The sequence below is a fragment of the Leucopleurus acutus genome (assembly GCF_964270905.1).
Source record: "Leucopleurus acutus genome assembly, chromosome: 8".
NCBI classification, from domain to species: Eukaryota; Metazoa; Chordata; class Mammalia; order Artiodactyla; family Delphinidae; genus Leucopleurus; species Leucopleurus acutus.
In genome coordinates, this window is record NC_139151.1 from 63,347,559 (window position 1) to 63,474,947 (window position 127,389).

A 127,389-nucleotide genomic window follows, 5' to 3' on the forward strand; every position below is an offset into this window, starting at 1 on the left:
TTGCGACACATAAAAATTACATAAAATTCAAATTTTATGAGTTGTATGGCAATATGTAAGGCAATGCTTATATATTGCCTTTGGCTACTTTTTTGTTACAATGGCAGAGTATAGTAGTCGTGAAAGAGACTGTATGACCTGAAAAGCCTAAAATACTTACTATCCGGCCCTTTGCAGAAAAAGGTTGCAGACCCCTGATCTAGAATAAAAAGGTGAATGACTAGGGAAATATGATTGTTGGGCAGTGTTAAGGGCCTGGGAGTTATGGACATGAGTTTAAAATGAGACCAGTCAGCATGGTTGCTGCATAGGGGTAGGCAAAGAGCTGGCTCTGACTGGAATTGTGGTTTTGCAAAGTGAGTGTGACAAAAAGAGAAGGTAAACTGAGTTAAAAGTATATGCAAGTGAATCATTATATCCATTGACCCAGGGATTTAAGTTGCTTATGAAGAGAGGAGAGAAACTCAGGTTAGGGACAATGAAAGGTGATAATCAAGGGAGTGTTGCAATCAAGTTGCTAGCAGATATCTGGAAGACAGAGCTGGTGGTCAGACAGTCAGATACATGAGCCTGAGATCATGAAACGGTTATAGGTTTTGGTAATAACAAGATCTAAGGTATGACCATTGGAGTAAATGGCAGGGAAAGGTAAAAGATAAAATCAGTGGAAGACTGTTTATTCAAGGAACCAATATGTCAGGGAGTTGAAAGGATCATCCATTTATGTAATTAAATTACGAAGAATTAAATCTGGAGTAGTGTTGTGGGGAGTGAAATGAGCCAAGAGCTAAACTTATTGAAAACTGAGGCGGAATGACCCAGGGGCTTGTAGATTTTGTAGATGATAGCAACAATGAAGGGACAGAATTGATATAATTTGATGGCATGAGGCTCAAAGCTGGGGGGTTTTAAGGGAAAGCAGAGGGAGAAATGTCTGCAAGAAGTAATAAGAAGCAAGGAGACCATCTACCCCATCTCTAGGACCAGTAATAGAACTGTGGGAGAAAAAACCACCTTGAGAGAGCTGCAGTGAAAGCACTGTCCTAAGAGAACAGCCACATTTCAGGGTTCTGGGATCCAAGTCAGCTGAAGAGGTATCTGATGCTTCAGAATGCTGAACCTTAAGTCCCCATTTTCAGTAGGATGCCTCCTCTCAGCTGCCAGTTGTTCCTGGTGGCTCCAACTAGTTCAGTTTCTCCAGGGGATAAACAAATTAACAAATGAATGACTAAGGGGTGAGGATCTCAGGTCTAATTTACTTTATAGTCTTTCGAGTAATCATCTTGTTTTTAGTGGCTAATGGAGTCTTTGGTGGTGTGTATTTTACCACCATGAAACAGAGCAAATTAAAATTATTATGAGATGTGTAAGTCAAATATGAGTTATACAGTATGGTTTGTTAATTTAGGTCTACTTCAGTATTCGTGCCCCTTATTTGATTATCAACGTAGGCTGATGCTGAGCTTCCCACCCATTTTCCCTTCCCTTTAATTGTCACTCTTTTCAAGTCCTGGCCTTCCTCCTAGCCCTTACCTGCTGATACTGAGCCTTTATATCTGAAATTCTACTCTCCATGGGGCATACCAGTGGGATTCTCCTCTCTGGCTACCCTTCCTCAGACCTTAGGACAGACCCCCTTCATACAGCCCTGTGACTGAACTGATCTTTATGAAATCTATTCACTTTAATGTACTTTCTATTCTCCAACCGGTTCTTATCTACCACAGAGAAACTGTTATGAACTCAGACACGTGGGGGATAGTTTCTGTAGAACCTTCAAAACAGAGTAGTTGACTCTTCATATGGGCAGTCCAGAAACAATGAAATTCTCCTGTCCTTACCCATTTTCAAAATAAGTAAGATGAGAACCACTACAGCAGCCCCCCAAGTACAAGGACATCCAGTATACCCAAGGAGTTCAGAATTTCACAACAGAATCCCAAGATATCCCATATTAGTTTGCCAAATGATGAAAGCAAAGTTAAATTCCCATTATCCAGGCTCACAGCACAGGAGATTAATATGTCTCCACTCCCTTTGTCCTCGAAGTCTCTCCTCTGGCAAACACAAGTATCTCTACTAGATCAGCCACACCCCATCTCCCCAGCTTATTTCTCCTGTTCAAGGGTTTGAGTACGTCAGCATTGGAGTATGTGGGTCCCCTGAAGAGTTAGGTTTTCTGTATTAGTTACACACTGGAAGGCTACTCTGCCTCCAGTAAAAACAATGCCAGGATTGAATTCCCCTCTCTGATTTTGGTGGCTGGGCTTTGCTGGTTAGGGGCATAGGTCCAGGAAAGAGTGTGATAAAGGTGCTGAAAAGAAAGAACAGGGCTTGTAGTCATCAGGCTGCTAGAACCTTGGGACAAGTCACTACCTAAAAGCAGGTAAAGACCCAGCTTTTTCTCCATTCTGGTCAGGCATCTGGCAGCCCCAGTCTTCTGAAACATACCACAACCCTTGAATAAAAAGGTCTCTGAGAAAATAGATGTCACAGTGCCCACATGCTTGACACCATGTGAGAAACAGCTGCCAGTAGGTCACTGACCAGACAAGCAAGCATAAAATAAGATAGTAGCATAGCTTAGGATGCACTGATAATGGAAGGAAGAAGTAGCGGCTAACAGAGGAGTCCAAGCTATAACACACAGACTAGTACATCTCTGCTTTCTGATTTCTTGAGAACAGTAGCCTGCAACTCTTCAAAGCTGCATAAAAAGCTCATAATTTCAGTCCAAATTAATGAGTCTATGTTTGTAGTGATGGCAATGAGTCAAAAATAAACTACATTTGATTCACAATCCCATTTAATAAATATGTCCTAGAATCAAAGAATTTTGGCACTAGAAATGACTTTGGAAGTCTCCTTATCTAACCTTCCACCCAATGCAGAAATCTCTCTCCAATATTGCTAGGAAATGATCATCCCACCTTTCACTCCCAGTGAAAGAGAATTTAGAGACAGTCCATTTAATTGTGCTAAGCAACTGTGTCTTGATACTACTCTGAGCCTTAGCTTTTCCTTCTGCAAAATTGTGAACGCTACTACCTTCTTTGTATAAATTAGTATAGTCCCTGGATTAAAGTAGATGCTTCCCTCCAACTGAGTCAGGATATGCCTCTCTGCAACCTCCACCTATTGGAAATGCTTGCTTTCTGGTGCCAGAAAGAACACTTTCCACATGACAACTCTGAAGACCATAATGAGGTTACCATTGCCCTTTTCTGGATGCTCCACAGATTATATACACATCCCTGTCTTACAAATGACATCTCCTACACACAGAGTCCTTGATACTTCTACATAGAGAATGCGCAATCAACTAAACACCAATATCATCTTCACAGGAATTTCTGTTAATCCAAGTTCTCTCCCACTGTGCAAGTGCAATAGATTTTTTAAAAATGGAAGTCAGAATATATTTTTTAAACTCTGTTAAAACAATTTTGTTGGCTTCATTCTATTAAGGTGATTATGAATCTTGATTCTGTTGCTCATTGCTTGTTTGTTTTTGTTTTTTTTTTCTGTACGCGGGCCTCTCACCGTTGTGGCCTCTCCCGTTGCGGGGCACAGGCTCCAGACGCACAGGCTCAGCGGCCATGGCTTACGGGCCCAGCCACTCCGCAGCATGTGGGATCTTCCCAGACTGGGGCACGAACCCACGTCCCCCGCATCGGCAGGCAGACTCTCAACCACTACGCCATCAGGGAAGCTCTGTTGCTCATTGTTTAAGAGTCAGATTGGTTAAGTCTTTTTACATTTATTATATTTAGAATAAATGGACAAAAGTAAGACAGAAAACCTTTTGAGGTGGAATGGTAATATCATCTGAGTAGTGGTAGAAACATAATTCTAGATTGTGATAACCACTGTCATAGGTATAGAATGTTTCTTGTTGACTATTTAATAACTACACTGTTTAAATACTAAAAATATTAACACTTAAAAGGTAAGTTTCTATCATCTGTAAAATGCAGTTATTTGCAACATCATTTAGACCTTAACTTTAACTATATATTAAGGTTCATTCAACCCTTCCCCTTCCCAAACCTCTTATTTGTTTGAACCAAATAAATATTTCCTTTCTAAATAAATAAATATATTTATAAAAAGTAAATTCGTAAACAAAATTTCTAGAAGTAAAATGTTCTCTCACACACTGGGGATCCACCATAAAAGATTGTTCTCACAAACAGTTAAATCTTTGAGGGACTACCATAAGCCAACCACTTTACACAGGTTATCTCATTTGATACTGTGAAGTAAGTACTATTATCACTTCTGTTTTGTAGATTACAAAGCCAAGCTCACAGAGGTTCACTAATTTGCCCAAGGACATACAGCCAGTAAGAGGGAGCAAAAGGGCTAGTAGCAATGGAGGAAATGAGGACCACAAAGCCTTGTGTTCAGAAGATCCTTTAAGAGAAACACAGATGCAGCTGGGCTATGCCTGGACTCCGCCATCTTCCAGGGGACCTGACACAAAGATTTTGTCAGACAAGCACACAGAGGGGAAGATTTCACTTTATTGTTACATTAATCTCACAAATAAACTCAACACAGCCACGAACACTGAGCAGATAAAGTGCCAATGCAGAGGCCTGGCAACAGAAGGAGGGAGGAATCCAGTTCGTCTCCTCCATGTGCCCAGCCTGGAAAGATATTTCTATTATACAAGAGTAAGGGCAGCTGACATACCAAGCAACCCATCTATAGACATTTTGAGCTAAGGAATAGAAAATCTTAACAGGTGGGGTCTGTGCAGGGCAAGGAAATAGAAAAGTCAGAAAACATTTTTTCCTCAAATAAGTCAGGCACAGAAATACCAAACGACAAAGACAATATTTTTCAAACTCCCTGTATTTTATTTGGACATCTAATAAGGAATGAGAGGGATACAGTTCTACAGGGTTACTTCTTGCTACCACCTGTCTTCAGAACGGTGACCTGAGTAGACACTCTCTTCCCACACCCTCAATCAGAGGTACCAGAGAGAATTTTCTAGGATTCTGGGAAGAAATGACCTTCCCTGCTTAGCTAGCCAGCCTCAGAAAAGTGGACCAGTGCTTCTTCATGAATATCAAGGAGATATGGGCTATCAGAGTAATCAACCTGGAAGCATTTAAAGAAAATTAATGAAGCTCAAGACTTCCTATAATTACCTTTAGACAACTTTAGGTACCTCTATCAAGCCTGAGGTTTAAAGCACAATTATTCGGTTAGTGAATTCAAATGGTCTGACTGCATGGAGTGAGATTATGATACCATAAGCTCAGATCACCCCAACTGTCTCTATTCCAAAACTGGGACGTCACTGACTGATTTTCAGAGGCCAGAAAGATCACTAAAGGCCACCTGATCAACCCCCTGATGCTATATAATCGAAGGGTCAAAATCGAAGGCATCTTTCTAGCACCTGAGAATTCCTGGCCTCACTTGGTCCACAGGGAATCTAAATAAGGATAAACCAGGCCAAGGAACTTCTAACATGCCTCACTTGTGGCCAAGAATCAAGGCTCAGAGTGGAACTTTCAACTAGGGAAAAGGTGAAGTATTTCAACTCAGTCCTAGGATGAGAAGCAGGCCAAAGTGGTTCCATGATAGGTAAGGGAGGAGAGTGGAGAGGCCTCAATGGAAAGGTGCAGGTGCCCCCATGTAAGAAAATGGGGGTAGTTTGAGGGGGCACTGAAGGCTGGTAACATGGGATCACCTCTGCTGAGCTTCAGATGTGGCCTCCCCTACTGTGGCTGTGCTTAGTTTTCCATCTTGCTTTCTCTGTAGAGGCTGATAAGAAGGGCCTGGGGGTGACGCAGTGACAACTGGCTACAGTATGGCCGCCTAGCTGTTCAAATGGGGGTCACGTCACCAAGTTCCTAGTCTTTAGGGAGCTTCTGAAATGCTGAAAACATTCAAAGTTCCAAAAAACTGTTTGATAGAGACAGTAGCTTAACGCTAGACAAGATTGTTGGTGGGATCTGGCAAAGTTTGAAGTAGGATCATTAAATACTCGAGGAACTGCTGCTATGAACCAAGGGTAGACTTGGGAATCTCTTAAAGGGACACCCACAGCTGGCTATTTTTCTGACTTCTCTGAGCACATCTCTGACCAAACTGAAGGGGAGATTCCATTACAGGTATCTATGTGCCCAACTGACACCCCAACAGAAAGGCTTCAAGAAACCCCATGACCTTTTTGAGAGGGGTCAGGAAATACTGAGGAGTCAGAAAAAATTGTTGTGAACTCTTGGGCAGGCTCCTGCCCTGCCTCTTTCCTTATTCCAGGACAGAACTGAAGAGCTTCCCAACCATCAATTCCCTGCCAGGAAGTTTCATTCCTGGCCCCCATCCCAGAAATGTTTCCCTAGGTAGGCTTTCCCACCAACTGATTCTATCCTTCTATTTTGGACCTGCTGTGGGTTTTTTCATCTCCTTTCCCCACTCCTGTTCCCAGCTACTTGAGTCTGATGCAGACAAATAACAGGCTAGACAGAAATACTGACTGGATCTTGGGGTTATCAACATCTGACAATGATGCCCAGATTATTTACTGAAGCCTTCAATTCCATCTCAGAGAGTGGTTAATGTTTTTCTGTCTGTGAGTCCTTCCTCCTCCTACCCTCCAAGACGTTCAAGGTGAGAAGCCACCTCATTCATCTTTATACCCATGGCTTTTAGGCACCAAGATAAGCACCTAAATGTGACAGTCTGGGTCAGGGGACTTCTAGTGGGCTTAGCACACAGGAGGGAGGGCTTCCCAGATCCTCTGGCATCCATCCCCAAAGCATAGCCTTCCCCTACCCTGCCTTTTTACAAATCCTCACCTCTTCATCCTCCTCTCGAGGCTTGACGCAACAAATGAGAATGAACATGGCCTTGGCCTTGGCTTGTCAGCTCTGAATTCTAGGTCCCTTCTGCCACCAACTCAGTATATGAGCTTAGACAATTCAATTGACTCTCCGGACCTTTAAATGAAAGGGTTGGACTAGATGATTTCTCTGGGCTCTTTCAGATTAATTCATACTTGAGAAATCAATGAAAGAATTAGAAGAAATTCGAATTCTGAGCCATAGGTACCCTGTATCTCTTTGAAATAGCTGAAAGGAGGTAAAGGTCAGATTCCTGTTCATTATACACTTTAACTACAGGAAAAGAAGCAAGTGTATCTATGGAGAAATAGAACCTAGCAGCCCCTATACTTGACTAATAAAAGCAATTTCCTTGAAGAAGCAGAGAAATAGGCCACAAGTGGGACCTGGCAGTGTCAAAAAGGTCTATAAATTAAGTGATCAAAGGAGTAAAAAACAATGGCTATAACCAGACAAGATCTCTAAGCACAGACTAAAGTCTAGAGAGGTCTGGGTGGGAAGGACCCCCTGGAGCTTCTATTAGAGGGGAGGACTTGGTCCAAAGCAAGTTGCTACTGCATTTGGTTCAAACCCAGTTTTCTTAATCTGTCAACCTGGTATGTGTGCACACGTGCAGACATGCTGCAGGCTGTAGTTATGCTTCTGAAGTGCTGAAATGAGAAAGAAATAAAAGAAATGATACCAAATTCAAAGAAGTTAGACTGAACGCAAGTACAATTTTAGTTTAAAAGCTACTCATCTTCCCCACCACTCTATGCAGTATCATCACTGCTCATTCTGAAATGTGGGCTATAGTTTTGTGGGATTGTGAACTCTGGGGGTGAGGAGGGGTATACTTGTGGAATGATTGAAGGTCAAAAGCAGGATACAACCCAATATCCTGTGTGAGAACCCCTCCAGTTAACGACCAATGGATTTTACTTGACCACACCCATCTGGGCACTCACTTGTCTTCATTCAAGGAAACTGTCTCCTCAAAAGGGATTTCTTGCTTGTCTGTCTTCCCCATGATCAGCCGGTGCTTATCCAAGTTTATGATGCACTGAAAACAAAGAAGAATCACTGGTTACCCTCAATGATCCCACTATGGGGTCTCCATGTAAGAGGACCCTTGCCTCAGAGAAGAAGTACCAATGGGAACATAGAATCAATCCTACCTTCAGGGATCGGAGAGTCTGGAGACCAAGGGACAAGTTTTTCTCATTGTCCTCTAATAAAAAAAATTAAGATTTAACCATTTTCATGTTGGTTTAGAAGTCAGCCTTATCACCATTAGGTTCTATGCAACCTAACCTCCCTTCCTTCCTTCCTTCCTTCCATCCATCCAATAAACATCTGTTGAGCATTTATTATATTAAGTAATTTTCCCAAATCATTATAGTTAAAAAGTGATAGAGTCAAGATTCAAATTGAAGTCTTTTTAACTCTAAAGGACAAAGGCCTTTGGACAAAAACCAGGAACTTAGAGTAGTCTAGAATAGAGTACATGAGGGAAAGTATAGGATTTGGTGGGAAATTATGAAGGGATTTATGGCAAAGGAGTAAGAGGATCTTGCCCTCTACCTCCAACTAGCCCACAGAAAGCTCTCAGGGGCACACAGAAATGTTTGTTTTCTTACCCCTTGAATTTTTTTATTCTCTGAGTGATTCTCAATATGTCTTGAATGTAGCTCAAGGCCCATCTGGTACTTCAGAAGGCAAAAACTGGGACAAGATTTATAGTACAAAAAAGTGGAAACCTGGGATTTTGAAGAAGTCAATATTTACAGGCATAAAATCCCATGAGGGTTTGGTGGAAGGAGGGAGAGGGTTTAACTTAGGGGTCCATAGGTCCAGTCCCCCATTCTACTCACCAACCACGGCTGCTGGGCAGTCCAGATGGAAGGAGCCCAGAGTGATCACTAGGTGCTCAATCTGGCCCACTACTTTCAGATGTCGGGGTAGAGAAAGCTTCTCTCCTTCATGCTTGTGAGATCTGACATGCTCCTTGAGTCTGCACCAGAGAGGAAATAACAGAATCCCCTTGGCAGAAGTTTCTGGTGGAATCTGGCAATGCCTACCTTCTGACACACAGCTGGAATTTTCCAGAGATTTCCTGGGTTAATTTACCAAAAAAAATGCAGGTCTACAATTCTTGTTTCAGCACTTTATCCTAAACATACCAGGAGATACAAAAAACTAAAGATTCAGCTCCTATTCTCAAAAAGCTATGTCACTATCTGCACTGGTGGAATATGAGAGTTGACACACTCAGAGAATCCTTTTCTGCATCTCAACATCCCCACCTATGTGCAAGGCAATTTAGTTAACATATCCTTTTATCCATCTGTGGGTAACAGATCTCAGAGAGGGCAGGTAAATCCTAATTTTAGAAGATGCTTTGTTCAGTGTCTAATTTTCTCTTTGTCTATTTCAGTCTATCCTCATCATTTAGTCTGAGGCCATAAGGATGGTGGAGGCAGGTACTTATTTGTTAAGTGCATTGATATTGGCATCAGCAAGGCATATTGTGGAGAAAGTCCTAATTAATTTAACTTGTCTGTCTAGGGGAGGAAGGAAAGAACAGCACCAAGGTTTCACACAGTTATGTAAGCTGATTGGAACAGCTAGCACCGAGCTATTATGAGTTGGTGGATAAATACTTAATTATGGACTTTCTGTGCCAAAACTTCTGCTTTACTCCATTTCCTCTCTTTTGGTGTTATAGCCCATCCAAAAGAAAAATAATTGCAATTTTACAGATGGTTATTAATTCCTCTGGAATCATGGCAGTCTTCTGCCTAATTATGCACCAGGACATTATTAGTCTTTCTGGCAACATCATGTTGCACTACAGCTCATCTCTTCACCACATAAAAATGCTCAGGATTCTTCTCATAGGAGCACTTGTGTCCTTGGACTCCACCCCCACCCCACCCCGTCCACCACCCTAAACAGCAATGCAAAACCCACAGAGCCAGCTTCAAAGAGTCACAGTTGTGGTGAGGGGTGAGGAGAAGGTAGAAATGAGAAGAAACAGAACATGTGGCAGAGGTCACTGATTATACAAATCAAGACTTGTGCAAGCCCTGCCTAATAGGGATATTTTGAAAGTAGCTTAAAATGGGCCATTATATCTACCCTGGTGATTGTTTCAATACAGAGATTTAGGCTGGGGAATGCTCTGTTGTACTTAGGGCTAGAGAAGTGGAAAAGGATATTGGGTTGATCCTCCCAATTCTGGGCTAGACCTCAGGGCCCATCTGGTACTTTGGAGGAAAGAGAAGGAAGAAGAAAGGAAATTAAAGTACAGATTGAGTGAAAAGGAGGAAAGATACAAAATGGCTTTCTCTGACTAAAAAAGAGGGAGAACCCAATTCCAGCTGTTAGAGAACTGAAGATATTCAATATATGAGGTGTCTGCCTCACACCCAGGCCCCAGCAGGGGCAGCAGTAAGAGCTGAGTTTACCTGTTATTTGCAGAGAGGAAAGGTACTAATCACCCCTGTGATGGTTCAGGTCCAACAGCAATAGCAGCTCTATTCCACGGTCTGACTGATACTTCTTGGGACAGGCAGTGTGGCCTCCAGAAGGACCCCAAGTAAGCTAAGGCCAACCACATCCCTGATTTTACTTCTCTCGGGTACACCAACAGGGCACATCCTTCTAACTTGTTGTCTGGGCAGGGCACAAATCAGGATCAGGGCATGGCACGCAATGAGCCAAGGATTTCATACTTTCTCATTCCGGAGCCCAAAGGTCTTTGCTCAAAACTTAATTGGTGGGAGTTAATGGAAAGCCTGGACTTCAAAATAAATTCAAGCAAAGAGTGTATTAGCATCTGACTTCCAGCACAAGTGACTACTTACCCCAGTCTGTCCACACAGGCTGAAGAGATGAGATTATATTGACAGCCTGTGTCAACCAAGGCTTTCACATCCTTTCCAGCACACTGTAGAGAGGAAACATACCGTTCAATAGGAGCCAGAGAAGCAAAAGGGAAGGGAGATCCAAAGAGCAAGCAGCAGGTGTCATATGAAAGGCAGGGTTGGGGAGCATCCTCACAATTATGGGTTGGTAGTGTCCCATCTTTATCCATTGCTGAGTCTCCTTTGAGGGGTTCTTTTTCCTGCTGAATCTAGAGCTTACAGAGGATTCCAAAGGACTTTGGGTATTTCATTCTATACACCAAGTGGCTCTTAATTTTGTGTGTGTGTGTGTGTGTGTGTGTGTGTGTGTGTGTGTATCACATACTCCTTTGCAAATCTGATGAAACATTTAGTCCTTTTCCCCATAAAGATGCACATGCATACAAATTACTGCATATATTTCCAGTGTTGCATTGAGTGCCCCCCTTAAAACTCATTTACGAATTCCATGATAAGACCCACATTCTATACAATTTGGAGGAGAGGTCCCCATTATTGGGATAATGGGCCCAAATCTTGTTCTCCAGAAAACCTGGAAAAGCTATTCTCAGAACATTACCTGGCAAGAAACCAAAATCATGTCATCAACCTCAGACTTCTTTAGCCCCTCAGACTTGGCATGATTGAGCTTGTTGGTCTTGGAGGCCCAAGGGACACGACTGCTTCGGAGCTTTGACAGGTTGGTTTCCATGAGGCGCCTCTGCAGAATGTTATGAGGTTGCTTGAGGAACAGAAAGCAGAGGCTTCTTAATGACAGGTCATTTTCCCCCTTCTCTCACTGTCCCCCAGGTGCTGCAGAAATAATGAAGGAGCTGCCCATAACTGAGCTCTACCTTTGCTTCTTATTTATCCTTCCTTCAAGTAGGGACTTCATGGGTATTATCAGAGCAGGAACTATAAACCAATTTGCAGTAGGCAACCCTGAGTGAATGAAAGAGCAATGTGGGACCCTGGGAAACGTGAACAGGGCTAATAGTCCATGGCTAAAGAGAACTAAGGGACCCTTGTGATTTGTACTACCTGGGCTTGCTGCTTTCCCTTCCCTTACAAGGGCATTTCAGGAGGAAAGTGGCCATAGTCTATGTGGAATAAATGTATCTTTCCAGGGGACTTATAGAAAGGGCAGCTAATTCTCACAGGCCAAAGAAACCTTCTTAGCGCTGGTTTTCAGGAGTTCTGTGTACTTCTGTTTCAAGTCTCACTCCCTCACAGTGTTATCCTTTGGACCCAAATACATGTGCCTTGATGACGTGGCTCTCCTGTGGGCTGAGTTATCCATGGGTGGATGAGGTAGGAAGACAGGGATTCATACCTGCTGAATAACCCTCTTAGAAGACACACTTTAGAACCTGGCAGAACCCAGAGGAATCATCCTTACTGTTATTCTCTGGACCTCAAGGAGCATAAGGCTCCTCCTGCCATGTGCTTGTCATCCATTCCCGCTCTCTTCAATGGGCCACAAGTGGAGTGTAAAAGGGACAGAAACTGACCAAGAAGCAGGGGACTTAATTAGGCCTTATATCTGTGCCAGGATACCTAAGGTTAGGAAGAAGAATGAGGAATATGAAATCAAGTCTGCTCTTTAATAGAGCTTAGGAGAGTTACTAGGGCAGATATATCTATGCTCTACTGTTTCTACTCAAAGTGGCCTCCAGAAAGTGTAAGCCACCTCTTAAAGTCATTTGACCTGAGAAATTTCTATACAAAAGCATATTATTCCTAGTTTACAATAATATTGAAAATCCCTCAAAGGATGGAGTCTAACCCCAAGTTTCTGTGTGACACATACTAGATGGCATTCCAATTCTAGGGGGGGAAGAGAGTTACTCCTAGAAGCCCAGAGCCTAGAACCTTCCCCAGGAAGTGGGTAGAAGTGCAGGAGGTCTTCATTTCCACCATATTACAGATTTCTGAGGAAGAATGGAGTCAGAGCCATGACTCGCTGTAACCCTGGTGAGGCGAAGAAATAGATTCCCAAAATACACTGACTCTTGGCAAGGCAGATTTTAAATTAGTATTCTTGGGAAAAGGAGAGAGAGGGGCATTTAAAAGAAAATGAGAGCTTCTTAATTTGACAAGGAGCTGGAGGAAGTGCTAACTCTGATTTCCTGATTGGACCCTGGGAGAATGCTTTGCTCCTCAAAAGAAACAGAAATTCTTCATTCTTATCTCTCTCTCACTAATAAGTCTAGATTCATACTAAAGCAGGTGTTTGTTTCTGTCAGGTCCATGCTTAGCATGACCAACTCAGATAAGCTGGATTTGTAGAACTGAAGACTGGAAGGGACTTCAAAGTCCATCTAAACAAAGCCCTCATAACCTAAAGTTCGAGGCTTTCCTTCTACAGTGGTCTTGCCCAACACCACTTTACCTGGTTATTCTGAATCTTGAGAGGAGTCTAATCATCACTGGACAGATCAGGCAAATGAGGAAGGTTCTGAAATCGTTTTCCTTGAAGTCATCTCTCTTTGAATTTTCCTACTCTACCCTTTCTCCACAGGCTATACACATACTCAAAGTTCTCACACACTGGGAAGAAAACACCTCCACAAACCCTCAGACCCTGCCTCCTCAGTGCCACGTCCTAACCACAACCCTGCCTTAAACGGTCTTAAAAAAAGGTCGAAATCACTAGTCAATTTCCTGATATCCTATATTTTCTTCACTGAAATCACTTCTGATCCCACAACACCAATAACGATCTCCTAATTTCCAAATCCGACAGACATATTTCAGCCTTCATTTTACTTGACTTCTCTAGGGTGTTTGGCCCTGCTGACTATTCCTTTATTTAGTAACCCAAAAAAGGTTCAAACGTAATACATCTTCAATATAAAATATTCAAATGTCACTGAAGTATATACAATTAAAAAGGGAAAGCCTCGGGCTTCCCTGGTGGCGCAGTGGTTGAGAGTCCACCTGCCGATGCAGGGGACACGGGTTCGTGCCCCGGTACGGGAAGATCCCATACACCGCGGAGCAGCTGGGCCCGTGAGCCATGGCCGCTGAGCCTGCGCGTCTGGAGCCTGTGCTCCGCAACGGGAGAGGCCACAACAGTGAGAGGCCCGCGTACCGCAAAAAAAAAAAAAAAGGGAAAGCCTCTGCAACCCTTCAAACCTTCTCAGTTCTACTCCCTACAAAGAACAACCATTAAATTTAGAAGTACATCCTTCCAAAAATTTTAATACATCTACAAACATAAATAAAAACAGGATCATACTATAACACTCTTCTAAATTTTTAATTTTTGTTTAATATATGAAAGGCATTTTTCTATGTCAGTACATATAATTCTTTTCATTCACTTTTATAACTACAAGTTTTCATAGTATAGTTCAGGAGTTGAAAATTCACAGCCAATTAACTCATATGAACCTCAGAGATGCTCTTCTGTAGCCATTTAATTATGCCCTTATGTTTGTTTGTTTGTTTAAAATTTTTTTTTTTGGCCGCACCACATGGCATATGGGCTCTTAGTTCCCTGACCAAGGATCAAACCTGCACCCTCTGCACTGGAAGTGTGGAGTCTTAACCACTGGACCACCAGGGAAGTCCCTGCCCTCATGTTTTAAATGACAATGTAACTGCACATTTACCTTTGCTCCCAACGAAAATTTCACTAAAATCATAGTCAAGGAACAAGAAAGGCCTAAAACTACAAGAACAAAGAGAATAGTAAAGTAAGCAACAACAATAACAGAAGAAGAGATTTTGACAAAATTTTGGAATCTAAAAAGCAGACGAAAAACTGGTAACTGACCTAGACTAGAGAAAGCTAAGTGCTTCACACCATTTTACTTCATGGAACACTGGAGTGGCAGAGACTGCCAGTTACTAATTAAAATCCATGATCTCCTCTTCTTTCTGGAAAGATACCTAGATTATGTTTCCCAGCCTTCCTTGTAGTTAGGCAAGGCCATATGACTGAGTTTGGCAAACAGAATGTGAGTAGAAGTGACACATACCACTTCTAGGCCTGGCCTGTAAACCTCTCCTGTGTACACTCCTCCATATTCTTTTCCTCTTCTGACGGGCTGGAATGGAGATGACCCTTAGGGTAACCTTCCTGGAGGTAACATGTTGAAGACAGAAGAGCCACTCACTGTCAGCCTGGGTCACTAAATGACTACATGGAAGAGGGCTGTCTTGTTGACCTTCCCACTAGAACTCTTACCTAAGAAAAAATAAACTATTATATTTGAACTATTTTATACTTGGGGGTCTAGCTGTAAAAGCAGTTTTCCTACTTAAACTAAAACCCTGGAAAAGCTGAGGAATTAGAGGTATTAGAACTTCTACAATTGGAGGGTATGATTAGGGTTGGAAAGAGATTAGTATAAACCCTGCATAAGACTCCTATGCATAAGACTCCTTCCCAGGTGATCCAGACAACTGGGAAGAATGCCAAAACTTTATTCTTTTTGTAAGAGTAAATCAAAAGACTCTGGCTGGTTGACAGTTTGGCTAGGCTTAGAACAGATTCCTTCAACAGCTAAGAATGAGAGTGGAGTGCCATACTATACCAGAACTGAAGAATATGAGTTGAAGGGCTCACATGGAGCCTTGCATAATGAAAGATACAAGACCCAAACCAAGATTTCACATCATTAAGAATTTTTGGAATATCATGGATGACAAAGATTCCAAAAGTTTCCAAAGAGAAAAAGATGATTTCAAATACAAAGGATTAGGAAGCAGAATTACATAGGACTATTCAGTGGTAATAATGGAAGCTAAAAGACAATGGAATAATACTTTTAACAAATCTGACAGCACATAATTTCTAAACCTAGCCAAGCTATCAATTAAGACTCAGGAAAGTTATTTCCCAAGAATCCTTAAGCAGCTTCTGAAGGATATACTCCACCAAAGCGAGGGAAACCAACAAACAAAGAAAAAAGCATAGGATCCAAGAAATAGAGTATACAATAGAGAAGAGAAACAAGGGAAATTCTGAAAACAGTGTTGAAGAAAAAGTCCAGGATATTGGTTGTGTAGTGGGCCGTGAGAGCAACCAGTCCAAAATGAAATGTGAGGATAGAGCACTCCAGGAAGGATGTCTCCAAGAAAAAACAAAAAACACCTGCTAGATCATCTGCAGTTTTAAGGTACTTGGAGGAGATTTAAATTTTAGATAGAAAATTAAACAAAGGGAAAAAACTAGGCAATTATTAATTTTGATAAAAATTAAAATTTTATGAGAAAGAAACATAATTATGGTATAGTATTTGACTCAGCTGTGAATAATATGAATATAGTCATAATAATGTAAGCAGTAAATGCTGATTTGACCCAAGATAGCTATTTAATTGTTATTAACATATTACAATATTAATATAGTAGGAGAGGGGACATGATGGGAAGGTATAAGAGAATTAAGGAACAGTTTAAATTTTTTTTAAGTTTTAAATTATATACATGTGCTTTTTGATAAAAAGTAAATTTTAAAAATATACCCTATACATTAAGAAAGCATACAGCCACAAGAAAATCCAACTTATGATGGCTTAAATGGAGGTGTATTTTTTTCTCACATAACAAGAAGACTGGAGGTAGGCAGCTGCTGGCATTAATTCAGCAGCTTAACAATTTCAGGGCTACTGTTTCCGTAATTCTCTTGGATATTCCCTCATGGTCATATGATGGGTGCCCCAGCTCCAGGCATTACATCCACATCTAAGGACGGAGGAAGGGACTCTGTGCCATCTATCCTTTTTATCAGGAAAGCAAAAGCTTTCCCAGAAGTTCCCTCAGCAGTCTTCTGCCTATATCTTCTTGGTCAGAATTCCCACAGCCACTTCTAACTGCAAGGGGGTCTGGGTGTATTTAGCTTCTGCGTAGAGGAGTCAGGTAGATAGAAAAGGGCTGAAAATGGGTGATGATTTAGCCAACTAACAGTGTCTGCCAAATCATGCAAAAACTGAAGTGTGTGTATATGTGTGCACACACACATACACACACACACCAACAATGTAACTTAGGCAGATGTAATGTCAGGTTACCCTATAACCAACCACCTTAGCACCTATTTTTTTTACATCTGCCCTACTTTCTGCATTTTTTTTTTTTTTTTTTTTTTTTTGCGGTACGCGGGCCTCTCACTGTTGTGGCCTCTCCCGTTGCGGAGCACCGGCTCCGGACGCGCAGGCTCAGCGGCCATGGCTCACGGGCCCAGCCACTCTGCGGCATGTGGGATCTTCCCGGACCGGGGCACAAACCCGTGTCCCCTGCAACGGCAGGCGGACTCTCAACCACTGCGCCACCAGGGAAGCCCCGCTTTCTGCATTTTAAAATAGCACATCATCTATAGACCTATGAGTCTGTGGTACAAACATACCTCAGTTTATTTAACTACTAATGGACATGTAGATTATTTCTACATGTTTGCCATTAGAAACAATGTTTCAATAAACTCAACATTCCATTTTTTTGAAACTCTCCTCCACTGGCTTCTAAAACCACTTTTCTGTCTATTCTGCATCTGTCTCATTTATTGGCTCCTTTGCCTCTGCTCATTTCCTAAATGTTGTTGCTCTATCTTAGGTCCCTTTCTCACTCTACAAAACCTTTTAGGGCAATCTTATCTGCTTTCATTGTATAAATTAGTACCCTTATGATGATGACTCCATCTCATGCCCAGCCCTCACTTCTGAGTTTCAGACCCATAGAACCAACTGCCTCTTTGAACTTCTCCACTTAGACACCCCACAGGCACTTTCAAACTTAACTTGTCCCACTGATCTTTCCCACAAAACTTGTACTTTCTCCAGTATTCTCCGTCTTGGTGAGTAAAATTCTGCCTCTTTAACACCTTGTAGTTTCCTCTCCATTTCTGCTGTTATTGCTAAGTTCAAATAATCTCCTAAAACATTATGTTCATGGTCTCCTTCCCCTACAGTGGCTCCCTTGCCAGCTGTATCAAACACAAAATCCTCAATTTACCATTTAAGATCTTCCACTAATTCATCCTCCTTCCCAGTCTTATCTTTAATCCTCCATGAAGGCGTTCTACTTTAGCAAAAGGACCACTTATCACATACTACCTTGGGCAAATCACTAATCTCTCTAAGCATTACTTTTCTCTCAGTCTCACCTTCTTCATCAGTAATAAAAGAGGTTTGAGCTCCAAAGTCCTGTTCTATTTTAACATTCTGGATTATTCCCTTTACACCAATCTGGTAAAATGGCATCACTACACGCCCATCCATTCTTGATTCTTTTCTTTTCCTAAACTTCCATCCCAAGTATAGATAGTCCCCAATGTACAATGGTTCAACTTATGATTTTTCGACTTTGTGACGGTGCTAAAGTAATACACATTCAGTAAAAACTGTACTTCGAATTCTGATCCTTTCCCAGGCTGGTGATACGCAGCACAACACTCTCTCATGATGCTGGCAGAGGCAGCAAGCTGCAGCTCCCAGTTAGCCTCATGATCATGAGGGCAAACGACTGATACACTTACAACTATTCTGTACCCATACAACCATTCTGTTTTTTCACTTTCTATATGGTATTCAATAAATTAGATGAGATATTCAACACTTTATTATAAAATAGGCTTTGTGTCAGATGATTTTGCTCAACTGCAGGGTAATGTTAAGTGTTCTGAGCACTTTTAAGGTAGGCTAGGCTGAAATACGATGTTCAGTAGGTTAGGTATATTAAATGCATTTTCAACTTAACAATATTTTCACCTTACAATGTGTTTATCAGGATGTAACTCCGTCATAGGTCGAGGAAGATCTGTACTGTTGCTACTTCCTCCAAAACTTTTCTGGTATCGATCTACTTCTCCTCATCTTTACTACTTCCAATCTAATACAAGCCACCATCATCTCTTATCTGTGCTACAACAGCCTCCTAACTTGTCTTCCACCTCTTCCTTCACCCTTCTCCAAATCATTCTCTACACAGCAGCCAGAGTAAGCTTTTAAAAATATAAGTGAGATAATACATTCCCTTACTCAAAAGCCCTTCAGTGGGGCTTCCCTGGTGGCACTGTGGTTGAGAGTCCGCCTGCCGATGCAGGGGACACGGGTTCGTTCCCTGGTCTGGGAAGATCCCACATGCCGCGGAGCGGCTGGGCCCGTGAGCCATGGCCGCTGAGGCTGCGCGTCCGGAGCCTGCGCGTCCGGAGCCTGTGCTCTGCAACGGGAAAGGCCACAAGAGTGAGAGGCCCACGTACCACAAAAAAAAAAAAAAAAAAAAAAAAAGCCCTTCAATGGCTTCTCATTGTTCTTCAGACAAAATTCAAACTTCCTACCACGGTCATAGGGCTCTGTGCCACCTGGTCCCTGTCTATCTTTCCAACCTCCACATACATACCATATACACACCACTCTACCCTTTATTCATCCACACCTCCTTGCTCAAAAACTCTTTCCCATTCTAATGCCCTTGCACCTGCCATTCCCTCTGCCTGAAATGTTTTCCCCTAATATTTCAAATAGGTAGCTTGATCTCATCTTTCAAGTCTCAGCTCAAACATCACTTCCTCAAAAACATCTTCTCTGACCATACTATTTAAAGTAGGCACTCCACTTCTTTAGTTACTAACATATCTCACTATTCCTTTCAGAGTAATTATAAGTCCAGAATTATTTTGCTTTTCTAGTTGTTTATTATTTCACTCCCCCACTAGAGTGTTAATTTCACAAGGGCAAGGACCTTCATTGTCTTGATCACAGTTATATCCCAGCTCTTAGCATAATACCAAATGAATAAATCTCTACCCTTTACTTCTTCAAAAAGCCTTTCTTGATTAATATCATCCAGTTCTTTCCTTCAGAATCCCTTCAGTACTCATACATTACATAGTTTGTACTACTTGCATTCCCATTCCTTGACTGTTGCTTTGTAAATATGCTTAAGTGGTTTGTTTTTGTTTATTGAAATATTGCCTTTCCAAGGGCTATCTTCTACTTTCCAGGTGTACTTCAAGATACACAGTATTAGTTAGATAGGTGCTGCAGGTACTCTGGTGGCCTTTTGGACATAGCTATGTCATCTTCCTGACACGGATCCTGCTTTATGCTTTAGCTCAACAAGGCAACACTAAGCAGTCACAGGTTCTCTAGTGTTCCTCCTGCAGTGTGGCTGCTAAACCCTAACCAGCAGTTAGGCATCTAAATCCTAAGCAGGCAAACTCAAATGTGCTGCCTTTATCACCATCGGGAGCTTCTGAAAGAAATGGGCACAGTGGGCAATGCTGTATTCCAGGTAGACATAGCTGAGGTTCCTCAATCTAGGAGCCAGTCTGATTAAATATCTCTTCTAACCAGGCTATAAAGTGGGAAGAAAAGTGAGGTGAGAGGAAACAGGCTATACTGTAGGATACCACAGAATCATGATCTGAGCAAGAACTTCTAAGGCCACCTTTTCAATCCCTTTACCTACGCTGTACTGAATCCAGACAGAATCAAACTAATGGATTTCTGTGGTCCACAGAATGGGTCAGACTGGAAAATAGGAGAAATTATAGAAGTCTGCTTTCTTTGTAGCATTTACTCTCAGAGGAGAAACCCAAGGTTTCTAGCTTCCAATAGAACTACAACTAGAACCACTTAGAAATAGGGGTCAGCAAATATGGCCCACAATCCAAACCCAGCCTGCTGCCCATTTTTGTAAATAAAGTTTCATAAGAACACAATCAGCCCCATTTGTACTGCCTATGGCTGTTTTGCATTACAACAGCACAACTGAGTAGTTGAGACAGAGGCTGGCCTGCAAAGCCAAAAACAATTAACTATCTGATCCGTTACAGAAAAAGTTTGCCAACCCTTGACTTAGAGTATTGTTTAAACTATATATGCTTTGGGGTCAGACAGAGCTCAGTTCAAGTTAGTAACCACCTTGCAGAGCTTTTGTGAGGATGAAATGAGATGGTTTGTACGAAGCATTTAATACCATGTCAGGTATAAAGTAAGCACTTAAATTTTAATAATTATATGTATGTGTACATATGTATTTTAAATTCTCATGCTCGGTTTAAAATTGAAGCTGATTACCATTCACTTTTTTTTTTCTTAAAAGGGCATGAAATCATCTTACTCCACTTTTGTCCTCATGTACAGTTTGTAGACAGACATGGGCTCCTGATTGACTCTCACTTCAAGCCCAATATACATGTCTCTGTCTGGTCTTGGAAGTCTAAAAGGGCACTAATATCTGTGCCTTCTCTTCTTTATTTACTAGCTGAATATACAACACGTGACCCTTTCATCACCACAGGATCATAGACAGATTGTCCTTAGGTTTACTGCTGCTCAAAAGCACATGGAATCTACCTAAGGCAGTCTTGTCACACTGCCCCAGGACTTCTGTGTTCTCTTTGCCTTTACCTTATGACCCAATAGACATGTTATTTCAAAGAGAACAGCCTTATTCCTGATTGTTACCTGCTGGTGTGAGATGGTGGCTTCTCAACCGCCCATGGCAGACTGCATTTTTGTTACAAAGGACTCACACAACTGCAGGGACTTCAACCAGATAACCTGTAAAGTTCTTCTTACTCTGAGGTTCTATAGGGCACACTCGAAGCAGCCCCCTCTCCATATAATCTCATAGTCAGTTGACTCACCAGGGAATGATGAAACTCTAGTCAGATGTTGGTCACCATCACTATTGTCACACCAGACCAGAGTAATCACTGCTTCCACTGAACTCCTCCAGCGCTTATTGACTATAATATCTTGACAACTACCATAGGTTTCCTGGTGGTATTATTTACATTTTCATGGAACTATCTATTCAACATCTACAATTGAATAGCTAATAGACATCCCAAACCTAACTTCTTCAAGAATCAAATTCCTGATTCTTTTTTTTTTTTTTTGCGGTACGTGGGCCTCTCACTGTTGTGGCCTCTCCTGTTGCGGAGCACAGGCTCCGGACGTGCAGGCTCCGTGGCCATGGCTCACGGGCCCAGCCGCTCCATGGCATGGGGGATCTTCCCGGACCGGGGCACGAACCCATGTCCCCTGCATCGGCAGGCAGACTCTCAACCACTGTGCCACCAGGGAGGCCCCCTGATTCTTATTCCCTATCCCTAACCCACTCCTCTTGTATTCTTAGCCATCTCAGTAAATGAGAAACTTTATTCTTCCAATTGCTAGATCAAAAACCTTGAGGTCATTCTTGACTACTCTTTCTTTCAGATCCTTAATCCAATCTCTCAACTAAACTTGTCAGCTCTGTCTTCAAAATAACCTGAGAGTCTGATCTTTTCTTGTCCCCTTAACTGCTAGCACACTGCTCTGAGCCACCATCATCTTTCACCTGGATTACTATCTAACAGCTCCTAACCAGTCTCCCTGCTTCTACTTTTGCCCTCTATAGTGAAATCCACACAGTAGTCTACTTTGTGAAATAAGTCATGTCGTGTCACCCCTCTGCATAAAATTTTACACCAGTTTCCCGTATCAGATTAAAAGTCAAATATCTGTACAATGATCTATAAGGCCCTAAGTAGTTTGGCCTCCCACTATCTCTCTGATGTTATCTCCTATCGCCCTCCTGTTGCTTACTTTGCTCTGGCCACAATGGCCTTCTTACAGTTTTTTAATCACATCAAGCACACTGACAATTCAGGCCTTTGCACTTGCTGTTCCTTCTGCCTAGAACATTCTTCTCCAAGATATTTTGCTCTCTCATTTCCTTCAATATCTCGTATAATGTAATCTTATCAGACAGGCCTTCCCTGACCACCCTAGATAAAATAACAGGGCTCTACTCCATCCTACCCTGGCCATTACACTCCCTATTCCCTTATCCTGGTTTATTTTCTCCATAGCACTGATTACACCCTGATATATTATATATTTACTTGATTTATTTTCTGCCTTCTCCCCCCCCCCCACAAGAACGTAAGTTTTATGAGGGCAGGAACTCCGTTTTGGTTCACTACTATATCTTCAATACCTAGATCATGCCTGACATGTAATAAGTGTTCAATAAATATTTGGGGAATAAATTAATTAATCAGTCCTATCCTTCCCTCTAATCTATAAACTCATTGTACAGGTAAACTTTGCTGTCTTCTTCTTTGTGATCCTAGCACCTAGCATTGTGTCCTGAACATAGCAAGTGTTCAAAGAATGTTTGCTGTAATTAGGATTCGATCATGGCTCTGGAAATCTTCAGTTTGCACCAGATCCTGATGTTATACTGGTATTTCATGCTCCTCTTCTAAGACTCCCAAGTTCTCTGGTCCAAAATCTATAGCATTATGGATGTCTTGTGGCATTATGAATAACTTATCTACAGGATACCACCCAGGGCTGCCCTCATTGACAGAAATTCTAATCAGGTAGATCAGATACTAGGAGTACAGGGCTAGTCATTTCATGGTCAGTTGGCTTTGCTGTGTTACACCATCCTTCCCCCAGCCTTCTCCTAATTCTAGTGAGTTTTGCTAAAGCATTTGGCTAGAAGCAGAATCAATCATAAATAGGAAAGCAAAACTGTCTTTCTATTGCTGAATAAGTAAGGATATAGCCTGATGGTCAGTAATATTATCATATAGGAAAGACAGCATAATATCCCATGATATGACTGTTTCTAAAAATTAAAAAGTCCTTACCTCAATGAGAAGAACATTTATGAACCTGGTAGCTAAAACAAAAGAAATTAGAATACGCAAAACTCCAAGAGTGATTTTTTTCTCTACCCTCATCAACTTAAAAAATAATAATAAACGAAATAAAATATTACTCACTCATATCTCTGATTTTGATTCTTAATCTAATACACAAAGAAGAGCACAAGATAAAAGGACAAACAAAATAAGACAGCCAGACATAAGAAATAAAATTAATTTCCACAGTAGACTTTGTAGCAGCCAACTACACACAAACAGGAAAAGGGCAAAGGCACCTCCCTAGGGTCAAGAGAACAAGAACACATTTCACTGCCCATGGATGCTCTTTGCCAACCCAAAAAAAGTTGGCAGGCTGGATTCAAATAGTGAATGTTATAGAAACAGCATGGTAAAAGGTAGATAATTCAGAAAACTCAGCAGTGTAATTCTAATATAGGTCACTAGTATGAGGAAAACAACCCACAATCTTCTCATTGGCACAAACCCCAGAATCAATGAAAACTAATTTGTCCTTTCCCCCCTATCTCCCTCTGATGCCATCCCTTCCCTTTTCTTGTCCCTCTTTTATTGAGCTTGTACTATCGATTTATACAGTCAATTTTTGTATCCTCAAAAATTTCACTTTGGTGAGAGAACACTGAGTCAGCACTGGTCTATACTACCAGATCTATCCATATATATATCCATATATATGAAGTGAGATAGTACTTCTAAGGTTATTTCTAAGATTATCCTGATCCAGCAGCATAAGTTCCAAGAAAGCTTAAGCATGCCACGTCACCCCAGTACTCAGAGCTCTCCTAGCCCTATCTCAGTCTGCCTTGGCATCTGTGACCTGTTCTAGCTCTTCTGTGCAATCACTTGCACATTACAGGTGTGAGAACAGTGAGAGAGGGACATCAACTCATGGCAGTGGGGGGAGGCAGGGGAGAGAAATTGTGAACCATGGTTCAGGGTCTCACAATAAACTGCTGTGTGTCACATCCACAGCAATAACCTGCTTCTTGAGGAAGCTTCTTCCTTCCAGCCTAGTGCCTATGTTCTATGCTATCAGCTCCTGTGTGGCTCAACTAAGACAGACTGGAGTCAGAAAAGCAGATGGAGTTCTTCCTACACAGGATGAAGCAGTATAAAGAATGCTAGGCAGAAGAATGGAGAGGCAGTTCCTCAGGGCTAGGAAACTCCTTGACATCCCAGGACAACCAAATGTCAATCATATCTTAAATCCAGCATGAAGGGAAAAAAAATTCCACATTGTACTTATTTTCCTATTACTGTTTATTGGCTGAGGCTTCCAGGAACTAGGATTATTGTGGCAGGAACTAGGATTATTGTGGTCTGAAGGTAAGAAGACTTGAACCTGATTTGCTAAATGAATCTAGACTGTAGTAAAGTGAAAGGAGGGAAGAAAGACAGTTATCGCCTTTCTAGGAATACATTTCAGTCACTCACCACTCTGAGTTAGCATGAATCAGATTAACTATTCTGTGGCTTGTGCAGGTAAAATACCTTTTAAAAAACAGCAAGATAATTGAGTAGACATCCCCTGTACAATAAATAACTAAAAATAATTCTCTATCACAATGGGGGAGGGCAAATCTGATCTTGGGATCTATGTGCCATTAGAGTTGATTAAAACAAGAAGAAGAAGAAGTAGATTCAGCAGCTCTGCCCTCCATACCCATCTTGTGGTGGGAAATGGCAATTTCAGTGGCCCAGGCTGACACCCCGCTTCCCTGACAAATTAAACATTCCAAAAGCTCAAAAAATACTGGAAAAATTAAACAGAGCATCTACTTCATTTAAGACATTTAAGTAATGCTTCATAAATTATTGCCTAGATGAATAAAGTGATTGTGAAATTCAAGAAAACAAGTTAAACTACAAGAAAATTCCAGATAAAACTACAAAGCTAAACATCAATTTGGTCCAGTGACTTAAATATGAGAGTCAGATACAGTTCTTTAAACTAGTAACCCTTAGGCCCCCATAGGATCCCTCCTATAGATAGAGGACAGTACGGTCTTTGAACTCAGACCTCCAGTCCTGGAGTTTCTCCTTCTTAATGCCAAGAACAACCCTGCTAGAAAAAAAGACTGCGCCAGCCCCAGCTCCAGCTCCACACATCAGCCGGTGGAGCAGCTGGGGCAGCCTGGCCTCCTCCCTCTATCCACTCTTTGGGGGTGGAGTAGCAGGAGAGGAAGATGATGAAGAGAGGTTTGGGGCTCAGGAAACCTTCAAGGTCCACACTGTTTCTCTCCCCGCCCCCCGCCCTCCTGTTGGAAGGTCAAAGGTAGGTGAGACCAAAATCAAACGGAGGAGTAGATTTTGCATAGGGGGGAAATGGATTCAACAAAAGTCAAGTGTATCTGGATGTGGTGACTGCCCAGAAAGCCCCCTTCCCACTTCGTTCTCTCCTTCTCACACCACTTAGGAGTCACCTCTGTCTGGGTCACGGGCCCGGCCAAGCAGCCTGGGAGGCAGCGGGAGCTACCCTGGCTGCGAGGCTCAAGCCCCAAGCAATCAAACTCGGTACTGCGAAAAATGGGAGGGAAAGGGGACCTGAGGGCAAGAAGGTAGGGCTGGGTCTCTTCTACTCCAGAGGAGAGACACGAAGGGAGGAAGCTGCGCTGAAGGGAGGGCGAGCTGGAAAAGCTACGACGGAATCCCGAGAGAAACTAAAGCAGGGGAATGCTGGATGGAGAGGAATCCGAAACAGAGCAACAGCGAGACAGCCGACAGCGGCCGGCGGCCGGCGGGGGCCCGGCCGCTGACTCAGTGAAAGCTGCAAAGGGCGGGCCCCGGGAGACCTCACAGCGCGATGGTGACTGGCCGCCGCGCGCGGGGACCCCGAGGCGGGCGCGGCCGCGGGGGCTCACCGTGTCCTTGGACGAGCCCAGCTTCTTGAGGCCGTCCAAGGGCAGCAGGTCGGCCGAGTCCTTGTGGATGAACTGCACGGCCTGCTTCATCCGGCGCTGCTGCCGCAGCGACGCCCCCTCCCGCCTGTCCGTCTCCTTGCGGCCGCCCTCGGTGAGGAGTCCTGAGTAAAACATCGCTGAAGCGCCAGCGGCCCAGCGGCCCAGTCGCTCCCGGACCCCCGGCAGCCCTCAGCCTCGAGCTTCTCCAGCGCCGCGAGAACCGCGCGCCGCCCTTTTTATAGCCGAGCGTGACGTCACTGGGAGCAGCCAGTGTACACGCGGGGGGCGGGGCCGCCCCAGCCTGCGCGCTGCTTCCCAGAGTCCCGGGCCGGTGCCCACACCCGCACCACCCCACTGGGGCACAGGGCGGGAGAGGAGGAGTGGCGCTGGCGAGACTGACTCCGAGCGCCAAGGTCTACCGCGGCAGCTTTACCCAACTGGTCCCTCGCGTTGTGGGTGCCCCGCATCCCCTGGACCGAGATGAAGTGTGGGGAGGCCAACGCAGGAGCGGCCTCTCCCACGGCAGCCGCCGCCACCTCCTGGTCCCCGCTCACCTGTCCACGCCGTGGCCGACCCCGGGATCACCGACAGCCGGGCCATGCCCCGAGTCCTGCCGCCTGCGCCGCTGCTCGGCTTCACCAGTTCCCACTTTCGCGCCCCTCCTGGAGCCCTAGCGCCCAAAGCCCCGGCTCCCGAGGACCGGCGGCGCGCTCCGAAGTTGGATTGCTAGGGATTTCTCCAACTTCAGATCGGTCCCCACCCACCAGGCCCACGTGATTGGGGAGGGGGCAGCCCCTGCGGGCCGGCCGGAATCTGCCTTCCGGGGACCCTCCCTCCTCCCTGCTCCCTCTGCCCGCGGGCCCAGGACCCGCACATCCGAGCCAGGGAAGCAGAGCTTGGTGGATGCCTGCGGGTCACCCTGGGGCTGAGGAGTGGCGAGGGTCCCCGCCTCCGCACGACTGCACACGAGTGCGAGCCCTACACCTGCTCTTCGGAACACCCGGCAGAAAAGCACGTTTTTCTCAGCCAACACTCGGGCTCTCTCCAGCATGACTCCGGGAGCAACTGGAACCCGGTTTTCTTTGTGAATCTGTCATACTCTCAAGCCATTCCAATCGGGCCTTCAGGCATCCTGGGTCCTGGCCTCGACGTTGTGACTTAATACAAACCACGTTTTCCACTCTAGAAACTAACACCACTGCACTCTCCCACCCCATTTCACAGGAGCAGGCATGAAATAGAAAGATCTGCTCCCTGAAGAGAACCAACAAAAGTAAGAATAACGACATTTACTGAGCCTTTACCATGCACCAGGCACCAGAATAAATACTTAAAATGCAGTCTCTCATTGAATCATGGCAATAACTTATGAGATAGTATCATTATTCCCATTTTACAGGCAAATGTCTGAGACCTCCTAACTGGTCTCCTGAATGTGCCTTGGTTCCCTTCCAATCCATTGTTCCCTGCTGCCAGAATAATCTTTTCAAACTACAAATGTGATCATCTCACCTCCCTGCTTAGAGCACCACAAAAGTCTTCCTATTGCTCTCAAAAGACCCATATTCTTGCATGTTCTGCCCCACACCTGCATCTCCACTCTGTACTTCAGCCTCATGAGCTTTCTTTCCTCCAGTTCCTTGGAGAAGCCATTCTCCCTCCAAATGGCTGACCTTTGAATATCCTGTTCCCTCTGTGTGGAATGTCCCCTCCAAACCTGTGTAGTAAACAGACCTCAATTCCACTGTCATGTCTTTAGGAAAGCCTTCTCTAACCTCCCAGAGGGAGTGAGTTCTTCCTAATTATAAACTACGCATCTCTCCTGGACATTCCACTTTTTTTGGTGGTAGTGGTGGGGGCGTTATTGGTTGTTTGGTTAATATTTATTTCCTTAATTAACTGTAAGCTCCAAGAAGGCAACTGAGTCCATTTTTTGCTTACCATTGAATCCCTAGCTCACAGAAGGCACTCAGTAAATACTAGTATAAGTACAGCAAGAAGTTAAGGTCTTATCTGAGGAAAGCAAGAGGTAGAGCTGGGATTTTAACCTCAGACTGTCTGCCCCCAGAACCTGTGCTGGACTTCCCAGACCTAGAAGGGCTGGGTTTGACCTTGCTTCTTTCCCTCAGTTCCTGCCTTCAGCACTTGTCCTAGATTCAGAGCTCACATATTCCTGTGGGGAGATAAATCCAGAAGGTCAGAAGGCTGCTCACCTGGCTTCAAGGAAGCCCCAGGGATTCCTTGTCCCCCAGCACACATTGAGCGCGCAGCCACCTGGAGGGGGGCAAAGGGGGGGGTGGGATTGCAGCTCACCTTCCAGTTCCCTGGCACACTTCCAGCAGTGAACAAGAGTGGCTGCCCTGGGCCCTTCTGTCCTGTCGCCTGGATCCCTGCCTAGTCACTCCTCCAGGCCTGAGTCGCCCAGGGAATGGTAAAAGACAGCCTTGCCTTGTCTCTCTAGGATAGGTGCCTCTGAGCTCAGCAAAACATCAGGACAGGTCCAAAAGTGAGGGCCCCCTGGGGCTCCGGCCAGGACAGCTACTTTCCTCTGAGAGGAAGCCAGGCAGGCAGATTCCAACTCCCCATCCGCAGGCAGCTCAGCTCAGTCTTGCAGCCTTTTTGTTGGGGATGGCCCAACAGAAGAAAGGGGCTCCTTTCATAGTGAGATTCCCCCGACACCCCTACCCAGAAAACCAGGAGCTGAATGTCTCTGATTGAACTGGAATTTGTCCATATCAAGTGTTATGGGAAAATAAATAGAGCCTTGGCTGGAGCTGAGAGTCTTTTTGTGAATGCAGAGCTCTTTGCTATAGTGGGATTTGTGTTCTGCAATTGGATCTATGGCCCCAACACCTACTGGTCTCCTCATCTCTCAGAGATCTTCCTCAGCCAGACTGATACCATCACTGCTCTTAAGCATGGGGCAAGGTATGAGGCCAACCCCACTCCCTGTAAACACCCTATGAGTTTCTGCAGACTGCAGACCTCTGGGCAGTTTATCCCGTTTGACCAAATGACTTTGAGCAAGTCACTTCCTACCTCTAAGCCTCAGTTTCCACATCTGTAAAATGGATGCAGCAAGATTGCTTATAAAATTGGGCTTTGTAAACTCTGGAAGGCTGTACCAAGGAAAGGTCATTATTAATTCTCCATATAGCCAACCTCCGCTGCCCCACTGACCCATCTAGAAAAAACTATAATATAGTTGTGAAAAGCACAGGTTTTGGAGTTTGATACACTAGGTTTGAATCCCTGCTCTTCTACTTACTAGCTATGCAACTAGTAAGTTACTAAGTTACTTCGCCACTCTGAGTTTTAGCTCCTCATCTAGAAAATGATGCTAGTAATGTATCTACCTCTCAGGGCTGCTGTGAAGATTAAATGAAATAATAATACACATAGCACATTGTGGCATGTAGTAAGGGCTCATCAGAAGGTAGCTACCGTAATTACCTGGGACAGTCTCAGGATTGCTGAGCCTCAGAATGGGCCCTGGCCTATGCTTCCTCCAAGCCTCCCTACAGACCTGAGCATCTCACCCCCTCCTTGGAACCAAGGCCTCCTGGGGTAGCAGCTGGCCTCCTCTCTTCCTCTCTGTGATGTCTCTGGATTCTGAATTTACCATGTGAAGTAAATTCTGTTTTAAATTCTGTTCTAAAATCCTCAACATCCTGCCTTGGCTGTTATAGAGGGTATGTCCTGGAAAATTATGCTAGATAAGCTGATGCTGCTTCAGTTAGGATTTTATTCATGTTGTTCTTATTATAAGTGACAGGAAACCCAGTTGAAAATTTCCTAAGCAAAAATGAAAACTTTTTCCTCCTGAAACTAACACAATATTGTAAATCAACTATACCTCAATTTTTTTAAAAAAAAGGAAAACTGTCCCCTTAATTTAAAAGTGCAGGGGTTTCAGGCATGGCTGAATCCAGGGGCTCAAACAACATTAACACTGTGTTTCAACTCTGAGCTGATGCCACTGTAGGCCGGCTCTTCTAGTGTGATGGCTGTCAGCAGCTCCAGGCTTATAATCTGTTCACCTAGAAACTCTCTTTTGGGTCTTCAGGTAACAGGGAGACCTTTGAGAATGGTCTACAGGATGAGTGCTGGGGGTGAGAGTCCAGAAAAGTAGATGAGAAGATCAGAGGAGAAAGAGGAGATAGTCAAGGAACTTTCATCCCCCTTCCCTTCCTACCCATGCATATTTTGTTCTGACTTTGCCCTTGGGCACACCCTGGAAGTAATGGCCACTGCCCAGCTCACCCTTCACTCACCATCTCCATCCTTGTAGTTGCAGAGTCCCCTTCTTCCTCTGGTGCCCTCAGTACCACTCCAAATCCCTCTGGCAGGAAGATTCTTCAAACAGCTGTCCCCTGCAGGTGTTGTATGTCTACCAGGATCTCTGGCTACACGTTGCCCCCAAGTTGACACCAAGCCCTGAAGACTGTCGACTTCGGCAGGTTAACGCAAAGACAAGCGTTACTTCTGTCTTCTTCCTTCAGGGTAATTGCCAGTGTCACCATAGCCCCATAAAACAAGACTGATGGCAGCCCCGCTGGTGTTTTCCAAAGTTGGCTGGGTCTTTTGGATCCATTCCTGTCAGCAGTGATTTTGTTTCATTTCCTGGCATGAGAACAGGATGTAATCTCAAATAAGATAGCAAAAGAGGACAGAAAAGTGTGGGGGGGAAATCTCAGTATCTCAAGCGAGAATGTCTGGGGGAAAGAGGCTTGGCACTGAATCCCGGCTCTGCTCCTTGCTTGCTGTGGGACCATGGCCAAGTTTCTGCAGCTCTCTGAGCCTCAGTTTATCCATCTGGCCAGGCTCTGTGTGGTTTAAATGGGATAACATGTAAAGCAAAGGGCCTGGCACAAAGTGAGCCCTCGATAAATAGGAGCCCTGTTCCTCTTTCCTTCCTCTGTCCAACATAGGTAGAGAACCTGGAGAAAGGGCGAGAACAGAGGCCAGGGGAGAGCTCTACCGTCTGCAAACAGACCTGTGAAGATGGCAAGCTTCTGAGAATGCGGCACAGTCTTGGCTTGACAGGCTGGCTCCAAATCCCTTTCTGTCACCCAGCCAGAGGTAAGAGGGCTTGCAGGGCAGCTCAGCGCACCTGGTTACCTCTGTCTACCTCAGGAGCACGGAGGCCTCCACTGCCTTCCCCCAAAAGAACTAAGCATGTGGCTTGCCTGTGACAGTGACAGGTCAGTGGCCCTCACTGGGCAAGCTCTGGCTTGTGGGCAATGGCAGCAGAGAGGCCAAGGGCTCTGTGCTTGGGCGTGCAGACATCTACACACCACACACACTCACACTCACACAGCATTCACTGACCTATATTCACACAGCTCTGTACTGCCTGGGGAGATAAGTCCTTGTGATTATTTTTAAAGGTTTTATTTGGAAACAATTTCAAACTTACCAAAGTTTGCAAAAATAAAAGCAATACAAAGAACACCTGTATATTCTTTAACCAGATCATTAACATTTTACTGCATTGGCTATATCATTTGCTTTCCCTCAACACAAACACACAACAAACACACCCAAGCAAAACACTTTTTCTAAACTATTTGAGGATAAGCTACATACATTATGACCCTTTACCACTAAGATTTCATTATATATTTCCTGGGAATAGGAATTTTTCTCGTATATAACACTGCAGATATAAACCTCATAAATTTTCATTGATACAATACTTTTATTTATTATTGTTCGTGTTTCAGTTTTGTCAATTGACCTAATAATGTTCTTCATGACGTATTCCTCTAGTACAGGATCCAGGCTAGGGTCAGGGGTTGTATTTGTCATGTCTCTTTCTTTTTCTTTTTTTTATAGATTATTTTAATTATTTATTTTTGGCTGTGTTGGGTCTTTGTTGCTGCGCGCAGGCTTTCTCTAGTTGCGGCGAGCGGGGGCTACTCTTCATGGCCGTGAGTTGGCTTCTCATTGCGGTGGCTTCTCTTGTTGCGGAGCACGGGTTCTAGGCGCTTGGGCTTCAGTAGTTGTGTGCGCGGGCTCAATAGCTGAGGTTCGCGGGCTCTAGAGCGCAGGCTCAGTAGCTGTGGTGCACAGGCTTAGTTGCTCCACGGCATGTGGGATCTTCCTGGACCAGGGATCGAACCCGTGTCCCCTGCATTGACGGGTGGATTCTTAACCACTGTGCCACCAGGGAAGTCCCCTGTCATGTCTCTTTAGCCTCGTTTAATCTGGAACCTCTCCACAGTTTGCTTTGTCTTTTATGACACTGACATTTTTGAAGAATACAGCACTCCATCTTTTTATTAAATAACTGTTTTTTTTTAATAAATATGAGCAATTTCATTCTAGAATTCCATCTTTTAGGATATGGGGGGATGACATTCTGGGTACCAATAATTCTGTTACTTAGGGTCGCTTCAAAAAAGAGATGCTATTCTTTATTTATTTATTTTTATAGTCAGCCATCTTTTTTGAATCTTTTTTTTTGAATTTTATTTTATTTATTTTTTTATACAGCAGGTTCTTATTAGTTAGCCATTTTATACATATTAGTGTATATATGTCAGTCCCAATCACCTAATTCATCACACACACACCCTCACCCCGCCACTTTCCCCCCTTGGTGTCCGTATGTTTGTTCTCTACATCTGTGTCTCTATTTCTGCCCTGCAAACTGGTTCATCTGTACCATTTTTCTAGGTTCCACATATATGTGTTAATGTACGATATTTGTTTTTCTCTTACTTCACACTGTATGACAGTCTCTAGATCCATCCACATCTCTACAAATTACCCAATTTCACTCCTTTTTATGGCTGAGTAATATTCCATTGTATATGTGTACCACATCTTCTTTATCCACTCGTCTGTCGATGGGCATTTAGGTTGCTTCCATGTCCTGGCTATTGTAAATAGTGCTGCAATGAACATTGGGGTGCATACGTCTTTTTGAATTGTGGTTTTCTCTGGGTATACGCCCAGTAGTGGGATTGCTGGATCATATGGTAATTCTATTTTTAGATTTTTAAGGAAGCTCCATACTGTTCTCCATAGTGGCTTTATCAGTTTACATTCCCACCAACAGTGAAAGAGGGTTCCCTTTGCTCCACACCCTCTCCAGCATTTACTGTTTGTAGATTTTCTGATGATGCCCATTCTGACTGGTGTGAGGTGATACCTCATTGTAGTTTTGATTTGCATTTCTCTAATAACTAGTGATGTTGAGCAGCTTTTCAAGTGCTTCTTGGCCATCTGTATGTCCTCTTTGGAGAAATATCTATTTAGGTCTTCTGCCCATTTTTTGATTGGGTTGTTTGTTTTTTTAATATTGCGCTGCATGAGTTGTTTATATATTTTGGAGATTAATTCTTTGTCCGTTGATTCGTTTGCAAATATTTTCTCCCATTCTGAGGGTTGTCTTTTCATCTTGTTTGTAGTTTCCTTTGCTTTGCAAAGGCTTTTAAGTTTCATTAGGTCCCATTTGTTTATTTTTGTTTTTATTTCCATTACTCTAGGAGGTGGATCAAAAAAGATCTTGTGGGCTTCCTTGGTAGTGCAGTGGTTGAGAGTCCGCCTGCCGATGCAGGGGACACGGGTTCGTGCCCCAGTCTGGGAAGATCCCACATGCCGCGGAGCAGCTAGGCCCGTGAGCCATGGCCACTGGGCCTGCGTGTCCGGAGCCTGTGCTCTGCAACGGGAGAGGCCACAACAGTGAGAGGCCCGCGTACCGCAAAAAAAAAAAAAAGATCTTGCTTTATTTCCCACTGACCAAAACTTTAAGTATTTCATGGAATAAATAAATAAGTGTTCTACACTAAGAAAAAAAAAATCTTGCTGTGATTTATGTCAAAGAGTGTTCTTCCTATGTTTTCCTCTAAGAGTTTTATAGTGTCCAGTCTTACATTTAGGTCTCTAATCCATTTTGAGTTTATTTTTGTGTATGGTGTTAGGAAGTGTTCTAATTTCATTCTTTTACATGCAGCTGTCCAGTTTTCCCAGCACCACCTATTGAAGAGGCTGTCTTTTCTCCATTGTATATCCTTGCCTCCTTTGTCATAGATTAGTTGACCATAGGTATGTGGGTTTATCTCTGGGCTTTCTATCCTGTTCCATTGATCTATATTTCTGTTTTTGTGCCAGTACCATATTGTCTTGATTACTGTAGCTTTGTAGTATAGTCTGAAGTCAGGGAGTCTGATTCCTCCAGCTCCGTTTCTCTTTCTCAAGACTGCTTTGGCTATTCAGGGTCTTTTGTGTCTCCATACAAATTTTAAGATTTTTTGTTCTAGTTCTGTAGAAAATGCCATTGGTAATTTGATAGGGATTGCATTGAATCTGTAGATTGCTTTGGGTAGTATAGTCATTTTCACAATATTGATTCTTCCAATCCAAGAACATGGTATATCTCTCCATCTGTTTGTATCATCTTTAATTTCTTTCATCAGTGTCTTATAGTTTTCTACATATAGGTCTTTTGTCTCCCTAGGTAGATTTATTCCTAGGTATTTTATTCTTTTTGTTGCAATGGTAAATGGGCATGTTTCCTTAATTTCTCTCTCAAATTTTTCATCATTAGTGTATAGGAATGCAAGAGAATTCTGTGCATTAATTTTGTATCCTGCAACTTTACCAAATTCATTGATTAGCTCTAGTAGTTTTCTGGTGGCACATTTAGGATTCTCTATGTATAGTATCATGTCATCTGCAAACAGTGACAGTTTTACTTCTTCTTTTCCAATTTGTATTCCTTTTATTTCTTTTTCTTCTCTGATTGCCATAGCTAGGACTTCCAAAACTATGTCGAATAATAGTGGCAAGAGTGGACATCCTTGTCTTGCTCCTGATCTTAGAGGAAATGCTTTCAGTTTTTCACCACTGAGAATGATGTTTGCTGTGGGTTTGTCGTATATGGCCTTTATTATGTTGAGGTAGGTTCCCTCTATGCCTACTTTCTGGAGAGTTTTTATCATAAATGGGTGTTGGATTTTGTCAAAAGAATTTTCTGCATCTATTGAGATGATCATATGGTTTTTGTTTTTTGATCATATGGTTTTTATTCTTCAATTTCTTAATATGGTTTATCACATTGGTTGATTGGCATATATTGAAGAATCCTTGCATCCCTGGGATAAATCCCACTTGATCATGGTGTATGATCCTTTTAATGTGTTGCTGGATGCTGTTTGCTAGTATTCTGTTGAGGATTTTTGCATCTATATTCATCAGTGATATTGGTCTGTAATTTTCTTTTTTTGTAGTATCTTTGTCTGGTTTTGGTATCAGGGTGATGATGGCCTCATAGAATGAGTTTGGGAGTGTTCCTTCCTCTGCAATTTTTTGGAAGAGTTTGAGAACAATGGGTGTTAGCTCTTCTCTAAATGTTTGATAGAATTCACCTGCGAAGCCATCTGGTCCTGGGCTTTTGTTTGTTGGAAGATCTTTAATCATAGTTTCAACTTCGTTACTTGTGATTGGTCTGTTCATATTTTGTATTTCTTCCTGGTTCAGTCTTGGAAGGTTTTAACTTTCTAAGAATTTGTCCATTTCTTCCAGGTTGTCCACTTTATTGGCATAGAGTTGCTTGCAGTAGTCTCTTAGGATGCTTTGTATTTCTGTGGTGTCTGTTGTAACTTCTTCTTTTCCATTTCTAATTTTTAAATAACTGTTTCACTGAGACATAATTCATATACCATACAATTTACCACTTAAAGTGTAGAATTCAGTGTTTTTTAATATATTCACAGAGCTGGGCAACCGTCACTACAATCAATTTTAGAACCTATTGATCATCCCCAAAGAAACTATGTACCCATTTCTTTTGGGCAGTCATTCCCCATTTCCTCCTAAACTCTCCAGCCCTAGGCAAGCTGTCATCTACAGGTTCTATCTCTATGGATTTGTTACATTTCATATAACTAGAATTGTACAATATATTTTCTTTTGTGACTGGCTGCTTTCACTTAGCATGTTTTCAAGGTTCATCTATGTTATAGCATGCATCAGTATTTCATTTTTTTATGTCAAATATTACTCCATTTTATGGATTTCTCACAGTTCATTTATCCTTTCAACAAATGATGGACATTTAAGTTGTTTCCACCTTTTGGCTATCATGACTAATACTGCTGTGCACTTTTGTGTATGTGTTTTTGTATGGACTTACGTTTTCATTTCTCTTGGAGTGGAATTGCTGGGTTACATGGTAATTCTATGTTTAAACTGTTGAAGAACTAATAAACTGTTTTCCAGAGTGGCTGCACCATTTTACATCCCTACCAGCAATGTACGAGGCTTCCAACGTCTCCGCATCGTCACCTACACTTGTCCCTTTGATTATAGCCATCCTATAATGGGTGGGTGTAAAATGATGTCTCATTGTGGTTTTGATTTGCATTTCCCTGATGACTAAAGATGTTGAGCATCTTTTTCATGTGCTTATTGGCCATTTGTTTATCTTCTTTAGAAAAATATCTATTCAGATCATTTTCTCACTTCTAAACTGAGTTATCTATTATTGGGTTGTAAGAGTTTTAATATATTCTAGCTATAAGTCTCTCATCAGATATATGATTTGCAAATTTTTTCCCCATTCTATGGGCTGCCTTTTCACTTTCTTGATGGTGTCCTTTGAAACACAAAAGTTTTTAATTTCGTTGGTGTGAAAGTTATTTCTCTTCCCTTTTAAAAAATGGAGTATTTCTCATTTTGTGTTTATCCAGTTTTCTTGTATTGGGATTGAGGTTATTCATTCTTGGTCTGAGTACTGCGTAGGTGATGTTATGTTCCTCTCAGGGTATCACATCTGGAGCCACATGTTGTCCATCTGTCTTCTATTGAAGATGCTAATTTTGATCATCTCATCAAGGTATTGCTTGATTTCTTTACTGTACAATTACTGGCTTTGTTTTTTTCCTCTCCCATTCATATTCTTTAAAAAAGCACTGGGAGTTCTTTTCCCAATGGTGTAACAAAATTCTTTAATAAAACTTATAAAAATGAATATTTAAGAATAGTTTTTTCAGCTTGAATTGTTTTCCTTTTCCACTCCCAAAGAAAATACAAAATTACCAGCACCCACATATACACTCAAAACTATAGTGATATTCTCTACACAGAACTACTTTAGAGTTTAAATGCATGTAATACTTTTGCAAGTATTGCGAGTTTGGTATGTTTTGAAAAGAGTAATTTAATTTTGGGGTGTCAGGAAATGGGTTTTGTCAAAGTCCATTGCCGGCAATGAGCAGGCCTAATAATACTGGCACAGAGCATTAACTGTACATCTTATTAACAGTGAGGTGAATAACTTTGAATAAGTTTTAGAGAAATAAAAAAATAACTGGGATTGGAAGTTTGGGATTGGCATGTATACATTACTATATTTAAAATAGATAACCAATAAGGACCTACAGTATAGCACAGGGAACTCTGCTCAATACTCTGTAATAACCTAAATGGGAAAAGAATCTGAAAAGAATACATACATGTATATGTATAACTGAGAAAAAAAGAAGAAAAGAAAAGAATTTTCAAGTTTATCAGTTACGCTGCAGTGATGCAATGAAGACGTGCTTTTTGGTTCTGCCACATGTTGTTTGAAGGTGGGCAGGAGGCACCACTCTACTCCATCCTCAATATGGAAAAGAGAGTGTGGTGAAGCACATGCTGTTTTCTCAAAATGTCAATCTAGAAGGGACCCAAGTCTCTCTTGGGTGACCAAGAGTGACACACATTTCATTGCCCAAAATGAGTCCCATGGACACATTCAATTTTTTTTTTTTTTTTTTTTTTTTTTGGTTGTGCAGCATGCTGGATCTTAGTTCCCCGACCAGGTATCAAACCCATGCCCCCTGCAGTGGAAGCACAGAGTCTTAACCACTGGACCACCAGGGAAGTCCCTGAATGCATTCAGTTTCAAACTCCATGAAAGTGCAATAGCATGGCAGGATCGATGTGGAATACTTGTGAAAAAACATACATCTTCTATTGAAAATAAAAATGTTGAAATATATGAAAAAATAAATGTCAGTGATATAAGCGATCCATGAGGAATGTCAAAAAAAAAAAAAAGTAAACACAGGATAGACTCTCAAGCAGGTATTTCACATACCATAAAGATCGCTTCAAACTAAGGAAAACCATAACAGAATAAAATTCTGTCTTAAGTTAAAAAAAAAAAAAAGGATGAAATTCTCTCTTTTCAGACTGTCTACACTCCACTAGCACATTTCGCTTTGAGTTCTGTGCTCTCTGAGGCACATGATGGTCAGACCCACCTTGGCCAGGCCTATGTCCTCCTCTCTCATCAGGGACTTTGTCCCACTGACCACAAGCCTCATGCAAATTACTCATTTTTGGAACCTGAATTCACACCCTGACAAAGTGAGTGTGTTCATCGGCCTTACTTGCCTACGGCCCTGGGCACTGCTTCTCTGGGGTCAAAGGTTGGACTTCGTCATGCTGGAAACATCAAACCTGAGATGAGCAGCTCTGAAGAATGTGTGATTCTGAGCTCAGCAAGGAGATGTACTGCCATCTTCATACATCAGAGGCTGAGGACTGAAAATAAGGAAAGATGATGGATTGACAGGTCTCTGTATATGGGTGCTGTTTCTGATCTGAGAGAGATAGTGTTAGGAGATTGGAAGAACACATTTCTCCTTTCCAGCTCAGGAGAATAAGGGTTTTCAGAAGGTCCTGTGGAAGAACCCTAGTCAGGCATTACGGCCTTTCATTCCTACTTCAAGCTCCAATTCTTCTGGTTCTAGAACAAACACATCCTACTAGAAAGCCTGAAACTAAAGGATTCTCTATTTCAGTGAAATGGGAGAAACTAGCAGAGTACGAACCCATTTTTTAAGTGTATCTTGGATTTAACTTCTCTAGTCTGAAGTGGTGGAAGATGATAATGATGATGATAGTTAACATTTATTGAGCCCATACTACATTCCAGGTAGTTTTCTAAGAGTTTTCCATTTGTGAATGCATTTATTCTCACAACAACCCTATCCAGTAAGTACTATCTTTTTCTTTATTTACTATATGAGGAAACTGAGGCACAGAGAGGTCAAGTAACTTGTGCAAGGTCACACAGCTATTAAGTGGCAGAGCTGGGATACAAATCCAGGTACTGCAGAGGACATAATGGGAGTCTTGGAGAAAATGAACATTATGAAACATAAATCTTTGAGAAATCTTTCACTAAGATAAACAGAAAGAATGCATTCTCAGAAAAGTACATTAGGAATACTGAGAGGGGGAATATTGGGTGAGTCATGCTGCTTGAGTCCCCTTAGTTCCTCGTTGGAAATCCCAAGTGAGGGTTTACCAAGCCTCTTATAGTTGCACCCACATCACTCAAAACTTCAGCTTTGGTGCCTGATGTGGCTGCTAAAAGCTGCCTTCCTCAAGCCAAGTCACCTGGACCTAACATTGGGATTCTGAGCACATATTTTTCCTTTGCCACCATTACCATCTGGCTATATTGTCCACAGTTTTATGCAATGGACAGGCATCATTTACTGCAGCTGCACTGGCACTGTGTAACGATGACCAGTTTGTGGTCATGCACAGTGAGTTACACACAAGGCTGCAGAGGGCTGAGCCCAGCAGGCCCGGCCAGGGTTCACCACAAGCTCACACTCTTTCCCACCACACTCTTCTGCTGGCCATGACTGTGTCAGTCACACATTGCTGGGTCTATCCTCCCTGGGGCATTGGTTCCATTTTCTGCTCAGAAACTATTAATTATTTTTCAACCACAAAGTGTATAATAAGGCAAAGATAGCACCAAAGCTCAGATTTGAGGTAGGTTTGTATTTCTGCTTTTTGCGCTGCACAAGGAAAAGACAGAAAACTCCAAACTATGCCTCAAAGTTATCCTTCAATCCTAGGTAGGATAAAATATAAGATCATAAGACAGTCCAAGTCAGTGGGGTGTGTAAGCTCTTTAAATGACACGTGGTGAAAATCACACAAGATTACAATTTGGGACTGATTGTTCCCCTGCATTCTTTTTTTTAAAATTTATTTTTGGCTGTCTTGGGTCTTCGTTGCTGTGTGTGGGCTTTCTATAGTTGCCACGAGCGGGATCTACTCTTTTGTTGCGGTGCATGGGCTTCTCATTGCGGTGGCTTCTCTTGTTGTGGAGCACGGGCTCTAGGTGCGCAGGCTTCAGTAGCTGTGGCTGGCAGGCTTTAGAGCGCAGGCTCAGTAGTTGTGGCACACAGGCTTAGTTGCTCCGCGGCATGTGGGATCTTCCTGGACCAGGGCTCGAACCTGTGTCCCCTGCATTGGCAGGCAGATTCTTAACCACTGCACCACCAGGGAAGCCCCCCCTGCCCCCCCTCATTCTTTCAAGTCCTTTTTCCTCCTGTCTCAGGAATATGTATCCAGCCTAGCATGGTGCCGAGACCATAACAATGAATAAATGAATGTGGTGTGTGTGTGTGTGTGTGTGTGTCTTTGGACATGGATGTGATTCAGAGAATTGTTGATAGTTTGAAAGGACCTGAAGATCAATGACTTCTCACCTGGTCATTAGTCATTAGGCCAGGCAGAGGGAAGGAAAAGACCTAAACAGATACATTCCGAGGGCTGTTTGAAACAACATGCAATCAGTTGTCAAACCACAGCCCTAGTCCCCAACATCCCACTGGTAACATTTTGTCTTGAATTATGAGCATTTAAGCTCCAAGGTTACTTAAGCTCCAAGGCAGTGGGATGACTGAAACACAGGTGGATTCCATTTACAACCACTAGGTGGCACCTGTTCTAGGAATTGCAAAATGGCTTGTTCACATGCTGGAGCTTTCGTCATCCTGGCCTGAGCCAAACTGTCAAGTTCCTGCTGGGTGGGCAGAGGAACTTGCCAGGGCCAGTGCTGCCACGCTTGGTTTAAGGAGCCAGTGCCCTGGGAGGGGGCTGGATTCATAATTCCAATGATGAGCTCACCCTATCTAGAGTAGCCGCTCCCTCCCACCACCTCCTCATACTCTTATCTTTTCACCCTTTTTAACTTTCTTTATAGCAGTTATCACACTTGACTTTACTATATGTTCGTTTATTTTCTGTCTCCCTCCACTAGAATCTAAACTCCACAAGAGCATTTTGCTCATTACAGGATCACCGGTTCCTCAATACCTAGCACTTGGTAAGCCCTCAGTAAAGATGTTGTATAAATGAATGAATGAGCAAACACGTTAACAAAGAATTATTAGTAACTAAGGTCTGTAGTCCATTCCCCTAATGAGATACTCTGAAAACCAAGCAATGCTGAGTTATGATCATTGTTTATAGTAGGTGGGTTTAATTTGTATCCCTTTTATTCAGCTAGAGCAACCTGCCTGTGAATGAGTGGTTTCACTTTCTAAATCTGTTTCAATCCTGTGTTCCCTGGAAAGTGATCCCTGCTGAGTAGGTATGTCTTTATAGCTGTCAATCACAGGAGCAGCCTCGCTGGGCCATCAAGCCCCAGATGTTGGTCTCCTGTAGGCGGATCAGGACTGCCTGAACGGAGAAGGAAGCATGTTACCACAAATATCCAGGACACCCCTGAGCTGGGTTCACAAGCCCCTGGAGTAGATGACACAGGGAGGAAGCCTCTCCGAGGCTTCTAATTTCCTGTGGTTGGGCTCCTAGTGGCAACACCCAGGACCTGGATTTGGAGGCAGCTGATGGCTTGCCTAGCAAGAAGGCCACAGGTAACAAGGCTCCCTTGACTTGGTGAGGAACTGCTTTACTCCAGCCTCACCTAATCCACGTGCCTCCCAAATACTGACTAAGAGTAATGTAGACTTGGGTAAGGCTCCTGGGATCCATCCTCCCGCGTGAAAAGAAGCAGATATACTGACAGCCCCAGTAAGAGGCATGTCTTCTGAGTTAAGGAGGAGATCGAGGTGTGCAGGAGGGAGCCCAGGGTTTCCCGGTGCACAGGCCCACTGGCTGCAGTGGTCTGCAGTGGTGGGCAGCATGCAGCAGCCCTGGTGCCTCTTCCTGCAAAGATCCACAATTCCTTGCTCTGTGCGGTGCAGCTGCTGCCTTTCCCAAATTTCCACATGACAATTATAAAATCACCTGCAAACCTAAATCCAGTGAGTGCCTACAGATGACACACTCAACAGCTCAGAGAATGATTCAGAGGAAGCAATCTTCCAAAGTGAAGATAATCATCCGTTAGTGTGAAAAGGCAAGCACTCTTTTATTAGCATTGGAAGCTCAAGGGAAACGTGGCTGAAGCCATAAAAGCAGCACTTCAGTAAATGGCTCAAGAACAATATCCACAGCTGGAGGGAAGGACATGTACAGATTCCTCTCCCACTCAGAGTTCTACCACAAAACTTGTTCTCGCGGAAGGAAGGCAAAGCTCAGCTCTGACCTCTTCCTGTTTACTTCATCAACAGCTCCCCCAGAGTTCAGAGTTGACTGGTCTTCTTTTATCTACCTACTTTTCCCAGGTGACCTCAACCCGTCTCATTCTTTATTCTGTGACATTAAAATTAATATTCCAGCCCTGAGCGCTCCTGGGACTTCATAGAACCAGTTGCCTATTTGAACTCTTTATTTGGATACTAATAGTCATGTCATACTTAGAATGGCCAAAATTAAACTCTTGATCTTCTCTTCTTTTCCAGTGTCTTATCATTGCATAAGAAAGCACCCAAAGCCTAACGACTAAAACAACAATAATCATTGATTTTGCTCACAAGTCTGTCATTTTGGTACGGCTCGACGGGGACTGCTCAGTGAAGCAGCAGCTGGAGAATCCATTTCTAAGGTTAGCTGGCAAGTTTTGCTAGCTGTCACGGGGGAGTCAGCTGGGCTGTGGGGAGCTGGGGAGGTGGGGAGGGCTTGGTTTCTCTTCACGAGCTGCTATGGCTTCCTCAAGGCACGGTGACTGAAGTCCCAGTGAGTTTCCCAAGGAGACGAAGTGGAAATTGCCAGTATCTTAAGTCCTGGGCCCAGGAACTAGTAAAATGTTACTTCTGCCATATAAGATTGGTTAATCAGTCACAGATCCCAGGTTCAAGGGGAGGGGCAAAAGGCCCCCAACTTTGCATGGAAGGAGCATCAAAGAATTTGTAGACAGGTTTTTAGATTGTCACATGTCCCAAACCTGCTCCTCCTGCCGTCTTCTCCATCTACCAGTTATTCAGACAACTAGGGGTCACCTTCAGTTGCTGTCCTTCCCTTCCCCTTCCACCCAATCACCAGCAAGTTCTGGTGACTCTCTCCCAAAACATGTCCAGAATCCTTCTGTTCTCTCCTCTCCACTACTCCCGCCTTACCCAGACAACCTCATCTCTCACTGGATGGCTGCTTGGTTGGTTGCAGTAGTTTGTTAACTGTTCTCTGCCTCCGTGCCTGCTTTCTAAAACCTATTCTTCATACAGTAACCAGAGCTATCTTTTAAAAACAGAAATCAGGTCACCTCACTTTTCTGTTTAAACCCCCTCCAAAAGCTGCACGACATATTTAGAATTAAACCCACAACCCTCATTCTGAATTCCAAAGCCCAGTGTGCTCTGGCCCCTGTCCAGTTCCCTGGCCTCATCTCATACCACTTGCCTTCTCACTAGTCTATGATCCACACACACGCTTGTTGCTGCCTGATAGCCTTTGCACCTGGCTTTCCTCTATCTGGAATGTTCTTCCCCCTGATTTGTCCAAGGCTGGTTCCTTCTTGCCATTTATTTTTCAGTTGAAATACCGTTTACCTAGAGAAACCTCCGCAATTCCCAAACCTAAAGAAGCCACACCATCATCTGTTATATTAACCTATTTTAATTTTCAACATAGCACTTACTACTAGTTGATACTTTCCGTGTTGATTTGTTCATTGTCTCCTCCCTCTAAAATGTAAACTCTAAAATGACAAGACCTTGTCTGTTCTGTCACTGTGCATCCCTAGGACCTAGAACAGTGCCTGGCAAAGAGCAGATGTTTGATAACTATTTACTGAGTTAACAGGTAGCAACAGTAGCCCCTGCCATCCAGTCTTCCAACAGGACCGCAGAGTCTCTCAGAGTGGTTGATGGGTATAGAGAGGAAGCTTCAGGAGGGCCTCAGTGGCTCATGCATGGCCCAGCTCCTGAAGGATGCTTCACAGAGACCAGGTTTATGCAGCCTCCTTCCAACCCCCAGTGTACTGCCATCCCTAGCCTTCTTGTGAAACCAGCAATACAGAATCAGACAGTCCTAAGGACAAAGTTACTAACATGCTTGGACAGGGTGGCGCAGTTCTGCTGCCATCGGTCAGGTCATTAACTCACATTGTATTACATTTGAATTTTTATCTTAGGGTCAGACTCAGAAATGTAAGCCAAGTTCCGGCATCACCAATTCCAAGTACTTGTATTAATGGTTATTCTTTAAAACGAAGATGCTCAAATTTTTGAAGAGAGACTTAGAAATGGGTATTTAGGACCATCCAAATAAATTTTTTGAAGTTTGATTGGGCTTTTAAAAACTCAATGTTATTAATAGGTTAAAAAACAAAACACTGAGGTGAAAAGAGAATTCAACAATAAATGAAATAATCTTTGCTTTCTTCAAAAATGTTTGTTAATCTTTTTTTTTCTTTTGGTACTTTGGTGTAGAGAATTGATTGTGTGCAGAGTTAGTTTGCTACTGAAATAAAACACTATGGTTGTCTGTAGTCAGCCCATTCATTAGGGAAATGGCAGCTTGTTTGATAGAAGTCTTTTTTATTCACTGTAATGAGATTTTTGCCTATGGATTTCAATTTTTAAAAATTCAATAATATTGAAAAATCAAATTCCTGTGGGAGAAAGTGACTGTGAGGTCCCACTGTGCCGAGAGAAAGTGAGATGATTCTGCGGTACTAAGAGGCCGGGATTTGTGTGCTTCCGGCAGTGGGTGACCATTAAGGGCCTGAGACCACCCTGAGCCGTGCAGCCCGTGCCCCTGGACCCCAGTCAGGCTCTGAACTTGGCGAGGGGAAGGAAGGCAAACATGACAGGCTGGTCTGTACCACGTCGCACCTGGACCTCGCACGCCCTGCGCTGGGAAGCCCACGGAGGAAGGAGAACCCTTGGCGGTATTGACTCGGGGTGTGTGAAATCTCCTTTTCATGATGGATGGATTCTCATCCGTTGAGGAGATCATATCCTATCTGAACTCTCCAGGCTCTACTGCAGCACCCGGAAGAGTGGTGCCCTGAGGGCACAGCTGAAGGTGTAAGACAAGCACTGTGCATTTGCTCTGAGGTGGAAACTGGCAACAGGGAAGGCCATCGATAGGTCTACATTACAATGTCTGTGGAAGTGCTTAGTTTCTATCTTTTTATTTCTAATTCTTTCTGCTGTAAGTAATTTCTAGTGATCACTGCTTAGGACTCAAGCTTCTGGGATCAAACTTAGGTCACACAGGCTGGAGAAGGCTGTGGAGTCACCGAGTCCTCCCAGGTCCCGGGTGGGTAGATGATGCCTGGAGGACTCTCCCTCCCTCCCTCCCCCCTTTCCTGCTCTGCCTGGTCGGAGCCGACACCTGAATGCAGAGGGCTCCCTTAGGGAGGACTATGCTGGAAGAAGCTGAAGTCTCAGACAAGGCAGCCCCCTCAAGGAGGAGTGAGGACCAAGAAGGACACGTGCATCTCACCTGAGCTGACTGAAGTCCCGCTCAGCCAGCCCTTGACATATCCAAGACATGTGCCCACAGCAATGAGAAGCGAGTAAGACTCAAAGCCGTTCTCAGTCCACATCCACAATGCTGGGAAAGAAAAACCAAGTTCAATTTACCAAAATATCTGTATTATCTATAAAAATTGAACTCTATCCAGGCACTGCTACTAGAGGCAGCGTTATCCGGCTATGCTGGCTGCAGAAGCAGATCGCTGTGTTCCACCAGCCCACAGCCCAATGCTGTGCTGAGTGGCACGTGGGCAGGCTCATTTGTAAGGTCTCAGAAACCTGGACACTTTGGAACGGAGCAATCGGATGAAGGATCTTGGAAACATTTCCCGGGACTCCTGGGCTGTGTACTTGAAATAGTTCTGGGGGTGGGCCAGAACGTCAAACAGAGCCTTGATCAGTTTCTTATCCTGAAAAGAACAGAATTTTGTTACTGGGCCAAAATATTTTAACATTATGACATTTTGCCAATGGAACGATAATGTCCCACTGTTAGGCGGTAGGTTGATCAGCTGAAAAACGCTTTGTGAAAATCGTCTCCTCTGATTTTTATCTTTTTTAGTCCCAATTTTTGTTTCCTAAGTATCTATAAAGAGCACATATTACTTTTATTTTAAAAATTTAATGTGTAAAAAATTGTTTTTCTAAACCACGTGGTAACTTTGGAATTTGGGGAATATTTATAGCGTTAGTGATATGGCAAGCGTTTATTTATACTTAAAAGTATCTAAAATTTGGTGGACTTCAGGCTGGAAGGATGAGCAAGGAGCCAAGAATCTTCAACTATTTGGAGAATGAACATGGAAACATGAGTTGCCGCTGGCTTGGATTTCTGATAAACAAGTTTCCCTCTGCTCCTCCGCACATTTCCAAACTAAAAAATACTACTTTATTTGACAACACTAAAAATGGCCCCTTGAGTTTTTTTTTAAAAAAAACTAAGTCTGGTGAAGATATAAAACTGACCTCAGCCCAGAGCAGGCTCAGTGTCTGAAAGGTAGCAAGAGGAAACCCTTCCTCGGTGGCGCCTGGCGAGCCCTGTGGGTGACTGCCGTGGCCACCTCGGGTGCATACTCACCTTCAGTATTTCCTGATGGTTCTCTGATGCGTAGAGCCTGCCATCTCGAACTATGTCTTCAATGAGTTCCTGGTAGTCCTCTGTTTGAATAAAGGACATATTTTGCATTTGTATGCTTTAGTTCTTTCCAGGCTGACTCTTTCATTTTTCAAATAAGGTTCTGAGAAATGCCCCTTCTGTAGCTGCCATCAGAACAATGACCTCTCTGATACTAAGAAGGCAATCAGAGAGAACTTCCACAGACTCACCCGCTACCTCCTCTCACCCACCAGCATCTGCATCCATCTCTCGTGTTCCTCCCTCAGATGAACCTCTGTATATCCAGCCAAGACCCATCCCTCCACTTTGCTTACCAGCTCCATGTTCTCTCACCCAATCAAGGACGTTGTTCCACTAATCCTGCCCTTCCTTTCCTACGTGATGAAATTTTCTCTCTGCTGGTCTTTCACACTAGCATGCAAACATGCTGTTGTGTCTCCAATGTTTTTTAAAAAAAACCTCTCTAGACCTCATTTCTCCCTCCAGTTTCCATCCCACGTCTCCGCTCCCCTTTGTAGCAAAACTCCTTGAAAGAATTGTCAGCACTCACTATCTCCAATTTGATTCCTTTCTTTCTCTCTCACACCCATTCCAGTCAACTCTGGCCCCCAGCACTCCTCCAAAACTGCTTGTTGGGGTCACCAGTGACCTTCATGCTGCTCAACTCTTAGTCCTCATCTTCCTTGATGCATTCAAAGTCTAGTCTATTTCCTACAGTCATAATTCAAATCAAGCATATGCAAAACACAATCTTTTTTAAATTCCAGGCAGAGAAGAATGCCTCTTTGTATGCATATTATGTGCAACAAATCCAAACAAATCATAAGAACATCACTGGAACTGTGTGGGAGAAAAAGTGTCTCCTGCTCAAGTGATGGGAAATGGAAATTCATAGGATAATACTCATAATTACTAATTTAATACATGTACAATATCGCTGGTCCTCTCTTCATGTGGTCTCTTTCTTCTTATCCTTTCATTTTCATGAATACAAAATCTATAAAATATGAATGAGGGTACGTTTTCTTTTTTTTTAATCTTGAATTCCTCTACTGCAGAGTCTCTACCTCAGAGAATTAGCTCCTTTTGATGAGGAGTTCACCATTAGGAACACTTGTCACTGTTCTAGAGAGCTGTTTGCCACTATCCCAAATGCTTCCAAACCACCATCTTTTAAAGAAATCTTTCCTCTGCTTTTAAGAACTACAGTGTTGGGCTTCCCAGTGTCGGGCACAGTGGTTAAGAATCCGCCTGCCAATGCAGGAGACATGAGTTCAAGCCCTGGTCCGGGACGATCCCACATGCTGTGGAGCAACTAAGCCTGTGTGCCACAACTGCTGAGCCAGCACTCTAGAGCCCGCGAGCCACAACTACTGAGCCCGCATGCCACAGCTCCTGAAGCCCGTGCGCCTAGAGCCCGTGCTCCGCAACAAGAGAAGCCACCGCAATGAGAAGCCTGCTCACCACAACGAAGAGTAGCCCCGGCTCACCGCAACTAGAGAAAAGCCCGCATGCAGCAACGAAGACCCAGTGTAGCCAAAACTAACTAACTAACTAAATTTATTTAAAAAAAAAGAACTACTGTGTCTCCTCACTTGCTCCAACTGTCATGAGGAAAGCACTCCAGTGTTGTAGGTAAGAACTCAGGAGTCCCAAAGACCCCTGCAACTTTGTCCTGCTGTGCTCTCAGGCAGTTACTTAAATCTCTAAGCCAGAGTGGCCTCATCTGTAACATCAGGAGAGTCGTGTCCACTGCATGGGTGGCTGTGAGGAACGTGCTGTGTCAAGGGCACTTGGCATATGCCTGGTCCTCATAAGCTCAGCACATGTTAGCCGCAGCTACGGTGCTCCCTGCTCTCCGGGCCAGTGGGCTAGTCTGTAGCAGCCTCAGCTGCCCCTTCTCAATGTGACTGCTGTTCTTCTGGGCTTGGAACCAGATATCAAAACTGTCTGAAATATAGGTTGAAAGAAAAAATTAAATAGGCTCTGGTGAAGAGCTAAAAGGCTTCTGCACGGCCAAAACAGCAGTTTTCAACTATTTTCTGCTGTGACAGACACAATTTTTTTTTTAATTGGGGTATTGTTGTTTAACAATGTTGTGTTAGTTTCTACTGTACAGCGAAGTGGAGTTCCCTGTGCTATACAGCAGGTTCTCATTAGTTATCTATGTTATACATATTAGTGTATATATGTCAATTCCAATCTCCCAGTTCATCCCACCTGCACCCTCTCTTCTCCCCTTGGTGTCCATACATTTCAGACACACTCTTGTGGGCCTAACCAGGGTTATATGTCATTTCCCCTAGCTCAAGCTACAATTCTTTGTTTGAATTAAAGAAAAAAATCAAGACGTTTTCATGTGTCACAGAGTTGAGAACAGCCTGACTGAAATGTGTGAACTTTGGTGACATTTGTTCTGGAGTCTCTGTGGCTTTTTGGCTCCTTCCTGATCCTAGATGGGGGAGGTTGTTGGCTGGCTGCCTTTGGGGAGATAAGATGCTCTGAATCCCAGCAGAGCCACCTGGGAGCCATGTGTGTCCACCTAGGAGTCTGATACTAAGGGCCCTTGTCTTAGTGTTTGACATGGTTTCAGGCACCAGGATGATGATTCTAGAGTTTGTCACATGTTAGAAATAAACTATGTGAGGTGTTTTTAGGAACTCCATAGAATATCGTCTTTCCAAAACACCTACTTTTCACACCTGTCTGCCTAAAAACCTTCAGTGGCTCCCTTTAAGATTAGGTCCACCCTTCTGAGCTTGGCACTCGAGACTCTTCATAGCCTAACCCCACCTGCTTCTAATCTCATCTCTCACTGCTGAGCCCCATGCACCCTACCAGCTGGCAAAATCATTAGCCCCCAACATGCCAGGTACTCCATCCTTTGGCCTATGTCATTCCCTTTTCCTGAGTGTTCTTCTTCCCATTTATAAGAAAACTTACATATTCTTTCAAGACCCAAATCTCTTGAGACTTTGCTCTATTCTTTCCAAAAACCCATGCAAAATGAATGGCTGCCCCTTTTTCTGTCTCACACAGAGTCTTGTACATGCCCCGTTGTAGCATCTATGACACCATATTCTTTTTTGTATCTCTGTCACTAACCGTGTTGTCTCCAGCACCTCACCCAATACGTGGCATACTAGATGCTCATTAAATATTTGTGGCATGGATGAATGAATAAGTTCACGATGAACAGATAACTCTTCCCTGCTAGGTTATGAGGTCTTCCAGGACAAGGTCCAGTTCATTTTGTGTTCCTAGTCAATGTTTGTCACCGAAGTCTCAGAGCTTGTTAGGGCCCCAGGGCTCACACAGGCCACCCCTTCGTTTAACAAGAAGAAAATGAAACCAGGGAAGTCATCTAACTTGCCCAAAGTTACACAGCAAGTTAGTGGCAGAGACAAGACCAGAACTCAGGTCTTTTTCCTCATTCCCTGGGATTCTATATAAAAAAAGCTGCAACTGTAGTAGGTTAATATTTATTGAGTATTTACTATGTGCCACACACTGCACCAAGTCCCTTATGGATTATCCTACTGAACTCTCACACTAAGTCTAACGATTATCCTTATTTACACACTGCGAAAATGAAGCCTAGAGATAGTAAGTAACATCCACAACGTTGCAGAAGAGATTAAACCCAACCTGGCTGACGCCATCGCCCATGTTCTGACCCACAAAACTACGCTCGCGTTCATTTACTTTCTAAAACATCTGTTCATCCTTGTAGTCAGTATCCCCAAATGCCTGTTTAAACCTTGGCACCTGTGAGTCAGCGATGTCCTTTCTCCGTATCCTGCCTGCCTTTCTGAGCATGCATGCTTGTCAGCAGTCTACCAGCTGGCCCAGGAGTTGATTCTGTTCAGAGCAGAGAACCTTCTTACGCGTGCTGCAGCCTGGGCTTCACAGTGCTTACCATCGTACGTCACATACGGGACCTGGAACCCTCTGGCGCTGTTCCCTTCATTGGACTTAAACTGAATCCACAGCTTCTTGGATCTAGAGGTGAAGGCGATGGGGCGTTCGTAGGTCTGGCAGGTTTCATACGTTGTCACAGAATTGGATGAAGCTGCCAAGGGAAGTTGGAGGGGACGGGGTTCAAGACTCATCACTGAGCCTGCAGATAATGAACACTCATCTTTTCAAATACTCACACCACAAAACAAGTTATGTACAAGGGCTCTTCGGGACCAGCTGAGTCCTCGTAAGGGCCACAGTCGTGACTGTGGGCCCCAGGGAAGGCTAACTGCAAGGCCCATGGCTGGCAAACGGCAGCAGCCCAGGCTGCAGCACTCACTGCAGAAGCTGAGGTCAGGGCTCTCACATTGCAGGGCCAACCTGCTGCAACCTGGTAATAATCTCCGCCATTCACTACATGGTTCCTTAGACCAGGCAGTGTGCTCTGCACTTTATAGACTTTTATCTCACTTAGCCCCCACCCCCCAAAACCAGAGGAAGTTGGTGCAGTGGTTATCTCATTTACGGAGAAATTAATTACTTGCCCAGGGTCACACAGCCAGTATGCGGAAAGATCAGGATTCAAACCCACACCTGACTCCAGACATTGTAACCACTAATAAGAATGGCGAATACTTAAGTAGTATGTGTCATTATTATTCTAAGTGCTTTACAAATAAAAATGCATTTATGCCTCATGATAACCCTATGAGGTAGCAACTATTATTATCCCCATTTTAACATATGAGCACTCTGAGGCACAGAAAGTTCCCGAACGTATTCCCAAGATCATACAACTAGTAAGAGATGGAGCTGGGATTCAGATCCAGGCAGAGCCCCCTCATGACACTGCCTCTAAGCTGCGTTGGTGACAGTATCCTTTTATGGACACTGGGTCATGCATCAGGATGGGAGGCGGGTCCCTCCTGGCTGGACCACGCCCTTTGTCTTGGTCAGTCCCTAAGCCATGAGTTGCTTCCCAGGGTGAGGCAAGTGTCTGGGGTCCTGAAGCCAGCCCTGCATGAGCTTCACTGACACTCTGTGTCCTTGTGGAAGAGGGTTCCCAATGAGCACAGAGGGAAGACTGACCTGCAGGATCGCTTCCTCTAGGGTTCAACAGGAGGCCTCAACCTGTGGTTTTTGTCTAAATTTTGTTTTCTTGGCAAACTCTAGAAACTCATGTCCCATCTCTGTTCTAATACGAGGTGGCATTCTAGGCCTGCTTCTCCCATTTAAAGCCAGGCATAACCAACAAGGACCTACTGTTTAGCACAGGGAACTATACTCAATACTATGTAATAACCTATAAGAGAAAAAAATCTGAAAAAGAATATATATACATATATATATATATATATATACACACACACATATATATGACTGAATCGCTGTGCTGTACACCTGAAACTTACATGATATTGTAAATGAACTATACTTCCATAAAAAATGTTTTAAATAATAAAGCCAGGCAGTGTGCCATCAGGCTTTCCAGCTGGCCTCAGAAGGGGAGAGGAGCAGACAGGTGAGACGCACCAGTTTTCCGCATCACCAGGTAGTCTCCACAGTCATCCTCTATGGGCAGGAAGATCTCAGGGACCACAATCAAGATGCGGCGCTTGGGGGGTGGGTTGATGGTCCAGGTACATTCTGTGTTGGCAGGGTAATTGCCTGGGTAGTTTGGGGATTCGATGTACCCAGTGAAATCACCTAGCTCCCCTCCACATCTTCTGTCTGGAAGAGGAAATGCCATGAGTTACAAAGGCACAGCACAGCTGTCATAATGTCATGGTCAAAAAATAATAATAATAATGATGTCATGGCCAGCCCCCGCTTGGCTGAGGAGAACCCTATTGCCCCCGGAAATGACATCATCGCAGGAATGAGTCTGCCCTGTAGTGCCCACAGCCCCCACTGGGAGCCCAACTACATTAACTTCCCACGCAGAGCCCACCCCTCTGGGTTCCCAGGGCATCATTTTCTCATTAACTTGAAGGCATTCAAGGTCAGGGACAGGTGTTTGTGAAACAAAAGGATAACTTCAGTTTTTCTGTTTTGTTTACAAAGTCCAAGTGCCAGGAGAATGCATGGCACAGAACTTGTAGGTCTGTCAAAATAGGGAGAATAGAGCTTACTGCTCAGCAAAGGATATTTGACCCTTTCCCAGAGATCTTTGATGAAGACATGACAGCCATACTCTTTCACTTTTCTCTCTGGTCAAGACCATGTTTTATTTTTAAGTGGGGAAGAGAATTCCATTCAGCTATCAGTCAGTATAGGTCATGCTGGATACTCACCTCTGGCACCAAAGGCAAGGAGCATACACACACACACACACACACACACACACACACATACACCACCTCAGCCACACTTCACTCACTGAATCTCCATTCATCCAACAAATATTCTTGCCCTAAAGGAGCTTAATGTTTAAAACTGTCAGGTGAACCTGTTCAAGAGAAGATGTTGAAGGATTACCTTTGGCCTCTCTAGTTGTAACTGGGATTTATTATTCCCAGTAGGAAAAAAACACAAAAAAAACAAAAAAACAGCCTTTTGTTCCAGGAAGAGAAGAGGGAGAGGAGAGAGTCATGGAGTCAAGAAAACTGTCTCCGAGCCTGACCGGCTACCTGAGGAACTGTGCCATACAGCTCCAAGGACCAGGGGTGGGAAGGCAAGGAAACATTTCATCTTGACGGGGAAAAGAATCTTCTTACACTGTGAACTTCCCAAGTGTAATCTACCAACAGACTAGGATATTATGAGCGGCAGTAAGCTTCTTGTTAAGGCACGGGGAGGGGGAAGGGTAAGCTGGGACGAAGTGAGAGCGTCGCATGGACTTATATACACTACCAAATGTAAAATAGATAGCTGGTGGGAAGCAGCCTCATAACACAGGGAGATCAGCTCGGTGCTTTGTGACCACCTAGAGGGGTGGGATAGAGAGGGTGGGAGGGAGGCGCAAGAGGGAGGAGATATGGGGATATATGTATATGTATAGCTGACTCACTTTGTTATAAAGCAGACACTAACACACCATTGCAAAGCAATTATACTCCAATAAAGATGTTAAAAATTGTTTTTAATTTAACGAAAAAGAGACTAGACAGCTACTTGTGAGGATGTTGTTAAAAGGGCTTCGTTGGGATAGAGAGAAAACCAGATAAGCTTCCAGTCATAAATTCAAGTGATTCACTGCCCTCTTCAATTCCCTACTCTTCCAGTTTGGGGAGGCCTCTTGCTCCCCTACATTGCTGAACCAGCTGAGGTTGTCAGCTGGCCTTTACTAGAGAATTTTACACAATAGTTAAAAACAAAGAAGCAAACAAACCAAGTCCAAATAGCAAGTCCTTGAATGATTTACCTCCCCATTCCTACAGAATACAAACTAAGCTCCCTAGTCTGGCAGTCAAGACTGTCAATGAAAAAACGCTGGGCTTCCCTGGTGGTGCAGTGGTTAAGAATCCACCTGCCAATGCAGGGGACACGGGTTCGAGCCCTGGTCCAGGAAGATCCCACATGCCGCAGAGCAACTAAGCCCGTGCGCCACAACTACTGAGCCTGCGCTCTAGAGCCCACAAGCCACAACTACTGAGCCCATGCACTGCATCTACTGAAGCCCCTGTGCTCTAGAGCCCGTGCTCCGCAACAAGAGAAGCCACCACAATGAGAAGCCCACACACTGCAATGAAGAGTAGCCCCCACTCGCCGCAACTAGAGAAAGCCCGCGCACAGCAACAAAGACCTAACACAGCCAAAAATAATAAATAAATAAAAATAAGTAAAATAAAAAAAAAGAAAAAACGTTGCCTGCCATGTCAGTAAACAAAGGATGTTGCGACCATCAAGCCATCACACTGCAGCCACCCCAAATGATGCACCCTGAGGAGACTCAGGATGAGAAAGCACAGGATGCTGGCCCCAGAGAGCTGAGGTGCAGGTCAAAGGAACGATTTCAGTGAGCCCAGACTCTTGCATCTTCCCTCACACAGAAAAGCGCTAACTTCCTTGCCTTGAGATATCGGGTCTTGTTTAATTAACAGTAATCTTGATGTTCCGACTACCTGGTCTTTGTTGCAAAAACTCATATACATCCTGGTTCCTCCCCTTCCTCTTTGGAGCAGTCCCTCAGAGCTGTCAGAGAGGCTGCGTCCCGGGCTTAAGTTCTCAGTTTTGTGAGCCGAATAAAACATAACTCTCAACTTTTAGGTTGTGCTTTTTTTTTTTTTTCAGTCAACAAGGCTTCCTTTCTTGGTCTGCTTCAGACTCCCTGCAGCACATTCCATGATCAGGTCCAGGGGACTCTTGCCGTAAAGCCTTTCACCTTTCTGAGTCTGTGCTTCCTCCCAGCTGCTCTCTTGGGCGTGAAGTTCTTTCTCCCACTCTCCCCCAACTCTCCCCATCAAAACCTTTCCTCGTCTCTGCAGACAGAGGGAGTAGCTCTTTCCTCTGCAGTCCCGCAGCCTGTGCTGCTGCAGGGCCAGGTACTGATTCTGCTTGCATTGCCTGGCACGTAACAGGTCCTCAAACAGTGCTTGTTGAACAGGGCTGAACTGACATTTTACCCTTGGGAGTAAATTACAGCAAGTACAGCCTGTGAATGTGCCTGGAGAAGCAGCCTGCACCAATACAGGTGAGTGCCTGCAGGTCCAGCACTGAGCTGCAGAGCCCTGAGGAGGGCTAACAACGGCTCCGCGGTCCTGAATGAACCAGGGACCCCTGCCAACTCGCACCCCCTAGGTGGACCCAGGTGCTTGCCCTCTTAATCAAGGACTGTGAAAAGCCTTAGAGAGAGACCTACTTTTACACTGGGTTATGTTTGTGGAGCCATCAAAGTCAGTCGTGGTATTTCCTGGGCAGGAAACACAATTATTCTTTCCAAATTCTGGCTGGTATGTTCCTGCTGGGCAGCGAATACATCGGTGAGTGGTGGTGTTGTAGAAATGTCCAGGTGAACATTGAACTGTAGGGGTGGGGGAAGGTGGAGAGAACGAAAAGAAAAAAAAAAAGACTTATTTTCATCAGATGTAACACGAAAGCTTTTGCAGTTTGGGACAGAAATGTCTATGCCCAAATAAGTACTGCTTTCCTACTACTCTGGGGCTAATCAACATTTAATTCCCTAAATAGCCAGCTTGGGTGCGACTTGTGACTCATGACACTGAGAAAAACACAAAGGGAACGAGGTATGGGTGTATCTTCTGAGTTCATTGTCCGTGATGTCGTCGGGCGTGAACGCTCACAGCTCTGTCTTCATGCACAGCGGGCCTGGGAGCCTGGAGGGGCGCAGAGCTGACCCTGGGCTTGGGGCTGGGCTCCTGCAGAAGGCAGCGGGGTGAGGCTCTGGAGAAGGCGTAGGGCCTGTTCTGGAGTGGGGAACTCTAGGGAAGGGTGAGGAGCTAGAGGAGACCTGGAAGCAAGGAGCAGAGGGAGCCTGTGGACTAAACCTGCCCATCTCCCCGGCTGTCTTGCAGTCAGCCCCGTTCGAAGGGGAGGACCATATCTAGGGAGTTCCTGTGCTCCCTGCACATCCAGCAGGGACGAATGGCCGTGGGGACCTGTCCTCCCTGCCACTGGGGCCCACACAGGGCACCTCGGCCGAGCTTGACTGGGGCTTTACCACGGTTCTCAAAAGGGGAAATTCAATTCCGGGAAGAGGCAAGCTGCCAAGTCCTCACCTCTGGTTTCACAGTCCTGGAAGGAAGTGGCTCCCAGGTGTTTGGTGAGGAGGCCTCCTCCACAGGGAAAGCAGGAAGTACGGCCAGCTTCAGGCTGGAATGTGCCCAAGGCACAGAGCTGGCAGGGTGCAAAGCCATCCGTGGAATATTCACCAGGTTGGCACAGACCTGGGGGGATCAATGACCTTAGGTGAGCAAGGCCCCTGGGCAGAGCCTTTCCCATCTCTCTGCAGATGAGATCAGAGAGATGTGGTCAGGCCTGTCACCCCATGCGGACCTCAGCTCCCACCTCAGCGAGAGAAACTTTGTCCAGCCCTGCTGCGGACACTGACGAGGTAGCATGTGGGTGCTGATGTTTACACACAGGGCTACACAGCACAGCGCAAAGATGGAGACAAGTGTGGACCCTTCTGGATTACGGAGCAGGCATGGGTAGGCTGCAGGCTTAGGACTACCCAGGGCCCAGGCAGCTGCTGCAGTGCAGGAGCCCCTAGAGAGAGGGTTCTCTGCCTGCAATCCATGTGATAATTCGACCCAGAAGTACACCCTCACCCAGCTGATTACATCCTAGTGATATAAAGACTCTTCTGGTCATGGAAGAGTCTCCCCTTTTTACCAATTATATTTACTAAGTTACAGCTCCTTATGCTAAGGTGTGTCCTGGCCTCCCTCAAATAGTGTACTAAATGCAACCAATCCAATCCACATTGACAGAGGGACCCAGAGGCATTTATTTACTTTAAACACCGTACTTTATTATATTTTTTAAGTTTATGACAAGTATCACAGCCATAAACAAAAGGATTGCTAAAAGCACACATTCCTTAGGAATTGGCCTGGCATTGGCAAGATGCTATAAAAATCTGCCGTCTCTTATATTCCTAATCATCTCTCCTCTATTAATTTTCATGGTTTTCTTTCTACCCATAAGGTACAGATATAATGGCGTTTAACAAACACACCTGAGGGAGGAGTCTGGCGTCTGTCAGACCTGGCTGCTGATTCCAAATCCTCCACTCTTTGGCTGTGTGACCCTGAATGAGTCTCTTTAACCTCATAAAGTTTTTGTAGTGATACAATAACCATTACGAACAACTCATGGAATTATTCATGAATGCCTGCGTGATGCCTGGTATAGGCAAGTATATAATAAGCGTTAGCAATTATTATTATTATTACTAATATTCTGATTTACTATAAATATATCTTATTAAGGTCACACACAAGTGTGAACAGATGCCCCAAAGTACCTCCTTATCAACCTTGCCGTTAGTTCCAGGATTTCATAACAGGCCGAAGTATGCTAGGAGTCACACCGTCAGTCTGAGGATCTGATTTGTAAACCAGAAAAGGTCCTGCACTTGAGTTTGAAGTCATTTAGGTGGGAACTAAATCTAGCTCTGGGAATCACTAGAAGGAGAGGCAGGGCTGCCAGAGCTCCAGCGCACTCTGCCGTGGACATCACCTACAAAGCGCCACATCAAATCACACCTTCCCTTTGAGCCCACAGAGTGTCAGTACAGCTGGCCCTTCTCCTGTTTAATAAAGACATTTACTAGTACAGTAAATAGGAAAGAAGCCCACAGAACCTAAGTAAGCATGGCTCCAGGGTTAACATTTTATAAGAGACAATTAAAAACTCTTCAAGAGAATCACGGACATAGAGAACAGACTGGTGGTTGCCAAGGGGGAGGGGGTCGGGGGAGGGGTGGAGCAGGAGTGCGGGGTTAGCAGATGTAGGCTAGTATATATGGAATGGATAAACGACAAGGTCCTACTGTACAGCACAGGGAACTATATTCAATATCCTGTGATAAACCATAACGGAAAAGAATATTTTAAAAAAGAATGTATATACATGTATAACTGAGCTGTACAGCAATAATTAACACAACATTATAAATCAACTATACTTCAATTAGAAAACAAATAAAAACTAAAAATGCAACACACACGCACAAACTCTTCACAGAGTTTTAACAAAATAACCAGATGGATACTTTTTTTAAAAAAATTAATAAGCTCTGACTTTGAGACCAAAGCTAGAAAAAGAATCAGCGCTACTTCCTCCATTTTTGGACACTTTCAGGTAGTCCCTACACACTGGGAGATCACTCAGGTCTCAGGGGATATTTATTTACAGTGATTAAACATGCAATTGCAACATTTACACATTTTTTTCCTGTCAGTGTATTCTATCAGATCTTCATTCATTTGTTCAGCATGTGTCAGGCATTGAGCTAGGTACTGGAGAGCCAATGATGAACCCAATACGGTCCCTGATGGTAGGAATTCCATGGTGCAGTACGCATTGTCTGCACTGAAATGCACTTATGCCTTCTGCTAAACAATGCAGGAGATTGAAGGAGTAAGAAGGGACAGAGGGCATTCTCACCTCCACATTCAGATGCATTCCAAGCTTCTGGAGTCTCCAGGGCCCCAGGATTTTCTGGTCTTGGGCATGGTTCGCATGTGATTTGCCCCTCCTCATTTTGGAAGGTTCCATTTGGACATAAAATGCAGCGTTCTTGTACTCCATCGTAGTATGTTCCAGCCCTGCAACTGACTAGCCAAAGGGGGAAATGATCTTGTCAGTGAGGGCACAGAGGCCAAGGAAGGATGATGTGAGTGCTAGAGATGAAGGTAAACAGATGGCACTGACCCCACACTCCCCCATACAAACCCCCTGAATACAGAAGGTGTGCCACCTCTGGGTTCCCTGTGTACACCTCTCTGCCATGGTCTCTGTCACCCACTGTTAGAGGCATTTACAGGTCCTCTCTCCCTAAACCATGAGCTCCTCGGGGGCAGGGATCACAGTGGTCCTAATTATTTTTGAACACAAGCACTGATGACATTCCCTACTTCACAGGAGGAGTATAAAAGTGAAAATCATTCACTGAACACAGGACTGGTGCTAGAAGAATAGAGAGGAGGGGGCTATTAATTCTGGCTGGTGGCATCCTGGAAGGCTTCCTAGAGGAGGCCACATTTGTGTCAGGTCTTGAAGGATGAGTAGGAGCTCCCCAGATAGGACGAGCGGCAGGTTGTAAAGATTCACGCCTGACATGGGAGGAAAGGGAAGAAAGGAAGGTTGGGGATAGACTGAAAAAGTCCTTAAATGCCAGGCCTTTGGATTTTATCCTGCAGGTAAAGGAACCATTGAAAGGAGAAGAATACGACCAGAAGCTGTGTTTTAAAAAGCCCACTCTCTGTTGGCTGTGGGGAGGGGGATCTCAAGGGTCTTACAGATGACCTCTGCAAAACAGCATGCTTCATATTTGTAATAAAATTGATACATGACAAAGAGCAAAGCCTAGTAAATGTCTCCTGAAAGAATAAACTACAAGGAAGTTAATAAACTATGCTTTTGATTATATTTTGGTGTTCTTAGTTAAACATGGGCTCATATCTTATTTTAGGATATGAATATAAATATACTGAAGTGGGTTCCCTAGTATAATATTTAAAGCACATCATCATAACCACCAAAGCAGGCTTTCTGATGGCTGACGTTTGTTGAGTACGTACCATCTACTAGATACTGTGCCATGAGCTTTACACACTTTATCTCATTTAGTTCTGGAAACACCCAAAGGAGCTGGGCGCTATGATTAGCTCCATTTCACAGAAACAGAGACTTAGGGACATTAAATAATTTGGCCAAGGTCCCACAGCTAATCTGTGAAATACACCTACAATGAGATCAAGAGCTTTGAGTTTAAAGAGGAAAAAGGTCATTGAATAAAAGTGCCGTCTGAATCACAATTCCAGACTTTGCCAAGGATTCTCTATGGGGCATTAGGGGAGTCTGACTGGAATAAAACACATTTTCTTTTATACCTAAGCTGCTAAGAAATAGAAAACAAAATATCACATGATAAAATTAGCTATTATAGCTCTTGAATGCGTGTAAGGGGGAATACTGGTTTTCATCCTACCCTACAAATGCAATTTGCATATGTACTTTTAGGGTTAAACATGGCAAAGTTCTCTATTACCAGTAATAAAAATGTCTTTTCATTATTTACCCCATAATTTAAAGAAAACTGAGGCTTTTTAAAAAAATCATAGTAAGATGAAACATGCCACATTTCAAATATTATTTTTACAATTAAATGATATCAGTCAAAGTCTACTCTAAAGTCTAAATCTTAATACTTTTTTATATTGTTTGGATTTTCTTTTACAATATTCACATATCATTTTTAATTCATTTAATGACATTTTTTAAAAAATTAAAAGTGAACCAAACTCTTGGCAAACGACATTATCGTGGGTATGATGCACAGAGCTCTGGCAGACAGAGCCTATAATTCCAGACTTAGTCTCTAAATGCAGCCCTACAGGATAATGGTTTCCATAATTACTCTGGTTTGAGCTCACCTCCTATGAAAAGCTGGGCTGAATTATGTAGCAGGAATTCATGGCTTTTTATCCTGTGTTCCACCTGACTATCCCAGCGCCTAAAGCAGGCCAGTAAATGAGAGCCTAACCCCTTCATGGCTCTAACAAGCCAGCTGTCATGAAGACTGGCAGCAAGAAAATAAAACCAGGGCTGTTAGGAGCTCCTCTAGCCCAAGCCATGTCCATTTTGGGAACGGCTGTTTTCACAACACTCATTCACCTAAAGGGACAGTGCCCATACGACGGCAAAGATTCCAACAGCCCCATGAATCATAACTTAGAGTCGGATCAGTCTGGTCTGTTTTATCACTGTTCCTCTGGCAGAAAACGATCCCCTTCATATAGGTGGACAAGAATGGACCTGGTTCTCTCTGCGAAGAGTAACTGGACGGACTCCCGCTGCTCTGGTTGTCCACTCCTTCTTAGAACTATTGAAACCCCGCAAAGCCTTTTCAAGGTTACGTTTTGTGAAGCCTCAAGATGTCCCACATCTGTTGCAATTTCTCAAGTGAGCAAAGGACTGAGAAATGCCCCTTGGGCTGCCCTGCAGAAAAGAGGGCACCAGTTCTTTTTTCTCACAGTGAAAGGCCTGCTCCACATAAACAAGCTCATCTTGTCACTCACAGTTTCCATCTTCCTTCCAGAGAGAAAGACGTACAGAAATAATCCATGGCAAGCACCTTCCAGATTAATTTGTTCCTTTCACAAGGTAAAAATGGGCTAAACACTAAAAAGCTATTCTGAAATGTCATGAAGAGACTCCTGAAAACAGCTCTTTGCAAATCTGCTAAAGATCTGACCTAAAGAGACCTCAATGCCAGTTCCAGTTGCTTCTCTTTTCTCCTTGAGCAGCCAGCTTGTTTTGCTGCCCCAGACAAAGGAGTCAATTGCCCCCAGAACACTTTGCGATCACAGCAAAGCTTTTGTGTGTCTTCAGTGACCATTAAAATCCCATTCTCAAATCCCACACAGCTGTTTTCTCTCCCCTTCAAAAAAAGAAAGCCTTTCTGATGCAAAAGGGAGAGACCAGTGGGGACCAGGATTAATGGTGACAAAGAGACCTGAAGGCTGGCCCTCTTTTCAATACCACGGCCTTTGAGTATTTCAGGCTATGGACAAACACTATGGTCTCTCTGTGGCTAAGATGGTGAACCTAATAAAAGGGGTCACTCTCCAGCATCTGACTGTTTTCTTAAGAATCATGCCTTGCCTTCTGAAGGAGAGCCACAGGCAGCCCACGTGGATTCCCAGGGTCTCCTGGAGCTGCTGCTTTGTCATGGCTCAGAGGCAATGGCGCTCGAGGCGGTGCTGTGGCCTCAGGATCCTGATTTGAACTCCTTTTAAATGAGGGTTTCAGGATAACAGGAGAGAGCACTCCCTTGGGCTGAGAGGTTGATTTGTCACGTCTGTCCAGGTTTTTGGTGTGTGCTCAGTTTGCTATTTGAAAACATTCTTAGAGTTGGGGCAGAGACATGAGCCGGACTTGACGCCTTCCTTGCTGAGTTTCCCCAGTGCGTGCTGTTTTCTTCATGCCTGGTTAATGGGACTGAGATTTCACTTCCTCTAGAGTGCCTCTTTTGCCCTCAAGTTAAGTATTTCCCCAAAGATTTGCCCTTGGCCCTCTTTTCTCTTAGTGTTGGCGGCAACTATCCTTGGGATTTCATCTGTTGTTCCTGTGAAGATTCATCTACTCATTTATTCAGTTAAATACTTAGCACTGATTATGTGCAGAGTACGGTTCTGGGGGCTGGAGATACAGCAGAGGAGACAGACAGGGCCCTGCCCTAACGGGGCTCTCATTCTAGTGGAGAATATGAACAATAAATGAGCAAACAAATAAATACATAGTAGAATGCTAACTAGAGGTAAGTGCAATGAAGAAAAGTAAAACAGGCAGAGAGGGTAAGGCAAAGAGTGGTGGGGACGGAGTTTGCATGAATGCTATTTTCGAAGGGTAGCCAGGAAAGGCCTCTCTGAGCAGACGGCAGAGTGAAATGAGAGAAACAGCCTTGTGATGGTATTGCCTAACGGCAAAAGAGCCAATGTAGCAGGAACATAGTGAAAGGGGCTGGGTGATAGGATATGGACTCTAAAGGCAAGCAAAGTCCAGCTTACAGAGGTTCTTGAAGGTCATGGTAAGGAAATTAGACCTTACTCAAAGTGTGTTGGAGGTTTCAAATGGGGCAGTGAAATGATCTGACTTATGTTTCTAGAAGATCTTCTAGCTACCGTGTGGAGAACAGCCTGAAGACAGGCAAGGCTAAGGAGAACAATTCAGAGCCCATAGCAATAGACTGGCAGGAGATGGTGGTGGTTTGGAACAGAGTGGTAATAACAGAGGAAGAGAAAACTAGTTAGGCTCAGGATATAATGAATGTAAAGGCAGATCTGACAGGATTTGCTAATGGATTCAGTAAGGAGCATGACAGAACAAGAGAGGCCAAAAAGACTGAGGCTTTCAACTTGAGCAACTGGGCAAACAGGGATGCCAGTTACGGAGATGAGGGATGAAGGAGATGAGGGAGAAGTGGGTTTTATTTTGGAGGGAGAGAGGAGAATAAAATGTTTTGTTTAGACATGTCAAGTTTAAGGTATTTTTTGGCCACGCAAGTGTTGGTGTTGAGAAGGCACTGGTTATACCGGTGGTCTCCAAGGTAGAACGCTACACCTCAGGGGTATCATTTACATTTACAAAATGATCCAGAGTGTGAGCAAAGCATTTTCACATCTATGTGTATTAATTTTTATCTAAAAAATAAGATGTAAAGAAAGGTTCACTGGTTTAGCAATTAAACCAGATTTACCATGGTGACCATTTTGAAATGTACAGAAATATCAAATCACTGTGTCACATACCAGGAACTAACATAGTGTTGTATATCAATTATATTTCAAAAACAAACAAACTCACAGAAAAGAGATCAGATTTGTGGTTACCAGGGCTGCACAGGGCTTGGGGGTGGGAGAAAGGGAGATTGGATAAAGGTGGTCAAAAAATACAAACTTCCAGGTATAAGATAAATAAGTACTAGGGATGCAATGTATAACATGATAAATATAATTGACACTGCTGTATGTTACATATGAAAATTGTTAAGAGAGTAAATCCTAAGAGTTCTCATCACAAGGAGAAACATTTTTTTCTATTTCTTCAATGTTGTATCTATACGAGATGATGGAGGTTCACTAAACTTACTGTGGTCATCATCTCGTGACACATGTAAGTCAAATCATTATGTTGTACATCTTAAACTTATACAGTACTGTATGTCCATTATATCTCAATAAAACTGAAAGAAAAATCATTTTTTTAAAGTTCTTCTGTTTAAAAGAAAAAAAGATTAGGGACTACCCTGGTGGTCCAGTGGTTGAGAATCCGCTTTCCAATGCAGGGGATGAGGGTTCAATCCCTGGTGGGGGAACTAAGATTCCACATGCTGCGGTGCTACTGAGCCCACACGCCACACCAGAGAGAAACCCACGCGCCGCAACGAAGAGCCTGTGCGCAGCAACAAAAGATCCCATGTGCCTCAACTAAGACCCGATGCAGCCCCCAAAAAAATTAGTCCCTTAGTCAGTCCACATCTCCACAAGTCAGAGACACGTGTGAAGACACAAGGTCCCCGAGAAAGAGACCTGTGGGTGGGGAGGTACTGACTGACTCACTTCTTTTCAGTGTCTCGAGAAGAATTTCAGTTGTGCCTCATTGAATAGATTTCCTGATTAAAATGATCTGGTTTCAACCAACTGAACCATCACAAAGTAGAAAGCAGCTTCAAACAATTCCTGTAGAAATCCTGGGCCCATGATGCAGAACCAGTGATGCAAGTGCAGCTGAACCACAGGGAAGTGCAGAGCTGACACAGCTTGTTCTCCTGGTACTAGCTCTTGTCAAACCACATCACGGGATAGAAACAGTGACAATTTAATCAGATCTGACAAGAGTTAAGCCAAAACACTAGTAATGAACAAAAAGACTATTTGAAAAATGATTTACAACCACTACTGTTCACAATGAACCTTACCAAGTTGTCAATACGGTCCCTCAGAGACTAGCCAGCTATTTGAAATTTTGTTTATGTAAACTGTATCTCATTCTTCTACTTGTTATGTTGTACACAATATATTAGCCAATAGTAAGAGTATATAATTTTAAAATAAGTAAACATTCACAAATTCAAAAGTATTTCACTGTGTGTGTGTATATGTGTGATCAAAAATGTTCAGCACCTCTAGAACAGAGAAGTCCATGATTCAGATAGAGGTTAGAGCTGGAGAGGGCAGTTTGGGAGTCACTAGCATGTGGTGGTATTTAAAGCTATGGCGCTGGATGAGGTCACCGAGGAGAGTGTGAAGATAGGCGAGGGGCATGGAGGACTGAGCCCTGGGATCCCTGATGTTTAGAGATAAGAAATTAGGGGAGAACCAGTATGGAAAATGAAAAGGGAGCAGCTGGTGAAGCAGAAGAAGAACCGGAGGTGTGTGGTGTGTGAAACCCATGACAAGAGTTTCCAGGAGGAAGGAGTGATCAGCAGAGTCTGAGGGACAGCTGGAAACTGGATTTGGTAACGTGGAAGTTGCTAGAAATCTTGGGAAAAGCAGTTTCAGTGGAGAGGTTGGGAATGAAAACCAGATTGGCTAGAGTGGAGGAGAAAATGGTCGGTGAGGTAGTAAAGACAGCAAATTTGGACAAGTCCTTCAAGGAGTTTTGCTTTACAAGGGGGTCAAAGAAAGGAGGCAGGATCTGGAGAGAAGCAGGAAGTCAAAGGAGGATTTGTGTGGGTTTTAAGACAGGAGGTAGGTTTGCGTGCTGCTTGAAATGATCCAGTAGAGAAGGAGAATTCTGAGATGCGGGTCGGTGGGGACAACAGCAGGAGTATCGTTTTTGAGATGATGAGAGGGAATGGGCTCCAGAGCCCCAGTGCAGGAGTTACCCTTAGGAAGGAGCGTGGGCTGTTCATCCATTTCAGCAGCAGGCGAGTCAGAGCATGTACGGACAGACGCAGGATAGGAGGGTCAGTCCGCACATGGAGAGGTGCAGTCGTTTTCCTAGACTCCCACCTGCCCATGGACATTTCTGCCTGGGAGTCTTGTTGCAACTCAAATTCAACTTTCCCAAGGGGAATGCTTCTCTCTTCCCTTCCCAAGCCTTCCTACCCCTCTGGCTTTACTCTCTTTCTAAACAGCACCTCTATATTCCCAGTCACCAACGCTCCAAACCACAGTTATCCCAGACGTCTCTCCTCCCTGCTGCAGCATCCTACAGTTGTGTCCCTTTTGTCCATCCCCTATGCTTCATCCCCATGGCACTAATGTCCTTTGCTCCTCGCCATCTCGTATCTAGATTACTCCAATAACCTTCCAATGATTTCCCTTGCCTGTGTTCCTCTCGGCCTCAGCTCTGTTATTACATGCTGCCATCAGATTCACCTTCCTAGGGGCTTCTGGTGGTGCAGTGGTTACGAATCTGCCTGCCAATGCAGGGGACATGGGTTCAAGCCCTGGCCAGGGAGGATCCCACATGCCGCGGAGCAACTAAGCCCGTGCGCCACAACTACTGAGCCTGCGCTCTAGAGCCTGCATGCCACAACTACTGAAGCCCATGCGCCTAGAGCCCGTGCTCCGCAACAAGAGAAGCCACCGCAATGAGAAGCCCGCACACCGCAACAAAGAGTAGCCCCCTCTCGCCGCAGCTAGAGAAAGCCCGCGCGAAGCAATGAAGACTCAACGCAGCAAAAATAAATAAATAAAATTTTAAAAAAATTAAAAAAAAAAAAAGATTCACCTTCCTAAAGTGCTTCTCTGACTGCTTCACTCCCTGGCTCAAAAACCTCCTTGACTTGCCTCCCTACACTTCTCAAACTCAGGCTTTAGTCCCCTTTTCTGTATCGGAGTTTTCATTCTTTCTCATGCCCTCTCAAGAGCCCATTTTTTTCTGCTTTTCCTATAAATCTTTTCTGATTATTTCTTCCCCAGTGATCACATTCATCTAGCCATTCAACCAACCCACAGGCTTTTTCTCAGTGCCTCCTGCATATGAAACAGGGCTGGGTGAGATGAGGGACATATGGGAAGCAAGTGCAGGATCAGAGGCCAAGTCAGAAACCTCTGAGCTCACCCCAGCTCTTTCCTCGTCTCAGTCCCCAACCCAATTTATCACCAAATGCTGCTCACTTTTCCTCCTAAATATTTCTCTAATCCACTGCTTCTATTCTACTCCATCTAGTGCCTTCACGTTCTCAATATCTCTTATGCGAAGCATTCAGAAGCTCCCAGATCGGTTTTTCTGCCTCCAGTCCTGACCCCCAATTCAGTTAGAGAGATCTTTCTAGAATGTAAATATGACCTTATGCTCCCTGATTAAAGCCTCTAATGACACCTGTCACCTAGAGATAAAGTCAAGGCTCCTTAGGAACATATTCAAGGTCTCTCATGACTTGGCCATGTTTTGCCCACTAGCCTAGCTCCTCACTGCATCCTACCTTCCACTCCAGAGTTAGTAATACTGAAATGCCAATAATGCCCTGTGCACATCTTGCTCAACCTCACTACCTAAGGCTGTTCCTCTGCCTGAATGCTCCTCCCCATTTATGCTTCATCTGTGCACCCTTCAAAACTCACTTAGGCTTTCTCTCTTTGGGGAAGTCTTCTCTGACTCTTCCCTGGGAGGGTTACGACTTGAGGGATGCTGTCATATTTATTCAGACCTCCTCAGCACCCACCACAGAGCTGGCCCATGCAGGGCACTCCATACGAGTGCGGCATGAGTAAGATAATCACAGGGCACAGGCTATATGTGGGAGACGTGAGAGCATTCAATCTGAGATGGTTAGGAACATAGGCTCTTGAGTCAGATCTGAATGAGAATCCTGGCTCTGCCACTGACTTGCTGCATGACATTGAGAAAACTGCTTACCTTCTTATGCCTTAGTTTCCTTATCTGTAAAAAGGGCATGATGCAGAATGACTTGTGATGAGACTAAATGAGATGAGACATGTAGAGTACTTAGCACAGGGCTGAACACATTAAGTGCTCAATACATGTCAACATTTTATTAAATTATGTTTTTTAAATTAAAAGTGCTTCCTACCAAGTCCATGTGCTAAATATTGGTCTAATATTGGTCTATATTGCTAATATACACTTTATATTTTCCTTGATTTAAAACAGAAAAGAAATTTGCTGCCTGTTCAGTTCCAAATAATTTCTCAATTTTGAAAACTTAAGAAGAAAATGCCTGGCTCCTTCCTGCCTCAGGCCCTTTGCACTTGCTGCTATCCCCTCCATCAGAGCACCCCCCTGCCTCTATCAGAGTTTTGCATGGCCAGCTCCTCCTTCTCAATTAGGTCTTAGCTCAAACGTCACCTGCTCTGATGGTCTCCCTTGAACACCCTGTAGGGACTAGTAATCTCTCCTCCCCTCTGACCCTTTCTGTTTTATTATCTTCAATAACAATTACAATTTCTGAAATTATCTTTCTCTTTACTTTTTTATTGTCCATCTCCTTCCGTTAGAATGTGAACTTCATAAAAGCAGGCTTCTCACCCATTATGTTCTCACTGCTTCAACCTAAGTTCATAGAGTGGCACAGAGTGGGATCTCAATAAATTCTGTTTTAATTAAGTTTTTTCAACTACTGCAGAGGAACACTACTACTATTAAAAGTTGAATTAAACTTTTCTAGTCTCTCAAGAACCCAGGCGCTAGGATACTTCCCAGTTTGCCAGTTGCCTGGATTGTGTCTTTTTAAAATTTCAACAAGTTTTCAAAATAATCAAATACAAAAATTTATACTTTAGGGCTTCCCTGGTGGCGCAGTGGTTGAGAGTCCACCTGCCGATGCAGGGGACACGGGTTCGTGCCCTGGTCCAGGAGGATCCCACATGTCGCGGAGCGGCTGGGCCCGTGAGCCATGGCCACTGAGCCTGTGCGTCTGGAGCCTGTGCTCCGCAGCAGGAGAGGCTGCGTACGGCAAAAACAAAAAAAATTTATACTTTAGCAAGTATATTCCTTAAATAATGTATCCTTTATGAAAGGATAAACAGCTATGAAAGAAAAATAGAAATCCATTTCATCATTAATTTTTTCTTTTCTTTCTTCTTCTATATATGAAGGACTTTATGAATTACTGTGAGCTTAAGGAATTTGTTCCTTGGAGAATATAATAGCTATTTTTCTTTTTTGCCATCTTGCTAAAATTGATCACAGATGGTACAAAGGTCACCTGCAGAGCAGGCTGTCCCCAAAGTCCTTAAATGTCAAATTAATGAGACTTTACTGTATAAAAATGACTATAAGAAAGAAAATGTTTGGTCAGAAGTGACTATGTTCTTTGATATAACTTGGGACTTTAAATTTTATTTTTTAAAAATGATATTGGAAAACCAAAAAATTCAATGGAAAAATAGGCAAAGCATAAGGATATTCTCAGAAGAAGAAATCTAAATCGCCACAGACATATGAAGGCATGCTCAGTCTTACTAATAATCAAAGAAAAACAAGTTAAAATGACTATTATTTTTACTTATCAGATTTGCAAAAATTTAAAAGATCAGTAGGGCTTCCCTGGTGGTGCAGTGGTTAAGAATCTGCCTGCCAATGCAGGGGACACGAGTTTGAGCCCTGGTCTGGGAAGATCCCACATGCCGCGGAGCAACTGGGCCCATGCGCCACAACTACTGAGCCTGTGCTCTAGAGCCCGTGAGCCACAACTACTGAGCCCACATACCACAACTACTGAAGCCTGCCCGCCTAGAGCCCGTGTTCCACAACAAGAGAAGGCACAGCAATGAGAAACATGCACACTGCAACGAAGAGCAACCCTCGCTCGCTGAGACTGACAGAAAGCCCGTGCACAGCAACGAAGACCCAACGCAGCCAAAAATAAATTAAATTCAATTTAAAAAAGAAAAAGATCAGTAATATATAATCCATGTTAGCAATGAGGCAGGGCAAAAAACACTCATATACAATGTTGGAGGGAGTATATATTAGTATGTTTTTTGGAGGGTAATTTAGCAGCATCTATTCAGTTTTAAATATGCATGTCCTTTGACCTGCAATTAGACATCTGCACGTCTATCCTTCAGAAATACTGGACATGTGCACAAAAAGAAAATTCACTGCAGCATTATTTGTAACAGAAAAATCAGGAATAACTTGATTAAATGTCCACCAATAGGAGTATGGCTAATAAACACTGGTGTCTTAAAACAAATAGAGATTAGGAAGCTTTAAAAGAAGTATGGTAGCTCCTCTGTTAGCATGGAAAGATGTCCATGATCTACCCTGTAGTTAAAAACAATACACAGCACTATTAAAACTGCATTGATATATTTTTTGTTTTTTTCACACATAAACCTACAGTCTATTTTCAATACAGCAGCCAAAGTTATCCTTTTGAAACGTAAGTCAGAACCTTGTTACCTCTTCACTCAAATCCCTTCATTGGCTTTTCTCTCACTCAGATTCAGCGACTTCACCAGGATTTCCACTCCCCGCATGATCTGGCCCTCTGCTACTGCTCTTACTTTCTTCCTCTGCCCTCCCTCCCTCAGCTCTCATCATCTTGGCCTTCTCTCCAGCCCTCAGGGGTTTTGTACTTGCTGTTGCCTTTGGCTGGGACTCTTTCCCCCAGATCTCCCCATAGCTGGTTCCTCCCATCCTTCACATCTCTGCCCAAATGACACTTTCCAATGACCACTGTCCCTGAACACAGTCTATGTTTTGGGGGAGTACACTCCTCCTCACCCCTCCCCTTGCCAAAATAGAATCTTCTATTCTACTTCTCTGCTTACCTGTTCGTCACCCCCTTACCACCATTTGCTACAGGATATATTTCCTTCTTTATTGGTTTGTGGTCTGTCTCCCTCCTCCAGAAATGTAAACTCAATGAGGGCTGAGATTTTTGCTCTTTTGTCTCATTATTGGATTCCCAGCACCTAGAATAGTATCTGGCACACAGTAGGTGCTCAATAAATATTTACTGAATGAGTCAATAAAATTTCATTTCTATACGTGCATAAAAACAGATGTGGAAAGATAAACAGCAAACTATTGACAGTGATTATTTCTGGGGAGTGGGATTGGGAGCTGATGGGAAAGTTTCCATCCTAACTGTGTACATTTCTGTATCATTTGGAATATGGACCACTTAGGTAATTAAAAACTAAATAAAAAATATTTTAAAGGAAAAACATAATGGTTCCATCTCTCCTTCCAAGTGACTCAAAGCAGTCTTTGGGCTCTTTTCTAGAAACACAAAACAATTTCTAAAAAGAACTACCCTAGGTTTGTCTCCACTGCATGTGCCATCAGAGCTCAGAAAATACCAGTAAGCCTGCTTTTCATGATGTTCTAACACCATTAAATAGATCAGGAATATAAGACACACACACACACACACACACACACACACACACACACACACACAAAGACACCATGGTTTGCCCATGCCAGGAGTCTGCTGGGTAAAAAGCCTTTCTAACTAACACACCTGACTCCTCTTTACACCCACTTCCTCCCTCCAGCAGGAGAAAGGAGTTTCACTGGTAGTTCCTTGTGCTGTTTCTTTGACATGGTAAAATCTTTAACACTGCTGTCAGGCAGGGTGAACCTGACGTTATGGACTACAAAATTCATCCAGTGCTAGAGGGAGCTCTTGAGACAGGATACATGGCCTCTCTTAGAAGCAAATCCAACTTAACTCAGCGTGATAAGCATCTCAGGGACACGTTCACACACACAACAGCTACACAAACCTTGTACTGAGTGTCTTTCACCAGCTGTCACGGTCATGAGGCCTCTGTTAAGTAACTCCTAATCCTCCCCCTGAGGCCTCTATTCCCCAGAAGCATCCCCATGGTAGTACTAATAATACTCTCACTGGGAGTTGTTCCACAGGGCCCTTGACACTAGCTTTTCCTGAACTCTTAACTGACCCATAATCCTCCCTGGTGAGCCTGCAGGGCCTCTTCCCACAGGACAGAAGCTGGCGGAAGGGGTGCAATTCAGCTCTGAGAGGCCAGAAGGAGGCTGGCCCGCCTATCCTGACAGTTTCTGCAACTCACCCTGGAAAGCAGGGCGGCAACAGCCAACTCTCATCACCATTTTGGTATGGAAACTGGAACTCTCAGAATTTTCAGTGAGAACCAACCAACCAGCTGGGTTGTTCTTACCTTTTTTTTTTTTTTTTTTTTAGGAGAGTCAGCTGGAATAAAAGTCAAGACTGTCTGAGAACCAGCCCCTGGTGGACAGTTACACTGATTTTACACATGATTTTCACTATGTTTTGGCAAAGCAACAGAGTTGGGCTGTGGACCTATTGCTGACAATTCTTCTGAACAAGTGCCTCTGGGCTCAGCTTTGCTTCTTCAGAAACACTGGTTTATCACTCCTTAGCTCAAGCATCATTTCTCAGGCCTCATGATTCCAATGACACTTCAGAAAGGACATCAATTTACTCTGGACGGGTCTGGTTATCGAAATTCACCTTTCTTGGGACCAGAGCACAGGCTTTGGAGTGGGACCATCCATGGGACCTTGAGCAAGAGCACTTATCCCTCTGAGCTCCAGTTTGCTCATCTGTAAAATGGAGATAATAATACCTACCTGGTAAGACTACTGGAAGGACTGAATGAGGTCATGCAGATATAATGCTTAGTGTTATGCTTGTGACAGATGAGGATTCAACAAATGGTTACAGTATTACTGTAAAGAGAGACCCTAATTTCCCCCCATCTAAGACTTTTTAGGTAGAATCTCTCATAATTGCCCAGAACAGTCTCTCACAACAAACAAATCTCAAGACTGACCACCTTGGAACGTCTTGCCCAGATTCCTCTTGCCTGGAACTTCATCAGAGGAATAGAATTGATATTGCTCAAGTTGAATTCTGATACATGCACACACACGCATACATACACACACCACCACCACCACCACCACCACCACCACCACCATACACTGGAACTGACACTACTAGAAAGCTTGGGCCATAGCTCAGGGATCTCATAAGGCAGCTGAGCGACCCCCAGCCTTGCCTCTGCACAAAACTATGGACAGGAGTTTGTTCATTGCCACCATGTGTCACACCAGAGGGATGATAGGGGAACTGTGATAGTGGAGTGTCGAGAAGGCTCATGGATGCCTTATACTTGCAGTCCTGCCCCAGCTGGGGGACCACAGTGCTTTGAAGACCACGGTCCCTCAGATCCTTAAGGGGCAACACTCCCTCTTCTCATCAACCCTGCCTCTTCCATTCTGTCCCTCAACCCAACAGAGAGTTATTAAGTGCCAGGCACTATGCCAGGTGCTGGGGGGCTCCTGATCCTGTAGGCAAGGCCAACACCCACATGTAGTTCTTAAATGAGCGTGGGTGTCCCAGGTGTTCTCTGGAAGAAGCCTGGGGAGAAAGGATGGGACAGACTTGCTTTTGGTTACCCTTAGTGTTTTTGGAGCTCAAGACAGTTCTGTTAGCAAGAATGTCCCGGCCAGCAGGCCACTCACCACATTGGTTTCCTACATGGCCCTGACCCACTCCACAGGACTCCGCCCAGTGTTCAGATGTTTGGGGAGACTTTTTAGCCACTTCGAGGTCCACGCCTGAGAGCTGGAGGTGAAACTGCTCCCTGTGGGCAGCCTTCCGGAGCGTGCGGATGGCCTTCCGGAGCCGCTTCTCTGTTCGCTTTATGATGCAACTCGGATCACAAGAGGCTGAAGAAACGAGAGGGACAGCAGTGGAGGGGTCAGGCTGCAGCATGTGAGCATGTCCAGACCAACTGCAGGACCCACAAACACCCACAGCTCCCTGTGCACAGCATGGGGAGAGGCTTGGAGCTGGGCACCTAGCAGGCTGGGCAGCATTCAATTCAAACAGAAATTTGTTGACCAAAATGGTAGCTTTGGGTTTTGATGAAGCAGATAAAATCATCAGGTTCCAAAACAATTCAGTTTAGTTTGGGGGTGAAAAAAAACAGGAGATACTTCAGTGGTTGCACTATTTCCGGCCACCCCCCAACCCCCGGCAAGAATGATGAAAAGTGAAAGGCAAAGAAATAAGGAGCAAGCCGTAAGAAGTCTGGCACCACAGACTGTTTTCAAACCAACCTGTCACCTCCTTTTGGTTAGTTTCAAGCTCAAACTCAACAGTGATAAACATTTCCTTAGGGGTGCTCGGTCTTCCGGGGTCTCCCGGGACTTGCTTGCCAGAGCTGCATGTAAGGTTTGCGTAGCGGAAGCTCTCTTTTACTGAGCTGTGCTTCTCTGTATGAAGAAACAAAATTATCGGAAGCCAAATCCTGGCAAAGCACTCAGCTGAACATTCGCTACAACTCTGTAAACATTTCATTAGAACAACTCTCAAGGGACTAGATGATTAACTCCATATGCCAAGACGCTGCAAGCCCTCAGCTTGCAGCACGATGACACTTTAATCCTGAAGAACCAGTATTGCCACCTATATAACTTTACAATTTAGCTCTTGAAACTTATTTTCATGAATAAATGCTGGATGTTTCCGACTGACCGGCCACATCTGTGGAAGATGGGGACCAAAGATCGTCTTGCATTCCTGACTGGTAATTTGTTAAGGTGCGTTCATGTTCTCATAGTTGGTTTCTTTAAAGCTGGACTATGATGTCTCAAGCAGGGGCTGAGGGGCTTCAAGTAAGGAACGAGCACAGGAGTAGCAAGGGAATTAACTCCTGCTTTCAGGCAAACTGACCTTGGAGTAATTCCAACCCAAAGGGAGAGCTGGAAAGCACGCCAACAATGAGGGCTCAGTTTGAAATAACCAGGAGCAATAAGTGGCACAAAGAATCAACAGAACCAAACAATATCATGAAGGCACGCAGGATGGGAGTGAAAGTGTTGTGTAAGGCAGGGCTTTGTGCGCCCTCATTCCTGACGTTGGCCATCACTCCTCCCTGCATGGCTTCCAGTGAATCTTTTAACTAATGATTGTTAACCAGAACCAAAGAGCAGGTCCACATACCATCCACACAATTAACTAATCTTAACTTTATTGAACTGAAGAATTATCTGTATCGTGTTCTTCTCTAACATTATAAGGATGTTCAAATTAGCAGGTCATCAGGACCAAAGGAAGGAGAAGGCAAATTAATTTTTCCCTAAAGATCTATCTTACCTTTTCAAAAGGCTAACTTCACATCTCAAACTGAACAGATGCTCATTCTGAACTTGTTTTCCTTTCCATTTTTCCATATCTATTTTTTAAACTTTTTATTTTGAAATAAGCTTAGACGTTATAGAAAAGTTGCTAAGAGAGTACTCAGAGTTCCCATATACTCTTCACCCAGCGTCCCCTAATGTTAACATCCTATATTTACACGTATCTTTATCAAAACTAAGAAATTAACATTAGTACAATACCATTAAGTGAACTAAAGACCAAATCTTTTTTTTTTTTTTTTTTTTGCGGTACGCGGGCCTCTCACTGTTGTGGCCTCTCCCGTTGCGGAGCACAGGCTCCGGACGCGCAGGCTCAGGGGCCATGGCTCACGGGCCCAGCCGCCCCGCGGCATGTGGGATCCTCCCAGACCAGGGCACGAACCCGTGTGCCCTGCATCGGCAGGCAGACTCTCTACCACTGTGCCACCAGGGAAGCCCCCAAATCTATTTTTAAATAATGCTTTCCCCTCTGATTAAAAGTATAAATGCTCACTGTGGGGAATTTGGAAAATGCAGGACAAAAATTAAAATCACTCATCATCCTTCCACCCACATATAACCCACTAATAAGGACATGGTGAGTTTTCTTTGTTTTTCTTCTATTCATGCTTTTTCTTATACAACTTAGGTCGTATTAGATATACACAATGTTACTCTCTCTTTTTCCATCTTAGCATTATAACAAGAACATTTTCTAATGTCATTAAACATTCTTTGAAAACCCATAATTAATAGCTGCATAATATTCCATCAAATGGAGGTGCCCAAATTAATCTTGGTTAGTTACTTAAAATAGGCACTCATATGTGACCAGAGTGATTTTGCATGCATTTGTTTGTACAGTTTATTTGAGGGTAGATTGGGGAAAGAACCCTCCCTAATACATGACTCCTGATTATTTTTTTCTAAAATTATTCTATGAAATAATACTGGAAATGTGAGCTGGGGAAGAAAGAGGAATGTTGGATTCTGCTCTTTTCATAAGGCCAGGTCTACTTGGAGAGTATTTGTTCTGCTGAAGCCAAATGGCATCACTGCCTCCAAAAACTAAATCCAGCAGGAAAGCTGGATATTACATCTTTGTTCATCAAAGATTACCCTTTCTGAGCCAAACCTTTTTTTCATTTCTTTGGATTCGGATTTTGGATTATTTTAAGGAAACTCTAAGGTCTAGAAAATTTAACCCAGTATGATCACAAGGTACTAATGCATCTTAAGCCCTCATTGATTCCTATTAACTCACAGCTTTCCCCAGAGCTTCACTCTTTGTACCCTGCAAAGGAAACCCTGAAGAATAACTCCAGAAGCATACGGAGGTGCCAAGTGAGGCTCTTCTTCATCTTGTGAAGAGAGTCCACAGAGATTCTGAACTGTTTGATCCCATCTGAATGGCACGGCTCATTACAGGCCCCTTTCCCACAATGCAGGCAAGCTCCCTGCACCAGCCATCTGATTCCATACCTGGTAGTACTGGTCGCAGACCCTCGGGAAACAGATCAGCCTTTTTCAAACTACACTTGCCTTCATTTAGCTTAAAGGTTACACTTGTCCTGACGGTGGCGACATCTTCAGAAAGAAACAAGTGAGAGATGTTACCTTCAGAGGCAAAGGAATGGAAACACCAGTGGGTAATGGAGAGCTGTCCATTGCTGGAAGTACACCCTGAGCCCCTCTCTTATGCTGAGACCAAGAAAGTTTGGGATTGGGGAGCGCCCGTTCCCTTGGACTGGGGGCACCAGGAGCCTCCTACGAGTTACACTTATCGCTCCATCTGAGATGAATCCAGGGCTCAAACATAACAAAGGAAGGGCCCAAAACAGCCTCAACGGTGAGATGAAAAATGAGGTCATTTCTGTGCCTTTCCAAGAAGGAAGGCCAGAATCCCCCAGTTCAAATTTGAGCAAGACAGCTGAGGGAAATGGAAGGGCAGATTCTCCTAAATAAGCCTGTCCTGGGAGGACAGGGCTGAGGGAGCCACCATTCCAGACAAGGATGGCACTCACTAAACGTGGCGAGGATTTTCAGGGTCTGTGAGGGAGCAAGCCCTACTTTGAGGGTCTCATATGGAAAATTCTGTTCTCCTTCCATGGTCAGTCTTAATCATGTTAGGCTCTGGAGCCAATGACCAGGATTCAAATTCCAGCCCTTCGACTTGTGATAAGAACTTGAGCAAGGTACTTAGTCTCCCTAAGCCTCAGTCTTCTCATCTGTAAAATAGACATAATTACAGTCCTTACATTCCTGGGCTGTTGTGAGGATTAATGAGATAATGCAAAACAAAGAGTGTTTAGCCTACTGTCTGGTACATAGTAAGAACTGAATAACTGTTAACTATTTGCTTGCTCACCTTAGGGTGGCCTTAATCTCCAAGTGATCATCGCTACGAGTTTTGGTGAAACAGACTGTGAAGTCCCCTCTGGCTGGGTCCAAACATCAGACAAGAAGGGCAGTGAAGGATAATGCTTAAGACTCTGGACCCAAACTGCCTGGTCAATATCCTGGCTCCACTATTTCCTACCTGAGTCGCTCTGGATATGTTATTTCACCTCTCTGAAGCTCAGTTTCTTCATCTGGTTAATGAGGATAACAGTAGAATTGCCCCAGAGGGCTGTAGTGTGGATTAAATCAGCTAATACATGTAACACAGTGGCCGGCATGTTTTAACTGCTCCATCAATTCACACGAGCTGTTATTATCATCCTTTGCATCTCTATCTTTGCTTATATACATAATATGGACATCAAGAACCACTTCCTTATTCAGATGTTCACATGACATCATCACAGATGCTTGTCTAAATCTGGGAGGACAAGGCCTCTTAAAAGCTTTAAATGTCCTTCTTTGTCTTTTGATAAAGGGTTTGGGCCCCTGTCCCTGGTCAGAATCCTTGCTCCCCTTGTCATGTCCCTGTCTCCACTGATGCCATGTGCCCCAAGCCCACATTTCCTGCCAAGCCTCTGAGGTGCTCTATGGTACAGGGAGCTGGGAAGACCTGCGTCTCCTGGTCCTAGAGCTACGTGGGCCTCTGCCCAATATGATGACCCACCAGGGCTGCATGGAGCCTTCCAGCACACAATGGACACTCAGTAAGTGTCTGTTATGTGGCGAGTCAGATCGCAGGCACCAAGGCTACAGGTAAGAACATCCTGTAACGTGCTTGCGGCATCAAAGAGATTAGGAGAAAAGAAAACAAAGCCAACGCCCAAGAACAGTATCCCACAAGTGAAGCCCATTGAACACGGTGAGCCCCAGAGACAACACGCAGGTTTGGTAATTACCCCCAAAAGCAGAGTCATTTGATTTTTGCTGTTTGCTCCTGAGAGGAGAGGAAGAGCCGCAGGTGACAGAATAGGCCTCTTGCAGTCCTGACAGACAGAATGTGGATCGTCAGCAGGTAAGCAAGGTTACAGTCTCTCCCAGTGGCAGCTCAAGTCACCCACAACCCCACTCCATGTGAACCACTAGAAAAGCCCCCAGAATACAGGGTCTCAGAGCATGGGCCTCCAGTGGTCAGGGGGCAGCTGGTCAAAGACCTGGAAGCCCTTTGAAGCCATCTAACACCTGAAGGCCAGGAAGGCCTGGCCCTGGCATGAGGACCTGCCCCAGGGCCTGGGACCCACTCACCTGAAGAGAGGTGAATGCCAGAGAGACATCTGAGGAAGCACCTGTCTCCTCCACCACTCTTACCACACTGCAGGGACACGTGGGGTGATACGCTAGTGGGCAGGACCCCCTCCACTTCTAGACAGGACAAAATACAGACACTTACAGAGAGAGAAGGTGTGACAAGGACGGCTGAGTCCCATGCTCAAAGGCCCCAAGAAGAGAAGGTAGTGCCGACGCCCAGCACATAACACGGACACCATGTTTATTTCCCCCAGGGTAAAGGAGCGCCCTGTACTCTATTCTTTTCATGCAGAAAAGAAACCAGGAAAACAGAAGTGAGTTCCAACCAATGCAGAAGCACAGAAGGAAACCCCCAAGGGCCTGCAAAGTATCTCCTGTTTTTGAAGGATTTAAAGAACGGCTGCTGCAGCTCGGGGGAGGAGAATGCAGTGGAGGACTGGTCAGCCGCACTCCGGGTCCGGTGGGACCAGGGGGACGTGGGAGAGTGCTGCTGGGCCAGCGGTGAGCCCGCGCACTGAGCCCGAGCCTCGGCGCCTCTTACCCACACAGTCTTTTTTATTCCAGTGGAGCTTGTGCGCAGAGTGGCACCGGCATTCGTAGCTGCCCACGGTGTTCACGCAGACCTGCTGACAGCCTCCGTTGTTGACGCTGCACTCATTCGTGTCTGTGGAGCAAAACGCTCTCCTGTCACAGCAGCCATTTGCTGACCTGGCTGACACTATCCCTCCATCAAGGAAGGAGCAGGAGGTGAGTCGCACGGCTGAAGCTCACTGAACTAAGGGAAGGTGCTGACGGCCTTCAGAATGTGCACTTGGCACGAGCTGACCCATTCCCCACTCAGTGGTCTTCCTGGCACGAGCCTCACCAGCATGGACTCAAGTTCCATTCTTGACCAAACATTTCCGCCAGTAAGGACACTCAGAAGGGGTCACACTCTATTTTCGGGTGTCAAATTCAGACACTGCACAGGCTTCCAGTTTAAAACTCCACCATCCTCCTGGGCTATATCCCAAGAGAGACAGAGAGAATTAGGACTCCCCACTTGGCGGTTCATATAGTTGGGATATAGATAAGAAAAATGACTTGCACTAATCCCCATCAACTTAAGACTGAGTCCAGGTCAGAAGGTGACTCCAACTAAAACCCAAATACACATCCATATTCAGGGAATATTTCCTCGGGGTTTCTTGATGGACTGGAAGGGCATGTGTTCAGCCATGCCAGGGATGTGTTGAAAAGGAGAAGAAAAACAACACTATCTACAGCGAATCACTACTATCCATTCTTCTTAAGGACACAGGAAACAAGGATTGGGCAGGAAGTACTAAAGGCAGTGGTTCCCACACCCTCAGATCCCCAAAATCACCTTGAAGCCCTAGACTTTTAGAATAAGAATCAGAATCTGTATTCTCAAAGATTGCTGAATGAATCTGATGAGTAGAGACAGCAGAGTGATGCCAAATCTGACTTAAGCCATAGTTTACTTAGCTGTAAGGTCATGAGACATCGGAACATGTTGCTGCAAGGGCTCAGAGCAGGGAGACAGAGTCCATGGTCCCACTTCCAGCTCAGAGACCTGCACAAAGACCAGCTCAAAGAGCTCAAACCAAGCTCCGCAGCCAGTTCCTATGCACAGCAGAGCTGTGGAATCAGTTGGCACACTGCCAAGCCTCTCCAAGGGCCCTGACTTTACTATCTTGGGAAGTTCCAGCAGACAGGGCACCAGCTCCTGAGAGACCCACCCACTGTCTGAGTACAACTGTATCAATAAAGTCCATAAAGAATTCACAACTGAAAGAGCTCAGCTCTTCTCTCTACTCCATTTCACACGTGACGAGTTAAAGGGATCAATGTGGGACGATTTCCCAGAGCAGCTGCTTCCCTCGAGTCGATGGACTCCCTACTACTGTATAGGGCCTGGTATGTCCGGTTCAGCCCCCAAGGTAGAAAAACTGGCCCTGATCTGGGGAAACCTTAGGAATAAGTCCCAGCCTCATCCGACTCTAGAGGGATTCCACTCACCTCCACAGTGGGTAAAGCCATAGAGGGTGTACCCTTTGTTGCAAGCACATGCAAATGTGCCAGGGTGGTTGATGCAGCTGTGGTCACAGGTCCTATCCAAAGAGCATTCATCCACATCTGTAATTGTCAAAGGGAGAGGGGAGCTGAAACCAACTCTGAGGGACAGTGGAGAGAAGAACACCAGTTGCTGACCAATAACAAAAACAACAAAGTGAAAATTATCTATCAGTTCTCCCTGCTCACTTGTGTTAAACAAAGTGTTGAGCAGCCCACAATAAGTATACTCACAGCCAGGACCCTTATTTCCAAATTCTGTTGCACACTGCACTTGCCTAAAAGCTCGGTTGGTCTCTCTCACCCATGCTTATCTGCAGGGCTGAATGATTTAAAATATTTAAATGAAGTCAAATGAGATAACATAACTAAAGGGGGTTTGTAAACTATTAGGGTGCTGCCTGTGCATTATTACTGTTCTATTACTAATTGGTAAAGGAGCAATAGTAATTTTATAAGCTATGGCCAATTAAAAGGAGAAAACACTTGAGCCAGAGATAAATCTAGCTCCTATCTCTTTTGGGTCTTGCCAGAATTCATCTTCTGGCCCCAGGAGGCAAGTTGATCCTGGGTTTTAATGCCCTCTGCACTAAAAGAATGCATTAACATTAACATCCTCAGTAATTTTCTATTGCCTACACTGAAATGTGGTGCTTAAGCACCAAACAGGATCCTCTTGGCCAATCCCTTGGCTTTGTTCCTCCCCCATGGTTCAGTCCCAGTTCCTCCCCCATGATTCCGTTCCAGTTCCTTCCCCATGGTTCCCTCCCTTCCCGGTTCAGCATGAAGGCATCCTTGGCTGCAGTTGAGGTCATGGAAACTAGCCTCAGGAGGCTGCATTTGTCAGTCTAATCATCTCTTCTTCCCTGGTCTGGTTCTTACATCTTTCCTGTACACTAGAATCTCAGTGCTTCACTTCCTCAACTCTTTGGAAGATTTTAACAGAGTTATGACTTGTATCTCCAAATGGATAAACCAGGACCAGCACAGGACTCAGTGGAAGCCAACTAGACCATTGCTAGATCCCTTTTCAAAATGAAACGTGCCACAAGAAACTATGTTAACAAAAAACAAACATTTGGAAGGGACTGGAGGAATGAAAAACATGAAATAAAAGAGGGCAAAATCTTACAAAACCTCTTCATCCGTAACTTTTCCCAGAAGTCCTGACAATTTCTTTAGTAAGTTTGTTCTGTGTAAATATTTGTTCTACCAAGACTGATCAGTGAAAAATGAGAAAAAGTCCACTTCTTCTGTAGTAATTGATATCATTCTAAGAATTCTTTTATTAATATCAGCCAGTTACCGAGAAAGTGGGCTCATTCAGTAGCTGACTTTGGCTGCTCACAACAGGCTTTTGCTTTGTCAAAAATAAGCAGATCGCTTTCTGATTCCTTTTTAATGTGTTGACACAGCTTAAATAGTATTTCTTGCTCTATACATTATGAAACATTATGTGGAACGGCAAATTTTCCTTCCAAGTCAAACAGAAGAAAACTGTGCAGTAGTCATCTAGAGTGAACTCGCTGAATTTAAAGGGGTGTGAAGTGTCTGACAAATTACGTACCAAGAAGAAAAAAACAAGAGAGAAACCTAATTCACACCATAAGATTATAGAAAGGTAATGTTGCATCTTTATTATATGAAGTGAAATCAGATATTATTTTCTGATTTTGATTTAATTCTGGGATTTCTAACAAAATAAGTTAGGCTGTTCTTATTCTCAGCAATGGATCAGAAATAAATGACAGCACATCTTTCCTGAGAGTTTCTTTCTATATATCAGTGGGGCATAAAATGTGCTCAGCTGAAAATATAAATGATGCCCCCAACCCAAAACAGCTTATCACTGTGCAAAACACTTATTAATATCAACAACTGCTACCCAGAGAAGTTCCCTTGCTGCGCCCCTTATATGGGAAGGATGTGTCTGAGAAGGGGTCTGAAATCCTGCCCAAGGACTGCACAGCCTTTCCTCAACTTAATCCCCTCCCTCCCTCACCCCTACCCTTTCCCCAAACACCAAAGGCTGGTCATTCAAACAAGGCCTATAAGGAAGGGACCAACTGGTTGACCCCAACTTTTTGCTGAGAAAAGGTATGTTAACTAAATCAACAACTTTTTGTCACCAAATTTTGTTAGAAAATCCATAACATTAAAGGGAATTTTAGAAAGGGAAAATTATTCATAATTTCAACACCCTAATGCAACCCTGCTTGCATTCTGTGATCCATTCCATTTCTAGCAGCGAGCTCCGCTGTAATCACACCACATGGGTTCACTGAGGTGCTCTCTAATCATTAACAGCTTAATTTCCAAAATATACCTGTGAGCTACCTCAGTGTTTCTATTTTACTTAACAGATGAAATAAGTGAAGCACAGGGTGGAGGTTGGATTAATGACTCCGTAGAGAAGCCCAGCGAGCCAGTCTCTGCCCGAGCAGGGTTTCGTCTTCTCTGATCCAACCAGTGGGCATTACGCAGCACAGCTAGCTATGTTTCAGCACATACCTTGGCAAGACTTCTCATCTGTTAATAATTTAAATCCCTTTTTGCAGCTGCAGTCAAAACTGCCCACGGTGTTTTTGCAGAAATGATCGCAACCTCCATTGCGCGTCTGGCACTCATCAATATCTGTAACAGTCAAGCATCGGCAAATCAGACAGCGATACTTGCCTCGTTATCCACAAATCCCTGAAGTGCTATTGTGTGTGCTTCATTATTCTCTGAAACAAAACAGACCCATAAAAGCATTTAAGGATGTTTGCTGATGTTTTTAAACTTACACATGTTCTCTTGTCTGGCTTAACCCATTTTGAAAGACAAGTGCCTGGTCCCCTGGAGAACTCTGACTTACACTGCCCCTCCCTTGACTAGCATTAAGGAGACAAGCTATGGGAAAGAACGGTGATGTCCTATTATATTCTCATCCTTGCACAAGTCTCTCAAGATAAGATGGCTTCCTTTCCTATACTTCCCATTCCAGTTTAATGATTAAAGTTATAAGGAACTAGAATATTTGTTTTGGCAAATTACACCACGATCAAATAGCCTCAATGCTTTTAAGTGATTTCTGACACTCAATTAATTTTATCTTTTCTCAGTTTCAACTGGTAACTGGTTATCTACTTTTTTATCACATTAAAGAACTAAGCCTTTGTACTCTGGCCCATGAAATACTAGGTCATCGGGGTCTCTATTCATCAGTACAAGTTAATCGTACAGTTATTCATTGTTCTCTGGATAACAATCTTGGCTGTTATTTATATAATAATCTCTAGACTGTTATTTATGATATGATGATATTATCTTCTGCAAAAGAATGTTCCCTTGAACAACTGCTTTCTTCTAATAAGGCCACTGCCTGAAATGGATCATTTGATGTTTGTAGAAGCTGACCTTCTCAACAGTTAGTGAAATTAAGCTGGTTCTAATTAAGCTTACTCAGTCACAACCTTCTACTAGCCCAGGGAAGAAAAGCTTCCTTTTGATCAATATGAATCATAAGCAAATCTGGAGTCACTCAGGAGGTGTGGAGGGGAAGAGCTTTACTCCCACACATTAGCCGCATGGAGAGGCACAGGCTACCTTTACAGGTCTTCCCATCCAACTGGAGACTGAATCCAACGGGACAACTGCAATGAACACCTGTCGAAGTATCCTTACAGGTGCGATCACAGCCTCCGTTGTTGACAGCACACGTTTCTGCCAAGGAGGTTAAGAAAAAGGCAGTTAGTTTCCTAAAGAAGTGCTCACACAGCTGGGAAGAAAGGGGTATTGGTGCAGTGTTAATACTTGACAAAAATTCATGAAAGTCAGGAAGCGTGTGGGGTCCTCACGGTCATATCCCAAGCCTCTGCCACCCGCAGGTGAGTTAGAGGGAGAACAGGGGCAGCTCCTCCCTGTACCCATCTAAATAAGTGACATCTCCCGAGGAAGCCTGACAGGGTGAGAGAGGGGGAAAGATGCCTCTGCCAACCTGCTGAGCCTTTTCAGTGGCAGATTTGAAGCCACTAAAAGTTCCTGTTGATCGACAGCCAGTGACCTGCAAGTATGACCACATCTAGCAGCCTAGATGTGAATGCAGAACACAGCAAAGGGGGATGTTCCTTCCTTTATCCTGAACCTTCTCTATTCACCATGTGTAATGGGCAAAGCAAGAGAGGGTAAACGTTGCCCACGCCACCCATTCCCTTGCCGCAGACCAATGACTTCCTCCTGGCAACTGCCAAGTAACTCAGATTAGAAGTTTACCTTTCCTTGAAAGGAGAAAGACCTGTCATAGTTACATGAAAAAGCAGCCGCAGTTGTTAAATCATATCTATACAGATGAAGAATAACAAGCTAATGGCCTTCTATTTCTGTATATCATGCATGAATTCCAAGTAATACACAAATGTTATTCAACATTCATTCAACGGTTAGCACTTAGGCATCCAGAAACTGATTTTACTTCCATAGCTACCTCTGTAAAGCCTCGGGGGCGGGGAGGGGGGGGGGCGGTAAACTTAATTCTGATTAAATATGAGAGATAGAACATGTATGTTTATCTCTGTTTCCTCACCAAAACTCATTAAAATGAGAGTAAATAAATTTTTTAAAGTATAAATCCTTAAGGACAAATAAAAGACAATAGATGAAAGATGTCAAATCTTCTGGAAGTGGCATGTCAATGGAGGAACAGTAACTGGCATAGCAGAAAGTTAAACCCTAGCAGTGGGGCTTCCCTGGTGGTGCAGTGGTTAAGAATCTGCCTGCCAATGCTGGGGACACATTGGCAGCTGCAGCTGCAGCCTGCACGCAGCAACAAAGACCCAACATAGCCAAAAATAAATAAAAATAAAATAAATTAATTAAATTTATTTTTTTAAAAAAACCTAGCAGTCTGCAGAGTGATGCCAACAAGTGGTAAGCTCATCTGAGCCACAGAATCCCAGAGAGGCTCAGGAACTGGAGGTACTAAAGTTAGTCTAGAGGCAGAGGTGAGGATGGAGTGAAAAATAGGAAGATTGATTGAGAGTCTGTATAACAGATAGGCTCCCAGATCCCCATCTTAATTCCACAGCCCACAGCACATCCCTATTTGGACTAAAGCAGATAAATTTCTTCTCTGGAAAAGGGCACCAGTAACAGCAGAGGAGGTGCTGTCAGGTGAAAGTCTATACTGTGAAAAGAGGGATCTCAAACTTTCACCCCCTCTGCACTCCAGTTCCCAGGACACTGGCAGCCAAGTCTAAATCCCCTCAGCAGGAGACTGAAGGATTCCTCTCCAGCCAAACTGACCGGCCCAAGTGAAAAGACCTATAGATTCTGGCATTTGAAGATCTCCAAATGAAATGACTAAGCCACTGCCTAGTCAACCAAGCATAAAGCCCACCAGCTGACAGAATATCCAAGTGGCTTTTCAATATTCCACTATTAAATAAGAAAAGTCAGCCAAGGATCACTGGACATTTCAGGAAAGCCTCTAGTATGAAATAAACACACCAAATCAAACAAACAAGGGAAAAGGAACCTGAGGGAAGCAAAGATAATACAGGGAACAACAGAGAAGTTAGAAAATCTTATCATTAATTTCCTCAGGGAGGTAAGAAAAGCATCCATGAAATAAGAACAGGTTCCTACAACAAAAGACCAAAGTAAAATTCTTAAAAAATTAAAATATGAAAGCTGAAATTTAAAAAGAACCCTATAGAAGGATTATAAGAAAAAAATGAAAGATCTCCTAGAACAAAAATATCAAGAAGAGAAAAAAGAAGAAAATTTGAGGAGCAATCCAGGAATTACAACAGCCAGCTAATAGGAGTCCCAGAGAGAAAGAGAAAAGTGAAGAAAGTTATCAAAAGAAAAATTTCTCGGAACCAGGGGATGCGAATGTCCCTCTTGAAAAGGCCTACTCAGTGCTCAGAATAACAAGTGGGACAAATCCCACAGTGTGGACATTGTTGTGAAATTTCAGATCACCAGGGACAAAAAGGAGACCCTGAGAACATCCAGAGAGAAGCTCTCGTAGGTTCCATACAAAGAATCAAGACTAAAAGTGACTTAGACTTCTTGAAAGAACACTGAATGCTCAAAACGATAGAGCGCTATTTAAAACTCTGATGGAATATTTTTCCCAACTTTGAATTCTATCCTGAGGCAAATTCTCAAGAAAGGGTGAAGGGAGACTATAAAGGCATTTTCAGGTATGCAAAGTTTTTAAAAAATCTATATCTACCCATGTAAACTAACAAAAGAGAAGACATGGGATCCACCAAAACAGGAGCATGGGTAAGGGAATTCCCAGGCTGTGGCTCAGGGATAGGCCAGGATGACAGAGGTGCAGCTGGCCCAGGATTCAGGCCCTGCTCGAGCAGGGTGGAAGCCTCAGAAGGGACTTTTTAAGAAGAAAATAGAATTGATAAGTTATCTGCTGTATCTGAACATATTGTAAAGGTTTTAGAGCTCCGCCAGAAATTTGCAAAAAAAATTGGTAAGAGGTACTAAGAAAACTAAGCAAACAAAGAAAACATAATCATAGCACATTACATGACTCAGGGGTGAATTATATTTAGATATTCATAATATGTAAATTGTGATAAAACTATATTAAGGATATGGGGGATGGGGACAGAAGGGAGATATAACTTATTCTTCTGTGGTAGGAAGTCAAAAGCTAATATCTAAAACTGACACATCAAGGGAATTCCCCGGCGGTCCGGTGATTAAGACTCTGCACTCTCATTGCCGAGGGCTCAGGTTCAATCCCTGGTCGGGGAACTAAGATCCAACAAGCCGTGCAGTGCGGCCAACAAAAACAAAAACAAAACAAAACAAATAAAACCTGACACATCAAGAAATAACTGTAGGACTTCCCTGGCGGTGCAGTTGTTAAGAATCTGCCTGCCAATGCAGGGGACACAGGTTCGAGCCCTGGTCTGGGAAGATCCCACATGCCGCGGAGCAACTAAGCCCGTGTGCCACAACTACTGAGCCTGCACTCTAGAGCCTGTGAGCCACAACTACTGACCCCGTGTGCCACAACTACAGAAGCCCATGTGCCTAGAGCCTGTGCTCTGCAACAAGAGAAGCCACCGCAACGAGAAGCCTGCACACCGCAATGAAGAGTAGCCCCCACTCGCTGCAACTAGAGAAAAGCCTGCACACAGTGACGAAGACCCAACGCAGCCAAAAATAAATAAATAAATTTATAAAAAAAGAAATAACTGTATACACTTCCCTTTTCAGAAACATGTGGGAGGGGGAGTCAGGAGAAGAAGAAACAACTAGGAGAATTGAAAATTGTGGCCCCTGGCAAATGGCTAGTTAGGAGACAGGGAAATGATATATTGCTTTACAAGCTTAATAGTCCTAATTAAGTTTTTAAGGTTTTTATATTATTCATATGTACTATTTTAAGGCAATTAAAAATAATAATTTTAATAGGGCAGAAAAGAGCTCAGAAATGTCACCTGCCTGGTAACCAATGGCTGCTTAATATCTTACCTGACTATTAAATCCAGAAGCTATCGAAAGATCAGTTTTGTTGAGGCCAGGCTGAGCTTTCTCCAGAATAATAACGTCAAATGATCTGATGCCCACCCTCACAGCCACCGCTGAACGTCTGCAGTCACCTCCAGCTCCAGCAGACCGGCTGCCAGACCTTCCTGTGTCCCCCAGCCAAGTGCCACTCTTCTCCATTCATCTCTTCTGCCATTAACATGGGCTGAGTCCAAAATAGAAGACTCAGTGGACAAAAACCCAGCCAAATTGCCATATGCTAAATAGGGGCTGCCCAAAATGCCTCTCTTGTCACAGTTACTCAGAGGGCGGGTGGTCTGACATGCACTGACCACCCACTAAGTCCTAGACAGCGGACTCTGGGCACTTTTGCATATTATTGTCTTAACCGAGCTTCCTGATAACCCTAAGAGGTCAACTGATTACATCCATTTTATTTATTTATTTATTTATTTATTTATTTATTTTTGCGGTACGTGGGCCTCTCACTGTTGTGGCCTCTCCCGTTGTGGAGCACAGGCTCCGGACGCGCAGGCTCAGCGGCCATGGCTCACGGGCCTAGCTGCTCCATGGCATGTGGGATCTTCCTGGACCGGGGCACGAACCCGCGTCCCCTGCAACGGCAGGCGGACTCTCAACCACTGCGCCACCAGGGAAGCCCTATTACATCCATTTTAGAGGAAGACCAGGACACAGCGGCTCGGGACAGTTTGCCCAAGTCTCAGCGCAAGTCTCAGCAGCGTTATAACGCTAACCCAGTTATTCTGATGGCTGGGCCGGCGCTCTTCCCACAATACCAGGGGTCCTGGATGGTGACTAAGCAATAGCAGTGAGTGGAGAGCAGACACACCCTGGCTGGACAGGAGCTGCTGACTCTAATTCAGCTGGTCTGAGGGCACATGGGCCCCAGGCTCAGGCCTGATGCAGTAAGTTGGGGAGGAAAAGGGACAACGTCAGTGGCAGGGGAGGGTGGATGAGGCGCCTACCCATGAGCAGCCGCCGTTTCACCCGTTTATCCCCATCTGCCATGGATGTGGCATTGCTCTCCATCACCTCCAGGGCAGCGTCCTCTCGCTCTGCAAGAGATGCAAACAGCACAGTTCTCAGACTAAATGAGTCAGATTGTTCATCCCCTGCACAACCACTTCTGTGGAAATCCCAGACATGAGAACAATGTGAGAAATGTGACTCTGTTCATTCAATTAAAATATGTTGTAATGAGGCTCTGTGTTAAATGGCCTCAGAGCCTTAATAGACATTAAATATGGAAAAGATTTTTTTATTCTACTGTACTAACCAGAGACCTTGGGGAACGCAAGCTTCAGATTCACTCCAGAACCCTCAGTCCAGGACAAAGAGAATCTTGGATTGGGGAACATCTGAAATGGAGCTAACAAAGCACACGCCATGAAGGGCAGGACAGGCAGGCATCCCACCAGAAATATGCAGCCCTGGGTCCTGCTGATGGCAAAGGCCACCTGTCATCATGAACAGCTAGCTTTAACTTTGTGTTGCCCTGGCCTTTTGGGATGTGCTGTTCTGATCTTCAGAATACCAGCTTCAGGAGCAGCCTAATCCAGGAGAGGAAAAAGGGCTTTCCAAGGTCTCACAGGGAGAAAGGGGCCCCCAGTCCAGGCCTAGACTACTTCCACAGCCACATGTGAGGCAGCATGGGACATGCTTGAGGACATGTGCACTGGAAACACCCTGCCTCTAGTACTAAACAATATTAGTCGTTAGGGTTAGGGCTGGGGTGGGGCGAGCAGGCTGGGGAAGACCCTAACCCAGTGTTGGGGTCACCATTCACCAAGGCAGCTCCTTCCATCCGTGTGCATCTTGTACTGGGGATGGCAGCTACACTCTGGGCCTGCAGCAGTGTCCTCACAGGAGTGATGGCATCCACCGTTTCCATGGTTACAGGTCACTGAGAGGAAAAAGAATCAAACCATAAAGCACAGAGGTTTCCACAACTGGGGCTGTATTTGCTCCCGAAGAACTCTGATTTTCATTCAGGAAGTATTCGAGCACCTAGCATGTGCTAGGAATTATGCATAAAAGAGAGAACCTTGACTCAGACCACGTCCCTGTCTATATCAACAGGTAGTCACGATATGACTTGTAGGAATGATTAATGACAGATTTAGAGCAACGTTATACAGAAAGATAGACATGGGAAGGTCAGGGGAGATTTTTCACTATTTAAAGGAAATTATACCAAAAGATTCCAAACTAGTGCTTTGCTCTATCACGAGAAGTACTAGGGCCTTTGGAAATGCTATAACACTTAATATCTGGAACAGACAATATTTAATTTGTATGTATATGTTAGGATTTCTCTCATCAGATTCCATGTGGATTAGTTAAAAGGGAGGGTAATCAGAGGAAATGATGACTCTTTGCACACAGTTAATGCAACATTAACCAATAATTACAAAGCTTATGTATGAACACATTGATGACAAGCCAAGGGGGAAAAAAAAACAACTACAAAACTATCTATTCATCAAACTCAACAGTGGTTACCTCTGGCAAAGGAAATGGCAAAGGAAAAGGGGGAAATGTTATATGTTTCTTTGGACTGTTTGAACTCTTACACAACCATTTTTAATTTTCTAATTTAAAAGAACTAAAAACATATTTGCGCTGTGAGAAAAAACTGTTCTGTGACTATAGCTGTGTAAAAATTGTGTACGCATATCAACAACAAAATAGGAATAGGAAAAAGCAAAACAACTGATTGTGTGGTGGAATTCTGGATTCTTTCTTTATTATATCCCCAAGTTTTATAATATCTGAATATAATCTTATAATATTATTTGAGCAGTGATACCTTAAAAACGTTTTAAGTTTTTAAAAGTAAGTTTTCAGGTATTCTACTGGCTCCCAAAAAGCTGTAAAATGCTGAGTCTCACTCCACAGGTGGCTCTCCTGTGGAGACCTGGGTCCTCCTTTTGAAGACAGCTGGAGCCAGCCCCACTTTTAGGGGCCCTGTGAGGCTGTCAGAACCTGTTGTTGGTGACGGTGGCATCAGCCCTGGTTTGTCAGGCTTTGAGGTTGCACTCTGGTCTGCGATGGAGACAACAGAGCGGAGTCTCTCACCGACGAAACTGCCTCTCCTTCTCTTAACCACTGAGGTCTACTCGCTGTAAACAACCATCCCCAGCAAACGGCAGGCGTCTTCTAGAGGGTCCATGACTTTGGGAAGAGTTCCTACAGGGAAACCCTCAGCGTCTCCTCTGGCGTAAATAGTGGTTTAGAAGCACCTTTAATGGCTGGTTGTTTCCTATTATCCATTGGAACTATTATTGTGTTTCCTCATCGTGTGGCAGCTGCGTCTGGACTGTGTACACCGTTCATTGACTCATCCATTAAACAAATGTGGATTGAGCACATCCAGGGGAAGACTGAGAGGCAAAAATAAGACAAGATCCCTGACTTGGTGGGGCTCGTAGTTGGGGAGACAGACACATAAATTCAACTCCAGATTCAACCCAATCGTGTGGTTGAATCAAACACACGATTCAACCCCAGAGTGCCACGCGCTATCATCAAGGAATAAACAGCGCTGTGGGAGCCAAAATACAAACTGGCTGCCTTGTCCGAGGCCATCGGGGAAGGCTTCCGACGTTATGTATCATGGTGACCAGGAGCACAAGCCTTACAGTTAGGCAGGCCTACATGTGAATCCTACATTTGCCACTTACTTCCTGTGTGACCCTGTAGCTTTACCTTCTCCACGATTTTCTCCACTTAGCTCATCAGGCGGTGACTGTAAGAATTAAATGCAACGTGGCACCTCTTTAGACAAGGCTTTGCACATAATAAATGCTCCCCCAAAGTAGCTATTATCTTTATCATGATTAGAAGTTAGGCAGGATATGAAAAATTGAGTGAGAATTCACCAAGCTAGGAAGGAAGGAAGGCTTAGAAAAGCCTTGGAGGCATGAAAGAATGGGGGCTTTCTCCAAAAGCCAGCAGTCTGGTGTCTAGAGAAAGGAGGCTGATGAGGCTTGTATAAGAAGCAGGCACCAGGTACCAAAGAGCTGCCAGATGAGGAAATTTGACTCTATTCTACGGGAACAGAGAGACCTGGCCCCCAACATTCACACTCCTTACTCCTGAGTGCTATTTCCTTCCGACTGGTTCTTTTAGAAAACATCATTTCCCTTCCCTACAGGAGATTACCCTCAATATCTCACGTGACTGCCTTCCCTGATGTTTCTGATGCTGGGCTGCACAAGACAACCTCTGGGGTAGGATGGTTCCCAGCACAGCTGTGTGCCAGTCTGTACTTACAGGTGCAGTCTCTCTGGTTCTTGGCCAGCTCAAAACCAGGCCTGCACTCGCAGGCAACGCTGCCCCTCGGGGCCTCCTTGCAGATGTGACTACAGCCGTGATTCTTATTCATGCAGCTCAGACCCTCTGCAAAACAGCAGCACGCAGCCAGTGACCAGGTTGCAACAGAATCCTGACGCCGGGAGTGAGGCAAGGGTCTGGGGGGTGGGCCACAGACCTGCCTGCCTGGGTGTCCATCAGTCCCATGTTTTAAAAGAATACATCAGTCAAATCAAGCCAGGTCATTTAACAGAGATATGAAAACTTTCTTATGTCACCCAAGAGATAGGATGTTTCAATTCCCCAAAAGAGGTAGGAGCTCTCCCAATACACTGAAAAGAAAGTACCCACCAAGTGGGAATTCCCTGGTGGTCCAGTGGGTAGGACTCTGAGCTTTCACTGCCGAGGGCCCGGGTTGAGTCCCTGGTCGGGAAACTAAGATCCCGCATGGCATGGCCAAAAAAGAATTAAAAAAAAAAAAGAAAGAAAGTACCCACCAGGAGCTCTCTGTTGGGTGTGGAATCAGAACCTGTGGACCCCAGGAACATGTCCTCAGACTCTTATCTCTGCCATGTTGTTACCCATGCTGATCAAGAATACAAACAGAAAAGGAGAATCTCTCTACAAAAATCTGAAGATAGACTGATGAAGATTCCCAACCTTTTCACATATTCTTGAAGATGACTTTCAGAAAATTTCAACCCTCCACTCTACCCCCACCAAATCCACACTTTGAAGGTGACTGAGACTACTGTATCTCAGCATCACCCCATGGACACCTGCCCAGGGACCTCTCTTATGTGACCACCTTCAGTTAGTCCCTGGGCCCTCCTCCCTCAGTGGGCTTGGAGGACAACAGCAGAGAGAACAGAGAGAGACCTCATATATGTGGTTTCCTTTAGCTGCTGTAAAATCCTTCTCAGGTATACTGTAATTTTCATTAGGCCCGATCTTGTGGTAACTGTGGTAGGAAACAGGGTTATTTTCCTGGATGGTTTAACATGCATCTAAATGACGGGGTCATAGAAAAGTAGACACCTGTGTGGTTTGCCACCATCAGGCCTCTTCTCAGTACCAACCCTTTAGGGGGCTCTGCCGCCTCCCAGCACTCTGAAGGAACTGTTATCAAACCCAAGAGTAATCTCAAAACCTCTCCTTGGTTTGTACAACATTAATAAGTACGTCTTCATGGGATGCTTCTTTGCATTTGTGCAATGTTAACTCTAAAACATCTTTAAGAGTAGGGATTTTATTATTGATTCTCCACTAACAAGACATTTTCTAATACTGGAAGTGGCACTGTTTTAACATGAGTACAAAAAGCTTTCATTCAGCTTCGCTAGGATCCAATACTGTTCCGTATTGTGCCCCTAAAACCTTAGCCAATTGGTTCTAATGAAGTCAAAAGTCATTTCTCTCCAGTTCTCACCATGGGGCTGTTGATCTGTGCTTAACTGGAATGATTGTTTTAATACAAACAGATGTCATTCCTATTCCAAAAGACAGAGCAACAGTTAATACATCCCATATTCTCTTAAAACTATCTTGTTTTTTATCTGACAGTTACAAGCTGTTTGAACTCCACCACTCAATCTGCTGGAAGTTGCTGGGATTCACTCACCCGTGCCAAGGGCTGCTGTCAATTAACACAGAAAGAAGCTTGCACGGGGTCAGTGGAAAGCTCTCTTTGCTCTGGCTGGTGACTTCTGAAGGCGTTATTTGCTCCCAGTAATAAGATGGCACAGAAGGTAAGAGCTGCCTCCAGAAGCAGTGTCCTGTTCCCCTAGGAAGGCCCAGCAAGCATTACCTTTGTTCTTGGATCAGCAGAACATTTGAAGTAATAGGGCCCAGGAGCACCCAAGGGTAAACGTAACAGTGCCCAAGAAAAGGCAGCAGTAACACCTGTGAGGTACACTCCTAAACACGTCAGCTGCTTCTTCCTCTTCTTCTTTTTCTTTTTCATTCTGTTTACAGGTCTGTTCAGACATTTGCAAAGTGACCTTTACTGCCTCAGAGCAATCCATTTACACAAGAGATATTTTGTAAGAACTGACTGTGTGCCAGATACCATGGGGATACAAAGAAGTTGCCCCCTGATGTCATATCCTATCAAGCAAGACCTAAAGTTACCAGGAGACATCGGAGGTTTAAATGGCTCTGGAAATGCTAAGGGCTTTTTAAGACTTGACCCCGAAGCTTTTCACAGTCCCCTGGCTCAAAACAAGGTCACTGCTAGGGGTGGCAGATGGATCTGGTCCAAACTGGGAGGCCCAGCTATGGTTCTGGCTCCCCCAGAAACTGCCCTGGCAGTCCTGTTTCGGGTCGTTAGTTCACCAGGAAGGAAGCAGCTCAGAAATGTGAGAAATATCCCATTCTGGTGGTCCCCAGGCTCAGGGTCTCACTGAAGAATATTTCTGGAAACCAAATAAAAGTATGCCTTGCAAATAGGGCAAGAAAAGGGGGAAACAGCCTCTGCTGAGAGCACAGCCTCTTCCTCACTAACCTGACACCTTCCTTACTACTCTAAAAAGGCAGCAGTGCAAACATCTAAAAATACTCTTGGAGCGGACAAAACAAAAGAGGAATGCTCATTTTGAGAGCCTGAGCTCCCATGAATAGGCACAAAGGCAGGCTGGGGTGGTGTGTCTCCCTCTAGCCTACCCTCATTACATGGGTGAAAACACACAGTCTCTTTATCAGAGCTTTGGGGTCTCTAAGGATGAAAAAAACACAATAGCTTGAGTTTCTCTCAGAATCAGCTATTAAGATCCCCTATATTAAAGAACATTTAGTAAATAATTATTAAAAACAACAACAGCTACACTAGAAAATACTAGCTTGCAGTGTTTACCTTCTTTCAACCATCTTCAGAGAATCAGCTATGGGTTTTAACATCTATTTTAATACAGTTTCTAAGGGTTTAATGTGCACATCAAGGAGGAAACCCTACAGGAACACTGTTTACAGATGGCTCTATTTGAAGAGTTAAAACCCTAGGATGGAAGGGGGCAGCTACAGACCGCTCCAATGTGCTGGCTCACGCTGCCGTGAATTTGCCCAGCAATCAGGTTGAAACACAACAGAAAATCATAGAGTGCTTCCAGACCACAACTCAAATTCTTGTATTTTGGTTTATAGCTCCAGACAAATATGCTCATTTTAAATACTCTTCAGGGGTTCTAAGAATGTCTGAATTGTAGAAAATTTAGAAAACACAAATTGCGGAAAGGAGCTGCTCTTGTATTTACTCCTGGTGTGAGGAGCCCGTGTCTGTAATCAGTCTGCGGGGCTTGGAGCCTTGTCCAGTCTGGGACAGGAGAAAGGGGCTGAGCCACTGCTCTGGAAGACCGAGGGTAAGAGGTGATCTTAATCACCGAGAGTGGCTTCGTGAGTGGTGGGACCCGTACTGGGGGTGTTCAAGCCCTGGCTTGACCTACAGGGCGCCACCCCCCTCCCCACCGCCTGAAGAGAAAGCCAGAGTGACTTTCCAGGAAGCAGCTTTGAGCAACCAAAAGGGAGAGGCCCTGAGATCCAGATCATTCGTGCTGCTGGCATCTTAGTTCAGCCTCTGACCAGAGGCAGAGCTCACCCAAGAGTCCAGAGAACCCCCGGCAGGAAAGTGAAAATGAAACCTAACTGCTACTTAATCAAGGGCCACACACCTGCATGGGATAAGAGATCTACCTGATTAGGGTTGGAGTCTATGACCACCCAGCTTCCACACTGACAATGAGCAGGCTTGGGTAATAAGAGCATCCGACTCCCCATTTCTCTGACCCTTCTTCTTAGTACCCAGACAGGCCTTCTGGTTAGGGATAAGAAAGGGGCCATCATTCTTGGAAAATGAGGCAAAAATCATCTTCCACAAAGAAACCCTTGAAAAATCACTAAAACCACCACGATTAAAACAATAAATCTACAAATCTACAAATAGTAGAAGAACTGAAAATCACCACATTCTTAAGTTATGAGGATGAATACGCAGCACATGCCAAAAGGAGTTAATAGTCTAGGATTTGGGGCACTTCCCTTAAAAACAGGCACCGGCAACCTTGGGAGACATAAAGCCAACAAAATGTGGTTCTCTGGGCACTTCCCTGGTGGTACAGTGGTTAAGAATCCACCTGCCAATGCAGGGGACACAGGTTCGAGCCCTGGTCTGGGAAGATCCCACATGCCGCGGAGCAACTAAGCCCGTGCGCCACAGCTACTGAGCCTGTGCTCTAGAGCCCGCCAGCCACAACTACTGAGCCCATGAGCCACAACTACTGAAGCCTGTGTGCCTAGAGCCCATGTTCCACAACAAGAGAAGCCACCGCAATGAGAAGCCCGCACACCGCAACAAAGAGTAGCCCCTGCTCACCACAACTAGAGAAAGCCTGTGCGCAGCAACAAAGACCCAACGCAGCCGAAAATAAATAAATAAATAGAATTTTTTTTTAAAATGTGGTTCTTTGGCTTAAGAAAGAGCAGAGAATTAAAAGCACATCACTGAGTTCAAAGTGGCTGATGGGCCACAGGTACTTAATTCCTCTCCCTCCTGAGAATCCACTGAACTAATAGAAGAAATAAAATAGGTATAAACTCAACGCAGAGAGAACGAGCCATCAGAGGAGAAGAATTTTCTGCAAATTTATGTAGGAATGGTAAATGACAACATGGGTGAAGAAAACCATAGTATAGAGACCCCCAGTCTGGGGAGGGGGTTCACCTGCCCCCTGGAATCCCAGAAGCTCAGAGTTCAAAAACGCAAAACACAGGGAATGCCGGGTCTTGCTGAAAACAGGGCAATTCACTGAGTCTCCAAAGGAAGGCTCCAGCCCCTCCTTCCCCAAAAAACGTGCTGTGGTTTCCAGCACCTTTCTGAAAAACTGGGCAGATCATCCATTGCATTTCTAGTCATGTTTGAAATGTACTCCATTTAGAGATTAGAATCAGAGAATGTGAGAGTTTGAAGAGACCTCAGAGCTCACCCAGTCCAACCCACTTTTTTAGCAGGGTGAGAAAGGTGCAGCTAAAATAACCTGCCCACTTGTCCTCAGGCCTCCAGGCTTTCTAAACTCCAGTGCTTCCCTCTAGAGCCTTTGAGGATGGGGGTGGGGGATTCTCAGATGTGACCCTGCCCCCTGCCCCCAGCCGAGCAGAGCTACCTTCTGAGCGGTGAATGCACATGTGCTGATTGTCACTCAGGAAAAACCCCTCCTTGCAGCGGCACTCGTAGCTTCCCATGACGTTGACACAGGTGTGCTGGCAGCCGCCATTGTTCTCCAGGCACTCGTCCACATCTGGAGGGGGAGAAGGCTTAGCCTTTGCTTTTGTGACTGCTTCACACACCGCCCCACCCACCACCACCCTGCCCCGGCAGCCCAGGGGCTCCTGCTAAGCAGAGACGAGGTCTCTCATCAGGTCCTTGCATCACAGAAGCTCTCAGAACTGAAGCCAGTGGGGCCGCAGGTAATTAACCCAGCCCTCATGGGTCTAGAGCTCCCTTAAACAGGCCCTCCACCTGGACACCTGGATAATCAGTTCAGTAAGTATTTATTGAACACCTTCTCTTTCCTAAGCACAGTGCTAGAGGAGACAATAAAACACAGATGCGTAAGATCGAATTCCTTTGCCCTGGAGCATCTCCTTCAGCAGAGGGAAAGAGACAACTGTACAAGTAATTGTGAGATAAGGTAAATGGTGGTACAAAGGAAAGAGGTCACCTCTGGTTGTGGGTATCGGGATGGGTTTTATGGAAAAGCTGATGAAGGTATGAGCTCTGCAGTGTTTCTTCAATTTTAAATCAGGAGAAGGGATTCTAGGCAAAAGAAAGGGTGTGAGCATAGTACGAAGGCTGGGAGACACAGAGTATGTTCAGATAACACAGTGTTATTCAATTGGGCTGAAGCACAGTACATGCAGGGAAGTTACAGGAGACGGAGCTGGGAAGATAGACTGGGTCACACTGCAGAGGACCTTGAATAGCAAAGAAGTTCCTGCTTCATTTGAGAGGCAACTGGGAACCCTTGGAGCAGGGTGACATGGTCAGCCCCTCGTGTTGGGAAGGATAAGGCAGCAGCTGAGGGAAGGACACAGGGAAGGGGAAGAATTGAAAGCCTGGAAGTCCAGCTTCACACATTTGCCTGAAATAGCCATGGCTGGCGCTAGTAGGGGACCGGACCTGGGGCCTGGCAGTGGGGATGCCTAGGATGGAAGAAATAGAAGGGGACTGTGGACAAGGTGCTATGTGGACATGGGGTGAGGTGGCTGAGAAACATGGGGAAGACCAGTGCTGGGTACAGAATTGGGTGTGGAGATGTGGTTGGTCCCCAGCAGGGCAGGGAGGTAGTAAGTGTGAGATGCTGACATTCAGGGCTAGCTCCAACAGGCTGTGGGAAGCCTGAGCCTGGTGTAAAGACAGCTTTGAAAACCACTTACTTGTGGTGTCCAGCAGGGAGGGAGGGAGCCTTGCCCCAGTGCTATGCCCCCAGGGCGAGGTTAGGGGACCTTCCTTCCACTGTGTCACATACTACCTTGTGCGCGGCTCCATCAATACACTTACCACCGTGCATTTTCAAAATCTTTTTTTTTTAAATTGTACCTTTTGACTCCTCAACATCTTTTACTTATGCATCTCCACTAGACTGCAAACTCCTTGAGGACAGATTTTTACAGATTTTTTTAAAATTTAGCATAGCCCTGGAACCTGCAGGCACATATTAATTCTTCAATGCATGAACAAACAAGCAGGGGAACACAGCATCACCAGAGTTAAAGAAGAGGAAACTTCTAGAAAAATCTCAGACATGACAGAAGCTCAAGGAGAAGGCTGATGTAAAAGCAATTTATTTTCTCTAGCCCTGACGTCCCACGTGCCTGTCACTAGCTCCTGGGGGCATCCGTAACAAGCACATTCACACTTAGATATCTGTTATCTGGTTTCAAGCTTCAGATTTTACAGTCATCCGTCCTCCCACACTACCCAGCAGATGCCTTGCTAAACTGATGGGACTTAAGCCATCCCCTGAAGCCTAACAGACTTGCCCTTCTCTGTGCCAAAGGGTAAAGGGAGCACATTCCAGAGGGTGAGATGTGCTGGATCACACCTGGCCCCGCTGTTCCACAGCGGGGTCTGGGGTGAGCAGGAGAGATGTTTCCCTGAACACCAAATCCTGGCCTGGTTCTAAGTAAAGGTGTGCTCCCCTCTGAGCTGCACCGCCCCACCCCGAGTTTAACCCACTATTCCTTTTCGCCAAAGCAATTAGAAATGAATCAAGTTGGGTGACGCACTCTGACTGAATTAATACAAAAGTTCACATGCACAAATGTGTATCACTAGGCTGGTGAGTTTCTGCAGAATGTAAAACAGTGTTTTACAACCCTGTCTGCATGTTAGAACCCTGATGTCCGGACCCCACCTCCTAAGACACTGATCTAACTAGCCTTGGATGAGACCTGGACAGTGGTGTCATTTTAAACTTCTCAAGTGATGCCAGTGTGCTACAGGACCTAGTAGCTATGTTGTGCTCCCAGACATTCAATAAATAGAAGCTGAATTCAGGTGGGCTGAGCTGTGTGGAAGAGCTGCATTTTGTGTTTCAGGCTCACAGGTACCCAGGATCTCCGAGCACTCTGGGTCGAGTGCCAGAGCTAAGTGCTGTTTGTACTCTGCGTATCCTGGCTAATATATCGGCGGCTAACTGTGCGGTCAGGGGGCGAGGGAGAGGTAAGGGTCATCCCAAAGAACACAGGAAACTGTCCCTCCTAAAAAATTTAGGCCCTGAGCTCCTTTCCTGTCACAAAATGCTTCTGCTCTTTCAAGTCCAAATGACAGCTACGTCTCTATGTGTGAGGGTCCTGCTGTTCTCAATGTACCACTGTATTTTCTCATGCCTTCCTTTTCATAGAATCCTCAGCCCCTTCAGATATACTCGGTGGATATACTCAGGGTTTTTCTCCAAGGCAGACCCTTGCTACCAAACCCACAAAGAGACCCCAAAGAGGGGAAACGGAGATACTCTGCTGAAATACCTGTGTTAGCAGCCAGGCCAGAAAGGACTTGGGGCCTCAGGCCTTTACTCCAAACCACCCCCACCCAAGCTGGCCCAGGTCCTTAACTCTTGGAAGTGTCCACTTTTTGTTCTTAGGAAGCTCATACTTCCTCCAAGCTGTGGGTTTGGGCACAACTGTGATGACTGGGTCTTCCATCAAATACAAATCCTCAAAATGCCATTGGCTAATCAAAGGGAAATGAGTGATTTCCCCTAGAAAATGGTTTAAAAAAAAAACCACATTGTATGCTTCTCAACAAATTACACACTAAAAGTGATTTTTTTTCTAAAGTTTTTAATTAATCTCAATTTATTGATGCTCTCAGGATTGTCTCTCTAATGTGTCTTTTTGTGGTGCTAATGGCCTAGAAAGTCTGCAGAGGGGTTAGTGACTCCCCAGCCCTCAATCAATTCTTCCTGATAGCTGCAGGCTTAGAAGGCCAAGCGGTCTGACCAGTGCTTGACCTCTCACACAGGGCTCAGACAGGAAGGGACAGAGTCTACATCAGGATGGGGCTCCAGGTGACATGATACAGGTCATATCAGGGCTTAGTCCCAAATACTCTCCTTCCCCAACACGAAAAATACAAGTTCTGCCTGTACTCATTTAGTGACTTTTATGCTGATCTCAAAGCATTTGATCAAGTGGCCATTCCCACTGCACAGCAAGGGAGCATCTGAATAGCTGTCCCCACAGAGCCAGGGCCTGGCTCAAGCTGCTCCTTGGTTAGCCAAGTGGATATAAGTGGGTCAACCACATGAAGGATCATCAGTGTCAAAGGAATCTGATGGCATCTGGGTCCCATGTCCTCCTGTACCACTGCTAACACCAGTCTTAAAGTGCAAACAGACCACAAACACTTGTCTTCCAGGTGTGCTGCATCTTCTAAGACCATCCAACATTCAACCCTATCCAACTGCTTGCTAATTTTAAATTCTGTTTTATTCCTGGCATAAGGAACCAATGTAAACAATACTCTTTGCGGTCCCTAACGCACTGAAACTCCAACAGATGTTTCTGGTTTGTGGAATACTAGGAGGATGTTAATGGAAGGTTTCTACTTGAATTTCTCTCTCTTTTAAGAAAAAAGAGGAGGGTCTACCTGGCTGAGATCCAAGCACACATGTGGAATCTTCAGGACAAGTAGTTTTACATGATTCTGGAAGAGAGACACTTACCACTGAAGAAATGGTTATAAGTCAAGACCCTTTTAACACAAGACCAAAGATCTTAAAGGTAACAAGTCAATGCCAGAAAATCAATAAGTAGTAATGTCAATGTCCACCCACCTCCTTGGACTAATGGAGGATTTATATTATGAATCATCACATAAAAACTAAAATACTTAACCTGGTTTTCTATCAGCGAGTGTGATTTCTAGGGAGCCAGAAAACAAAGGTCTCTGATCCCATTTTTCTTTTAATGAGTATGTTTTTGTCAAAGAAAAGAAAGGGGTGGAGGTGCCGGAGGGTAGGTAAAGGAGAATTACCATTGCCAACTGTTTTCCTTACCAAGACAATTATGACCGTCATGAGCCAACATGAAGCCATCAAAACAAGTGCAGCGATAATTGCCGGGAATGTTCAAACAGTCATGGACACAGCCTCCATTGAGTTCATTTTCACATTCATCAATATCTGAGGAGTAAAAGAGAAGTAAACCACAAAAGCACTATTTCTTTAGTGTGGAGAAATATGCATTTACCTTTTAATCAGCCATCCCACATCTAGCAATCTCCAACAACAGAAAAATAAATATGCATAAGGTTATTTGCTGCAGCATTTGTAATTACAAAATATTGGAAATGACCTAAATGCCCATGCACAGCAAGCAGTTGAAGAATTAAGGTACATTTACTTGGTGGAATACTATGCAGCTGTTAAAAAGAAACAATGAGCTAGATCTCTACGAACTGATTTGGAGTGATTTCTAGAATATACTAATAAGTAAAAAAAAAATCAAAATGCAAAAGAGTATCTGTAGTATGTTATCTTCATGTAAAAAATAAGGAGGTACACGCACACACACACACACACACACGAAATTCCAGCACGCTCTTTTTTCAGAACTTGACAAGCTTATCTTACAATTTATATGGAAATGCAAAAGACTCAGAAGAGGGAAAACAATTTTGAAAAAAGGAGAACAGATTTGGAGGATTTTCACTTACTATAAAGCTACAGTTATCAAGACAGTGTGTGGTACAGGCACAGAGGCAGACAAACAGATCACTGGAACAGAATCAGAGTCCAGAAATAAACCCTTATATTTATGGTCACTTGATTTTAGACAAAAGTGCTAAGGCAATTTATTGGAAGAAATGATAGTCTTTTTAACAAATGGTGCTGAGACAGTTGGATATCCATATGCAAAAAAAGTTGATTTAGGCCCTTAACTCAGACCATACACAAAAATCACAAAATGCATCAGAGACCTAAATGTAAGAGCTAAAACTAGAAAGCTTTTAAGAGAAAATATAAAACTTTCATGAGAAAATCTTTGCGACCTTGGGTTAGGTAAAGATTTTTTAGATACAACAACAGATACAACACCAAACACACAATCCATAAATCTAAAAATTAATAAATTGGACTGTGTGAAAATTTAAAACTTTTGTACTTCAAAAGACATTAAGAAAATGAAGAGAAGTCACAAATTGGTAGAAAATATCTGCAAATCACATACCTTATAAAGGGCTTATAAAGAACTCTTACAATTCAATAAGAAGACAAAAAACCCAACTTTAGAATGGGCAAGAGATTTGAATCAACATTTTACCAGAGACAGTATGCTAATGGCTAATAAGCACATGAAAAAAATGTACATCATTAATTATTTGAGAAATTATAATTATAATCACAATGAGATACCATTTCATACTCCCTAGAACAGTTATAATAAAAAAGACAGACAATGACAAATGTTGACAAGGATGTAGAGAAATGGGAAACCTCATACACTGCTGATGGTAATATAAGATGACATAATCACTTTGGAAAGTTCCTTGGCAGTTCCTTAAAAGGTTAAACACAAACTTACCATATGACCCAGAAATTCTACTCCTAGGTATGTATCAAGAGAAATGCAAAATCATGTCTACACAAAGACTTGCAGGTGAATATTCTTGGCAGCATTTTTATTTATAATAGCCCAAAAGTAGAAACAACCCAAATGTCCATGAAATACTAGTTAACAATAAAAAGGAATGAAATACCAGTACAGGATGCAACATGGATGAACCTCAAAAACATTATGCTAAGTGAAAGAAGCCAAACACAAAAACCATAATGTATGATTTCATTTATATGAAATGTCCAGAAAAGGCAAATCTACAGAGACAGGAAATAGATTAGTGGTTGCCTGGAACTGGGGCTACGAACAGGGATCTTACTGTGATGAGGAAAGTGCTTGAAAACTGTATTATGTGATGACTGCACAACTCAACTAATTTACCCAAAATCATTGATTTGTATACTGACTTAGAATTGGTGAATTTTATGGTATGTAAATTATAACTCAATAAAACAGTTAAAAAGAAAATACATATTTAGCTGCTTATTTGTGCAAAAGAAATACAGGAAGGATAAACCAGAAAGCACAGAGATTGGTGACCCATGATGTGTGGGAGAAGGGGTGGAAATAAGGAGGAACGGGAACAGGAAAGAAATAGGAGGAAGGAGTCACACTTCTCTGAGTTTTTGAACTGCTGTGACTCTCAGAACCATGGTGATGTTTTACATACACACACATCAACCAGGAAACAAGAGTGAGGGTGACAAGAGGGATTAAAAATTGGAACACAGGGCTTCCCTGGCGGCGCAGTGGTTGAGAGTCCGCCTGCCGATGCAGGGGACACGGGTTCGTGCCCCAGTCCGGGAAGATCCCACATGCCGCGGAGCGCCTGGGCCCGTGAGCCATGGCCACTGAGCCTGCGCGTCCGGAGCCTGTGCTCCGCAACAGGAGAGGCCACAACAGTGAGAGGCCTGCGTACCGCAAAAAAAAAAAAAAAAAAAAAGGAACACAGAGAGAAACAAATGAACCTAACTGTACTGTAAATGAGTAACACACCACACTGAAGGGGATGGGGAAGAAAAGTACTAGCCTAAGTATGTCTGAAAAATAGTAGCTTGACTGGATGTTATAAGGCCAAATTCAAAAATAGTTGTATACAAATACTGTACCCTAATTATTAAATCCGTTTTACTCCCAGAATTATAGAGTAGTAATTCTGTAAATACTTTATGTGTATACTGGGATTGAACAAATAGGTGCATATATTGCAGATAATGAGAGCCAGGTTTCTCACTGTTGGAGAAAGAAGTTATGAATAAGCCAAGAGGGAGGTTAGAATAAATCCTGTGATACTGTTTTGGAATCTGAAGTATCAGTGTAACTCACTGTTTTTAATATATATATAGAAATGGATAGATACAAGGAATAAATATAGATAAGTGTGTATGTGTGGGTTAGTATACATACATATATTTCCTAGCTCTGTCCACTGAGAGGGCCTAGGAGGAATGACATCCCAGTAACAATGAAAACACCAAGCATCCAGATCTTGGTTTCTATACATCATTTTCCAATAAAAGGAAAACCAGTGCTCCCGGAGAAGTAATTGATTCCAGGGCTGGGGAGGGGAAAATACAGGTTGAGGCTGGAGCATTTTGTGGTACCAGAAAATTAGGAATTTCTCAAAAAAGGATGGAGGCATGTCAACAGGACACAGGAGACCATGTGAAGGAGCTCCCAATGGCTAAAGCTGGAACAACTTGAGCCAAAAATAAATAACCATATAATTAAATAAACACCCGTGAGTCCATACTGGCATAAATACATAAACACATAAATCAATGCATAAATAAATGGGGGAGGAGGGACAGATCTTCCTTACAGAAGAATCCCAATTAATAGATGTGTAAGGGGGCTTCCCTGGTGGCGCAGTGGTTGAGAGTCCGTCTGCCAGTGCAGGGAACGCGGGTTCGTGCCCCGGTCCGGGAAGATCCCACATGCCGCGGAGCGGCTGGGCCCGTGAGCCATGGCCACTGAGCCTGCACGTCCGGAGCCTGTGCTCCGCAATGGGAGAGGCCACAGCAGTGAGAGGCCCGCGTACAGCAAAAAAAAAAAAAAAAAAAAGATGTGTAAGGAACTAGAGAAATACAAAATTACCGAGAGTCACATATCACAGTAATAATTGTTGCAGGCAAGATCCACAGCTGGATGCTAAAATCAGCATAGGCTAAAAGTATCTGCCCCGAGATATATATATATATATATATATATATATATACACTGAAAGGGGAAAAAATAGTAACTTTGTAGTGGAGAAACCCAGGATACACCATTTTAACCAGATGATCAAGATTAACATCACCTGTAGTGGGAATGTTGCCATCATGTGCCCCAGATGTGATGCACTGAAAAGCACACAATAGCGCTTCTGTAGCAGCTTTGCCGAAAGCTTCACTTTTGTATTACTACAAATGTGTAACCTCAATTTTATTGAGAGAAGACATAGGACATTCTCTTATCGCGTCAGTTCCTACCATACTACTTCTTATCACGTGAAAACACAAGGCCAACAAAAGAACTGAACAGTACTCATCAATGTGTCACTGCCATGAAAGACCAGGAAAGACTGAGAACTGTCACAGAATGGAAGAGACAAAGGAGACAACAGTTAAATGTAATGTGGGACTTTGAGTTGGATTCTGGAAGAAAAAAAATAGAAAAACTGTTAGGGAAAAACTGGTGACATTTGAGTAAGTCTATAGTTTAGTTAATAATATTGTGCCAGTGTTAATTTCCTGGTTTTGATACTGTATTATGGTTATATAAATTGTTAACATTAGGGTAAGATAAGTGACAGACATATGTGAAGAATTCTGCACTAGTTTTGCAAATTTTCTGAAGTCTAAAATTATTTCAAAATAAAAAGTATAAAAAAAAATACAAAGGCCAAGTCTAGATTCATCCCTGTTAAACCTGATTCAGTTCCTTAAACTGAGAAATAAGGACCATATAATTAATACTGACCACTGAAACATCCCCTCCCCAAAGTCTGGGATATAAGCAAAGATCATTTAGCATAAAACATCATTTACCTAAAGCCACTTCTGAAGCACATTATTTTAAAAATACTTATTCAGGGCCCATACTTTCATTTTTCCAACACTTTGGCAGAAGAAATTTGTGGAGGATAAAATTCTGTTCACTCTGAGCAAACCAGTTCCCATCCTTGAACTTAAATAGGGGCAAGTGACTTCAGTGATAATCACAACACAAATGATACCACAGATTGGACCCAAGAGGCTTAAAAACTATTAAGCCAGGAAATACACATAAAAGTTACATCTTTGAATATCTGTATTTTTGAATATTTGCAATCCCCATTTTCTTTCCTTTTCCTTCCTGGAAGAAAGTTTCCATTTCTGGATCCCTGTACCAGAAATCCAAACTTAACAGGGTCATCCTTATTCACTAGGTTTATAAACACTACAAGTATTCAAAAAATCAAATCCTTCTTAACAGGGAGAATATATGCTCTCTGTTAATAGTGATTACCTGGGGATAAATAGGAAGGTCTTTACTTTTCTATTTTACACATTTTTGTATTTTTTATATTGACTTTCTATAACAATAATCACATATTATTTTAAAACCAATTTAAAGGTAGAAAAGCAGCGATGCCAGTCAATCATTAATTATTTTAAACTAAATAGTAGGCTTTTCACTCTAAACTGTTAGCAATTCAATTTCTTATTTGTGATAAGCCAAACCCAACAGCTAAGAATAACCAAACTTTTGCCACTTGTCATTCAACATTATTTACTAAATAAGTACTTTATCCAAAAGAAAACTTGGCATGGTTTCTACCCCCAGAGAGCATACAGTGACTGAAGGTCACAGTGAAAAAGTGAACATTTTTTTCCCCAAACAGGGTACCAACATGTGTGAATTCCAGTACTGTTAATAGAATATTTAATATGGTGAGGATGTGGTATGGAGGAACTGGCAGAGAGATGTTTCAGAGAGAGCACTCTTTTGGCCTCCCATGATGCAGGGCAGATAGAGAGAGAGATGGCTGTCTGTCTCTGGGAAAATATGAGCCTGAAGAAACAGAAGGGCTTTATGGATGGACCACCAATTCCACTTGCTGCGAACCTGACCAGGAGCACGTCTCCTTTGATGGGAGAGGCAGGAGTTTTGCTCCTCCTGCACAAAGGAGACCATAAATTTATTAGGATTTCTCACCCAACCAAAGAGGGACACTAGGAGGCTGCGTGAACAGCAGAGACGTGGGGTCAGGGACAGAGCTAGAGTGGGGATCTGACTTTTTTTCACCTGCCGGCTAATTGTGTGATCATGCCCACGACCCCTTTCCCGATTCCCCTGAGCCTCAGTGTCTGCATCAGTAACACGAGGGAGAGGATTGGCTCAGAGCTCCCTGAAGAGCCCTGCCAGCTCCAACATGCCACAGTTTCCATGCCCCAAGCAGCCTCTTCCTATGAGAGTCCAGTCTGCAGCTAGTTCTCAATGGCAGAGTTTCTGACACTGAGCTGATCCCCCGTGGCCCAGAACACAAAATGGCAAAGTCCAGACTTCAGGCTCCCAGATCTGGAGCTCTAAGGGCTTAAAATATCCCTCCACACATCTTTCCAGGGCCAACTTGCAGCTCCAAATGAGGCAGGCTCCTGGTGCAGCTCTAAAGCTTGGCAGGTCACAACGCCAAACCACCCGAAGTCAAGGACAAGATAGAGCCACCAGAACCTCAGGGGAGGGCAGGACTCTGGCACTCAGACTTCAGAGCAAGGGTGCTGCCCCAGGGAGGTACAGGATCAGCACAGATCAGCCCTGTTCTGGCAAGCATGGCTCTCCTGATCAACATGGCTGCTGACTTTCTGCTCCCAAACTGAGTGGGACCAAAAGATACTAAAGCAGCACTTTTCCTTTGCAGAAGCTAGACAAAAGGACATTTCAGAGCCAGATAAAACTGTATGATCAGCTCTCGGGAAGACCTGATGTTCCCTGTTTTTTAAGGATCTGACATGCAATTCAGAGAGTAGGTGATGTGACCCGGGATGGGGGTGGGAGGGCTGCTGAAGCACTTTTACCAACGCAAGTGGCCATGACAAGAGCTGAGGAGGTAGGGAGCTTCCCCTGCTGGCCCACCCACTGCTGGTCCCCAAGTCACTTACCCTCACACTGCCTGCCCTCCCCTTGGTAGCCAGGCCTGCAGGAGCACTTGTAGGAGGTGGGTGTGTTCTGACACAGGGCATTGGTGTGGCAGTCATCTAGCCCCTGGGCACACTCGTCCACATCTGCAAAAGAGCACAGCAGCTCCTGATATGGTGCCCCGAGCCCCGGTGACCTGGCCTAGGCCCCTCTCTAGCATCATCTCCCACCAGCCCATCCCACTCATGCCTCGCCAGCTAAACTGCTTGGGAGCCCCTGGGATGAAGTGGACCATGTCCAGGCCCCTGTTTCCAGGCACAGCCTGTTCCCTCTGACTGGGATACCCTCTCCACTGGCCTTCACGACTCAGCTCAAACCCACCTCCTCTAGGAAGCCTGCCAGGACCCCAGAGTGTAGGTGAGTTGTCCCCCAGGATATGCTCACATATCACATTGTCACTGTTTTCCTGCCTCCCCATCTAGATGGTGTCTTGATTACAGACTGGACCTGCGGCCCGGAGGCAAAGCACAGTACCTGGCACATGAGTAGGTGATGGTAAAGGCCTGCTGAAGGAAAGAGCAAGTTGGCCAAAATGCTCTGAAAACCGAGCAGAGTCTGTCAGCTTTCTCAGGGTTTGGGGTATGGGGGGAAAGCTCACCCTGGGCTCTGAGAACACCATCCTGAACCCTCAGACCATGCAGAGAGGTAATGGTGCCCCCCTCCACCCCTTCACCGCTGCCCACCCTCTCAACCTGGAAACCGGCCTTGGCAGAAGCCTTTCCTTGGCTGATACTCCTTCCAGGATGTTAATTAAAAACAAAAGAGTTTTGAAAGTATTCCAAGTCCAGTTAGTGCACAACGGGTATTCCCAGATTCTCAAGCAGCAGCTGTTCCACAGACAGAAAAATCCCTGGAGCCGACCCTGAAGCCCCCAGGAGAGCTTCCCGGCCCCAGAAGAAAGGAGCGCGGCTGCCATAACCTCACGCGGCCGGAGCCCTCAGTTTCCCCATCTCCGCAAGGAGACTCCAAAGCCCTGCTCCCCGCTCAGCCCGCGCGAGTCTGCCCAGCAGGCGCTCCCCGGGGATCAGGGCGGGAACTGTCATCAGCCCCGGGTCCGAGGCCGGGCCGCGCACTCAGGCCCTGGGCCTCTGGCCCGCGCGGTGGCAGCGCCTCTGCCTGGCCTGCGGGTGCGGCCCCAGGGGAAGGGGGGCCACGCGGAGCTCCGCAGCCAAGCCCCGGCCCCACTTGCCCCGGGCGCCCCGCGAGGGTCACGGGACCCCTTCTCGTCGCCCTCCCTGCCCGCCGTGCCAGGTGCGCCCCCGCGGCCGGACACTCACCCTCTGGCGGCCCCGTGGCGCGGCCCCAACCGGGCGGGACAGCCGCCGTCAGCAGCAGCGGTAGCAGCAGCGGCAGCAGCGCCCGGGCCGCCCAGGGGCAGCCAAGGCCCGCGACCCCCATGGAAGGCGCGGCGACTGCGGGCAGAGACTGCGGAGCGCGGGCGGCGAGCGCGGCGGCGGCTCCGGGAGGTGTGTGCGGGCGCCCTGCCCGCCGCGCTCTGACACCCCCGGCCCGGCCCCGCCCGGCTCCCGAGCCCCGGCCTCATTTTCACACAGTCCTCCCCGGGCCGCCCCTCCCGGCCCCCTCCCTTCCCCCTCCCGGCCGGGGCGGAGGGGGCGCGGTCGCAGTGGCCGGAGGACGGCTGTCAGCCTGGCGGGGTCGGGCCCAGCGGGCCGCGAGGCCCCCGCCGCGCAGGCCCCCGCCGCAAACCCGCTGCTCCCGCACCGCCGCGGCGCTGCGGCCCGCGGCGAGCCTCGTGCTCCGCCCGTTCGCGGCGTCCTCCAACTTGACCCGGTCCCTCTTGTGAAGACAAACAGCACTTCTAGCCTGAAATACTCGGATACGGGGCACCCAGAAAGTGTCCTGTGTAGCTCAGAGTCCTATAGTCCCCAAACCCACCTATGGGGCTTACCCATCACTCCACTTAGGAGGGGGAATGTGGATGGAATGAAAGTGATTCCACAGACTTCGGATCCTCAGGAGAACTCAACGGAGAGGGTGAGCCCAGCTTTTCTGCTCACCTCAGCACACACTGTCTACACCCTTCTCCGTTCTGCCCAACCCGGGCCTTCTCTGATCCCCTGCCCCCAAGTCCTGGGAGGAGAGTGGCCCACTTGTCCCCCACTGGGGCACCGCTGAGACTGTCCCTCTGTGGCACAGTGCTGGGCCCATAAGCACAGCACAAAGTGTTCATTTCACTGAAAACCGGTTAAATGTATCTTCAGAGCAGCTTAAAGGTGAAGGAAAAGGGGGCCAGAATGTCAAGGGTGAGCCACCAGGGACAAGACAGCCCAACATGGGCACAGGTGGTATCTACGACCACCTGAACTCATAAACATCAGGTATGGCCAGCTGCAGATACAGGCAGTGCTTGTCACCTGGCCCTCCAAGCAAGACATCCTTATAAGGGAACACACCTGCACAGGGCCTTCCCACACCACCCTAGGCACAGGTGACTGGAGCCAACCACACGCAGCATCAGCATCGCTCCAGGAACGAAGGTAGTAGCAATTCTCAGATGCAACAAAACACCATACTCAGGGATTTTAATGTTCATTGTTTGAGCTTCTCTGTATTTATTAAATTTTCTCCTGTGAATATATGCACACATATATGTATGTATGTATGTGTATATATATTCATTCCTTTGATAATCAGAAAAAAATAAACATCACAAAAAATCCACACCGAGCTCATGCACAAAAACATGTCTTCCTAGGGTCCAGCACCCTCTCAGAGCTCCCCACTCTGCACCACTCCTCGGCTGCCCCTGCCCCTCCCGTCCCCACGGCACCCAGGCTGAGACTGCCTCTTTGGGTCTTCATTCCTAGTGTTGCTGTCCAATGGAGAATCTGAGAAAATAACTTTTCTGTGGTTGTTTTTCTTTTGACCTTTTCATCCCCAGCAAAGGCAAGCAGGTTGCATCCCTTTTTCTATCTTTCACCCCTCCCTCCCACCCCCTTTTGTTTGGTGTGGAGAGAGACACTCAGCTATTTCTAGTAATAAGAGTTATTTTTACACATTTGTAAATCTTCACTTAGTGAAACGTTCTCTCCGCCTTTGCCTTTGTGTTCTTAATGGTAGCCATAAATTACTGCCTTCTTTTCTCTCCGCTGCATCAGGCTTCATTGCTTTTGAAATGATCAAAGTTATTTTCTTTTAAAATCCAACTGGAAACGGCCCATTGTGTGGCACAGACCTCGTTAGCTCCAGTCAAAGCATATAAATACATAAAGCTGCCCATTAAACTCTACAGGAGCCTCCTCCAGCCCCTTGTGCCTGGTAAGAAATAAGATGCACTGTTCTTCCCCTCAACTGTTTCCCCAAGTTTATATTTCAGTAAGAATACAAATTAATTATGAGACCCAATGCTTTTTTGTCTAAGAGTGTAAGTTTTCCCCGTGTTTCCCGGAAAAGTTTACCACTGGCACAGATCTCCAAAAATGTTCTGAATCCTATTTTGTTTGCCCTAACTTCCATACAACTGTGCTTTCAGCTGGTCGGCTCCCAGATTCCTCGGCAACCTTTCTGACACTTCAGGTTAAAGTCAATATGGTTTACAACCAGGAATTTCCATAGGGGAAAGGCTTCAGGGGAAATTTGTGCTCAAATGTCAATGTTTTCAGTGTTCCAATGTCAGGAGGGACTTCATGGGCCCTGAACTAGCTGCCGTCTGCCCTCTATTGTCCCACTGAGGTTCCCACACTGTCCCTGGACTAAGGCTGAAATTCCCTCTACCCTCCCTCAGGCTGAGAGGCCATGAACCAGACCGGAAGGTAGAGACAGCCCAGCCAGCCCCAGCCACTGGTGTGGGCTGCTGGCACTAAGAAGACTGTGGAAGCGGAAGCTGCGGGTGCTCCTGAACTGCATATGGCTAAGGTAAACTCTGCATTCACTGGACACCTTTCAGTGCCCATCTTTTTTGACTCTTCAGCAGCCTTTGGAAATTCCTTTTAGAAACTCTCCCTCCCTTGGGTTTTCATGGCAACAGGCAAGCTCCTGATTTTCCAGCCTCTCAGGAAATGCCTTCTCGGTCATCTTCTTGGGATCCTCCTCTTTCAACATCCTCTCCCTGATGGTTCACTCATTCCCTTGTTTCCATAATAGAAATCTCCCTTTAGCTTCAGTTCTGTGTATTGTCTCCAATTGTCTACTGGATACCTCCACCTTGATCTCCCACAGGTCCCTCAGATTCAAGATGTTCAAAACGGAGTTCATCTTCTTCCTCAAACCTGCTCCTTCTCAAGTACTTCCTCTCTTAGGGAGAAGGGCACCACCATTCTGCCAACACCAGGTCAGAGACCTGGCAGTCATCCTAGACTCCATTTTCTCTCTTCCCACCACAGCCAAACCCTCATGTCAACTCGACCTTCTTACCATCTCTCAAAACCATCCTCTTCCTCCATGCAAGCTTCCAAAGCTCAGGCCTCATCATCCCTCACCTGGTCTGTTGCTCCTAGTCGGTGGTTCCTTATCGATTTCCCGGTCTAGAATCTCACCCCGCTTCAGTGCATCTTCCACAGTGGCTGCCAGAGTAAAATGTAAATTTCATCACAACGATCTCAGTCCTCCTCAGGCTAAAGTCCAAACTCCCTTGATATAACCACTCAAGCAAAACATGACTACCCACTTTTAGGTATATACCCAAGAGAAATGAGTGCATATGTTCACCAAAAGACACATAACAAGAATGTTCATAATGGCTTTATCACACTAACATGAAACTAGAAATAACCCAAATATCCATCAACTAGAGGATACATAAACAAATTGTGGGATATTCATTCAATAGAATACTATAAATGAATAAATAAAATGAACAATAAAATGAACAAACTCTAATACGCTCAACAACACAGAGGCATCTCATGATTATTATATTGAGTGAAACAAGGCAGATACAAAGGGTACATATTGTGTACTTCCACTCCTATGAAGGTTAGGAAGAGACAGAACTAATTAATAGTGATAGAGGCCAGAATAGTAGTTCCCTCTGGGGATAGGTATTGACTGGGAAGAAGCATGAAGGAACCTTCTGGAATGCTGGAAATGTTTTAGATCTTGATCTGGGTGGGGATTATATGGATGTATACGTATATAAAAATTCATTGAGATGTTGGCTTACACTTAAAACACTTTATGCACTTTATTGTATCTTTTTACCTCAAAAAATAAGTTAAAACAAGAACTGCTTAGCCAAAGACGTTTGTGATCTGACTCCCTTCTACATTTCCAGCTTCTCTCCTACTACACCCTTATCCACAAGCTACACTCAGCAACATCGAACTACTTGTACCAGGAATTTGTCACTTACCCCCAGATACATCTTTTCTTTTGCTCACGCTCTTCCCTTTGCCTAAAAGACATGAAGTGGGTCTCAATAAATATTTGAGTAAATGAAGTGCAACATCTTGATTAATAAGTATTACTAACAGAGGGCCAACTGTACATATAAAAACTATCAAATTGTACACCTTAAATATGTATGACTTAACTAAATGTCAATTATAACGCAACAGAGTTGTTTAAAAATAATTAAATTCAATTAAATACATACCATTAAGAATCAACCAGAAATGAATGAGACTAGCTTTCTATTAAAATCACCTCCAGAAAAAAATATATATATATTACTATACCCCAAGGAAAAAGATGTGTGCTGAGATGTCCCGCAGACAGCAATGAAAGTACTAGAGTCTGCAAGTTAGCAGATTCTGAGAACTAATGCAGAAAGGAAAACCCATCTGCTCTTGCACACACATTAATTTCTCCTCTATGGATGGCATTCACATCTCCTGGAAAGCTTTTTCAGCACGTCTGAGCTGGATGTGAAGTAGTAAATTTTTCTAGTTGCTTAACCCATCTCCATCTGCTCCTTCCTCCTTCCTACCAGATATTCACCCCTTCCCCAGACAGCCCATGTTCCTAGGAGGGAAGCTGCCCCACCCTCGACTTCAGGCTCTGGAGCTGGATTAAGACAATCAATATCTTTCATTCCATTCCCCCTGCAACAGTCACTGGTTCAGGGGTAAACACTGGTTCACGTGTTAACACTGGTTCACGTGTTCTAATCAGAAGGAATTGCAGTCCCTTTGCTTGAAAGGCTGGAATGGAAGAGTTCTCTTTTCCTGTTGCGATATGGGTGTGATGAACGAGACGCTGTGGCAGCCATCTTGATACCAACCCAAAGAGGGTAAACCAAGAGGAATATTGAAGTCCCACCTGAGCCACGCCCCACCTCGGGACCTCCAGGTATATGTGCCAGTACACTTCCTTAACATTTGAATTGGTTTTGTAAAAATATTTTTATTTTAAAAAGTGTAGTAATATATATATATAAAACATAAAATTTACCATTTGAACCATTTTAAAGTATACGCTTTAATGGCATTGAGTACATTTACGTTGTTGTGCAATCAACACTGCCATCTATACCCAGATCTTTTTTCATCTTGCAAAACTGACACAATAATTGTTCATTCTCTCACCCCGCCCCAGCCCCTGGCAACCACCATTCTACTTTTTGTTTCTATGAATTTGACTACTCTAAGTACCTTATATGAATAGAATCATACACTATTTATGACTGCCTTACTTCACGTACCATAAATTCTTCAGGGTTCATCCATATTGCAGTATGTGTTGGAATTTCCTTCCTCATTTAAGGCTGAATATATGCCACTGTATGTGTATACCACACTTTGCTTATCCATTCGTCTGTCAATGGACACTTGGGTTGCTTCTGCTTTTCGGACATTTTGAATAATACAGCTGTGAGTGTGGGTATACAAACATCTATCTGTGTCTCTGCTTTCAATTCTTTTTAGTGTATATCCAGAAGTGGAATTGCTGGATCATATGGTATTTCTATTTTTAATTTTTTGAGGAACTGCAGTACTAATGACCACAGCAGCTACACCATTTTACATTCCCACCAGCAATGCACAAGGATTCCAGTTTCTGCACATCCTCACCAAAACTTACTGTTTTGTTTTGTTTTAAACAATAGCCATCTTAATGGATGTTAAGTGGTGGCTCATTGAGGTTTTCTGAATTAAGTTTTCTGTTATTTACAGCCAAAAAAATATTCCTATTCAGCTCCAGATAAGCCTCCATTAGGAAACTTTAGCTGGGTAGCAGGTGATCCTCTGAGTGAGGTGGGAAAAAGAGAGTTAAGGGGTTGAATCCTCTCAGGAGCCTAAGTAACAAATAACTGTTTATTCACAGAGTTGATGCTATCTTGGTGTAAATGCCAGGACTCTGTTTCTTCAATGGTTCTGAAAACTGCACCAACACTCCTTTTTGCTTACAGAGGATTAAAAATGCTTCCAATAAATTTTTCCTTAAAATGATAATAGTTAATATTTGAATGAATACTAAATGTCAGGCATTATTCTAAGTACTTCATATGCATTAACTCATTTAATCCTCATAGAAACTCTATGAAGTAGATATCATCATTATCCATATTTTACAGATATAGAAACTGAAGTGAAGAGAGGTTAAGTAACTTGCTAGGAGGGGACAGACCAGGACTTAGTGCCGAGATGTCTGGCATCAGATCCTCCTTCTTAACCACTGCTCCTTGTGGCCCATATGTATGCCAGGTATTGTGCTAGGCACTATGGGAGATACAAAGATGAGTGAGAGGCAAAGCCTGCCTCAAAGAGCTTACAGTCCAGCAGAAAAGAGACTTAATTAGTATTCATCCTCAGTACCTCTCTCAAAATATAAATATGATAATTCTTGTTTAAAAACATTTGGTGCTCCCTGGCCTGCATTATCTGTAACATAGGCCAACCTCATGGGCAGGACCAGCTCTTAATTTGCAGAGCCCAGTGCAAAATTAAAATGCAAGGCTCCTTATTCAAAAAGCAAGGGAAGGGGCTTCCCTGGTGGCGCAGTGGTTGAGAGTCCACCTACCGATGCAGGGGATACGGGTTTGTGCCCCAGTTCTGGAAGATCCCACATGCCGCAAAGCGGCTGGGCCCGTGAGTCATGGCCGCTGGGCCTGCGTGTCCGGAGCCTGTGCTCTGCAACAGGAGAGGCCACAACAGTGAGAGGCCAGCGTACTGCAAAAAAAAAAAAAAAAAAAAAAAGCAAGGGAAAAGTTTCATTAAAGGTACCAAAAATAGTTTTTTCCTTTAAAACTATTTTATAGGGGTAATAGTGATATATGAGTAACAACAAACTTACAAAGTACAAAAATAACATTTTAGTATAATTTTATAGAATGCAATAAACAATAATACTTTATTAATGTGATATCTTGATTGATCATCAGATTTTTTTCTCGGTCACTTTTCTGAAAACTCATTTATTAGGTCATTGAATTTATACTTTTGGGATCTTCATTTTCAATCAATATAACTGAAGGGACATCAGTCATCCTTGGCAAATGAAAGGTCACAAATAATTTTTGATAACTTTTAGTTATGAGAAGGATCTTTCTGCTGGTGAAACTATTACTGGATCTGTTAAAAGTATTTTATAGGCTGTAACACAAGGGGAAAATTTTTTGATAAATTACTTTGAAACATAAATTTTAGTACATCTAGAGCTGATGATTCTTGCAGAAATTTTCTTCTTAGAAGATTTAACTCTTCATACAAATCAGTTTGGGGTAAGTCTGAATTTAATTTTAAATATAAATTTATACAATGGCATTTCAATGTTTTCCCTGACATTTCCTGTAATTTGTGAAGGTCATATAAGAAACCGAAAGTGGCTTCATGATTTGTGTATAATTCAAAACACTTGTTTATGTATTCAAGTATTCACTGCTGTATCTTCAATTACCAGGAAAAATTAATTTTAAAATTGTCTTCCTTATTAATAATTGGTTAAGCTGAAGCTTCATATGTAAATAGTGTTCTTTTTCATCTAATGGAATGATTTTTATATTTGGTTTCTATTTCTAAGCCTGTGGACATTTGCCTCACAATGTTGCAGCAGTTTTAAAAACCAGAGACTCTAAACTCCTCAAAGAATTCTAATAACTCCCTACTATGCTTGATTGCCACGTGCATGTGTTTGCTTGCCTTTGTAATAATTTACTGACAAAGTTTACTGCCTGAGTGTTGGCAATTTCTGTCCCAGTGCTCAGGCCAAAGCAGTTGTGCAGACACCACAGGAACATGCTCTGTGGATGGAGGGGCCACCACGGGTCTCAGTTGTGCCCCCATGCAGAGACCCTCCTCTCTTCTTGCTGCTGCCACTGCCTCAGCTGCCAGTCTGGGCCCTGTATTAGGATATGAGCTAGTTTTACTATTTTCATAGTAGGGAAGCCATAGATACTATCTAAAGAAATGGAGGATGAAAGACGTCATAGAAGGTTTTAATTATAAAGGTAACTTACAAGAAGAAAATCCAAGATTTCTAAATAGCAGAAGAACCTTGCACACAAAACCGGCTTCAGAAGAGAGAGAAATGATGGAGAACAATTTGTACGGAAAAAATAGAGAAGGTTGTCAAAGAGCTACCCTACCTCTTTATTTTTTTTTTTCTTTTTTTTGCGGTACGCGGGCCTCTCACTGTTGCGGCCTCTCCCGTTGCGGAGCACAGGCTCCGGATGCGCAGGCTCAGCGGCCATGGCTCACAGGCCCAGCCGCTCCGCGGCATGTGGGATCTTCCCGGACCGGGGCACGAACCCGTGTCCCCTGCATCGGTAGGCGGATGCAGGGGACACGGGGAAGCCCTGCGCCACCAGGGAAGCCCTACCCTACCTCTTTAAAAAAGCAGCAGGACCAGATAATTTCACAGGAAAACACTATCCAAGAGAAAACTTGAACAAGTAGAAATATAACATGCTCTTGGACAGAAATATGTAACATCATAAAAATGTCAGTTCTCCATAACTTAATTCAAAATTTTAATGTGATCCAATAAGTTTTAAAAAAATATTTATTTATTTATTTGGCTGTGCCAGGTCTTAGTTGTGGCACACAGGATCTTCGTTGTCGCGCGTGGGATTTTTAGTTGAGGCATGCAAACTCCTAGTTGTGGCATGTGGGATCTAGTTCCCTGACCAGGGATCGAACCCGGGCCCCCTGCAGTGGGAGCATGGAATCTTAGCCACTCGACCACCAGGGAAATCCCCCAATACACCTTTTTTTAATTAGATAAATTGATTCTAAATTTACATAGACAAAGAAAGGAGCAAGAATAGTGATACAAAGTGTGAAAAAGAAGAGCAATGGCAGGGGAGGTAGATCAGCGCTACATATATTAAAAGATATTATGAAGCCTCAGTAATCAGAACAGTGTAATGCAGACAGATAGGCTAATGGAGTTGAATATAATATCCAGAAATAGTCACAAAATCATACATAGATACAATATAATAAAGCTGACATCTCAAGTCATTGGAAAAAATATGGACCACTAAATAAACGGTATTGGAACAAATGGGTAGCCACTTAGACAACAATGAAGTTGAATCCATTCCTCATGCCTCACTAAGTTAACTTCAAATGAATAAAAAATTTAACTTTCAGGGAGTTCCCTGGCAGCCTAGTGGTTAGAATTCCAGGCTTTCACTGCCATGGCCTGGGTTCAGTCCCTGGTTGGGGAACCGAGATCCCTCCAGCAAGCTGCATGACCAAAAAAATTTTTTTAACTTTTTAAAAACCCTCAAGAGTTCTAAAAGAAAAATGAGAAAATACCTTTCATCTTGTAGTAAGGAAAGTCTTTCTGTCACCCCAAATCCAGAAGCCATAAAAGATTAATAAGTTCAACCATACAAAAGAGAATACTTTAGTGTTTAAGAAACATTATAAGTAAAGTCAAAGAATAAATAAATAATAAATTGGGAGAAATGTTTTCATATTAGATTACAAAGGAGTAATCTCTTTCATATGTAAAGAGCCTCTAGATATAAATAAGTAAAGACCAGTTACCCAATAGAAAATGGGGAAAGGACACGAATTAAAAGAAATATAAATTAATCTTAAACATATGAAACAAAAAATCCAAAGTTTGATAACATTTTCATGGCAAGTCTAGGGAAACAGGCATTTCAAACATTAGTGGTGGGAGTGTATATTGACATAAGTTCTACAAAAAGCAGTCTTAAAACATCTATTTAAATTAAATAAATAAACATATTTAATATATGTTGACTCTCACATGTGCAAAATGACATATGCACAAAGCTATTCATCACAGCATTGTTTGTAGCAGCAAAAGATTAGAAGCAACTAAAATGGTGAAAAACCCCAGGCAGAAATATAAATTATATGACATCCATAAAATAGAATATTACATAGCTATAAAAAGGAAGGAGGAAACTCTATATGTTCTAATATGAAAAGCTCTCCAAGATATACTTTTAAATGAAAAAAAAAGTACAGAACAATATGTATGTTCTGCTACATTTTGTGTAAAAAAGAAAAACACAAGAATTTGTATTTTCTTCTATATACATAAAGAATTTCTAGAAAGATATATAAGAAATTAGGAAGATGGCTGGGTAGATGGAGGTCAAGGATGGGAGGGAGGTTTCAGTGATTATGCCTTTATACTTTTTAGTGGTTGAACCATTTAACTATATTGCCATAGAACGAGGAGGAGGCGGAGGAAGACGAGGAGGACTGGAGTAGAGGTGGTTTTTATTGTCATGACCACCAAAGTACCTTAAAATTGAATGAAGTCTAGATCCCAAACATTTTTGAATATCATGGGGGCTTCCCTGGTGGCGCAGTGGTTGAGAGTCCGCCTGCCGATGCAGGAGACACGGGTTCATGCCTCGGTCCGGGAAGATCCCACATGCCGCAGAGCGGCTGGGCCCGTGAGCCATGGCCGCTGAGCCTGCGCGTCCGGAGCCTGTGCTCCGCAACGGGAGAGGCCACAACAGTGAGAGGCCCGCGTACTGCAAAAAAAAAAAAAGAAAATCATGGAAATTTTCAGTATGAGGTTTGTTCATAGTTCATTTTCAGCCACAGAGTGTAAGTGAATTTCTCCTGCTGCCTACAAAATGTTGAGACCTGATTACAGTGAGTTATCATCCTGGACCAATTTAGGCTAAACAGGCAACAGATAACATCTTCTAAATTCTTGTAGCCACATTTTTAAGTATTGCCTAAAGCCTGTGGGAAGAGAATGGGCAACCAAAACACACACACATGCAAATACACACACTTTGGTAAGTCGTTAAAATGATCATATAAGATTACTGATGCAGAGATGCTGTAATCCTTTTAAATTAGCTCATATAGCCTATTAATAAGATTATAAGTTAAGATGTGACCTGTTATTCCTTTCAATTATCCATTTTGCAATTTTACTGCAGGTAACTAGCTATGCCCTTTCATTTATTAATGTGTCCACACAAGTCAGTGTGTCAATTATTTATTTCTGAAATATTGTTCATGCCAGTGTTCAATTAAAAAGAAAAGAAAGAGAAAAAGAAAGAAAATAGAGTTCATATATCCTATATCAAAAACTGGGCAGCATATGTAATAGAAGCAGCAGAGACTTTACAATTATGTAAATTCATTTGTAGAAAAAGTAGCCCTTGCTTCCATCCTGCTACCATGACACTAAAGGGATGATGACAAAGCTTCTACAATGAACATATATTACTTTTATAATTAGGAGAAGAATTTTTAAAATGTAAATGTATATATGCTGAGTGTGTAGGCAGACTTGAATATTAACTCTGAGCATATTGGTCAGGTCACGTTAATCTCTCGGAGTCTCAGTTTCCCCATATGTAAACTGAGGGTAATCATACCCGCTTTGCAGGGTTGAGTCGTGGATGTGATGATGTTTGTGAAGTACAGAGCACAGGATCTGGCACATAGTAAAAATGGGCACATAGTAAAAGAGATTCTCATTCCCCACACACCTGGTGGAGGCAGGACCCATGGAAGCCAAGCCCGGCTGGTGCCCTATTTCCTGACTTCCTCTATTCAGGCTCTTCTACAGCTGTGCCAAAGCACAGGTACTTGCCCCTGCTTGTTGGGAGAAACTTGGCTATTGATCCATACCCATGGTGTGATTATAATTAGGAAACCTGGGATTTGGGGAGATAAGCTAGCTCTGTCCAGATCCCAGAAGGGTGTTTCCCTACTATTATGTTAGTGAGAAGTTTTCAGTGCAGGAAACTGAAATGGCTCTGAAAGTATATAACAGAAAGAACTAAGCACTTAACAAAATGTTTTGAAGCAGTGAAGGGGTGAGCCCTAAGCTGGGCCTTCAGGAACAATTCCCAGACCTAACCCGCCACTACTTCTGCTCAACTGGGGCAAACCTCGAGAACTCTCCAAATAGCTGTGAATTCAGACACCTGAGCTTGAACTCTGTTGTTTAATTATCTACATAACCTTGAACAAGTTACTTAAACTCTTAAGAATCAAGTGGAGGAGGCTGCCATCACAGCAACTGCTTCTCAATACCTGGAAATTGTTTGTTAGGCTTATCTCCAAAGCCTTGTTCATGAACCAAACAGACAAAACCAGAAGCAGTTGGAAGATAGCTTCTGCCTTGTTCCTACTTTTCAAATCTCACATGAATACATTTCACTGGCAGGATGTAAGTCACATCCAGGACCCTAGCTGCAAGAGAACCTGGAAATGCTGTTTATGCTGGAGTTTTTTAGCTTGTTAGCTTACGCAGTGCAGAAAGGCATTCTAGAAGGACGTGGAAGTCAGCACTGACTACCAAACAAACAAATCCATCACAGAGAGAGTTATTTAGTTCCCATGAAATTGGGAATTAATTTCCCTGCCAACACCTATTTGTGCTGCAGAGACTCCAAGAGTAGTCAAGGCTTAAACTCATTGTGCTCATTGGAGAATGTAGTAGACATGTTTTGTTGCCTCTCAAGCGTCCGTCACCCACTATCTCCTGCTAACAATGCATAGATTTTCATTCATTCATTTCATTCAGGTAACCACCTCTCCCCTAAGCTACCTGTGTGCTTTGGAAAACCAACCCCAATTCCATCTCCAGGAGTGAGCCCTCATTGTTTTAGATAAATTAGCACATTCCATCCTCTTGGCCATTGTCATTGGTACAAAGGCAAGTCTCTCCCAAAAGAAGTAACTTAAATTTCACATTCCCTCTCCACACAGGATCCAAATAGTGAGAGTATAATTTACAATTTATCTTTTTCAGCTGTAGGTTTCTTTGCTATTGCTTGTTCTTCATCCATTCCTATATCCGTTTCTTTGTCGGCTTGCTCTGTGTCTTGTGTGTGTGTGTGTGTGTGTGTGTGTGTGTGCATATATATATGAATATAATTTTTTAAATAAATTTATTTTATTTTTGACTGCATTGGGTCTTCATTGCTGTGTGCAGGCTTTCTCTAGTTGCAGTGAGCAGGGGCTGTTCTTCCTTGTGGTGCGCGGGCTTCTCATTGCTGTGGTTTCTCTTGTTGCAGAGCACGGGCTCTAGGCATGCGGCCTCAGTAGTTGTGGCTCGTGGCCTCTAGAGCACAGGCTCCGTAGTTGTGGCGCACGGGCTTAGTTGCTCCGTGGCATGTGGGATCTTCCCAGACCAGGGCTCGAACCCGAACCCATGTCCCCTGCATTGGCAGGCGGATTCTTAACCACTGTGCCACCAGGGAAGCCCCAATATATGAATATAATTTTATTCAGCCTTAAGAAACAAGGAGATCCTGCTATTTGTGATTAACACTGGTGAACCTGGAAGATATTACACTAAATGAAATAAACCAGGAATGAAAGAAAAATACTGCATGATCTCACTTACATGTGGAATCTAAAAAGGTTGAATACATAGAAGCAGAGAGTAGAATGGTGGTTACCAAGGGTAGGGAAGTGGGAGAGATGGGGAGATGTTGGTCAAAGAGTACAAAGTTACAGTTATGTAGGATGAATAAGCCCAGAGATCTAATGTACAGTGTGATGATTATCGTTAATAATATTGTATTATATACTGGAAATTTACTTTAAAATAGATTTCAGGTGCTCTCACCACACACACACAAAACTCAAAAATTTATATTTATCAAAATTCACCATTAACAGAGTAAAGGTAAACCACAGAATGGAAGAAATTATTGCAATATGTATTACCAATAGTCATATCCAGAATATATAAAGAACCATCACAAGTCAATAAGAAAAAGATAGATAAATCAATGGAAACATGAGGAATAAACTTGAATGGGTACTTCATCCAAAAGAATAGCCAAATAGCCAATATGCTTATGGAAAAGTAATCAATATCATCAGTCATCATGGAAATGCAAATTAAAACCACAATGAGAGAACACTGCATTCCTACTAGAATGGCTAAAAATAAAAAGATTGACGATATCAAGTATTGTGTAGGATGCAGAGCAAGGAGAGCACTCACAACCTGCTGTTGGGAGTAAAAATTGCTACAGCTGTTTTGGAAAAGAACTTGACACATGCTGCCTACCAGCAATTCCTCTCCTACATGTATATACCCAGCAGAAATGTATGCACATTTTCACCGAAATACTCTAAAGGAATGTTCTTAGCACCATTATTCACAATAACCCAACACTGGTAGTAGCCCAAATGACCATCAACAGCAAAATGGATAAATAACTTCATACTATACGGTACAGTCATACTATTCAGTAGTTAAAAGGAATGAACTTCAGCTACATTTTTTTTAAAAAAGGGATAAATCTCACAAAGTTAATTTTGAACAAAAGAAACCATACGGGCTTCCCTGGTGGCGCAGTGGTTGAGAGTCTGCCTGCCAATGCAGGGGACACGGGTTCGAGCCCTGGTCTGGGAAGATCCCACATGCCACGGAGCAACTGGGCCCGTGAGCCACAAATACTGAGCTCTGTGCGTCTGGAGCCTGTGCTCCGCAACAAGAGAGGCCGCGACAGTGAGAGGCCTGCGCACCGCGATGAAGAGTGGCCCCCGCCTGCCACAACTAGAGAAAGCCCTTGCACAGAAACGAAGACCCAACACAGCCAAAAATAAATAAATGAATAAATAAATTTATTAAAAAAAAGAAAAAAAAATTAAAAAAAAAAAAAAGAAACCATACACCAAAGAGGACACACGGTATGATTCCATTTGTTTTCAGTTAAAGAATGGGCCAGTAGTTCTCAGCAGCATTGGCAGCACCTGGTAACTTATTAAAAATGAAAATTCTTGGGCTCCAACATAGAACTACTGAATCAGAAACTCAGAAAGTGATTGCCAGAAATCTGTTTTAACAAATCTTCCAGGTGATTCTGATGCACGCTAAAGCTTGAAAACAACAAAATTGATTTATGGTGTTAGAAGTTAGGATCCTGATGATTTGGGGGGAGGAAGGGAGTGGTGATGAATGGGGCATGAGAGGTAATAATAGGTAATAATAATCATGTATTTTTTGGCCTGGGTTGGAGTCATGCAAGTGTTTCCAGTTTCTGATGAGTCACTGAGCTAAATGCATACTTGTGAGTTGTGCACTTTGCTGTTTACATGTCAGGTTTCATTTTAAAAACTTACTAGAAAAGTGATAGATAATAAAACTGAGGAAATCTTCCAAAAATAAAAACAAAAAGATGGAAAAATGAGTGAGTGGTAAGATGAAGTATAGAACATACAGTGCCTCAATAATAGACATTCCAGAAAAGAAAACAGAAAAAGGAGAGGAAAACAGCCAAGGAATAATTTACGAAAATTTCCTGGGAATGAAGCCCATGAATTTCCAAATGAATTGAAAGGGCCCCTCAGGTGCCTACAATGGATAAAAGAAAACACATACATGCACACACGCAGGCAAATTTTATCATCAGAGACAGAAAAGATCCCACAAGCTTCCATAAGGTAAAAAAAAGTCTCATACAAAAGGTCAGACATCAGAGTGGTTTTGGACTTCTCAGTAGCAATGCTGGAAGCTAGGAGGCATAAGGCAATGCATTTAAAATTGAGAAAAAGTATTTCCAAGCTAGAAGTCTATCTTTTTCCAAACTAGGAATATGTAAGGGTAGAATAACAACATTTTCGTATATGTAAGATCTCAAAAAAATGTATGGCCCATTACTCTACTTTCTATGGATGTTACTGGAAGATATGCTCCACGAAAACAAGAGAATAAACTAAGAAGGAAGACAGCATGGAACACAGGAAAACAGAATATCCAATACAGGGGAGTACAGTGACCAGAACCTTTATACAATGTGATGCCCTGAAGCCCAGGGTGATGGTGAAATGAGAGCCCAGAATGACAGCAGCCCCAGGAGCCACCAGTCCAGCCTGGAGCAGGTCCAAGGGTCCAGGAGAGACTTCTTTAAGAAGACAGGAACGCACTATCTGGTACAAACTAATGCATTGAGAGGAGCTTCTGACAACTGGCCAAGGATCTGGGGTTAAATTAGTGATTAATGCAAGGAAACAAGCACTGAAGGGACCATTCCAAAGTTCCACTCTGGCTCCAGAGCTCCCAGGGCATCGGTCAGGGCTGTGCTTGGCCTGCATGGCAGTCTGACTTCTTTCTCTCCCAAATCCTCAATGCTGTCTGAAACATCCTACACACTAAGATCCATCTCAGAGTTTGCTTTCTGGAAACACCAACCTGCAACACAAGACAACTCCAGAGAAAAGAAAATTTGTGGAGGAAAGGACAAGTCATCATATTTTACTACATCATGCAGCAGTCAACAGTGTTTACATAACCATAATAATGTAAACTTTACATGTTGATCTAGCCAAAACTACCATATCATTTTATCGGGAGGACATGAGAATGGGGAGATGTGTCCCGGGAATATAGGAAGAAAGTGAGATGAGTCCTCAATTCCCATAGCAAGAAATGAAGAAATAATACCTAAGATAAAAAATCAACAAGTAGCAATTCGAGGCAGTTGTTTTAGAGGCACAGGAGTAAATACGAAAGTAATTAGCTTAATAGGACGTGAAAGTGATTGCTTCTGCTCCTGAGCAGAGGGAGAATGTATAAGGGATTGCTATTTTTCATAGCAAGCTTTATAGAATTATTTGATTCTTCAAACTATGAGCATGTCTAACTTTCATAAAAACACAGCTAAAATCAAAACATTAAGCCTTGGTAGTGCGATCAGGTGGGTCAATTATGGTATCCCCATACAAGATATTACACAGCCCCTAGAAATGATGCCAAGATGAATATCTATTGAAAAGGAAGGATGCTCTTAATACCATGTTAAGTGGAAAAAAGCAGAGCTCAAAATGATGTGCACATTAAATCAACTTTTAAAATTAGATACAGAACGATATAAGTGTGTAGAAAAAAGTCTAAAGGTATATACACCAAAATATTTGGAGTTACTCTCTTTACAAAGAGTTACTCTCTTTACGTGGTAGGGAGTGGTGGGATTTTTA

The 127,389-nt window shown here is 43.9% G+C and overlaps 2 protein-coding genes across 5 annotated transcripts; both read right to left on the reverse strand.

Moving 5' to 3' along the window:
* Window positions 1-2,203: 2,203 nt before the first annotated feature.
* On the reverse strand, window positions 2,204-26,428 carry NRIP3 (nuclear receptor interacting protein 3; the record flags this gene model as incomplete). Its single annotated transcript, XM_082845120.1, is given in 8 exon segments — window positions 2,204-2,293; window positions 2,296-2,314; window positions 7,814-7,908; window positions 8,024-8,076; window positions 8,720-8,859; window positions 10,715-10,797; window positions 11,334-11,495; window positions 26,255-26,428. Coding segments are annotated over 8 exon segments (816 nt in total).
* Window positions 26,429-38,729: 12,301 nt separating this feature from the next.
* Window positions 38,730-110,541, reverse strand: SCUBE2 (signal peptide, CUB domain and EGF like domain containing 2). 4 transcript variants are annotated; one of them, XR_014326389.1, is made up of 24 exons: window positions 110,368-110,541; window positions 109,054-109,176; window positions 102,367-102,492; window positions 97,969-98,103; window positions 92,780-92,905; window positions 90,291-90,407; window positions 89,470-89,559; window positions 84,569-84,685; window positions 83,492-83,614; window positions 80,927-81,043; window positions 79,446-79,568; window positions 78,902-79,018; window positions 78,556-78,642; window positions 76,739-76,843; window positions 74,195-74,350; window positions 73,595-73,801; window positions 59,075-59,245; window positions 56,680-56,847; window positions 55,803-55,964; window positions 52,535-52,732; window positions 50,961-51,113; window positions 47,003-47,082; window positions 45,893-46,334; window positions 38,730-38,833 (listed from the first exon to the last, which is right to left on the reverse strand). XR_014326389.1 is itself a non-coding variant. In XM_082844935.1 (23 exons), exons 1-23 carry the CDS (start codon window positions 110,486-110,488, stop codon window positions 46,182-46,184), a joined length of 3,075 nt encoding a protein of 1,024 aa, XP_082701061.1. In that variant the 5' UTR covers window positions 110,489-110,541; the 3' UTR covers window positions 44,963-46,181. The 4 variants fall into 4 exon arrangements, 3 of the variants coding, with proteins under 3 accessions (XP_082701061.1, XP_082701062.1, XP_082701063.1); XM_082844935.1 differs by lacking the exon at window positions 38,730-38,833 and having other exon boundaries at window positions 44,963-46,334; XM_082844936.1 differs by lacking the exons at window positions 38,730-38,833; window positions 78,556-78,642; window positions 78,902-79,018 and having other exon boundaries at window positions 44,963-46,334; window positions 110,368-110,540.
* Window positions 110,542-127,389: the final 16,848 nt, after the last annotated feature.

Coding starts and splice junctions, on each gene's coding strand:
- SCUBE2 (XM_082844935.1), bottom strand. CDS start 110,488: ATGGGGGTCGCGGGCCTTGGCTGCCCCTGGGCGGCCCGGGCGCTGCTG. Junction 102,493..109,053: donor GGAGGGCAGGCAGTGTGAGG/GTAAGTGACTTG, acceptor TTTACTCCTCAG/ATATTGATGAATGTGAAAAT. Junction 51,114..52,534: donor CCTGGTGATGCGGAAAACTG/GTGCGTCTCACC, acceptor TTCCCTTGGCAG/CTTCATCCAATTCTGTGACA.